The 144,179-nt window shown below is 40.2% G+C and overlaps 1 protein-coding gene across 1 annotated transcript; it reads right to left on the bottom strand.

Annotated features, from left to right (window-relative positions):
- Positions 1-2,353: 2,353 nt before the first annotated feature.
- LOC108719399 lies at positions 2,354-87,493 on the bottom strand. Its single transcript, XM_041565672.1, has 7 exons — positions 87,105-87,493; positions 17,731-17,975; positions 11,468-11,524; positions 10,269-10,368; positions 6,646-6,883; positions 5,050-5,152; positions 2,354-3,206 (listed from the first exon to the last, which is right to left on the bottom strand). The coding sequence occupies exons 1-7, from the start codon at positions 87,491-87,493 to the stop codon at positions 2,977-2,979; spliced, it is 1,362 nt and encodes a 453-aa protein (XP_041421606.1). The 3' UTR covers positions 2,354-2,976.
- Positions 87,494-144,179: the final 56,686 nt, after the last annotated feature.

Below are 144,179 nucleotides of genomic sequence, written 5' to 3' on the forward strand. Positions count from 1 at the left end.
GGATACACAGTAGGTAACAGATAAGTACTACTATAGTTTATATAAACAAGCTGCTGTGTAGCCATGGGGGCAGCCATTCAAAGGAGAAAAGGCTCAGGTTACACAGCAGATAAGCTCAGTAGAACATAATGGTGTTATCTGTTATCTACTATTTAACCTGTGCCACCTTTTCTGGAGGAAAATACCGGCCTTCCTATATATTTATCTTTTATCCCTATTAAAAACATTGGGATCAACCATCATTTTTACCGGCCAGGTGGCAACCCTAGCCATATAGACTTTTTTCAATTTCTGCCATTGCTACACAGCAGCTTGTTTATATGAACTATAGTAGTGTTTCTAAAGTTTTACCAGTGCAGGGCAACAGCACATGATATTTTTATTACTTTAAAACACTTTCATTTTCTGGTGTTACTGTTCCTTTAACACAGTGGTCCCCAACCAGTAGCTCGTGAGCAACATGTTTCTCTCCAGCCCCTTGGATGTTGCTCCCAGTGGCCTCAAAGCAGGTGATTATTTTTGAGTTCCTAGCTTGGAGGCAAGTTTTGGTTGTATAAAAACCAGATGTACTGCCAAACAGAACCTCAATGTAGGGTGACAATCCACATAGGGGCTACTAAATGGCCAATCACACCACTTATTTGGCACCCCAAGAACATTTTTCATGCTAGTGTTGCTCCCCAACTCCTTTTACTTCTGAATTTTGCTCACGGGTTCAAAAGGTTGGGGATCCCTGCTTTAACATAACACGGAATATGACTTGCCCTCAGCTTCTGGTCTGTATTTGCCTCTTTTGTCAGGAATTCACCAGGAATAATCCTCCACCTATTGTTGAACTGCAACTCCCATTGTCCCATAGCTTCATGATTCATGCATTTGAGTGTTATTTTTTTCCAATTAGGGCCCCATTCTACTTGTTGGCAGGGTCCACCACCCAGGGGCCCAAGTGAGCAATGGGTTGATGATTGGGGTACACTTTGGGAGGGGGGAAGGCCCTGATAACTTAGAAGTATTGGGTCTTGTGATCCGAACTGTGGCCATAGCAACTTGTAGTCAAGCTGATTGCTTATTATCCATGCAGGTAATGTGATTAGAATTCCCCATTTATCCTGTACTGGGTACTACAGAAGCGAGAGAGAAGAGCATTGGTCTTTTTAGGGTCTGACCACATGAGCAGATTCGGGGAGATTAGTCACCCCAGCGACAAATATCCTCTTCTTTGGGGTGACAATCTCTCCAAACTGCCTTCCTTCAGCCCTCTGCTGCTTAAAATGAATATCGCCTGGGGGAAGGCACACGTGGCTCTTCGTTTTCCGAAGACGCCCGAAGTTGCCTCACGAGGCAGAGAGCCTCAGTGGGACATGGGTTTTTACTATTGAGTGTTGTTCTTAGATCTACCAGGCAGCTGTTATCTTGTGTTAGGGAGCTGCTATCTGGTTACCTTCCCATTGTTCTTTTGTTTGGCTGCTGGGGGGAAAGGGAGTGGGGTGATATCACTCCAACTTGCAGTACAGCAGTAAAGAGTGATTGAAGTTTATCAGAGCACAAGTCACATGACTTGGGGCAACTGGGAAATTGACAATATGTCTAGCCCCATGTCAGATTTCAAAATTGAATATAAAAAAATCTGTTTGCTTTTTTGAGAAATGGATTTCAGTGCAGAATTCTGCTGGAGCAGCACTATTAACTGATTCATTTTTTTCCCATGACAGTATCCCATTAAGCAACAAATAAGACAAATATTGCCCTTTTACATCTCTTGCCTTGAGCCACCATTTCGTGATGGTCTGTGTGCAGCCTCAGCGATTACCTGACCAGAAATACTACAGCTCTAATTGTAACGGGAAGAAGTGTGGAAGCAAAAGACACAACTTTGTCTGTTAATTGGCTCATGTGACCTAACACCAGTCTGACCACCAAGTAGTCAAGGAAGTTGTCAGGAGAAAGAAAGAGGCTGCTCTGATTTGAGAAAAGTTTCTAATTTTTTCCCCTAATCAGAAAAACATCAGAGCAGCCTCTTTCTTTCTCCTGACAACTTCCTTGACTAATTGGTGGTCAGACTGGTCAGAAAATGACCAGCAGGTGGCGCTGTTGTAACAAAATTTGTTCATGTTAACATTACATGAATCCTTTAATATCTTGGAATTAAAAAAAAACATAATGAATGTACATTGCAAATGTGCTTAGAAGAGCCCCCTCATCAATTTTACATTCACTTGTTTTTAAGCTTTACTTATCCTTTCAGCCAAATACAATGGCAGCTTAACTAAAACTGCCGGCTGAGCCAGTACCGCCTTCATAACAGAAACAGGTACACGTTGACTTTAGACTGGTACGAGGGTAAACACTGAAGTTAGATACAGATTCATTTTATATTTAAACATACAACTTCATCATAAGAAATACAAATCACTTTCCTGAATAATAAATACTAATTATAAGGGATCATGATTCCTAACAGCGGATAGTGCAATGCCCGGCATCCTATGGGGTCTGCATATGTGGTGAGCTACAATTCCCAGCAGCCCCTGACAGTCAGTTGTTCTAGTTCTGGAAGGCTATGGGTTGACCATACCTGAGTTATCTACATTAGGATGGGCTTCATAGCAAATAATTTAATGGATGGTGAAACTGGCCCCAGTGGCGGAACTACCGGGGGAGCAGGGGGTGCGAGCGGGCCAGGGCCCGCACCCCCTCAGGGCCCCCCTGGCAGTCCGTTCGCCGCTGAAAATGCGGCCAAATGCGGCCGTACGGAGGGTGGCGGGACCCGGCTGCGCGTCACGCACCAGGGCCCGCCCCCCTATAGGCTACTGACTGGCCCAGTAGAAAATATGGTACATTATCACTTTACATGATGTTCTGGAATGATAAGAATTAAAATGTGGTCCATTCATAGATATTTCAAAGACTCCATTCATGTTTGCTCTTTGCCCACAATGCACTGCAGGGGGAGGCCATTTAATATTCTGTGACAAATCATCCTTTGTGTTTAGCTTGTCTTCCCATTTCAGCTTTGCCTTCTTCATATGCCAAGTGTAATTTCTGAAGTCCTCTGGCCATAAAGGCTGCCTGCTCATCTCCGCCGAAATGTAGGATCCACTTCCTTAATTCTGTATCAGAGAAGCACAAGTTCTGGGGGAGGCTGAGCTCTGATTGGCTCCTTACTGGGAGACGTGGGAGGATTCGTGTTTTTGAGTCCAAGGAACCTGAATGGGAACAAACAAAATGATTAGGTTCAACATTGCAGAGAGAACCCACTGAAACGAAATTGTCTTCATTCATCTAAATGACCTGCTCGTTGCTTGGATAACCAGCCACATATAGCTAAACCAACATCTATACCTTCCAGTTCTACCAGTCTCTTAAAGGACAAGGAACGTTAAACTAAAGAAGTAGGTAGAAATGTTGTACATGATGTTTTGTGCTTCTGTACCAACCCAAGGCAACCACAGCCCTTTAGCAGTAAAGATCTGTGTCTCCAAAGATGCCCCAGTAGCTCCCCATCTTCTTTTCTGCTGATTCACTGCACATGCTCTGTGCTGCTGTCACTTACTGAGCTTAGGGAGCCACTCACAATATACAGTACACATAGAATAGAAATGTCACAATATAAGGCTGATTAGTAATTAATACAGATAATTACTACATGGCAGCACAGAAACCAGTGCAATTAGCATCAGAATTTAATAATCAGCAAACCTGTAGCATCAGCTTATATTACAGCCAGGGAAGCTCATTTTCTGCTGGATAATTAGTGACGAGCCCTAAGCTTAGCTTCTCAACAGCCAATCAGAGCCCACTGAGCATGTGAGTGTCACAGACACTTTCCAAGATGGTGACCCCCTGTGACAAGTTTGAAGTCCTGGATCATTGCTGCTATTGACAAGCTGAAACTTTAGCCTCGTGCAATAAGTTCACTATATAAAATATGCCATTTTTAGCCCCATTCATTTTTAGGGTTTAGCTCTCTTTTAAAGGAGAACTAACCCTAAACATTACTATGGCTAGAAATGAGTTGTTTTACAGTATATACTCTTCATACTGCATCAGCATTAATGATTCCTGTCTTTAAAAATGTTGCGTGAGCTCCCCAACTTGGATTTAATTTGGACTGCCAGTGGCACTGCACATGCTCAGTGTACTGTGGGCTGCTGTTGAGAAGCTAAGCTTAGGTGTTGTTTAAAATTATCAGGCAGAAAATTAGGTCTGTGTGTCATATGATATTACAGGGCTGATGCAGAATGCACTGTTCAGACTGGCAGTCAGGGCTTTAGGTTCCCTATGGGTATAGACATGCCCTCCCAATAGTATAATAATAAAACTTGCTTTAGTCACTTTATTTATAGTGGGGAATCTGATCCGCTATAAAAAGAGCGAATACAGTGCTGTCTAACTTCTGTGGTACCAAGGGACGGGATTTTTCTGGCCTATGTGGTGAAGGGCCGATAATGGAAGCCAGTGTTGACCACTCCCCCTTTTAAAAATCACACCCAATTTAAACCACATGGGGGAATGTTATAAAAGCCGGAAAACGGAAAAACTATTCACAATGCGAAAAGTTATGCCTTGGCGCGAACAAATTTAGCTTTGTGCGAATTTAATATAGCTTTTGCGAACCCGGAAACCGTGGAAGACCGTTTGCGAATTTTATAGTTTGTGCCAATGCGCAGTCAATGTAATAAAACTTCTTACTGAAAAAGTCGTTATGTTTGCTCCAAAAGATTACGTCACCTTCAAGCTCTTCTTAAGAATGCGCACTTAAAAATTGCAATGCGCAATTAAAATTCATAATGCAATAACAGTTTAAGGAACAATATTTCATTACGAGATTTTTTTTCTTATTGGTGCAAATTGTTTTTCTCTTTGCGACTTTAATTACATTCCCCCCATAGAGTGTAACATTGCTGGGGATTCTTAAAATATCTATTAATAAATACTAGTTTTAGTTAACCTTGGGATTGAAAATATAGATCATGCTCTGTATTGATACTTTGATACTTTTGCCAGGGCTGCTTTTTCCTCCCAGTCCGGCCCTGACCAACGTTATACCTGGGCGTCTGGGGGAGGAGCTTGGATTGCGCTCTCCAGTAGATTCTTGCGTGTAGAAATCTCTGCGAAGGCTGCACGATATCAGTTTTCCAGAATCTGAAGACTAAAATAAACATTTACATGATCAGTAAAAAAAACACATTTTCTCCATAATATTCTCTCTCTGTGCTCAAAGAAATGTCAGCGGATGAACCATGACAATGGCAAACCTACCACTTGCCAGTTGCAGAAAGGGAGGTTATACTGACACTTTACATGCCACGCATTAGACCTCACCAATTTCACCAAGTTCAGTTCTGGAGGTTGAGTTTCACTTGCACCCAAGGCTGAACTTGATATGCGTGTGGGTGTTTTCAGCCTCAACTACTATGTAACTCATTAGAATGAAACCTTATTGCTCGACCATGACCCGAAACACATAATAATTACTATTCAATTCTGCTGATGCACCGAATCCGCTATTTTGGATTCGGACAAACCTTTGAATCCTTTGAGAAAGATTTGGCCAAATACCGAACCGAATCCGAACCCTAATTCGTATTTGCAAATCAGGGACGGGGAGGGAAAAAAGAAAACTGTGCGTTCAGTTCATGGTTTAACATTTTTTTTTTACTTCCTTGTTTTGTGACCAAAAGTCACATGATTTTACAGATTCAGATTGGCCAGGCACGAGGATCCGGCCGAATCCTACTGAAAAAGGTTGAATACTGGCCAAATACTGAACTAAATCCTCAATTCGGTGCATCCCTACAAATAACTGCTACAAAGTGACGTACACAGTTTTAATTGGACACAGTGGGGCCTTCCAGTTTACAGTCTGAGCACAGAAGAACCAGCGTTTAAGTAAACCTTAAAAATAAGTGAATGTAAAATTGATGAGGGAGTTATTCTAAGCACTTTTGCAATGTATATTCATTATTTGTTGTCAGGAGAAAGAAAGAGGCTGCTCTGATGTTCTTCTGGTTAGGAAAGATTTGAGTAAGGTTTCTAATTTTATTATATTTTATTTTATTATTATTTATAAACTTCCTTGACTACTTGGTGGTCAGACTGGTCAGAAAATGACCAGCAGGTGGCGCTGTTGTAACAAAATTCATTGATGTTAACAGTACATGTAACCTTTAATATCTTGGAATTAAAATAAATAAATAATGAATGTACATTGCAAAAGGACTTAGAATAGCCCCCTCATCAATTTTACATTCACTTATTTTTAAAGGGATACTGTCATGGGAAAACATGTTTTTTTCAGTTAATAGTGCTGCTCCAGCAGAATTCTGCACTGAAATCCGATTCTCAAAAGAGCAAACAGATTTTTTTATATTCAATTTTGAAATCTGACATGGGGCTAGACATATTGCCAGTTTCCCAGCAGCCCCCAGTCATGTGACTTGTGCCTGCACTTTAGGCTGGAACTACTTTCTGGCAGGCTGTTATCTCTCCTACTTAATGTAACTGAATGTGTCTCAGTGGGACTTGGATTTTACTATTGAGCGCTGTTCTTAGATCTACCAGGGAGCTGTTATCTTGTGTTATGAGGTGACTCCCCATAGTCACCTCAGCTCGTTTCAGGGAGCAGTTCTGGGTCTCACTTACCTTCTCGGTTGCTCTGTATTTGTGTTTCTCTGTATGGCAGCCCTTCTTGGCTTTGCTGGAGCAGTAGGGAAAGTGACTGAGCCTGTCCAGTGGCAGCAGTGATGAGCTTGTAGCAACACTAGGAATGGAGGTTATTTGGCCCATACTCACACAGGCCCGACATGCCGTGCAAATGTGGGGTCTCAGCCGCTGCTCTGAGTGTCTTGATACTGAAGGGCAATGGGGAGTCGCAGGGCTGCTGGAAGACATAGACATTATAGACATATACATGTGTGTGAAATGCTATTTATTACATATATACATCTTGTAGATGAGAATGATTAGGGTGATGGCAGCTACTGTGGCGACCAATCTCCCAAAAATGCCCAAACATATGCACATTTTTTGTAAGGTGATGGAAGTTGCCGCACAAGGAAATTTTAAAGGAGAACTACAGCTGAACTAAAGAAATAGTCTAGAAATGTTGTACATTATGTTTTGTGCTTCTGTACCAGCCCAAGGCAACCACAGCCGTTTAGCAGTAAAGATCTGTGTCTCCAAAGATGCCCCAGTAGCTCCCCATCTTCTTTTCTGCTGATTCACTGCACATGCTCTGTGCTGCTGTCACTTACTGAGCTTAGGGGCCCACTCACAATATACAGTACACATAGAATAGAAATGTCACAATATAAGGCTGATTAGTAATTAATACACATAATTACAACATGGCAACACAGAAACCAGTGCAATTAACATCAGAATTTAATAATCAGCAAACCTGTAGCATCAGCTTATATTACAGCCAGGGAAGCTCATTTTCTGCTGGATAATTAGTGACGAGCCCTAAGCTTAGCTTCTCAACAGCCAATCAGAGCCCACTGAGCATGTGAGTGTCACAGACACTTTCCAAGATGGTGACCCCCTGTGACAAGTGTGAAGTCCTGGATCATTGCTGCTATTGACAAGCTGAAACTTTAGCCTCGTGCAATAAGTTCAGTATATAAAATAGGAATTTTTTAGCCATATTCAGTTTTAGGGTTTAGTTCTCCTTTAAGTGACTTCAGAAATTGCAGCCCCTGACGTCAGTGCTATATACATAAAGGATACTACTAATAAAAATACAATAAAATGATACATTCAGCAGGGAATATCTCAGACACCTTTGAATGTGATTCTTCCCACTGATGTGATGTTTACAACTGGATTTCCTATTTTCGGGTGGTTTCTGTGGGCTGTAACACTTGAGCAGTTGTTCTGTGGTGGTGGGGTAAGTGCATTTTGCCTTTGTGTCGCTTCTTCTCTTTGACATTCCTGCAAGTACAAAGCAAAATGTAACAACTCCACCTGTCTGCAATGGAAATCCAAACCTGCAGTGAATCCGTTATGTGTTTTAAATAGAAGTGAGGGCAGCCTGATCTTCTCTCTACCATAAATGAGCTATGATATGTAATGGAATAAAATCATGGAGTGATAAAAATACAGACATGGGATCTGTTATCCAGAATGCTCAGGATGTAAGGTTTTCAGGATAAGGGATCTTTCAGTAATTCGGATCACCATACCGTCAGCCTACTAAAAAATAATTTAAACATTAAACCCAATAATATGATTTTGCCTCCGATAAGGATTAATTATATCTTAGTTGGGATCAAGTACAAGGTACAGGTATGGGACCTGTTATCCAGAATACTCAGGACCTGGGGTCTTCCGGATAACGGATCTTTCCATAATTTGGATCTTTATTAGGGATGGGCGAATTTTTTCGCCTTGTTTCGCCGCAAAAATTATGCCCATAGACTTGTATGGCGTCATGTGGCAAAAAAAAAAAAGATGCGTGTCCAAAAAATTTTGCCGCGCGACAAAAATTTTTGGGACGCCCATAGACTTGAATGGGCGTTGACGACATTTCGCCGGCGGCATATTTTTGACGAAACGGGTCAAATTCGCCCATCCCTAATCTTCATACCTTAAGTCTACTAGAAAATCATGTAAACATCAAATAAACCCAATAGACTGGTTTTGCCTCCAATAAGGATTAATTATATCTTAGTTTGGATCAAGTACAAGTTACTGTTTTATTATTACAGAGAAAAGGAAATCATTTTTAAAAATGTAAATTATTCGATTATTTTGGAGTCTATGGGAGATAGCCTTCCCATAATTCTGAGCTTTCTTGACACAGGGTTTACTGCTAACGGATCCTATACAGGTATGGACCCGTTATCCAGAATGCTCAAGACCTGGTGTTTTCCAGATAAAACATCTTTGCATAATTTGGGTCTTCATACCTTAAGTCTACTAGAAAATCATGTAAACATTAAATAAACCCAATAGACTGGTTTTGCTTCCAGTAAGGATTAATTATATCTTAGTTGGGATCAAGTACAAGATGCTGTTTTATTATTACAGAGAAATATATTCTTCCCCCCATCAGCTTGAAACCCAAACCTGCAGTGAATCAGTTACGGTATGTGTTTTAAATAGGAGTGAGGGTGGACTGATCTTTCTACCGTAAATGAGCTATGATATGTAATGGAATAAAATCATGGAGTGATAAAAATACAGATATGTGATCTGTTATCCAGAGTGCTCATGACGTGGGGTTTTCAGGATATGGGATCATTCTGTAATTAGGATCACCATACCTTCAGTCTACTAAAAAATAATTTAAACATTAAACCCAATACTATTATTTTTCCTCCAATAAGGATTAATTATATCTTAATTGGGATCAAGTACAGGTATGGGATCCATTATATGTAAATCGGTTTTCCAGAAAGCTCCGAATTACAGAAAAGACCATCTGCCATAGACGCCATTTTATCCAAATAATCCAAATTTTTAAAAATGATTTCCTTTTTCTCTGTAATAATAAAACAGTAGCTTGTACTTGATCCCAACTAAGAAATAATAATACTTATTGGAAGTAAAACCAGCCTATTGGGTTTATTTAATGTTTACATGATTTTCTAGTAGACAAGGTATCAGGGGCGATCCTGGCCCCTCTGCCGCCTGAGGCAGCAGCAGTTGCTGCTGCCCCCCCTCCCCCAGAAATTAGCTCTTAAAGTACCAGGAGCAGCATTTTTGCTGCCCCTGGTACCTAGTGGGGCGCCGCCGCCTGAGGCGACAGCCTCAACTTGCCTCATTGGTGAAGCACCCCTGCAAGGTATGAAGGTTCAAATTACGGAAAGATACATTATCCGGAAAACCCCAGGTCCCGAGCATTCTGGATAATAGGTCTCATACCTGTACAAGCTACTGTTTTATTATTAAAGAGAAAAAGGAAATAAATTTTTTTAAATGGAGTCTATAGGAGATATTTTGGATCTTATTTTGGAGCTATCTGGATAACGGATCCCTTACCTGTATTATGTTCTGCTGATATAAAAAGGGGCAATAGATTCCCTTTTTCAAGATGAGTGCAATGAATAGGGCTTGTGCTAAACACAGTTTTCTGCTTTATTGATTTTTTGAGCTAAACCGGGAAATTGAAGCTACTCCATGTTTGGTCCTTACGAGGTAGATCATTTGATTACCAGAGCACAGCTAGTCTCCCTGCATAATAGACTCCTGCTAACAAAACAACAACAATAACGTAAGGGAGGGGGTTGAATACTGCAAATCTTATGCTTATTTTTACTCACCGGACAGATTGTGAGGCAACCGCTACATCTGTCCAACTGTTGAAAGAACGGCAGTAGATCCCCATTCTATTAGTCCATGCCACATAGAGATTCCCTTGTCCTGAAAAAAAAAAAGATATATTAATGAAATTTTTATTATTAAAGGGGAAGTAAAGTCTAAAACAGAATTAGGCTAGAAATGCTGTATTTTGTATACTAAACATAAGCATGAACTTACTGCACCACAAACCTTATCAAACAAATGATTTATGCTTTTAAAGTTGGCCACAGGGGGTCACCATCTTGTAACTTTGTTAAACATCTTTGCAAGACCAAGACTGTGCACATGCTCAGTGTGGTCTGGGCTGCTGTGGTCTGGGCTGCTTAGGGATCATCATAAATGATCAAAACAGCACTAGTCAAATAATATCTGCCAGAAGCCGATACAGCAAGACTGATTAATAATCACAATATACAGACTGTACTGGGTCCTGTGTTGTCATGTAATCTAATGTGGATTTTATAGTTTTTGTATTGTTTAATACAAACTTTCTCCAACTCTGCAGAACCAGTGGCTGCAGCAAAATAATCCTCCAAATAGAATCCCAGTTTATCTGTTTTAATATGGCTCAATGATCTTTGTCCCTGCAGCTGAGTTGAAAATAGTAAAGGGGATGTAAAGGCAAAAATAAAATCCAATACAAATCTGTACACAGTTGCCGACTGCTCTACAGGGAAACAAACAAAGCTGCTTGAGTTCTACATGGCTGGGAAGTAAGGTGGGGGCTCCCCCTGCTGTTCATAAGTATGATTGTTTCCCTGCAGAGCAGTTAGGGACCGTCTGACAATTCCTATCCACAGCAGTAAATGAAGGGAGAATTTCACTGCACACAGTCTGGTTTCTTATAAAAACAGTACACATTTTTTAATTGAAGTATATTGGAGATAGGTTTCTTTTTCATTAAAGAAAGTAAAAATGGGATTTTATTTTTTTGCCTTTACATGCCCTTTAATAGATTCAAAATTCTGCCACCAGATGGCGTATGCAGTAAACACAAAGCCGATTCATGTGTCTGCATAAATCCTTGACAAATGGCATTGCTGCAAAGGTTGAGTGTGTGAAGCCAGCTCTCTTAGCATTGCTATCACCCCCTTCTCTCATAACAGACAAACTACAAAACAGATTTGCCTCCATAACCTTGATGATGTCACACTGTCACCTGAACTTGGATGAGACCGAAGAAAAGCTTTTGCATTTGTCTCGGCGAGTTCATACCCTGAAGCACAGGCAATACAAAAATTGAATCACAAGGGGGTGCAGACTGTACCCTTTAAAACCAAACACACATGAAATCTATTTGTTGCACGGCTAACTTGCAGTACATTTAGCATTCGGCAGGACTGCTCAAAAACGAGTGCAGCCTGCAACAGTAATCCCAAATAACTGTTAATTAGCCATACAGTATGTGGAGTAGACAGGTGTAAAGGGTGAGGCTGAAACCCAATTAAGGGTAGGACTACATGGAAATTTTCGGCGCGATCCGACGCAATGCGACAAAATGCATGCAACAAATCGCATGTGACGGAAATACGGTAAGAGATGGAAATGTCGGATGAAGTTGCAGCGTTGGTCCGACGCGACACGACTGTCGGATGCAGACATCCGTTTTGCCGCAGCGCGTCGGATTGTGCCAAAACGTCCGTGTAGTCCTACCCTTAGGGTCAGAGTGTTTACAAAAAAAAAAAAAAAAAAAAATCTCAGAAACAAGTAGAACTATGACTTAAAGGGGTGGTTCACCTTTGAGTTAACTTTTAGCATGTTATAGAATTCTAAGAACCTTTTCAATTGGTTGTCATTAATTATTTCTTAATAGTTTTTTAATTATCTGTCTTCTTCTTCTGACTCTTACCAGCTTTCAAATTTTTAAAAATTTATTGTTATTGCTACTTTTTATTACTCATCTTTCTATTCAGACTCTCTCCTATTTATATTCCAGTCTCTATTCAAATTTCAATGAAACCCAAATTGTCTCAGAATATCACTCTCTACATCATATTAAAAGTTACCTCAAAGGTGAACAATCCCTTTAAAGGGGAACACCACCTAAATCAATATACATTCATTTAAAACTGGAATTGAGGTTAAAGTTATTTATTAATGTATTTGTTTTTTCCATACTCTCAGGGTTGGAATGGGCTGGCGGGACACTTAACAGAAAAAAAGCCCTGCCGACCCAGACTGGCTCCTTGCCCTATGTGTTACACTCTTAGGGTCAGGCCACACTGGGGAGATTGGTCGCCGCAAAAACGAGGCGATTAGTCGCCAGGCGACCAAATCTCCTCAAAATGCCCAGTGTGGCCTGACCCTTATATCTACCCTGGCCCTGATCGTGGCCGCATCAAGATAAAATAAGGGGCATAGGGGGAGGGGGGCAGAGGGGGGTTGTGGCTGGAGTGGGGGCCCAGAAGTGAAGCAGGTTTGCGGCTGGGGTGAGGTGCCCATGGTGGGTGTGAGGGCCACTGAGGTGGAAGGCCGATGCTGCATTCTCTGGTTCTGACTCTTGAAACAATGTAGCAGAAGTCAGTTATACCAACAGGTCTGTTAATCATCTGCTACACTATTGCGGGAGTCGGAAGCAGAAGGGCAGATAATAGAAACAGCCAGGCACATAGGGCTATCAGTGGCAATTACATTTACAAATAACCATTGAACCATATTTGTAATGAACACATATGAGTATATTGGTAAATTGTTTAGACTGTTTTTGGGTCAAGTTCCCCTTTAATAGGACTATTTCCTCTTAACTACAGCCTGTCCAAGCAGCTCCCAACTAATTAGGGGCCACACACAGAGAAGTCTGCTCAGTGTATGTCACGAGAGGGTCAGTGACCCAGTCCTGCCAGCATTGCCTATAGGAATCATCACAGAATCTTGTGCCTCACTCACCTTCTCCCCTGGGCAGCACTCATGCTCTGCAACAATCACTTCCTGCTCTTCCAGCTTGACTGACTCACTGAGGGGCTGCTGGGGTCCAATCAGGATTAACTAGCTTGTCATTATAAGCCAATAGTAGTGGACTTAGAGTGGGTGGGAACCGGAGAAACTGATGTGAGGCAGGAGCAGACCACCTGATTTAGGCTTCTTGTTGCCTGAGTAACAGGGACATGGGAGGTGCTGGGCCTGCTGTGTTATACAGATGAGCCTCAGTCAGTAGACAGGAATGTAACCTGCTCTCTGAGTCCTGTGCAACTCTTGTCAATCATTAATATGTATAAGAACAGGAGAGAACAGTTTGCTGCTGTGCTTTCTCTCACACTCAACTGTGTTTTCAAGCTTCCTGTGCTTTGTGGGCCAGCTGCAGTGTTGGACTGGCCCACAGCGATACCAGGAAAACTCCCGGTGGGCCCAGGTGTCAGTGGGCCTTCCTGCTTATAAACATTTGGCCTATTTCACGGTCATTTCTGTATTTCTTTAAGGGCTTAATAATGGAAAAATAGAGTATAGTATGTGGAGATAAAAGACTAGAGAATAAAGAGGTTGAGTGAGGAGAGGAGAAATATTAGTTCGGAAAGTGGGCCCTCAGTCTAAGGTTTTCCGGTGGGCCCCTGGCATCCCATTCCGACACCGGCCAGCTGTTATTTTATAGCCTTCAGGAATGGTTTTCGAGGAAAAGTTGTGTAAAACCTGGTGTGATTTGGTGGCACAATTGGGACTGGACATCGGTTTAATTTTCATTGACCTTACCCAGTGGCATAACTAGATGTTTCTGGGCCCCACAGCAAAATAATTTTAGGGCCCCCAAAATATACAGAGATTGTCCTGTTTTACCAATATATATTAAAATGACTCATTAATTAGGGCCCCCTATATCCTCTGGGCCCCCTTGCAGGTGCAGGGTCTGCTTCTGTAGTTACGCCCCTGACCTTACCCTTGATCCACAGAGAGCAACACTGTGATTAGACCAGCCCTATACATGATCTACTGAACCCAAGGGAAAAGAGAAACTGACCCTTAGCATGAGGAATTCAATCAGTAAGGTATATCTGATAACTAGGTTTGCCACCTTTGCTGATGGTTAAACCTGAACACGGGGGCCGGGGCAGATAGCATTGGGGGTGGGGCAGTGATAAAGGTGGGCACAATGATGTTAGTGGAGTTCTGACACCAGGGCGAGGCTATTGCATCACTTAGAGAAAACTGGCTGGATTCTATCCAGTTTTCGCAATCTGTTGATGCCCAGTTCAAAACCAAACAGGAGGCAACTAGTGATGTGGGGGCTGACCCGAGGCCCGCGGGACCCACGGGTTTACCCCTGGAAAAAATGCGCAGGTAACGGGCGGGTGCGGGTCGTGCTCTTCTCCTGCTCTCCCCACAACGACCTAGTACTGCTGGCTTCCGGCGCCAGAATTTATAGACTTCCACCTGCCTTATGTGACGTCACTGTGGGGTGGGTCGGGTGCGGGTCTATAAATAAAGGAGAGCAGCGGGCCCGGGTCGGGTGCGGGTAGGGAGCGGGCAGATTAGGGTCGGCTGCAGGTCAAGAAAAGTCCGATCCTTTAATTACAGGTATGAGATCTATAATACAAAAGTTATCCAGAAAGCTCTGAAATACAGCAATGCTAATTTAGAAAAAAACATTCTTATTTTTGATTGATTTGCTTTTTTATGTAATAATAAGAAATTAACCTCACTCGATAGTAACTAAGCCATGTTGAGGTAAGTTTCTTAGTATTAAAATGTTTTTCATGTATTGGCCAGATTATTGTTTGGGTTCCATAAGGCTGAAAACCGAACAGAAAGTTCAAACCCGAACAGGCCTTTCAAAAACCAAACTGTTCAGGTCAAAACCGAACAGGTGGCAACCCTACTGATAAGAGTTTTGCTGCTTACTGCAAAGCGGATGTCCTGTATGACTTGCAAAGTCAAACTGGTCCACCAACTGGCCAAATGGTAGGTCCCTGGGAGGTTGAGGTATAATCTAGTTCTACAAACCAGCTGGTTTCTGTCCATGCTTGCTCTATGCTCTTGTGAGCCCTTGGATTCAATACATTTGAAACAAGTGCATATGGTCCTGGTATACCTCCGACACATTCACAGTATGGTTATGTTGCTGCCATGCAGTGAGGGTGGAACACTGTCTCAGGTAGCATTGCTGCTGGTAAAGGTGCACATACTCACATGGAATTTAAATGAGTTGGAAAAGTATCAACACTGGAGGGGTGTCATATTGTAGGGACCCCCGATGATTATAATGCTTAACGTATAGACCCATGGCTAATGCTTCTGTTTGTTGAAAACTGCACTGGACCGGAGTATGTCTATAAATTCCCAATCTTCACTGCGGTCCGGGGCCAGGTAAATATGCAAAGTAGCGTGAAGAACCAGCTTTAGATAGAGGCTCCAGGAAGAATACTCAAGATGAAGCTGGTCTGATCTTCTTATGGTAAGAAAAAAAAATAGATACCTCTCTCAAATGTTTCCTAACCAGATTAAAACATCAAATCAGGCCTCTTTCTTTCTCCTGACAACTTCCTTGACTACTTGGTGGTCAGAAAATGACCAGCAGGTGGCATTGTTGTAACAAAATTCATCGATGTTAACAGTACATATGACCTTTAATATCTTGGAATTAAAAAAAAAAAAATGAATCTACACTGCAAAAGTTCTTAAAATAGCACCCTCATAAATTTTACATTTACTTATTTTTAAGGTTTACTTATCCTTTAATAGGTGGTTTAAAAGACCAGTAAAATCAATTTAAAAAAAAAAAAAAAAAAAATGTTGGCACACATAAAAAAAAAACCACCAAGACAAATGAAACCTGAAAACCCGAAAATCGGAAAGCCTTTATTAAGAAATAACTTACCAAAACTCTGCTTGCTTCAGAAAAGGCGACATGGTGACGATCCATCGCGTGGCGCTCGATTTCTCCTCCCTGGCTATCTCCTATAAGGAAGGCAGGGAGGAGAAATCAAGCACCACACGATGGATCGCCCCGATCGCTTTCTGACCAGGAGGTCCCCTGAGTAAAAGACGTTGCACAAGCAATTGACTGATATAGAGCAGAAAGAAAAAGGATGAATAAAAAGAGAAAAATCAGAGACAACAAAAAAAACACAAACCAGTTTAAGAGAATTATTAGATAGCAGGGATGTACTGAATGCCGGATTTTGTTTTGGATTCGGCTAAATTGTTTTGTCACGGTTTGAACAAATCCAAGTGCCTGGCTGAATCCAAACCTTAAAACCCTGTTACTTCGGGCCATGCAACGACAGAAAAGGGCTCAGATTCCATTAGTGCAAATCTAAAGCAGGAGATAATGGAATTTCTCTCTTTTCCCCCTCCCCAATGGACCAGGGATAAGTTGGATTTTAGATCCAGGGAAAAAATCAATTGACTAATTGGAACTTTTTCATTTCTTCCCGCACTTAAAAGTTGTCATTGTGATTTTTTGGCTTGATTTTTTCAGCTTAAACTACTATGCTACATCTCACTGACTGCTAAAAACATTATTGGCCAAGGAAAATGCTTATTACGTATAATCCTTCACCATGTGTTGCAGTGGGTTACCCAACTGAACCCTCTTCTTTCTCAGAGGAGCATGAAAGACAAGTAGACAGTTAAAAATGACATTTTATTTGTAAACCACCATGTCCCCACAGGAAACCCTAATGTAACACTTCTGTTGTTAGGAGACTTTTCTGGAAATTAAAAATATATTTTTCTGCACGTGAATCGTTTTGAAACCATTTAGGACAATTATATTGAGACCTTAATGCCAAAAATACTAGTTGATTTGTTGCTTTGGCTTCTATTTTATTTTCACTGTTTTATCCTTGAGTAGAGTTAGCCAATATCTTGTTCAGTAATCCAAGACGAGAGTATGATGTTTATGACTACAAATGTCCTCATGAGGACTGCCGGGAGACTGCTTCCATGGATGAGTCCACAGATCTGCGGGGGAGCTGTTTCCATAGAAACCACACATGGCGAAAATCAGAAAATCTGAATATCCTAGATTAACCATTAGAGTCTGAATTGTACTGGCAAAAAATGTCTCTATTTAGTATATTCTGGCTTTTTTCAAGAGACTTAAGAGGTTTGGAACAGATGTTATTTAGAAACACAACAATATGGTAGAACACTGTCTTGGAACTCTGACTGCTTAAACCTGCCAATGCTAAGAATGAAACATCTTTCCCAAGCCAGTTGTTGCAAAACAGAAACTGACAACCTTGCCATATCCAGTATCTATAGCTGTTATATTTCCTGGAGGCACAGCTGCTGAAAGAAGAGTTGGTACCAGTGGTGCAAAATCATTGGACCTTCTTGTGTTTTCTGCTAAATAACAGGGGTGCTCTAAATGCCTTGTCTGAAATAATTCTTAACATTGACAGGACTAGACAAACTTGTAATCAGTCATAACCATACTTTAAAGGAAAAGTAAACAACCCCTAATGTGAAAAGCCATTTCCATCTTACCCATCTTGGTTTTCTTACGGAAGGGAACGCTGACACGGAGATATATGGCACATGCACAGTCCGGTGCCAGGCTGGTGTGCACGTCAACTGCACATGTGCTGGAAACTCCATAAATGGCCGAAGGGAAGAAGAGGATCCTGAGAAAACTGAAGATGTGGAAGATTGCACCCTTGAGCTCCGCTGCGCTGCTCTGCACATATGCGTGAGTTTCACAATACGGGGCACATTTTTCACTAGGGCACTGTCTGGGACAGAAGCAGGGAGGGGGCACAACAGAGGGTAGTGGAAGGGGCTTTTCACATTAGGGGGTTAGTTCCCCTTTAAGACTATTTTAAGACCAGTGGTAGATAGACATACAACCAAATAAATAAAACACACGTATACTATAAGTTTCAGTTAAACAGAGCATTACAATACAAGCATAATCCAATCTGTAGTTTGTCACAGCATTATATAACTCACATAACTATAAAAGTATTGGACCTCTTATGCAGAATGCTCAGGACCTGGGGTTTTCCGGATAAGGGGTCTTTCTATAATTTGGATCTCCATACTACAAAATAATTTATACATTAATTAAACCCACTAGGATTGTTTTGCCTCTAATACGGATTCATGATATCTTAGTTGGGACCAAGTACAATGCAATATTTTATTTTTACAGAGAAAAAGAAAACCATTAAAAAATATATATATATTATTTGATTAAAATAGAGTCTACAGGAGAAGGCCTTCCTTTAATTCTAAGCTTTCTGGATAATGGATTTCCGGATAACGGATCCCATACCTGTACCAGCCTGTAGCCAATCATAACAGTAGAACATTCACAAGAATAAATCAGCCTGCAGCCAGTTTTTTATCATTGTACATAGCCCATAAGAACCTTCATAAGACTAGACTTACCTGTAGCCCATCAAGGCATTAGAACCTTCACAGGTGTTGACTAATCTTTAGCCAATCATAGCATTAGAACCATTACAGGGCTTGACTAAGCTGCAATCTATTGGTGCATTAGAATGTGGAATATGCTGATAAACAGAAAAGGTCTAATAAATAATGTGATGAGGAAGGAAGAGTTGAAGTTGCATGTCTACCTATAGATCAGCAGTATTGATGCCATCTCAAGAGAGATAACAGGACCAGCCTACAATGCTCAGTATGTGTTTATAATGATGTTCCCAGGCCCGGATTTGTGTGGAGGCCAGGGTGGCAAAATATTAGGGGCAGCATGCCGCCCAGCCACTTTCAGGGGAGCACTGGGGACATGCAGCTCTGGCGCATGCTCGCAGCGGGGTAGGGCGGACACTAGGACTACGCAGGGCAAGGGGCCGCCCAGGAAATCCGGCTCTGGATGTACCATTTCCAAAGTCTGCTCATTTTCATGTTCATGATGATCCCCACCTGACAGAAGTAGCAATCAAAAATGTGTATATCAATGGGACATCTATGTTTTTGGTACTTTTGGCTTGCGCATTGTTTCTTGCTGAATTAATTATCCAGGAGCTGGAAATTTGGAGCTGCCTTTATTGAGCACCAATTATCTTTCCTGGTCCTGAGCTGCTGCCTCTAGTGAATAGCATACAAAATATCTTTCCTGCTCCTGACCTAGACTCCAATAACACCCCAAGATGGTCATTACAAATGGTGTCCCAAACCAAGAACAAACCCCAAGGTCCTGGACTCATCTCATGCTTCTGCCTATAACAAACTCCTTTCCTTTGAAGGAGCCTTCCACTACTCGGATGCCGCCAGGTCTTATAGTGAGAGGACCAGGGAAATAGTTCTGGGCAGGCAAGGAAATCGAACATTTACGAAAAGAACGGGGAACAAAGAGCGTGGTCAATGGACAAGCCGAGTAGATACCAATCAGGCAGAGCTGTACAAAATAGGGAGACAAGAGTGTAGTCGAGGTCACAGTCCGGGTCAAAACCAACAATATAACGGTACAGAAACAGGATCCAAGAGAAAGGTCGGTAAACAGGCAAAGGTCAGGACAGGCAGCAGACTAGGAATGATCAGGGACAGGCTAGGTCAAGAACAGACTAGGAAATCACACCCAGGAAATATTGAAAATAGACGTATATTGTGCAAGGAACAGTTAGCCGCGGGTCCTTTAAATATTTGAATTTCGCACTGAACGAGATGACGTCAGACGCATTGCTCGCATCAAAATCCTGAAGCAGTGAGAGCGAGCATCATTTGCGCATCAGCGCGTGGAAGAGGAGGAATCGGCGGGCATCCCTGCTGTAACACTAGACCACCAGGTATTCTCACACTGGTATTCAGCAAAGACTTCATATTTCCCAGTATACAGTATGTGGTAAATAGTAATATAAATGGATTACAAAATCCAAACAAAGGCAGCAGTTGTTAAACTAAAACCCTAAGTACATCTTAATAGCATCTCTGGTTTAGTAAGTTGAGCTCAGTGCCTCCGACCCATGGAAACAAACTCATCTCAGCACATCTGGCACCAAACAGTACTATAAAATTGCACTGGAGGGCACCAAAGGCATTTGTAAATCCCCATGTCACAGTCACAGTTAATATTTACTATATAGACTCCTAGCAAATGTGGTATCATGAACTTCATTAATGCATGTAGTGCCAGCAGAGGCATAACTAGACATTACTGGGCCCACAGCAAATCATTTTTAAGGCCCCCAAAATGTCTAGAGGTTGAACAGTGTAATTAATATTTATAGGAATTGTATATGAATTAGGCCCTCATGGGGCCCCTATTCCTCCTGGCCCCCCCGCAGCCGCAGGGTCTGCTTGCTCTGTAGCTACTACCCTAAATAATATCCTAAAGCAAAACATTCATAATTACACTACATTCAGTAGTTTCTCATTTCAGCCTGTTAATGCTGGAGCTAACCATAAAGGGCAAGAAATAATTATACAGGTATGGTACCAGTTATTTGGAATGCTCAAAACCTGGGGTGTTCCAGATATGGGGCCTTTCTGTAATCTGGATATTCTTAACTCAAGTCTACTTTAAAAAATCATTTAAACATAAATAAAAACATTAAATAGGATTGTTTTTACTCTAATAAGGATTACTTATTTCTTAGCTGGGCTCAAGTACAAGCTACTGCTTCATTATTACAGAGAAAAAGGAAAAATGAGAATTATTTAATTAAAATGGAGTCTATGGGAGATGATCATCCCATAATTTTGAGCTTTTTGGATAACAGTCTATGAAGATTCTCATTTATCCAGGTCATGATTTACAGTATCTAGTAGTAGTAGAAAGTCAAAGGCATTTAGGGAGTTATTTATTAAAATCTGAATGCTAAAAACTCGAAAAATTTTAGTATTTTTTACTATAAAATCAATATTTTTGTGAAAAAAACCCCTCTAATTTTTCGATATTTGTTATACCCCAAGGATGCAAAAAGTCAGAATCCCAAAATCCGCCATAAGTCATCCTATCAAATATCCTATTTGGACGTTTCTGTGGTCTGCGCTGGAATTAGCTAGAAAATCCGACTTTTCGGGCAAAAATCCGAATTTTTTTGACTTTCTGGGAACAAGCCCAAAGAAATCATATGATTGAGGACAAAACTCAGAAAAAATCATACAAGTCAGGGGTTCCCTCGATTTTATAGAGTTTTTCCCTGATCCGATGAAATCAAGGTTTTTTAATAAGGTCAAATTGTGGATTCTAATTTGGTCGGACTTTTTTAAAATAAAATATCGTAAAAATTCAGATTTTGAGAAATAACCCCCTTAGAGTTTTCCTTGAAAACATTTCACCACTCATTTTAGTGGCTTCTTCAGAACTGACTCTAAATGTCCAGTTGCCTTTGACTTAATTCAACTAGATATTCAGAATAATGGATCCTACAACTATACAGTGTACACCTTATTTTCATTTGCCATAGCTCCAAAAATATAGAGGCCAGCCAAAAGGTTGTCACCCAAAATCCCTCCCTAACTGACTTGGAGAGCTGGGTTCCTTGGTATATCCCTAAACCTCAACCTACTGGCCTTCTTACTGAACCCCCAGTGGCACTGCTCCAGGCACCACGTGGAGGACCAGCCCCACAATTTGGAATCCAATGAGCTAGATGGAGGTTAGACAACCTGACTCCTGGATAGCTTAGTTTATAATCATGGCAGTTATTACTGTATATAGTATATACAACTGCATAATACAAATATTTAAAAGCTGAGATATTCACCTCTCCACAAAGTTGCAGGGGTAGCAGCTGTTTGGGCCTGGCTTCTCTGGAGGGGCTTGGAGCCAGGCCCGGACTGGCAATCTGTGGGTTCTAGCAAATGCAAGAGGGGCTGCTGTATGGTTCCATAAAAAGTTACCATATAGTGGGCTGCTAGGGGGCTGTTTGGGCTGGTAGGGGCTGTTTGGGCCTCTGTGTACTTGGAATGGCAGGGTCTATTTTGACCCTCAGTCCAGGCCTGCTTGGAGCAGTGGCAAGTGGGCCTAGTCTGAATGCCAGTAGATTAATTTTTGGGAAGAATGCCCAGATTACCTCCTAGTTTTCCCCACGGTGTTTCACGTGTTTACCAAACATGTTTATGGTTTATCTTGTCATTTATATAGCTGCCTCTGAAATCAGCATTTTTTCTTGGCCTAAAGATGAAGTTTACCAGCTTCAATCTTGCTAAACACCACTATTTACAGGGACTTCTGACACCTCCCCGGAGTGAGTGGAGATGAAACAATACCCAGTCTTTATTCTTTCACACATTATTTGCGTAGGGGGCTAGAAACGTTCTCACTGTACATCTGCTCTCTGATGAAATCAGTTTACGGATAGAACAGTCATAATGAGGAGTCTGTTCCCACTTCCACTTTCTTCATCTGAACTTCCGTAATGTCTCGTTAGTGAATAAAACACAGAGATTAATTGCAGTCCAATTGCAGAGGGGTAAAAAGGGGCAAATACAGAGCTGATGCATTTAGGGAAGGAGGGAGAAAACAATGTAATAGCTATTGCACCTCAGAGACACCAAGGATGTCTAATGATCACTTTAGAAGGGAGCGCTCTAGTTCTTAGAATGGAAATGTCTGTAGTTCAGCAGAATAAGGAATTGTACGCATGTAATTGCACAGTCACTTCCAACAATGACTTTTCATGCATTGGGCTCTATATTAGTTCTCATTTTGATTTAAGCCAACGCTAAACCCTATAACTATCATGCTTGAATCAATATTATCTGCAGATGTTATTTTATAGACTGCAACTTGTTTGCCCATGTATTAGTGACCAGAGCAGAATATTTAAATTAACAAGCTCAAGTGCAGAATGATTTAAACTACACCCAGTTCTTTAGGCGCTCTGACGGTGTGAAGTGGGTACCCTGGAGTTAATGCCAGGATCTTTGTACTTGTACAGTCTAGAATACATCTAAAAGCTGTGAATAAGTATCTGCAAAGGTTTTTATCATCTAAAATAAAAATAACCTGCCTGGAGTTGAACCAGAGACCTGGTGCTTTTGTGCTGTTTGGATTACCACTGCTCTAAGCAGAAAGTTAAGGCCTTGGTTCATGCTTTGTAACTGTAAGTAAGCATGGCATGTTTCACCTGTTGCCAATCTGGCCACAGGTGATCAGTGTAAGCCACTAGTCTGGCTATTAAACCCCCTTCTCTGTTCTGACTCATTGCCCAGTATAGGTCTATGTTCAGAGTCAGAGGGGTGCCATCTTTGACTCTTTGGTTTTCTTCAGGAAGTGAGTGCTGTGTTGGCACAGTTGGAGCAGTCTTCCAGTTCGTGACAACTGAGAATGCACCGAAAGTGACAGAAATTGCCGAAGGGAAGGAAGAAGACCAGAAAAATACAGAAGAGCCGGAAATTGGCGCCCTTGAACTCCAATGTGCAACGAGAGATAATTAAAGGATTAGGGGCACTTACAGGTGTTATCCCCTGTGCAGGGGGGAGCAGGTAGGGGGGACTATGTAGGGTAGGGGGTAGGGGATTTCTTTAGTGGTCGGTAGAATTCTCCTTTAAAGGGATTTTTCCCATGTAGGTGCTGTGGAGTGTGTAAAAATAATCATAGTTAAAAAGGTGGTTACGTTTTGGAACAAGGACAATAGTCAGGAGTTCGAGATAAGAAAAGTTATAACCTGTTCCCTGAAGTTTGTGGTATATGTTATACAGTGTCAATGTGGTGCCCTATATGTAGCACTATTAGGCAACTACGGGTTAGGTTAGGGAACATCTGAGGAATAATAAAGAGGGAGATAGTCCTATTTTTAAACATTTTGAAGCTGTTCATGGAGGGTCTACTCAAGAATTTAAGATGTATGGAATCGATAGTTTCGATGAAAAAAGTGAAGGTAATCTGACCACCAAAATATTAAAACTAGAATAAGATTGGATTTTTAAGTTGAGGACAGTAATACCTGAGGAAATGAGCAATCACTTTGAATAAAAACCATTTCTTACATCATTATGAAATTAACGGTATTGATTTGAAATTTATTGTAATTTATGGGGGTCTGATCTGTTTTTAATTTAAATCAAGTAGGTATTTTCAGTTGTTCCTTTGCACTTTAATAAATTAATGTATTTTAAACAAAGTAACATGAAAATCTTTAAGTCAATATAGTGCATTTTCATATTTTTGATGATATATGCACTTTATTGGGATATGTTTGAATAATAATATATTGTATTAAAGCACATAGACAATTGTGGGTAAAATATATACTTACAATGGATTATGCCTTAGAATGTGACATTTTTATTAATTAAAAGTAGGGCACCAAGTTTGTTAATAAAATAAAAGTTGCATCTCTTTTCATTATATCCTGCACTTGATTAAAGGAGAAGGAAAGTCCTTTTATACTTGGGTGTGCCAAAAGTTAGACACCCCCAAGTGATTGCATTTACTTACCTGACACCCCTTGCATTTACTTACTGCACCGGCCTGGGATTCTTCCAGCGAACACCACAGAACTTTCGTCTTTCGGATTCTTCTTTCTTCTCACAGCTGCGCATGCGCAGTAGAGCGAGAATCTGAACTTCAACAAAGTCGGCTATTTCATTCCACTGCACATGCGTCTCCCCCTGGAAATCTGCAGAAAGAAGAAGAGGATCGCTCCGTGGTGCTCGCTGGAATAATCTCGGGCCGGTGCAGTTTTCTCCTGATAGGAGCACTGGCCCGGGGTGTCAGGTAAGTAAATGTGATCATTAGGGAATGCCTAACTTTTGGCAGCCCAAGTAAAAATTACTTTCCTTCTCCTTTAAGAACAAGGCTACTTTCTATGGGAATGCTGAAAATAAAAAATTAATTAAGATAGAAATAAAAAATAAAGGATTACACTTAACTGCTCTGAGACCTTGATTATATGTCGTGATTGTGAATAGTATATTAGTAAAACATTGAATATTCATTTTTTACTGAACATGTATTTTCATAGAGGAAAAGAAGAAGTTAATAATTTTTCCAAGTCTCGGTAAGGAATAGTTGGAGTATTGAGAGTTGCCTTGTGATACGGTGTCACGAACACGGTACTTCCAACCGCACGTGACTTTAGGTGTGGCTATCAGGGGTCACTCACTCAGTCTCTCACCCACCTTGCACACAGGTTAGACTAACACAAAAGCACCCCAAACACCAACCAACACCCACAAAACATATTCCCTGCCACCATCTATCATTCACAGGCGATAGAAACCTAGTGTGACTATTCCCCTGTTCTCTCTTACAGGTAATAATTCACAATACACCTACTGATTCAACAAGTACTTCAGTATGCAGAGGGTTAAGGCTCACAGTTACACTCTTTCAGGCTAGGTTCGTTTAGAGCATCAAAGACAATCTTATTAAATTCTCTTTAATATTATAAAAGGTATAACAGTGCAAAATACAAAAAAGATGTTACAAAAGAGACATACATTCAATAATACAAGTACAAACAGTTGTAAAATAAAAGGGAAAACATGGAAAACCTATACTTAACTCCAAAGATATAGAATTCCTGGTCCTGGAGGCAAGGGGAAACAAACGGGATAACTTCCAATCGCAATTGGTCCTCCAAAGTAAATCCAAAGTTTAGTCAGAAGAGCTGACTTTTTATTAGTGATTTCAAGGCATCAGGTAACTGCACACTCCCCCCTCTCTCTGGAATGTAAGGGGGCGTGGCCTAGCAGGACACAGATTGAGTTTTTATGACCTCCTGTGAGTAGGAACTGGACCAAGAATATAATGACCATAACTCCTTATTGGAACATAGGAGAGAGATGATATTATATTCATTGGTTATTAATTCTCTCAGGGATTCCATAGATACTAAACATCAATACTGTGTGACCTGCCCCTGCCCAGATATCCATATCTAATACACAGAGTACCAAACCTAGTCATGTTTGGACTCGTTGGAAAGATGAAATTGCCTTGAACCCATCATCAGTTTTTTATACTGTTCGTACAACAGGTATGGGTTCTGTAAGGATAAATATATTTGAGTATACCTTATATGTGACCTTCACTTCACCTTTGAGGGTCTTCCTGGGAACTTTACGTTCTCACTCCTTGGGCTTCCCCCTCCCCATGGAATGGCTCTTATCAGCCAGGGCATGGAGGAGGGCATTACAGCTCTGACCCCTCTGACCATAGTGAACAGAGGCCTGTTATGTGTCTGATTTAGATGCTGGTAGAAATATTTCTCATGATACCTTGGCCTGTTTTATTAACTATTACAGGCCTGTATCATCACATACGGATATAGCATAAATAGATGAGCAACAAACCTTGGAATATGTATAAATTAAATGTGCAGGTATATAAGGTATGGGACCAGTCCCGGACTGGCAATCTCTGGGTTCACCAGAGGGGCTACTGTAAGATCCCATACATAGTCACTATTTATTGGTCTGGTGGGGGGCTGTTTGGGCCTCTGTGTACTGGGAATGTCGGGGCCTAATTTGATTCCCAGTCCAGACCTGGATGTGACCTATAACAGCCACACCTAATCTAATGAAGCACCCAATTGCGTGAAACGCATCAGGAGGGAATGGCTGACAGGAGGTATGCAGACAATGGGAAGTCACTGCCATGTGGTGTGATATGAGCTTTTGTTTTCATATTGATTTTCATTTAAATTTTGTAATTATTTTGTAATTAATGAATTGCTGTGGTGACTTTACACAAATAAATGTCTGAAGTGAGCTACTGTGCATGTTTTGTCGATTATTGGTAGCTACAGGGTTCACTACACTTGATTTATCTGAACAGACTGGATAAATCCAATTAGTGGCTTTAAGTGCAAGTACCTTTAATGAATGGTGGCAATTGGCCCAATAACTATTGCAAACTTTGCACTACTTTGCCCTTAGGCCTCACAGTAGGCACGAAGAGTAGGTCATGTGGTTACACAGTGTTGCCCAGTCTATTGCCCATGGTATTGGCACAAGTGCTTAGCTATGGGACTGAGTTGGGTTGAGTTGATGACATAAACTGGACATGGAAGGGATCTGGGGGTTTTGGCATAACCTTTTGTGTCAATCACTGTTTTTTATATGGAATTTGTACATAAGCCCTGTGCCATAATTCTTTGCATGTCAGCCAATAGTTGTCTTAGGCCAGAAACTTAGTTATATACCTTATATTGCCTCCCAGATGAACTGCAATAAATTATTTTATCTCTAGAAGACAACATTTTTTAGACATTTTATTGCAGAAAAGGCAGGCGCTGGCAGAAGTAGAAGTAAACGAGGAGCAAAGCGTCCGCTGATAATTAAGTGAGCCTCACAAGGACAGCCGACCGCACATCTTGAGAAACTTTATTTTCCTGTCATTTGTAAATACTGTGATGTCTAAATGGTTCTGCCTTTAATTTCTCATCAAAATAAAAAAGTGAGTGAAATAAATAGCTTAATTTACTGAGTAAATACGTTACATCATTCCCGATTAACTGTCCTCTCTAGGAAAAGTGAGCCTTACCTACATCACACTGGAGGCCAAAGACTCACATATGGTCAGAGGATCCTCGCGTGGGTACAAGAAGTACCATTGTCCTTAGCTTGTGGCGTCATTGCATCTACACTGAGAGGAGACAGTGATTTCATATAAACACTTTGCTGTGGGTGTAATGGACATCCCTTGATTTCACTAGTAATTAGAGTTACTCATAAGGGAACTGAGAGTCTGGAGTGTTAATTGTGCCTGGGGGGTTGATGGGAACTACACTAATCTACAGTAGGCTGTGAAACACTTTAATTTCGGGTTAGTCAGAGTTGTCAAAGTACACAACCCCCTTCCACAATCTTGTGTGACAGTTGCATGACTTGTCTCAGGTCCTCCCTACTCTTGATTCCCAATTTTAGTTTTGATGGGTGCTAGGTGAGAATCTTGTTACACATTGTGTGCCACCCAGTGCCTTGAGATCCACTATTATTTTCTAGATTTTGATGTATTTGAAATTTTTGTATCATGTGAAGGATTAATGATTTCTAGTGGACTAGAAATGGGGGGTCCCTTGTTAAACAATATACAATGTGCATTTACTAAAATCCTAATTTATCTAATTATTTAAATAAAAATAACACAAGCAAACTCCTGATATTACCTTATTTATTATTAAAAAAGCTTTAATCGGTTCAGGTAAAAACTCAATAAAATCAAGGGAAAACCTTAACGTATGATTTTTTTCCTGAGTTGTTTCCTGATTTGCTAAATTTTTTGTGATTTTTGCCCGAAAAGTCCAAAATGGTTGGATTCCAGCGCAGACCACAGAAACGTTAAAAAATAATAGGGACCTCTGCCATTGACTTATACACAACCTCAGCAAGTCTGAGATGGCAGATTTTCGGATTCAGGCTTTTTGCTGCATCGGTCAACAATTTAAGTTTTGCCCCAAAAAGCCAGATCTGAGTTTAGTAAATAACCCCCTAAAATGTTAGGCAGTGGTTACAGTGTGAATATGAATGTACATTAAAAGTTACCTATAGGTCAGGAGCTCCCACTGAATTTTATAGTGTTATCAGGTTGCTGAGTTATATAATTAGTGCACTCTTTGGTGTTAATTGGTATCTCTCTCTCTCTCTCTCTCTCTCTCTCTCTCTCTCTCTCTCTCTCTCTCTCTCTCTCTCTCTCTCTCTCTCTCTCTCTCTCTCTCTCTCTCTCTCTATATATATATATAGCACCATAACAATAGGGGTAACAATAAGCAATCATAGCACAGGGGACGCAGGGGACAGACTGTCATATAAGTTCAGCAGTTAGGTTTTTGATCCTTTTGCCTACTTTTAAGAAAACCAATAAATACTATTAATTGTCCATATTTTTGGTAAACATACTGGAAGCTCTGGAGAATGCTTGAGGACTTTGCAGCCTCCCTAATTATTAACGATGAGCTGGGAGCAGCTTATTTTGATTGCCTACTCTCTTAAGCTCAGCAGACCCTCAGAAGAACATCAACCTAAAATATCCAGAATGTTCAGCACCAGGGTAGGGTTTTGCCACATTTTATGGAAAAAAATACCAGCCTTCCTGTATATTTATCTTTTTTCCCCTATTAATAACATTGGGATCAAACATAATTTTTACTGGCGAGGTGGAAACCCTACACCTGTATTCTGGATAAGGGGTCTTTCTGTAATTTGAGTCTTAATACCTCAGGTCTACTAAAAAATCTTTTAAACATTCAATAAATCCAATAGACTGGTTTTGCCTTCCATAATAATTCATTATAACTTAGTTTGGATCAAGTATAAGATACTGTTTTATTATTACAGAGAAAAAGGAATTTGTTTTTTAAATTTGGATTATTTGGATAAAATGGAGTCTATGGGAGATAGCCTTTCCATAACTCAGAGCTTTCTGGATAACGGCATGCTGGATAACAGATCCCATGCCTATACTTAAAATTTTACTTGAACAAATTTCCATGACATGGTTGACAAGTAAATTGGCGAGCAGTTGAGTTTTCCCTTGTCAGATAGGGGTCCAGGCTTTCTGCACATACAGTGTCCCCTGTTCCTCCAGCTTTGACTCTGTTGTGAAGTATCTGTACCTGGAAATGGTTGAGGAAACGTCTCCTAAAAGCCTCCCTAAAATTAGATCTTGTAAAAACACAAGGAATATTATGCTGGGCCTGACTATCAGCTCCAGCCAGACTTCTGTTTCACAAAGATCCCATTACTCATAGTGAGTCAGTGCTTACTAGCAAGAAGGCAGCTTCACTTGCACAACACACTCCTAATTAATCTGAAGGTTAAGTTGATCCCTCTGTGAATGTGAAAGCCCTTTATCTCTGATGAGTCAGCCAATGATCTCTGCATTTCATTTATCCAGGCTTTTCACAGAACTGTTACCTGGAATCCCAGAAACTGTAATCCATATGCATTCTTCCAGTGAACTCCAATGGCAGTGTAACAAAACTGGGTCTCACAGTAGGAACCTTCCATCCCAATACTGTATCTTCATTTTCTTCATTTATAGATGCATGTGCTCTGGCCAAAGTGCTAAATGCATGCAAGTTGCCATGCTTTTTATTGATCTCCCTCTCAATATCTTGTACCATAACTTGAGCTATAGATATTGTCAGCTTTATAAAAATGATGGTGCCCACCAGCTAGGGTTACCACCTGGCTGGTATTTTACTGGCCTGGCCGTTTAAAATGATGGTTGACCCTAATGTTATGAATAGGGAAAAAAGATAAATATATAGGAAGGCCAGTATTTTTTTCTAGAAAAGATGGCAACCATACAACCAGCCCAGGCACCATCACCACTAATCTAAAACTGTCATGGGAAAAATGTTTTTTTTTTCAAAATGCAGTAGTTAATAGTGCTGCTCCAGCAGACTTGCACTGAAATCCATTTTTCATATTTTTTATATTTAATTTTGAAATCTGACACGGGGCTAGACATATTGTCAGTTTCCCAGCTGCCCCCAATCGTGTGACTTGTGCTCTGATAAACTTTAGTCAATCTAAACAGCTCCCTGGTAGATATAAGCACAGCACTCAATCGTAAAAATCCAGGTCAACATACAAGGGTATGGATGGAGCACATCAAACGCAGTCTCTGCCGCAAATAATTCTTTATTGCATCACAACATGTTTCGGATCCCAAGGATCCTTTATCAAGTGAAATACAAAATTACAAACACACCTTATAAAACCAACCCCACTTTACAGCTCCACCCCTGTAAATTAGTATAATTAATTCGTAAGTGCTGCCAAGTGCTTCCTTCTTCCCCTCATTGGATATTCCAAATCACGCATCCAAAAGGTAGAAACAACCCTTGATAATGTCCAAAATACTGTGAATATTCATAACTGCCCAGATAAAAATAAAATATATCCATTTTTTAGTGAAAAGCAACTTAACACACTGTAACATAGTATGTTGCACATTAAAATAGCCAAAACATTTTTTGACATATAGCAACAATTGTTGCATTACTAAAACAAACTGCATACTGCAGCCACAAGAATAAACTTAGGTACTACTCATATTAAAGTCTTCCTACCATTGTTATCCAGAAACATGTTATTTAAAAATAGGAATTATACCTAATCCAATAGGGGTTATACCCAAATCCAGTGAAGAAACACTGTACACCACAACACTACACTGGATTTGGGTATAACCCCTATTGGATTAGGTCTAATTCCTATTTTTTTAATAACATGTTTCTGGACAACAATGGTAGGTAGACTTTAAGTTTATTCTTGTCGCATTATTCTTAATGTGCAACATTTTATGTAACAGTGTGTTAAATTGCTTTTCACTAAATAATGGATATATTTTAATGAATGAATTTTTGGAAAGTTAAAAAAAAAACAACTAAATTTGCTTTTTGCTAAACCATCTCTGATCCTGGAGCTGCTGCGGCCTGAGGCAGCAGCCCAGATGCCAACCTCCCTCTCCTGCTCCGCGCTTAAAAATCAGCGTCAAACCGGCTCAAAAGGGGGCAGCATCGCTATGCATTGAGCACAATTGCGCTCTTTGCACTAGCGGAGCCGAATTTCCAGGCGGCTTTTTGCCACCCCATGTAACTGGCCGCTTCTTACCTTGCCTCATGGCAGAAGCGGCCCTGGGCTAAACAAATCAATGAAGCATATATAATGCCTGTTGATGGCAGCCTTTAGGTAGAGGGGCCCCTTGTGCCACTGAGACAGATTTCCAATCTTAGATGGAAAGGGCTTGCGATGCTTTCAATGCAAGTGATCAAAGGATAAGTAAACCTTAAAAATAAGTGAATGTAAAATTGATGAGGGTGCTATTCTAAGCACTTTTGCAATGTACATTCACTATTTTCTTTTTTAATTCCAAGATATTAATGGTTACATTTGCTGTTAATATGAATGAATTTTGTTACAGCAGCGCCACCGCCTGGTCATTTTATGACCAGTCTGACAACCAAGTAGTCAAGAAAGTTGTCTACTACTATTCATTTATTCTGAAACCCTGAATTTCGGGATGAAGCTATTTGACGACATGCTTCCACGGCAGAAATTGACATATTTTGCACGAGGATGCCCTGCGAAGTTTAAAAAAATCTGGCCCGCTGGCTGGCGGATCCACAGACGAACAATGAAGCACTTTAAAACAGACTAATTTACTTGTTGGTAACCTTATAGTCTGAACACAGCAGACAAGAATAATTTCTAATATCCTTTAGACGGGAACCCTCATCACAACCCTCCTTACCCCCCCTCTACACCACCCCCCTTCTACGTTCCGCTAACTTTTTTTCTCTCTTGTTAAAATGTAAAAACGTTAATAAAGAAAAGCCATCATGGCTATTAGCTAGACTAAACACCTAGGGATCATACTGCTTTAAGTTAACTCCAGGCCTAGTTTTGGGGTAGAAGAAAATGAGTTTTGCAAATGCCCATTTCTATGTCCAGCTCCTCAGATGGAGTCCCCAACATTGTTTGTGCCCCCTTTACTTTAATTCTTGGTGCCCTATGTGCCTATTCCAGTAATGTATGTGAGTGTCATTATGGGACATTAGTAATGAAAACAAATAAATAGGATGGTTTCAGTGCGTAATCAGTCTAAGGGGCTCTTCAGTGCTTGGCTGGGGATGAAAGGAAGCAGTAATAACTTACTTGGAAATGTGTTTGGAAGACAGAAGCAACAAGCAATTTCCTTACACCTCTTGGAGAGAAAATACGTGCAGAGGAGAATGTACACACACTCACTTAAAATGTGTCTCCGGGAGTGAATCCGGGAGCATCAAAGCACCCACTCCATCAAACGGAGACTTGTTAGTTTCACTTGTGTAACCTAAAGACAAAGTGTAGTGTAGTTTTTTTTTTTATATATAATGGTTTTATAATGATTTACAATATCTATATACAGTATGCCAGCACTCAACCCGTATTAGCTTAATGATATGTTTCACCATGATCAAATAGATTTTGGATTATTTTTTCACTTAAAAGAGAGAGCTGATCCATTTGTACAGTATATACCTGTATATATATATATATATATATATATATATATATATACTGTATATATAATAGCCAGACTGGTGCACTCGAAACAATAATCAGCTGTCCTTGGAGTGTGGTTTGTTTCTTCACTATATATATATATATAACTTACTTGCAACTTATTTGCTGCTTTCAAAGTAAAACTCCCAAACTTGGCTGCCCTTTTATTAGACACCAGTGGGATCACCTGACTATAGCTGGGAAGGGTGGGAGCTACAACATGGAGCTGGTCACTGCTCCTGTATAACTATAACAAACAAGGGAAAGTTGTGCTCACCACTCATTTTTAAAACCATTAAGTAGGGTTGCAATGAGGTTGTGACCACAAAATTCACATAGACAAATACAAGAGTCCTCTGCACTCAACCCATTATCAATATATTTAGGACATTGAGTCATTTTGTGCCTTAAGCTACTAAAAAATGCCTTACCCTTTAAACAAAACAACCAGAGCCAACCAGAAGCCAGCTTGGTCAAAGAGGGAAGTAGAGAAGGGGTTTATTATTATTATTAACATGTATTTATATAGCGCCAACATATTGCGTAGGTTTAAATAGGGAGTTTTGGTGCCTCCTGCAGGAGGAAGTGTTCCAGAGGAAGAAGGGCAAACAATTGCCAAAATGGCCCCTACAGCTTCAAAATGTGGTACTGCTCAGGTCATGATGTCACTGTGTGTGTCAGGACGCATATGAGGCGATGCAGCAATGCTGACATTGGTGCACAGAAGCTTGTGGGACTCAAAGCGCAACCGCATAGAGCATAAATTGGAGAGCGTGCTTGACCGATAGTGTGCTTTACACCTGGTTGAGTTGACCTGTTCTACAATATTGCACAGGTCAGCAGAATTCAGGGTTAGAGGTCTCTTCAGATCTAATTTCAGAAAGCTTTGGGTCAGTAGCTTCACCTCAGACTCCTAAATAAGTGCTAGGAGATTTGAATCATCACTTGGTTATCTGGAAACTCTGAACTGGCTATCCTGGTAATGACCATCATACCAAGCTCAGTAAGTGTTTTTAAAGTGGTGCTTCACCAACTTTTAGTATGTTATAGAATGGCTACATTTCAACAGGTCTTCATTATTTATTTTTTTATATTTTGTTACATTATTTACCACCTTCTTCTGACTCTTTCCAGCTTTCAAATGGGGGTCACTGGCCCCAGCAGCCAAAAAAAGATTGCAATGCGAGGCTGCACTTTTATTATTAATTATCTTTCTATTAACACCCTCTCCTATTCATATTCTACTATCTCATTCAAATGACTGCCTGGTTACTAAGGCAATTCGGACCCTAGCAACTGGATAGCTGCTGAAACTCCAAACTGGAGAGTTGCTGAACAAAAAAGTGAAATAATTAAAACCCTTAGTACAGGGAAAACCAGTGGCAGATGCTGTGGTTTTGAAGGGAATAGCTCAGCTGAAGCCATATAAATCAGTTTCTCTTGTCAGTAGAGTCACAGGGATAATGGGGTCATTGGGCTTGTGCAAAACATTAGACATTAAATAACATTAAATAAGCCCAATAGGCTGGTTTTGCCTCCAATACGGATTAAATCTTAGTTGGGATTATATTTTAGTTGGGATCAAGTATAAGGTACTGTTTTATTATTACAGAGAAAAAACATGTTTTGGATTATTTGGATAAAATGGAGTCTATGGGAGACAGCCTTTCAGTAACTGGAGCTTTCTGGATGACGGGTTTCCATATAGCAGATTCTATACCTGAATTAAATCACACTTCTATGCTCTAACTGAAAAGCCCGACCCGCACATCACTACTGAGCAATACTATAAAACTATGGCAGAGTAGGTATTCCCCAATACTAATTCAACAATTTTGCACATAGCCTGTGAAGAGAGATTCAGGTATGGCAACTGTAACCCAGAATACTCGGGATTTGGTTTTTCCATATAGCGATCATTCTGTAATTTGGATCTCCATAGCTATCTACTATAAAATCATATACGCATGAATTAAACCCAATGGGCCAGTTTTGCTTCCAATAAGGATGAACTATATCTTAATCAGGATCATTTACAAACTACTGTTTTATTATTATAGAGAAAGAGGAAATCGTTTTTGGATTCTTTGGATAAAATGGTGTCTATCGGAGACGGCCTTTCTGTAATTCAGAGCTTTCCGGATAACGAGTTTCCGGATATTGTATGTGTACCTGTACTATAGTATAGGAATCCCCCAATATGAAGAACAATTCAGTAGGTGCTGCTGCCATGGAATTATGGTTATTTCTTTTTTTTTAAACACAATTCAGGAGGAGAACCTGAGGGAACATTGGTTTTCAGAATGAGTACCTTGCTATGAGGATCAAAGAGACCCAGACTCAAAGCGAGAGCCTCTGCCAACAAAGCAATTGAAACATGGCACCAGGAAACGTGGCACAATTAGATGTGACCCTCACCAGTGGCTGAATAGGAAATGACAGTAATTGGGGTTATTACTATAAGGACTATCAGCACGGGATTTGGGATATACATTGGAAAATGGTAAATAGTGAGCACAGTGCGCCGGAGGTTATCCCTGACTCATCGGGCCATTCAAACACATGTTTTCTCTTGGGGACCCTCAAACTCCAAATGTCCGTGAGTGGGTGGCTGGCTGTAACGGCAGCACAAAACTCACAGTAAACACAAACTGTCAATATAAATAGGATCTCCTCAATCTGCATTCAGCTGTCATTGGAAGTGCAACGTGACGTTCCATAAATGCAGATAATAATCTGGATATCTTAATGCTGAGCTGACAGCAGCACAACAACTTCTCATGCACAGAACTCCAGGTTTGTCCCTGAGCACACGCTCACTTCTAAGAACTCTGTGGTTGAATCATTTCATTGAAATCCATCTGTTCTTAGTTTGAGGTCTCCAGTCCCCGAGTGAACATTATCCCTCCCAACATTAAGAATGGAGAAACATTTGCTCCCCTTAATGTTTATGGCCGGCGCTCACTGTGGACTCAGCAGATCTGGATTTGTTTGCCTTCACAGCAAATACAATAATAAGCCGAGCGCCAGGCCAAGCTCCCATTAAGAAAAGAGGAAACGTGTTATCCTGATCAATGAGCGACACTTACACCATGTTTATATGGAGTGAGATTACATTTCAGCGGTTATGAATGGAACATGTTTATGGCCATTCCTGATATAAAGTTGCTTGTACCTACGGATGGAACCGAAACGTTGGATATGATAAACATTTATTCCATTTGACCTTTTTGATTTGTTGGAATCCCCTTTGGAGTGATGTCTGTTGTTGGGATAATTGTTTCAGTTACAGACTGGCACACAGGCTTTATATATATATATATATATATATATATATATATATATATATATAGCAAAAATTGGCAAATAAACCGCACAACTAGGACTTTAGTAAAGTGTGAAAAAACAAAAGTTATTTTATTTTCGACGTTTCGGCTCTTAACTTAAGCCGTCTTCAGGCTTAATAATAATAATAATAATAATAATAATAATAAGTCAAAAATAATTAATAATAAGTCGAAAATAAAATAACTTTTGTTTTTTCACACTTTACTAAAGTCCTGGTTGTGCGGTTTATTTGCCAATTTTTGCTATTTATTATTTAACCAGCACCTAGGCATTGACTAACACTTGGGAGTGCTCCAGATCCCGATCTTGGATATATATATATATATATATATATATATATATATATATATATATATATATATATATATATATATATATATATATATACTAAGTCAGAAAGTACCCGCACTCATGCTCCAAGTCCAATAGCGGGTGCTAGGTCAAATTATAATGTATAATATGTAAAATCGACCAGCACTCCAGTTATTTTCCATATGTTTTTATTGAGCCATCACTCGTGTGTCCAACGTTTCGGTCCTCGTTGGGGCCTTTATCAACGATGGATATGGGATCCTGACGATGGTTCATGGAGAACCAAAACACATTGATGTGGGGGAACGCATGAAATTTCAATAAACACATGAAATTCAATACATTTCTTTATTATTATAACCGTGAGTGCTTCCAATATTCAATATTGCATGGCCTAATGGGGAGCTACCGGGACTTAACTGAAAGTTGGTGAGTATATAAATATATATTGTCAACGTGGTATAAATAGGTATGTGACCTGTTATAAAGAATGCTTGGGACCTGGGGTTTTCCAGATAAGGTGTCTTTCTGTAATTTGAATGTCCATACTTTATATCAATTAAAAAACTTTAAGAGGCATATTTATCAAAATGCTAATTATCTGATTATTTTCTTAAAAAAGTCCAAGCAATATAGAATTTATTATTGAAAAAGCTTGATTTAATCGGATCAGGTAAAAACTCGATAAAATCAAGCGAACAATTTTTTTCAGATTTATGCCTGAAAAGCCGGAAATAGTCAGATTTTCAGGCTAATTCCAGAGCAGACCACAGAAACTTCCAAATAGAATACAAACATCTCCCATTGACTTATATACATCCTTGGCGGGTCTGTGGTGTCGGATTTTAGGATTCAGACTTTTTCTATCCTCGGGGTATAATAAATCTCGAAAAATCTTGTATTTTTCGTATTCGGACTTTAATAAATAACCCCCTAAATAAACCATTTAGAATTCTTTTGCCTTAAATAAGGATTATTTATATCTTAGTTTGGATCAAGAACCGGGTTCTATTTCGGCCTCGTGTTTTTTTCATGATATATTATGTGGTTATGAAACTCCTCTGTAACTTATAATATCCTTATATTTTACAAGAGGGGGTACTTTATTTACTTTACTCACTATACAAATGGGCTTAGTGATGTAAATCACATGACTCACTTAAGCAAATATAAAAAGTGTGTCCCTGATGTAAAATTTGAAGATAAAATGGTCATGGAACCCAAAGGTAACTTCTAATATCCTTATATTATAGCTGTGTCTCCAGATCAGATCGACCCTTAGGGCAGAGACATTCGGGGATTTTAGTCGACCTGTCTACAAATCTCCTATTCTTCGGGGCGACTAATTCCCCCAAACAGCCTTCCCGCCGGCTAGGATGAAAACTGGCAGTGGGATGGCTTCGTTTTCCGAAGACGCCTGACGTTGCTCCGCCGGCGATTTTCATTCTAGACAGCGGGAAGGCAGGGAAGGCAGTTTGGGGAGATTAGGCTCCCTAAAGAAGAGGAGATTTGTTGCCGGGTCGATTAATCTCCCCAAATCTGCCCGTGTGTCTCTGCCCTTATGCTTTCTCTCTCTATTGTATTATATAAGCAGCCTTGAGCGCAACAAATTGGTATTAGAGTAACTGTGCATAAATTCAGCTTGTGGCTCACACCGTATGGGAAATAAAGATCCGCTCCAGAAATCTTTATTGGGCGGGGCACAGATGTATCAATGTCCTCTAATCTGAAATCTCTATTAATCCTTTGTTATTTTTGGATGCAGATGCGTGAGGAAGTTTATATTTTAAGGAAGACGCAAGCCAACATTGATCTCTTCCCAAGCTACATTAAAGGGGAGGTTCATCTTTAAGTTAACTTTTAGTATGTTATAGAATGCCTATTTGTAAGAAGCTTTTCCATTGTTTGTCATTTTTTTACTTTTTATAGTTTTTTAATTATTTGTCTTCTTCTTCTGACTCTTTCCAGTTTTCAAATCAGGGTCACTGACCCCATCTAAAAAACAAATCCGTATGGCTACAAATGTATTGTTATTGCTACTTTTTAGTACTCGTCTTTCTGTTCAGGCCTTCCAGCCTCTTATTCAAATCAATGCACGGTTGCTAGGGTAATTTGGACCCTAGTGACCATATTGCTTAAATTGCAATCTGGAGAGCTGCTGAATAAAAAGCTAAATAAACCAAAAGCCATAAAAAAAATGAAAACCAAATGCAAATTGTCTGAGAATATCCCTCTCTACATCATGCTAAAAGTTAACTCAATGGTGAACAACCAATACAAATGGCCCCATTTGCTTTGTAATATGTTATTCAAGGGAATTCAAGAAAGAGAATGCTGCCTCCCAACACTACATGCACCATCTTGATTTTCACTTACACATAGATATTATTGTGTTATAGACCACTGTGAATGACGTTGTTAATGGAATAAGCAACTTTTTGGAATCTACATTTATCTTTGGACAATGTTCCAGAAGTCGAGGCACACACCACAGCGAATCAGTTTACTTATAATGGGACATTATCACTTAAACGTGGAGCCTCCCAACTGTAAAGTATGGGCACTCCTGCTCTACAGTGTATGGGAAGCAATATGTGTATAAAAACATTGTACATTAAAAAGATGGTATCCAAAACGTGGCCCTAAATTAGCCCACCTCCTACTGTGACTGAGAATGTGCCGAGGATGCTGAGAGTCATGGGTAAGTGCAGCTAGAACCTCGTGAACTTGAAATGTCTGAAGCTTTGTGACCCCAATACACAGCTGGATGTGTAATGGTCTTCCTTGTTCAGTCTTATCATCCATTTTCTGCCTTCTGCTTCCCAAATTCCCCCTGGAAAAATCACGGGATGACAGATATTGCTCTTTTCCAAACCCAAATTCACCGCGCTGACAGAAACATGTGTAGGCTGTCACTTATGATCAGGCTTCTTGCCATAAAACCTGGTGCACCTTTATTTCCAAGAAAAACAGCTTCCAAAAACAGAATATCTCAATTCTGCATGTAATTCCGATTTTCACTTTTGTCAGCCAGTCTTACAATTAATATTTGATATTATTGCATTACAGTTGCACAACTGCATGTATCCCTTGTTATCTGTAAAAGCCAAGGATCGGAAGGATCGTAAATTCTTTGGAGCAGGCACTCAAATAAAGGCAATCTTCCACCAGGCAGTTGAATCAAAGTGAAACTGTTTATTGTGTCCACAGCCTTACTTGTTTTGTGTTACAAACACTTAGGGGCCGATTCACTAAGGGTCGAATATCGAGGGTTAACTTACCCTCAATATTCGACTAGGAATTGAAATCCTTCGACTTCCAATATCGAAGTCGAAGGATTTAGCGCAAATCCTGCGATCGTACGATCGAAGGATTATTCCTTCGATCGAACAATTAAATCCTTCGAATCGAACGATTCGAAGGATTTTAATCCAACGATCGACGGAATATCCTTCGATCAAAAAAAGTTAGGCAAGCCTATGGGGACCTTCCCCATAGGCTAACATTGACTTCGGTAGCTTTTAGCTGCCGAAGTAGGGGGTCGAAGTTTTTTTTAAAGAGACAGTACTTGACTATCGAATGGTCGAATAGTCGGACGATTTATACTTCGAATCCTTCGATTCGAAGTCGTAGTCGAAGGTCGAAGTAGCCCATTCGATGGTCGAAGTAGCCCAAAAAATACTTTGAAATTCGAAGTTTTTTTGCTTTGAATCCTTCACTCGAATTTAGTGAATCAGCCCCTAAGTCATAGCTTATTTTTGTTTGTACCAAGTGCTCTTTAGTGATTTCAAGTTATCTAACAGGCTAAAGATGGAGAAAAGATTGACCAAGCTGGATCAACAGTTTCCTACAATAGTCAGGAGAAACATGGTGCCCCAGAATAGTTGGTAGATAACTCACCAAATAGTAAATGTGGTCCGGGTGCTCCAGCCCCAGTTATAGGAAGCAGTACAACGAAGGAAGTAGAAGCAGGGCCGACCGGCATGGGCGTCCACAGAGGGGGGCAAGAGGGGGCAGTGCCCCCCCCTGGGACTGTGCACATAAGTTTCCACCTGTTCGTGCATTGGCCCCAGCTTACTGTGGTTTCTGTCGCGATCCCTCGAAGATTTTTCTTCTGTGCAGCAGAGTTTCCTTGTCACGGTGCTGCCGGATGGTATTACTTCAGCTGTGACAGAGAGAGAGAGCAGCCAGGGAGCATCTGATTGGCCAGTAGCACAGATTGCAGCGCGGGAGAAAACGAAGGAAGGAAAGCCCTATCTATTGCAGTCTGCAGCCTTGTACTTGTGAGTTCTGGGGGTATTTATACAATTACTTGCCCCTGTGCCATCTGTTTGTGTGTTCTGCTGGTATTTATGAATGTACTTGCCCCTGTACCATCTGTTTGTGAGTTCTGGGGGTATTTATACATGTACTTGCCCCTGTGCCATCTGTTTGTGAGTTCTGGGGGTATTTATACATGTACTTGCCACTGTACCATCTGTTTGTGAGTTCTGGGGGTATTTATGCATGTACTTGCCACTGTACCATCTGTTTGTGAGTTCTGGGGGTATTTATACATGAAATTGCCACTTTGCCATCTTTGTGTGAACTAGGGTTGCCACTTGTCAGACAACCGGTATTTTGAAGGGTTGCCCGGGTCAAAACTTCCTGGATGGTTTTTCAAATTAGGGAAACTGTGCAGGATTCCCTTGATTGACCCGGCGATCGGCTGATCGCCATGGCATAGCTCCACCCCCTGATGGCAGTGACACACCCACCTATCTCACAGGCCCGCCCACAGATGCCTCCTTGCCCCACCCTGGAAAATTTTCTGCGGACACCCATGCCGACCGGCATTTAAACGGATCCACAGGAGCAGAGAAAATTAGTTAGAAAATATTTTTATTGATACAAAGTTAAAATATGTATATCATCTCCCCGAGTGGGTGCGAAATGCGTAGGGCGTATGGAGATGATATACATATATTAACTTTGTATAAATAAAAATATTTTTTAACTAATTTTCTCTGGTCCTGTGGATCCGTTTGATTGCCGGTCGGCCCTGCTTCTACTTATCCTTCAACAGTTTCCTACACTTTAAGTTTCTAGAGGCTTTATATGCTTTATTACTTACTTTACCAAGGCTACAGGTATTGACACCTGGAGTTTAATTAAGGACTTACTAAGCCTGCTGGGCCATGTATGGACCCTCAAATATGGGGTTCATTTGACTTTCATTAACCTTAAAGGGGTAGTTCTCCATTATATTAACTTTCAGTATTTTTGATGGTTTTTCAGTTATTTGGCTTTTTGTTAAGCAGCTCTCCAGTATGGTATTTCAGCAGCTTTCTGGTTGCTGGGGTCTGGTTTTCTTTAGCAACCAGGCAGTGGTTTGAGTGCGAGACAGGAATAAATGTAAGAGAGGGACAGAATAGGAAGATGAGTAATAAAAAGCAACAATAACAATGATATTGTAGCCTAATAGAGCAATAGTTTCTTGTCAGCTGGGGTCAGTGATCCCCATTTGAAAGCTGGAAAGGCATAGAAGATGAAGGCAAATAAATTAAAAACTATAAAGAATAAATAATAAAGACCAGGTGCAAAGTTGCTAGGAATAGAACATTCTATAACGGCTACAAGTTAACTTAAAGGTGACCCAGCCCCTTAAGTACTGCATGAAACGAGTAGCCGAGAAATGGAACTTGAATGTTAGAAATATCACTGCATAGTGTAAAGGTTTTTATTTTCCCTTATTTCCAGAAAAATTCTTCTTTTTATTGTATGAGTGCCATACAGTTCCCAGAGGAGGAGCTCATAATGGGAAGGATAACGCAGTCAGAATTACTAATGCTGCTTCATGCTCCACTGAATTGGGTGTGTGCACAATAATATAATTGTGGGACAGAACAGGAATAGCTGTTGTTAGCAACCCCCCTACTTGCACCTGCTTATATGACTAATTAGAATAATAGGTCTTAGTAACGATGGCCCTGTTTTTTGGAATAAAACACAGAGGAGGTGGTGGGGGTGGTAGAGTTATTCATTTTAAGGTGCATTTAGTGCACCTGAAACCACATGCTTTTTTTTAACATGTTCACACCAATTTCCCAATATAATTCTGTAATCCCAAGTTGTCAGGGAGCCGGGAGCCCCCTCTGGGGAGTAGTCCGGATCTAGGAGGAAGCCCCTCAGGAGGGATCAGGGTCGTGGTATCCAGGGGTTAGGCAAGAGAATAAACAAAGTCCAAGCACAGGTCAAAAGGCAGGCGGAATACAAACAAAGTCCAGGGCCAGGCAGGGAGTCAATGGCAGGCAGAGTATCAGCGAAGTCCAGGTCCAGGCAGGAGGTCACAACAAGGAATCAGGCAGATAAAGCAGGGGAAACAGCAAGGGAACCCAGGAATCACTTAGGGAACAGGATCCTATTTTCGGGCGCCATCTTGGCGCCTCAGGCGTCCTTTTAACTTTGAATTTGGCGCCCTTGCGCCAGCGTCAGCGCGCCTGCGACCGTCGCGCCGTGCTGGCGTCACAACGCCGGCGTCGGAACCCACGTGGGTTGCCTGGGCGCCGCCATCTTGGATTCTTCGCCGCCGGGAGCGGACGCGACTCCTCGCGCTCCCGGCGGTCTTGACAGTACCCCCCCCCCTCACGGGGGGCCTCAGGACCACCGGGACTTGGTTTCTGGGGAAACTTGGAGTGGAAGTCTCTTACCAAACGAGGAGCATGCACATCACGGTGTCCCTCCCAAGAGCATTCTTCGGGGCCAAAGCCCTTCCAATGGATGAGGTATTGAAGGGAGCCTCTGGAGATTCTGGAATCAAGGATTCTCTCCACCTCGAATTCTTGTTGACCCTCCACAGAGACGGCAGGAGGAGGAGATTGGACACCAGAGAAACGGTTGGAGACGGTGGGCTTCACCAGGGAGACGTGGAACACGTTGGGGATTCTTATCTCTGGTGGGAGTTGAAGTCTGATGGCTACAGGGTTAATTATCTCCAAGATGGGAAACGGACCCAGGAACTTCGGACCCAACTTGGGAGATGGCACCTTCAAGCGAATATTCCTGGAAGAGAGCCAGACACTATCACCCACCTTGTAGGGAGGAGAGGGCCTTCTACGGCGATCCGCGAAAGTCTTGTGGACTAGAGCACTCTTCTCCAGATTAGACTTGGTTGCAGCCCAAATAGCAAGCATATGGGCTGCCAGATCATCCGCAGCCGGGACGTCCGACAACACGAAGTCCTGAGGAAAGGCTTGAGGGTGCTGTCCATACACCACCATAAATGGAGACCTTCCTGTGGAGGAATGATATGCATTATTATGAGCAAACTCCGCCCACGGGAGGAGGTCAGACCAATCGTCCTGGCAAAGAGACACGTGGTTCCTTAGGAACTGTTCCAAGGCTTGGTTCACACGTTCAGCTGCCCCATTCGTCTGCGGGTGGTAGGCAGACGAAAATTGAAGTGCTATTCCCAAGTCTTTACATAGGGACTTGGCGGTAAACTGGGTGCCTCTGTCGGAGACGATCTCCACCGGGAAACCATGCAGGCGGAAGATGTACTTAATAAAGAGTTGGGATAATTCCACTGCAGAGGGTAACTTCTTCAAAGGGATGAAATGGGCCATTTTGCTGAAGCGGTCTATGACAACCCAGATCACAGTATTCCCACCGGAGGGAGGAAGTTCGACAATAAAGTCCATAGAGAGGTGCGTCCACGGACGAGAGGGAACCAGCAAAGGCTGTAACAACCCGCTGGGGCGGGAATGGCTAGGCTTAGAAGTGGCACAGACATTACAAGCAGCCACAAAGTCCTTTACATCCTTGCGGATATCAGGCCACCAGACTAGGCGCCTCAAGAGTTCAAGGGTCTTGACCGGACCAGGATGTCCAGCTTGCCTGGAGCAGTGGGTTTGTTGCAGGATGGCCAGGCGAAGTTCTGGAGGGACGAAGGCCATGCCAATCGGAGTATCTTGAGGAGCCGAGGACTGCCCAGCCAGGATCTGGTCGGCAAATTGGGGATACAGAGAGGCAATGATCTTGACTGGTGGAATGATTGGTTCCTGCCTCTCAGGGTCACGGTCCACCGGAGTGAAGCTACGAGACAAGGCGTCGGCCTTCAGATTCTTGGAACCTGGGCGATAAGTCAAAACAAAGTTAAAACGAGAAAAGAAAAGGGCCCACCTGGCTTGTCTGGGATTTAGCCTCTTGAGGGACTGTATAAACTCCAGATTCTTGTGATCTGTGTAAATCTGGACAGGAATTTCAGAGCCCTCCAGGAGGTGACGCCATTCTTCAAGGGCAAGCTTGACTGCCAAGAGTTCTCGATTTCCGACATCATAGTTCTGCTCTGCGGATGAGAACTTCTTGGAGAAATACGCACAGGGGTGCAATTTTCCATCAGTGGAGTGTCTCTGAGAAAGGATAGCTCCGGCTCCGACTTCTGAAGCATCAACCTCGATGCAGAAGGGTAGTGCAGGATTGGGATGTCGGAGAACAGGAGCGGACGTGAAGGCCTCTTTCAAGGACTGAAAGGCTTCTAAGGCAGATGGAGGCCACAGGCTGGGTTTACCCCCTTTCCGGATGAGGGCCAGGATAGGTGCAATGCGGGAAGAGAACCCCCGGATGAACTGTCGATAATAATTAGCAAATCCGATGAATCTCTGGATTGCCTTGGTACTCAGTGGAAGAGGCCACTCCTGGATGGCCGACACTTTCACGGGGTCCATCTCAAATCCCTCTGGAGAGATAATGTACCCTAGGAAGGGGATCTTGGATACCTCGAAGACACACTTCTCCAATTTGGCGAAAAGAGAGTTCTTCCTCAGACGAGAGAGTACCTCCTTCACCTGGGAGCGATGACTTTCAAGGTCCTTGGAGAAGATCAGGATGTCGTCCAAGTATACGACTACGAACCTTCCTAGGAGATCTCGGAACACATCATTAACAAACTCCTGGAAGACGGCAGGAGCATTGCATAGGCCGAAGGGCATAACAAGATATTCATAGTGCCCATCCCGAGTGTTGAATGCCGTCTTCCATTCGTCACCCTCCCGGATGCGAATGAGGTTGTAGGCCCCCCGGAGATCCAATTTGGAGAAAATCTTTGCCCCTTTCAGCTGGTCAAAGAGCTCGGCAATCAGGGGCAGGGGGTACCTGTTTTTCACGGTGATCTTATTCAGGCCCCGATAGTCTATACAAGGCCGAAGACCTCCGTCCTTCTTCTCCACGAAGAAAAACCCGGCCCCTGCAGGAGAGGTAGAAGGGCGGATAAACCCCCGCTGGAGATTTTCTTGGATGTACTCCTTCATAGCGGTAGTCTCTGCAGGAGAGAGAGGGTAAGTGCGCCCTCTGGGGGGCATGGCTCCTGGCAGGAGTTCAACCGGACAGTCATAGGAGCGATGTGGGGGAAGGAACTCTGCAGACTTTTTACAAAACACATCGGAAAATCCCTTGTAAGAGGAGGGCAAAGTCTTTAGTTCCGCAGTGGAGACATTCACCTTCTCGAGGGGTTTTGGCGGAAGGCAATGTTGCAGGCAAAATAAACTCCAACGAGAGATCTGCCCAGTGGACCAGTCTATGGTGGGGTTATGCAGACGTAACCATGGAAGACCCAATATTACTGGAGTAGAAGGACAGGGGATGATGAAGAATGAAAGTTTTTCTTGATGCAGCGCCCCAACTTGTACAGATAGTTCCGCCGTGAACATTGTGACGAATTCAAACTCCAGGGGTTTGTCATCTATGGCGGTAATTCGCAGGGGTGAAGACAATGGAAGCAGGGGAATCTTCATGCGTTCGGCAAAGAAGGCGTCCATGAAATTGCCATCCGCTCCGGAGTCGAGGAAGGCCCTTTCGAAGATAGACTTACTTGCCAGGTGAATCTGCAAAGGAAGGAGAAGTCTGCGTGAATTTTCTTGATACTTCTCCTGAGGCCCTCGAGTGATGCCCCCTACATGAGAAACCTGAGACATACCTCGGGGTACAAAACTCTTGGCTTTGGCAGGACAGGCGTTGGCAAAATGGGAATGCCCACCACAGTACAAACAGAGCCCTGCCATACGTCTTCGGAGTCTTTCCTGCTCGGAGAGGCGAGCTTTTCCTACTTGCATAGGTTCCTCCAGGGGAGACGTGGACACATGAGTCACAGGGACAACGGGTGCTTGCAGAATCGGCCTTTGGAAGCGAGGGGCCAACATGGGAGAAAATCGTCTGCTGCGCTCTCTCTCCACCTGGTGTTCTCTGAGGCGGGTGTCCACCTTAATAGATAGAGCGATCAGTCATTCCAGGGTGTCAGGAGTCTCTCTGGAGACGAGATCATCTTTGATGCGGATGGATAGGCCTTGGTAGTATACAGCTTTGTAAGCGTCATCACACCAGGAAGTCTCCGCCATCAGTGTTCGGAAGTCTATAGCGTACTCATTGACACTGCGGCTTCCCTGCCGGAGCTGCAAGAGACGGGCAGGAGCGTTCGTGACCCGACCTGGAGCATCAAAGACTATGCGAAAAGCTTGGAGAAAGTCTTTAACAGCATAAGTCACCGGGGAATTCTTCTCCCAAAGAGACGTTGCCCATTCCAGTGGCTTGCCTTCCAATCGAGACATCACATACCCCACCTTGGAACGCTCACTTGGAAACTGTGTGGGTTGGAACTCAAATTGAATTTGGCACTGTGTGGCAAAACCCCTGCAGGCTTGTGGGTCCCCACTGAAGCGAGGGGGAGGAGGAATGCGAGGCTCACCTGTCGGGTAGCTTGCGTTCGTAGAGGCTGCCGCCATGGGAGGATCTCCAGTAGGTGGAGCAGCGGAGGGCGCAGAAGGCACTCGAGCAAGCAGGACATCGAGTGCTTGCCCAATGCGAACCTGCTTGTTTTCGTAGTCCTCCATGCGGGATGCCAGTCCGCGGAGCGCTCGTCCGACATCAGGTGTGGCTTCCTCAGAAGGATCCATGGCCCGAAAATAATGTCAGGGAGCCGGGAGCCCCCTCTGGGGAGTAGTCCGGATCTAGGAGGAAGCCCCTCAGGAGGGATCAGGGTCGTGGTATCCAGGGGTTAGGCAAGAGAATAAACAAAGTCCAAGCACAGGTCAAAAGGCAGGTGGAATACAAACAAAGTCCAGGGCCAGGCAGGGAGTCAATGGCAGGCAGAGTATCAGCGAAGTCCAGGTCCAGGCAGGAGGTCACAACAAGGAATCAGGCAGATAAAGGAATCGGCCTGCGACCGTCGCGCCGTGCTGGCGTCACAACGCCGGCGTCGGAACCCACGTGGGTTGCCTGGGCGCCGCCATCTTGGATTCTTCGCCGCCGGGAGCGGACGCGACTCCTCGCGCTCCCGGCGGTCTTGACACAAGTAAACCCTTAAAAGTTGTGGACCCCAGTGCCTTCACTGAGCAAAGTTATACTTTTGCCTGTGACATTGTAGGAATGTACAATGGTCAATGAATGGAAAGCATAATAAGGTACAGAGAAGATTTTCCTGAGAATTTAGATATAGTCATTCTAGATAGTAATGGGTGAATAAATTCACCAGGTGCGAATTCGTGGAAAATTCACCTGGGTCAAAAATTCTTGGACACATGTTGGAAAAGTCTCTCGCGTCAAAACCGTTGCGCGTCAACATTATTCAGATGTCCATGCGTGCATCAGAATTGACACGGGCGTCCAAATTTGCGGTTCGCAATTTTTTTGTCGTTTTGTGAATTTTGCTGGAAATGCAAGGATTTTTTCGCCGAAGCGAAACGGGACAAATTTGCCCATCACTAATTCTAGAAATGAGTACTTTAGAGGACATGTTTCCATTGCCAGCCATCAGTTAGGGTGGCTAGGATCAGATCTTCTAAAGAAGTTGAATTGAAGGGTGTCTCCACTGAAGTCTTCAGTTATGGTGTAATTTGATATGATGGATCTATGGAACTCATACAGTAGAATTATAAAAGGGAAGTTGAGTTCATCTTCCAAGAAGACCAAGCCCACCAAATAAAAAGAAAATAAATGCAAACTTAAAAAGTATCCAGAAAGCTCCAAATTGTGGAAAGGCTGTCTCCCAGAGACTCCATTTTATACAAATAATCCAAGTTTTTAAAAATGATTTCACTTATTCTCTGTAATAATAAAACAGTAGCTTGTACTTGATCCCAACTAAGATATAATTAATCCTTATTGGAAGCAAAACCAGCCTATTGGATTTATTTAAGATTTACACCATTTTCAAGTAGAAACATTGTTATCCAGAAAACCCCTGATCCCAAACATTCTGGATAACAGGTCCCATACCTGTACCTATTGATCCTTCCTTGGCCAGTCCTACACTCACTTTATTCATTGGGAATTCTATTATTTCGTAATAATCATTTATAAAGACTAGGGGGCAGATTTATCAAGGGTAGAATTTCGAAGTAAAATAATACTTATTCGACCATCGAATTAAAATACTTTGAATATCGAAGTCGAAGGATTTTTCACTGAATTTGAAGTAAAATCGTTTGATCGAACGATTTTACTTCGATGTGTAAAAACTTAGAAAAATGCATTAGAAGGTCCCCATAGGCTAACATAGCACTTTGGCAGGTTAAATTTGGCGAACTGTTGAAGTTGAAGTTTTTTTAAAGAGACACTTCGATTATCGAATATTTGAATAATCAAACTATTGTACTTCGAAACGAATTCAAAGTAAATTCGAAGTCGTAGTATCCTATTTGATTGCAAAGTATCTAAAAAATCACTTTGAATTTCGAATTCTTCTACTTCGAAAATTCCCTCAAATTCACTTCGACCCTTGATAAATCTGCCCCTAGGTTTCCCAGCTGGGAGCCCTTTATAATGGACCCTGCAGCGATCACTTGACAAAAGTTGGGAATGATAGGACAGCAAGAGCTGCCTGCCCACTGCTAATGTCTAAATCAATAGCAAAATGAAATGTTGTGCTTAGCTTGGGGTACAATAAAGATGGGGCTGCATAATTCATGTATTGATGGACAAATGAAAGAACGTTAATACGCAAATTCCCACCCCTTCATTCAAAACAAAGATTGTTTGTCCATATATTGCAATACATTCAAGCTGGACTCATCAAGCTACATTCATCCCTGGTCTGGCTGTTTCTACACTCAATTTAATATGGAATAACTGTAAAATAACCAAAAAACAAACTAGAATTAGCAATGCAGAAGAACCACAAGAGGTTTGGGGTTATTCAGAAGGCTCTGGGGTTTTAGTATCAATGAAGAGTAGTGGGAATCTCTAATACTAAGAAACCGATGTCTGTTTAAAGGTTTAAAGAGGCAGTGATTAATGACTTTGTGAAACTAACCTTAACCATATTTCAATCTAGTTGACCCATAACTGATGTACCAAAATGCTTTAAAGGGGAAGCAGAATCCTGAGGCATACTGTATTTTCTTACATTTGATTAACAATACTTTGTAGGGATGTGGTAGAACTGGCTCATGTGCACATCTCTGGGGGAATCTGGAGCATGTTGTCTGGCTGGTGTTTCCTGGAATTAGGAACTGGTGGGAGAATTTGTTGTAACCTTGCTGTCTGATGTATTTTCTGAAAGGGAGGGGTGTGAATATTTCACATCATGAGCTGTACTCTCTGTACATTTAAACCTAGAAAAATATGGCTCTCCATATTGGTGATCAAGCTGAAAGTCATCATTAGGGTTCCAAGTTAAAAATAATTAGCAATATTAGGTCTAGATTCTAGTTTTAAATGTCAAATAACCCATAGACAGGATGGATAGTGAGATATCCTGAGTTCCACCAGGGAAGAGTAATTGGTTTATAGTCCTAGGGCAGTGATCCCCAACCAGTGGCTCATGAGCAACATGTTACTCACCAACCCCTTGGGTGTTGCTTCCAGTGGCCTCAAAGTAGGTGCTTATTTTTGAGTTGCTTGTTTAGAGACAAGTTTTGGCTGTATAAAAACCACAAGTACTTCCAAACAGAGTCTCCTGTAGGCTGCCAGTCTACCAACAGTCAATCACAGCCCTTATTTGGAATCCCCTGGAACTTTTTTCATGCTTTTGTTGCTCCTGAACTCTTGTTACATTTGAACGTTGGTAACCACCATCCCAGGGCAAAGACAGCATATCATATCCAAATGTCGGGTATCTCAGCAGGACAAATAACCTAACCTTGGAAGCAATCTGAGCAGACCTTAATAGCAAGTGATGAGAATGCTATTGTGCTTTGATTAAGGGCAGAGACACAAGCGAAGATTCAGGGAGAATAATCGCTCAGCGACAAATTGCCTCTTCTTTGGGTGACTAATCTTCCCGAAAAGCCTTCCCGCCAGCTAGAATCTAAATCGCCGGTGGGATGGCACTCGGAGTGCTTCGTTTTCCTGAGTCGACTGAAGTTTCCATGTGAGGCCCCCAAGTCTTTGCATGTGTCTCTGCCCTTAAGGTGACCTAAACCCTCCATTAAACTGCCCATTGCGCCACCTAGTTCTCTAAAGAAGTTAACCAAAATATAATTTATAGAAAAAATGTACCAATGAGACCAAAGGGGAGAGTTTAAACTGCCCATTGTACAACTTAGTTCTCTAAAGAAGCTAAAGGGATCCTGTCATCGGAAAACATGTTTTTTTTCCAAAACGCATCAGTTAATAGTGCTGTTCCAGCAGAATTCTGCACTGAAATCCATTTCTCAAAAGAGCAAACAGATTTTTTATTTCAATTTTGAAATCTGACATGGGGCTAGACATTTTGTCAATTTCCCAGCAGCCCCTGGTCATGTGACTTGTGCCTGCACTTTAGGAGAGAAATGCTTTCTAGCAGGCTGCTGTTTTTCCTTCTCAATGTAACTGAATGTGTCTCAGTGGGACATGGGTTTTTACTATTGAGTGTTGTTCTTAGATCTACCAGGCAGCTGTTATCTTGTGTTAGGGAGCTGTTATCTGGTTACCTTCCCATTGTTCTTTTGTTTGGCTGCTGGGGGGGAAAGGGAGGGGGGTGATATCACTCCAACTTGTAGTACAGCAGTAAAGAGTTTATCAGAGCACAAGTTACATGACTTGGGGCAGCTGGGAAATTGTCAATATGTCTAGCCCCATGTCAGATTTCAAAATTGAATATAAAAAAATCTGTTTGCTCTTTTGAGAAATGGATTTCAGTGCAGAATTCTACTGGAGCAGCACTATTAGCTGATTCATTTAAAAAAAATTTTTTTTTCCCATGACAGTATCCCTTTAACCAAAATCAAATTTACAGAAAAAATGTACCAATGAGACCAAAGGGGATATCCATGAATAGAAAAACAACCGTAAGACTGTCTACTGAAATATATTTCTAAGACAAGTTTCCCCTTTGAATAACTTAATAGGTGAATGTACAGTACTTATCTGTTAAACCTCTTGAATCATGCTCAAATTGACACAGGTATTGAGATTTTCCAAAAAAAAAACCTCTCCTTATGGCTCAGGCAAAGTGCAAGATTTATTCTTGGTTTGGCCACATTTGACAATATGGACGTCTTTAGTACCTTTTGGTGGTACGATAAAAAGATATTTTATTTTTAATAATAGCTCAATAAATCTTTGTGTATTTTAATCTGGCTTCAGTTACAATTCAGTAATAGCGCAGTAAAAATGCGTAACAGAAGCTATAAATTTAGTGTGGTTTTTTTATCTTCCCCTTGATTTCCTGCCCTTCGTACAATATATCGTTACTAACAAGGAGAAAAGCAGAACAATGTGTCTCTGTGTGTTTATGGCCTTCTTTCTAATACCCTCTCATGCACAATTTTTGTACTAACCTCACCAGATCCCCTGTTCCCCGGGCAATCCTGCTTTGGGGTGTGGGGGGGGGGCATTGGAATACATTACTGCAATGTGTCCAACTGCCTGCTGCCCTTTGAGTGTTGGTTTAGATACAGTTGTAAGACTGCAGGTTGGACATCTCTGGTGTATGCAAAACTTTGGTTATTACTAAGAGTCACAACAGAAGTACAAGAGCACTTAGGGACATGAGAGGATGCCATTTAGTGCAAATGCAGAGAACACTTCAGTCTGGGGTCTGGCAGTGAGTAGAGGGCCCTACTGTAGCCGGCATCCACCTCCATTGCCTAATTTGTGCATCTGAATAATGGGTAGGGGGCAGAAGGTGGATGCCTAAGTGCTTCCTCCTTCCTGTCCCTAATAAATGAAGTAAATACATATTCATGGGGTGACCATAGGTCTCTGCACTCCAAAGCAGAGCACAGAGACCTATGGTGATTCAGTTAGAGTGGAATGCAGGGTACAAATTGTGAACACAGATTTCGCCCATTATTTTCCATTCTCCACAATGTCTTCCACATTGTAATTATATGCACAATGTTGGACTGGACCATTGGGAGACCAGAAGAAAACCCAGACCTTCAAGGCCTGCTCCAGTGGCCAGACCCAGGCCCACTCCCCCACTGGACCATCCCCTCTCCACTGAGGTGGAAAGTTAAGGAAGTAAAAGGTATAGGGTGTGGGGGGGGGAAGGAGAGAAGATGCTGTGAGGAGGGCTCACAAGTTCACAAGTAGGACCGTTCCATCATAGCCCCGGTGGCACCTGGATGCCCCAGTCCTGTATGTGTAACTATAATATAGTTCAAGTTCAAAATCAGAGTTCTGGGAGCAACCACCAACAAAGCCAATCAGCATAAGAAATATACATTGTGGCTGCTCACACTTATTTAACAGAGTGGATAAGAACAGAATGACATCATGGGAACTGAGCTCAGCTCTACAACCCTTCAGTAAGTGACATCATGTGAACTCAAGGGCGGATTTGCAATTTATGCTGCCCTAAGCCAATCAGTTGCACCACTTCCCCTTTCTCTGCTGCCTTGTTTTGACTTGATGTATAGCCCTAAAGCCTGTCTACCATATGTAATAAATAAACAGAAATTATTAATTAACCCCTGAAACACGTGTCAGCCCACAGTAATAACACTTTACAACCCGCTATAAGAAAACTATTAAAGACAATTGTAATTGCATTTGTCAACCAGCCAACCCATTTAGATTTACCACTCTAGGCCAGACCTATGCGTTCTCTACAATCGAATGGGAACTGATTTCATCCCTGAGACACTCCAATTATCAGCAAGGTTCTGTCCAATAAAAGTCAATATCTAAGTCTGAAGCACACCGAGACTGTGTTGGGAAAGTGCCAAGAAACTTGCATTGTACAAAACACATATGTGGATGTATAGATTGCTTCGAGAGTAGAGCCTATTGCTCGAATCGGGGAGGAGATACTAATCTGGGCATCATTGACCTATGCTTTATGTTTTTTGACTAGATAACAGTTCAAACAATCAGACGGCCCTCCCCTGTACAGAGAGAGATGTTTGGCTACTGTAAATAAAAAATATTGAACTGACTTGAACACAAGTTGGTCATACACAGCCAGTCTTAATTGCTGACCATCAGAACATCTATGGACATCTTGAGAAGGTGGTTTGGACAGTTTGTTCAGCGATCCAGTTTGATAATCCGATCTGCTCAGGGCTGGTGCTACATTATATGTGCCCTTAAGCCAGGCTGCTTGCATACCCATCCTGTCGTTCCACTGCCCACATGCCCTGCCCCTTGAAAACCACTGCTTGCACCCCCCAATCCATCCTTGTGATACATTTCTCAGCATGGCTCCCTAATTCTTTTATCACTTTTGAAACCATTGGCCAGCCATGGCCGATACATTAGATAGCTTGGCTGATACATTAGATAGCTTTAAGAAAGGGTTTTATGGCTTTTTAACAAGCGAGGGAATACAGGGTTATGGAAGATAGTTCATAGTACAAGTTGATCCAGGGACTGGTCCCATTGCATTGCTTGGAGTCAGGAAGGAATTTGTTCCCCCTCTGAGGCAAATTGAAGAGGTTTCAAACAGGGTTTTTTTTTGCCTTCCTTTAGATCAACTAGCAGTTAGGCAGGTTATATATAGACTTAAAAGGTTGAACATGATTGATGTGTCCGGCACTGCATCTTGCACTCTTGGAGTGTGCATGAAACACTGGCATATCCTGGAATGAGAAATGGTTGTCATTTTCATTAAGATCTGATCTGTCTGACCATTGAGAGAGCAGTGTTATTTGGCCCTCCATGTGCCCCAGAGTTGACATGTCTATGTACCATTGTATAGCTGTCTGTATCACTGTACCACAGAGACATGTTCTAGTGAATAAATCCCCTGTGTAACTCCAATTGTGAGCTAGGTCTGATACCCAACATCAGTGCCCAACCTCTTGCTTATAAATAGAAGCCAATCCCACCAATAATGTTTCACCGTCTACTGGAAATCTTCCTAGAAGAAAGAGGCTGTTATAACTCCAAAGGGAGAACCAACTTCATTTAAATTCTCTTGGTTTTGGAATGAGATGTTTGGCAGTATAGCGTAGCACAGTGATCTCCAACCAGTGGCTTGTGAGCAATGTTACTCACCAACCCCTTCGACGTTGCTCTCAGTGGCCTCAATGCAGGTGCTTATTTTTGAATTCCAGGCTTGGAGGCAAGTTTTAGTTGTATAAAAACCAGGTGTGCTGACAAACAGAGTCTCCTGTAGGCTGCCAGTCCACAAAGGGGCTACCAAAGAGCCAATCACAGTTCTTATTTGGCACTTCTAGGAACTTTTTCATGCTTGTGTTGGTCCCCAACTTGTTTTTACATTTGAATGTAGCTCATGGGTTAAAAAGTCCCTGTCTGTCATCAGCCTAAGGCAGGAGTCCCCAACCTTTCTTACCTGCAAGCCATATTCAATTGTAAAAAGAGTTGGGGAGCAACACAAGCATGAAAAAAGTCCCTTGGGATGCCAAATAAGAGCTTTGGTTGACTATTGGTAGCCCCTATGTGAACTGGTAACCTACAGGAGGCTCTGTTTGGTAGTACACCTGATTTCAGTGCAACCAAAACTTGCCTCCAAGACAGGAATTCAAAAATAAGCACCTGCTTTGAGGCCACTGAAAGAAACATACATGATGTAGGAGAGCAACATGTTGCTCACGAGTAATTGGTTGGGCATCACTGGCCTTAGGGATACTTCTTAATGACCTAAAATGGTAGCATCAAATGGACAGTTATATTCTGAGCCAGTTTGTATAAAGCTTTTAACTTTCAACTCTTTAATCCTACAGTGAGCTTCAACTTGAATCCTTAATCTAAATTAAAATGGAAATCTCATCCCTAAACCAAGACTAATTACCCTCCCTTTTTCACTGCTGCATGTGGAGCCTCTCAGACATCTAAACGACTTGTCCCAAATGATTTACAGGTTAAACTGTCAGAGCAGTGACCTAGTCAGGTTTCGGTTGTTAACAATTTCCTCCCAATTAATCTTCTACGTTGATGAATGCCCCACGCCTGTATTTCTGTATAAATAATTCCGTACATACTAGGGAATTTTTTTTTTTCACTTAAATTTCGAATTCAGGAGTCAAAACCAAAGCCAAGTTTCTGTCAGAGTAAAAACTGCTGTTGTGTAATTATGTTCCATCCTAAGAACAAGATAGCCGAAGTTTTTTCCAGGGTATCTTTACATGGAATAATGTTAGGCAGATATTCCGTGCACTTTTCCGTGCATTGAATTGTACAGCAAATTATTACCATGACGTTAATTTGTCAGTCGGAATGTATGTTATAAAGTAGAACCACAGCCCTAGCTGACATAAGGATTGATCTTTGGCCTTTGATAGGATCTCACTGTGAGATGTTCTGCTAAATATGGACGTATGACTTAGATGACATGACCTGTATACAGTCATTTTCTGATTAATAGGTGACTATTACTGTCAAACACTCTCTTGTTGAAGGAAGGGAGACTTTGTGTTGTAATTTTTTATACATCTATAGTATCCATTATCCAGAAAGCTTTGAATTATGGCAAGGCCATCTCCCATAGACTCCATTATGATCAAATAATTAAAATTTTTAAAAGCAATTGCCTTTTTCTCTATAATAATAAAACATTACCTTGTGCTTGATCCCAACTAAGATATAATTAAAACTTATTGGAAGCAAAAACAGCCTATTGGGTTTATTTAATGTTTAAATGATTATTTTTAGTAGACTTAAGGTATGAAGATCCAAATTAAAGAAACATCCCTTATCAGGAAAACCCCTGGTCCTAAGCATTCTGGTTAACAGGTCCCATACCTGTATAAAATTAGCTCTGTCCAATCTATGGCTCTTGAGCTGTTGGTATAACTTCTAGCATCTCCTGGGAGTGAGTTCTGTAGGCCACACACTTTGAGTGAGATGGTGATCATGCTTTTTCCACCATACAAGAGAATCAAGTCTTGAAAGTTTAAAGTATAATAATATGAAAAATTTAAAAAAATTCAAATGTAACAATTTACCAGGAAAAAAAAATCTTATAGCAGTCAATGGGAGACGTCAGAGGAAGGTGTAACTTATAACATTCAAGCTGTTTTACTTTTCAAGATTGAGACTGAATGATGAGAATGAGAAACAATGTGGAATGCATTGAAGTCAGAAATAATTTTGACGCGCGTCAATTATGATGCGAGTGATAATTCTTATAAGCGCGACTATTTTGTCCAAATGCATTAAAGGCAATGGGTCTCCGAATAATTTTGACCCGCAACAATTTTATTCTGACTCGTAACACATTTTTTTTGTTGCGGCAGATAATTTGCCGGCAAATTTTTGCCACAGTTTCACAAATGTATTTGCCAGCGGCGAAACAGGAAAATTTGATGCAAATTCGTGCCTGGCAAATTGATTCGTCCATCACTAATCATCAGTTATAACCAGTGCCTTAGTAATGCAGGTTTGCCAACCCGGATCCAAGTGGATGTGGGTTTATCTTGGCCAAGCCCCAGCTGTTGCACCCTGGCCCCTTTCATGCTCCCGGCTCCACTACCTGTAATAATTCTATACATTTCAATGGAGCAGGTTAGTAACTGACAGCAGGTGTTGGACCTGTTACTTATAGTGGGTTAGTTGACATGTCTGAGTGATGCTGCTTATGACTCAATGAAACTCATGTGTATAATATTGTATCTGTAATAGTAAAATACAAGGATGCTAGGAACTATTCCCTATTGCCTATATGATATTTAATATTTTAGTAGAGTTTTGCCAATGTTTCTCTTTTTTTAGAAGAAATGTGTATATGAAAAGGCTAGAAAAAAAAAAACCTAAACTGATGCTTTGGGAAATCTCACTGTTTATTTGGTTAGAAGGTTTATTTGGTTGGAAAGCTTTCAAACAAAGGAGGCTACACAAACTGTATATGTTTGCTCTTGTGGGGAATGACTAATGGCTGATACCTCTGGGAATGGCCTTTCCTAACACTCGAGCCATCTGCCCCTTAAACAACACGGCACTTGTAGCCCCTCTCTTGTTGTAAGGTTGATGGAAGGAAACATTTGCTAAACCTGAAAGGTAACCAGGGAGGCCCTGAATCTACTTGTGAATCAGTTTCCCGGCATGACCACGTCGGCCTGAGATCTTTATTGGAAACATGTGCTGCTTTGATAAAAGATTACAGTAAAGGAAGGCTGGGGGCCCGCACTCAGCAGTGTTCTGTTTCTCCTCAGACCCCCAAACAACACATTTTCAAATGTTTCATCTGCAGAGAATACGTTGATTTTTAATGCCACAGCACTCATTTTCCATTAGGGCGCTTATCAGAGAAGACCTCTTCGGAGTGGGTATTCCATTTACCAGCTCTGGAGTTCATTTTCCCCACACTTATTGTTTCAATAAAAGAACTAAAAAAGGACTGCAGGGGGAAATGACATTGTGTTCGAAATCCTGATACCTAATATTTGTATATGAGGAGAAGACAGTGTCAGGGGTGAACCTGGCAAGATGGCAACTGTAACAGATGTCAGATGTTTTCTATTAGGACTTTAAGTATCCGTTGTATATCACAAATTGGCCTTTAAGGCTTCAAATCTAGAATTACCCATATTTCTTCTCGCTGTATCCTGAATTTATTTTGATTGGTTATTGCATTTGAATTAGGCCTGGTTCCTCGACTCAGAGACACCCGGGGGTCCATTTGCTGAATGCCTCATTTAAAAAGTCATCGGATTACGTTATTGCTGATTAACTGCAACCCCTTTCCTAGTGTAAAAATATGTCTGTGCTAATGAATACCTGCAGAACTAAAAAGCTGTTAAGTAAAATATTTTCAAGGTTTATGAAAGAGCTCCAGAATCAAGCTCCAGAATTGTCACACAAGGAAAGGTGTTCCTTTAAAAATATTGCCAAGATCTTGTATCATGGGGAGGATAAGACGTGATCTGGTTGTATATTTACTAGGGAAGGGCCTTAGAAATTCTCCACTGATTCGAATCCTTAAAATCATGTGACATTTTCTCAGACAAGGAAATTGCTTTTTTTCCCCTCTGGTGGTTCCATGCTCTAATTTACATATGCAAATTAGGGTTTTGATTCAGTTTAGGATTCAGCCTAATCCTTCATGAAAGATTTGGGATTCAGACGCATCTTCAAATAGTTGTATCAATGCACCCCTACTATTTATTCTAATAAATGGGGGAAGCATTATCATTTAAGTAATATGTATTTATGAGTTGGTATATGGTTGTCTCTAGTATGGGAGCTTCTAGACCAGCTGCAGCACCTCATAGGGGTTAGGAGGACATATTATTCAGAATTTAGAGGGCAGAGCTTAGTTGCGGAAGAGGAATGTGGCAGAGCAGTCAGAGTTCCAGCAGGGATACTATGTTCTGAATTATTAGTTTGGATTATATGTTTATTTTGTCACAGTTTGAGGCGCAATGCTTGTGGTGGTGGGGACTGAGACCCAGGTTCATACAACTAATAGCTGACAAGTAAATGGACAAAGTAAACCTTTCAAATAAGTGAATGTAAAATTGATGAGGGGGCTATTCTAAGCAATTTTGCTATGTACATTCATTCATTATTTTCTTTTTTAATTCCAAGATATTAAAGGTTACATGTACTGTCTGACCACCAAGTAGTCAAGGAAGTTGTCAGGAGAAAGAAAGAGGTTCTTTCTACTTATGTAAAAGGTGTATGGTAACCATGTTAGCTAGAAAACATTTGCAGTTTTACTGGGCCATTATTTATACACTGACCACAAAAAGAAAGAAACAAACAAGTTAGATAAGTAAGAGCTAAAAGGCAACATTTTGTCCAAATTGCAGGTATAGGATCCTGTTACCTAGAAAGCCCAGAATTACAGAAAGACTGTCTCCTATTGACTCCATTTTATCCAAATCCAAAATGATTTCCTTTTTCTCTGAGGAAGTGCCAAGTACAGAGGCACAAAATTGGTAAGTTTGCACACCAGCTGTTAAACTGTTTTCACATTGTGTGTCACAATAAAGATGAATTGTTATTAATATTAGCGTCTTCATTGTGGATGCGACGGTCAGCGCTCATTGCGTTGAGTATCTGTTTGTGCAGACGCTCAGGCCCGGATTTATGGAAAGGCCACCTAGGCCCGGGCCTCGGGCGGCAGGATTTTAGGGGGGCGGCATGCCGTCCAACCACACCCACATTGGTTCAAAAACACTGGGAAAGCGCTGGAGATACAATCATTTTTTAAATTTCCCCATTGATGATGAAAATTTGCACGAATAAAGGAGAGGGGACAGGGGCGACGAGCGGCAGTGGGCCTAGGGGCGCCCTCTATGTAAATCCGGCCCTGCAGACGCTGGAGTCTTCGGGAAGAAGTATCCGAAATCTTGCGAGAGCTGTGACCCGCCAGGAGTTGCTACTTGCCTGAGTGAGCTCCGCTATTACTGCCTCTTTACATTTACCGGGATCTCTGTAATATTAAAACAGTACCTTGTACTTGATCCAAACAAATTAAACCTCATTGGAAATAAAACAAGAACAGCCCCCAACTCATCATCCCATGGGGTGAAAGTAGATATCATGCTGACCCTAAAATGGAAATAGACTTCTCTAGATATATTTTGAAAATTGTTTTATATCGAGCATGTTTCCCCTGCACCCACAGTCCCCATCAAGAGCCTCCCTACCTGAACCTACCCAATATGACCTGCCTCCTGCTAGAAGTCGCTAAAAAAGTGGAAGTGACATAAGTAAGAGGAACGGGACATGCATGGGGAACCAGAAGTGCAGTCAGAATTAGAATTTGATTAAAACTTTTTTATTCACCTAACCTCCTTTTCAGGCAAAGGCAATTATTTGAGGAAGGGGGTGATGGTTTTTCCAAAACCATTGTGCATGGTTACCCTAAAAGGAAATAAAACATAATGCTGCAGTACTTGTCTAAAGTGTATTACTGTTCACCCAAAAACTGTTTTTATTTTGACAACTGCCTCTAATTTGATCTTCCAAAGCTTTATATTTATAAACTGAAAATTCTTAATGGTTATTTATATTGGTAGCAGCACAATAGTAAAAGAAGGGTCACTGGTTCATAGTGTTGCAATGCACAGCACCCACGGAGTACTCTTCCGCTGCTTTATAATTTCTTGACTTGTTTGAGATCCATGTTTGCACATAAACACCATCCCAGGCACCAGTTTTGGGTTTTGGGCCTGGCCTTACGGTTCCTTTGTTTATTATGGCTTGTAGTCTATGTTTTCCAGCTATCTCCAATGGCAAATATTTATTGCCCTAGAGGGAGTATATTTGGACATGTGCTTTGTTTCACTAATCCCTAATATACGTGTGAGCTCTCTTTGTTTCTTGTAAATAATGGTATTTACTGTGTGTTTAATCTCTCCTCGGATAGCTACACTTATTTCTAGCGTTTGGCAACCTTTGTTTTAATTTTCTACATTGTGTAATAACAAGCCCCTGTTAAATGATGTTAATTGAGCGGTTGGGTGGCCTAATAAGAAATAATGAAATATAATAATATGTTGCAATGTAAGACTAGAGGAACATGGCGGCATGATACCCGGGACTATATTTTATTTTTCTGAAATGGCAGTGAGGTTACGGAATTCTCTACCAATACTGGTGGTGATGATGAATTCATTAATGGAGTTAAAGAACTACTTGGATAATTTTCTATGAAAAACAGACCACCTACAGTTCTGGTTTGGTAGTAGTAATTTATCCCCAATCCAAACTGGAATTCGGAAAGGATTCTTCTCTGCTGTGAGGTTGAGGTGGCAGGCCACTATTTGGGATTTGGCTGGGTCTTGAATCTGAATACCGAACCGAATCATAATTTGCATATCCTTGTTTTGTGACAAAAGGTCATGTGATTTCCCTTCCCTCCCCTAATTTACATATGCAAATTAGGATTCGATTCAGTTTGGCCAGTCACCAGGATTCTTCCGAATCCCGCCTAAAAAAGGCCAGCCGAATCCCGAATCAAATCCTGGATTCTTCCCTAATCTTAGGGGCCGATTCATTAAGGGTTGAATATCGAGGGTTAATTAACCCTCGATATTCGAATGGGAATTAAAATCCTTCGACTTCGAATATCGAAGTCGAAGGATTTAGCGCAGATAGTTTGATCGAACGATCGAAGGATAATTCCTTCGATCGAACGATTAAATCCTTCGAATCGAACGATTTAAATCCAACGATCGAAGGAATATCCTTCGATCAAAAAAAGTTAGCCAAGCCTATGGGGACCTTCCCCATAGGCTAACATTGACTTCGGTAGCTTTTAGAAGGCGAACTAGGGGGTCAAAGTTTTTTTTAAAGAGACAGTACTTCGACTATCGAATGGTCGAATAGTCGAATGATTTTTAGTTCGAAGTCGTAGTCGAAGGTCAAAGTAGCCCATTCGATGGTCGAAGTAGCCCAAAAAAAACTTCTAAATTCGAAGTTTTTTACCTTCGAATCCTTCACTCGAAGTTAGTGAATCGGCCCCTTAATGTTCTCCCCATGTTTAAGCAGATTTTTTGCTCCTGTTGAAAATTGATGATAACGTGTGAGATCGTTTGGTATATAGATCATAAGTTCCTTGGGGGAGGCATTGATGTGAATAAAGGGCACTGCACTATATGAGTAAAACATAAGAAAAAGAGTAAAGTTTCAATGGGGTTCTGGGGACTTGTAGATCTAAAAGTTAAAGTTAAGGAGTGACTACAGATGGAGATAACTATTTGGACATCACATGGCACTTATAATCACACAAATGATAGCGTTAATTTCAATGTAAAAAAGAGTGATACTGATCTATTAAAATGTCTATTGCTCCAACTGTGGGTAATCAGTGGCCCAAATATGTTTTTTTCTGAAGTAACCCTCCTACAAACAATATTTGATAGGACCTTCTCAAACCTTGCATTTTTATGAAGGCAACATTTATCCTTTTAAAATAAGCTTAACGGGAAGTTTACCATAGCAGTTTTCATATAATGAGGGGAGCCACTGGCACATAGTCCCTCTCTGCTCCTTCTTAATATGGCCTGTGCTATTTGCTTTTATCTCTGCCTCTCTGCAGCATGGGTCCCAAGCAAGGCTGTTTCTGCTCCACCCTAATCCCTATTGATTCCCATGACAAGTGAAATTAAGGGCATCCTTGTAACAGCTATATTCTCTTGTCTACAGTAGCCAATGAAAAACAATTGGATAACTACATGGAAAGCCAATCCTCTCAGCACTGGATCAGGTGAGGATGCCATATACACATCAAATTTCAGCTTTGGTCCTTTTTTGGCTAAAAGCTAAAATGCTACACTCACCTTTACCTCGCTGTTCTATCTGCATATGTGCTATGTCTTTATAATTGTTTCAAAACAAGAATGTAATTGGTTACTATGGGTTACTAGACCTATAAACCTCTGATTCCATTACACCATTAAGTGAGCACCCGCAGCCCAATGATCTCTTCCTATAGCAAACACCTTACTCGTGCTATAAGTGCCTGACTGATGGAATGTCCTGCTGCCGAACAGCACAAGTGAGTTGTTTGCAGCAGGATCAGAATGTTGAGTCTAATAATTTAAAGGATAAGTAAACCTTAAAAATAAGTGAATGTAAAACTGAAGAGGGTGCTATTCTAAGTACTTTTGCAATGTACATTCATTATTTATTTATTTTTAATTCCAAAATATTAAAGGTTACATGTACTGTTAAATATGAATGAATTTTGTTACAACAGCGCCACCTGCTGGTCATTTTCTGACCAGTCTGACCACCAAGTAGTCAAGGAAGTTGTCAGGAGAAAGAAAGAGGCTGCTCTAATTTTCTTCTGATTAGAAAAAAAACATTAGAAACTTTTCTCATATCTTCCTTAGCCAGAAAATTTTTCTTGACTAATAGGTAGTAATAATACAGTTCAGTTTTGAGGAAGAGACATATGACTTGGGTTCATGATTTGGGATTTTGGGTGTTGTAGTTGTGCCCATTGATTCTTGCACAGGCAGCATGAGGATTTACATATCAAATGATTCAGTTTTCAGTAGATGTACCCACAAGGCTTCTCTTTATGTGCATCCCCCCCTGCTTGTTCTGTCGTTATGTTGAGATGAACAAATGTTTCCAGGTGTTCGGCCATTTCTCAATGCTTGGGAAAACTCCTGCAGGGTTTTTAAATCAGTCATGAAGCCCTCTAAGCAGCAAATCATTCAGCGCTGGCAAATAAAGGGCCTGTCAGCCTTTTTTTTTTCATTCCAGATGGGCCTGTCTTTTTTTTTTTGTACCAAGCAGGGGTCTGCGCTGGAGACACCTTTAACTGATAATGCGCTGGGGTGGCCAATTACATGAGCATGTTCCTGCCTGGAATATAAAAGCTTTGGAAGAAGGAAATTAAACAAAAAACAGGAGTAGCTTCAGGGAAGGAGAGAAAGTACATTTGCCCTGGACCCCCAGCATCATAAGGGAACCTTGGGGTGAATAATACAAAGTTCATTTTATTGTGTTCAAAAGGAAATATAAGCTTAAAGCCCTGGTGGGTGCCCAAAACATGGCTTCTATGGGCCTGACAACACAGCAGTTGGGTTTTTTCAATGATTCGAATTTCCAGTTTACATTTAAAACTGAGTAGAAGCCCAGCGAGTGTTTCCAACAACAGGCGATTGCAATAATAGGGGCAATTGTTTGTTTTAAATCTAGAAACCCTTAGCAACCAATCAAATGTTTACTGTCAGTCAGTAGAACAGCAAACTGTGCACCCATTAGTATATTACTCCCATTTTGAGTTAGATACTTAAAGGGGTGGTTCAACTTATTTAGTATGTTATAGAATGGCTAATTCTAAGCAACTTTTGAATTGGTCCTTGTTTTTTCTTTTTTTTTTTTTTTATAGGTTTTGAATTATTTGCCTTCTGACTCTTTCCAAGGGTCACTGACCCCATCTTAAAAAACAAATGCTCTGTAAGGCTGACATTTATTGATATTGCTACTTTTTACTATTCATCTTTCTTTTCAAGCTGTCTCCTATTCACGTTCCGCTCTCAAATCAGTGCTTGGTTGCTAGGGCAATTTGGACTATAGCAACCAGATTGCTGAAATCGTAAACTAGAGAGCTGTTGAACAAAAAGCCACAAATAATAAAATATGAAAACCAAATGCAAATTGTCTCAGGATATCACTCTCTACATCATGCTAACCCTTTAATTAGTAGGGATGTGGCCAAACTGTTACCGACATGTCCCACGCTTCTAGTTTGCACCCGAATTCAGCTTAGTGCCACCACTGAAAACCCTATAAACCCTCTTGAATTTACTTGTGATAGAAGCAGCAGTGGATCAAACTGGGGGTGAGATCGGGGGTGTGGCCAGCTGTAGGGTCAAAATATAGGCAAATAAATGTTGACGTCTCTGTGAGTACTTAGACCTTCACCCCCTAGTACTAATTACAAAATAACAAGGTTGCTAGCTCATCTTCCAGTCTTCAGCATCGTAAATTATTGCCAATAAAGGGCCAGATTCAATTCAGAGAGAAAAGGTTATCTCATGGTTTATCACATGCAATTTCTCTAAATTCAGTTTCTGCTTTTTTCCATAGACTTCTGTGCTCTGTGCTTGAGGTTTATAATTTCTAGCTTCATCCTTTGTCCGACTTTAGTTCTTTTTTGATAAGTGAGATAGAAGAAGCACAAGCAGGAACCTTGACTATTGGTGCCAAGCGAGAGACACTGAGCATGTCCAGAGCCTCTGAATTCTGGCAGGGGTTGGTCAAGAAAAGAAAGATGGAGTGTTCCACCTCCTCGTTCTTCACTATCCTAAACCCCCTATAGAATAAGCTCTGTGTATAAGGTTTATCATTTCTAGCCTCATCCTTTGGCCAACTTAAGTTACTCTTTGATAAGTGAAATAGAAGAAGCACAAGCAGGAACCTTGACTATTGGTGCCAAGCGAGAGACACTGAGCATATCCAGTGCCTCTGAATTCTGGGAAGGGTTGGCCAAGAAAAGAAAGATGGAGAGTTCCACCACCTTGTTCTTTACTACTATAAAGCCCCTATAGAATAAGCCTTCACTTTTTCTTTTTTATAGTTTTTGAATGATTTGCCTCATTCTTTCAGACTCTTTCCAGATTTCAAATCGGGGTCACTGACCCCATCTAAAAAACAAATGCTCTGTAAGGCTACACATTTATTATTGCTGCTGCTTTTTATTATTCATCAAATCAGGCCTCTCTTATTCATATTACAGTCTTTTATTCAAATCAATGCATGGTGGCTAGGGGAATTCGGACCCCAGAAACCACAAATACCAAAAAATTAAAAACAAATGCAAATTGTCTCAGAATATCACTCTCTACATCATACTAAATGTTGATTTAAAGGTGAACAACCCCTTTAACCAAGGGCCCATAGAAACCTTTAGGATATGTATCTGATACATTTCCCATTTATCACATTGCAGCAATTTCAGAGCAGATTGTGGTGCCCAGATTTAGTTTCCCATTGTCAGGATTTCTCCACTGCATTACGAAATATTCATTCTTGCCATATGTGCAGTGACTATAGTGGGAATGGGGAATGCCGCTAATCAGTTCCATAGCGCTCAGTGATAGCTTCAAACACTCTAGAGGGGGGCTTGGATTTTGGTCAGTGTCCTACCCCACACTGCTGCTTCAGCATTTAGGATTATATGTTATGTAATACTTCTTAGGCAGTGAACACTGAATATCAGTGGTTTAGTTTCCTGTATAATAATAATAATGATGATATAAAAGATCAATGCAGAAATTTAAAGGAGACATTTGCCATCTTTTAAAATCACCCTCATCACAAAGATCCTGATATTAAATACATGGCGCCTGATCCCCACACGCCCTCTGGGTCCTCTGCCGCCCAATCACCCACCACCAACCAGTAAGTTACGGGTTGAATTCTCCTTTAAATTCAGTTTCAGTGACATCACTAAGCCCCGATTATAACTGATGACATCACTAATGCAGTGCAGTTGCATCAAGAGCATTGCCAATGTTGTGACCTCAATTACGTTGGAATTTGGGGAAAAAACTGCTGCAGAATTGCACTTGTGGATGTAAATATGCCCTGTTGCCTTTCCTTGGGGGGAGTGGGGGGATTAATTTTGTAATGTATTGCAGTTCTAAATTCTTCCTGTTGATGTCACTGTTGTCCCATTATGGGAAAACAGATACGGGCAGAGAGACCATTGAATTCTATCAGTCTTTGCTATTAGTTTAACTGTAGGATTTCATTGTTGTATGTAAGGAAAAGTGAAATAGAAAGCTGTAGATATTTTGTATTTATTTCTGAGTTACACACATGTCAGAGACCAGTAGCAGAAATGATAACTTTATAAATGAACTTGACCATTGCCCTGTGTGTCCCTGGGACACAGGGCACCATTTCTAATGGGCATCTGCTCAGTAACTTTCAAAGGTGAGATAAGTGGTGCTGTCTTTTCTCCAAGGTGTCTCTTTTGGACTGAAATATAACTAAATTATTTTGACTGTTTTGTACAAACCGTAGGTCACGACAAATGGAATCATAAACATGTCGCCTTAAGGTGGCCATAGACATTACAATTACAATCTTTCCTGGAAAAGATCTACCTTTATCTGACAATTCAGCACTATCAATGGCTGATGTTTGGATGCCTCCAAAGGCACCCAATCAAATTTTTTGATCGAAGAGCCGACCGATATCCAAGTTTTCTGCCGATCAGTTAGCTTGTCTCCCACCATACACGCACTGAATATCGTATGAAAATGAGTTTTGTACGATACTATCAGTGCGTCTATGGCCACCTTAATCCAGGGCTGCCAGTTTCATGCTTCACCAACCCTGTGATCAGTGCAGTGGAATCTTCCTAACAATTACTGAGGCCCCAATTTTGTCTTGCATGCCCAGGAGCAGCAGGGCACAAGTATATATATATATATATATAGACAAATACAAGAGGTCCTCATACTGTGTATATATATATATATATATAAAAAAAAAAAAAAAAAAAAAAAAAAAAAAGAAAAAGAGAAAAAAGAGGAGAAAAGAGAGAAAAAGAGAGAGAGAGAGAGAGAGAGAGAGAGAGAGAGAGAGAGAGAGAGAGAGAGAGAGAGAGAGAGAGAGAGAGAGAGAGAGAGAGAGAGAGAGAGAGAGAGAGAGAGAGAGAGAGAGAGAGAGAGAGAGAGAGAGAGAGAGAGAGAGAGAGAGAGAGGTCAGATGTCAGATCGTGGAACACATTGGCTCATTGCTGTTATCTGGCCCTAGAGCCAAACGATCTAATCACCCCTATATAACCCACTCTTAGTAGGTAATCACTGGAAAGATCCACCCATTTGGTGGCCTTGCCAAACGACTGGACCTTACAATGTATGCCCCCCTTTAGTCTGTGATGAGATGGGGTCTCCATGGAACATTTGATGCCCCGCTTATATATACATTGTCTGTATTATTAATTATAATCAACAGTTAGAATATGCCAGTATATTCTTTAGTGCTGTATAGTAGATGTGTGCATATATCAAACATACTGTCACACCCCAAAAGCTGCTGCCCTAGACACAGGCCCTTGGGTGCCTATAAATAAATATGGCTTTGCATATACTCCCTGTATGCAAATTATTTTCAAATACAGGAGCATGTTGGCTGCTAGTTTGCCCGCAATGAACAGTCTCTGATCTATGGAACAAAACCAAAGTCTCTCACAAGTCAGGATGGAATAAATTTGTAGACGTGGGTGAATCAGATTGTGGACTTGCTTAGAATCTGTTTAGGCCACTCCTATGTATTCCATCAGTATCCCTAGCGTTCAAACAACTTGATGTGCAGATTGGGCTTTTGGATATCTCACCAGTAGAATATGGCTTTACCATACAAATAAAATAGGTCTTCGTCATTGGAAGAAAAGTTTTGCAAGTATAGGACAGAAATAACTGGGGTGTTATTGACCCTTTTAAAGGAGAACTAAACCCACCAATAAGAAAAGCCCCTACCTACTACCCTAGATAGTCCCCCCAACCTGCTTCCCCCGCATAGTTCATTAACCCTGAAAGAGTTCTGAATACATTGCTCACGTATTGATGCAGAGTAAGAGCAGTGGAGAACATGGGCACCATCATCTGGATCTTCGGTCCTCTTCGTTACACCCTTACAGATGAAGACTGAAGATCCGGAAGATGACGCCCATGAGCTCTGCTGCACTTACTCTGCACTGATACATGAGCAATGGATTCGGGACACTTTCAGGGGTAATGAACTATGTGTGGGGGGGACTATCTAGGGTAGTATCTAGGGTAGGACGTAGGGGGTTTTCTTATTGGGGAGGTTAGTTCTCCTTTAATTCCTTTATGGACAGACTGTCATTCTGTGTCCTGCTTCTTAATATCATTTGTATTCATTGGTGCCCACAAGCATCCCGCTGCCGATATTAGATCCTGCTAAATAATTCCACTGCACCATATAGACCATTTCATCTTCCCAGCGCAATAATATTACATTTTCAATGGTGACCTTTCCTTTTAAAATTAATTCTATGGATCTTACTGAAAGCCTTTTTCCAGCAATTTCACAAGGAGACAAATAAGTGAAGAAGCAATAAAGAATATCCATGATGTGGAGAAAGACTACAGAAGAGGGGGATATGGAGGATGCATTGAGGGATCAACTTACCGGAGTCTTAGATTACTGCGACTTGGATCCCAAGCACCACGTAAATCAATAGCTTTTTGACTTTTTTAGCAGCTACTTCCCCAAGGTTATTATTACTCTCCCCAGCAGACCAATATTTAGTGCGGTTGAGTTTATGGCTGGTTGTAGAGAATTGCCGTTGTGTAACAGCAGCCATGCCTTTGTCAATGAGGGGACTTGAGTTTGAGGGATATTTTTATAGCATGACATTAGGGCTTTCAAGCAACTGAATATCCCCAACGTACCCACAGGTCTGACAGTCAGTGCACTCATTGTAATCTACCTGGATCAGTACAGCTGTAGATCCCTGTCTGTACAGCTGTAGATCAATACTAAATAAAATGCATTTACACATTATACAGTGCAGTAAGGCATTAATTAAAGGGGCAGATTTATCTAGGGTCGAATATCGAGGGTTAATTAACCCTCGATATTCCACTGCCGAATTGAAATCCTTCGACTTCGAATATCGAAGTCGAAGGATTTAGCGCTTTCCTTTGAACGATCGAAGGAATAATCGTTCGATTGAACGATTAAATCCTTCGAATCGAACGATTCGAAAGATTTTAATCCATTGATCGAAGGATTTTTCTTCGATTAGAAAATTGTTAGGAAGCCTATGGGGACCTTCCCCATAGGCTAACATTGGTTTTAGGTGGCGAACTAGGGGGTCGAAGTTTTTTTTAAAGAGACAGTACTTCGACTATCGAATGGTCGAATAGTCGAACGATTTTTACTTTGAATCATTCGATTTGAAGTCAAAGTCGTAGTCGAGGTCAAGTAGCCTATTCGATGGTCGAAGTAGCCATATTCGACCATTCGAAGTATTTTTTCTTCTAATCCTTCACTCGAGCTAAGTAAATGGGCCCCAAAGTGTTATTGGAGCTTAAAGGATAAGTAAACCTTAAAATAAGTTAATGCAAAATGGATGAGGGGGCTATTCTAAGCACTTTAATACCAAGATATTAAAGCAAGAGTGTCTACTTTTAGTGATGTTGTCCCATTATGATCTACATCCATAAAAGCATTGTGAGCATTCTGTTTCATTGAAAATATTACTTAAATATTATATTGATTCATGAGAGAATTTTTATTGCTATATTTAACAGCTATTTCTTATGTAACCTTAACATAATACATATCTGAATGAAAAGCATGAAACTGGAGGGTGATGTATTGATCACCAGCTAAAGGGCTACGGGTAGATCCCGGTCTACCTTTTGGACACCCCTGAAAGGACACATGTATTATTAACATCAATGAATTTTGTTACAGCAGCGCCACCGGCTGGTCATTTTCTGACCAGTCTGACCACCAAGTAGTCAAGGAAGTTGTCAGGAGAAAGAACGAGGCTGCTCTGATGTTTTTCTGGTTAGGAAAGATTTGAGAAAGGTTTGAGAAAGGTTTTTATATTTTTATCCAGAAGAACAACTTCTTTCTCCTGACAACTTCCTTGACTTACTTGGTGGTCAGACTGGTCAGAAAATGACCAGCAGGTGGTGCTGTCTTAACAAAATTCATTGATGTTAAAAGTACATGTAACCTTTAATATCTTGCAATTAAAAAATAAATAAATAATGAATGTACATTGCAAAAGTGCTTAGAATGGCACCCTCATCAATTTTACATTCACTTATTTTTAAGGTTTACTTATCCTTTAATTTAACACTCTGGTTCCTAATATGAACAACCCTAGTATCCTTAACAATAGTTCCTCATGCCCTAAGGATAGGGTTGCCACCCGGCCGGTATTTTAAATTTGTAATACCCTTCAAAATGAGCCCTCAGCCTGCCCCTAATCCCCTGTAATTTACCTTTTCTCCTCAGTCTATGGTTCCCCGCGATGTGGCTCGCCCCTTTTGACATGACGACCCGCCCCTTTTGACATCACGACCGCCCCTTTTGTTCCGCCCCCCCACCAGCCGGTAAAAAATATAAGAAAAGGTGGCAACCCTACCTAAGGAGAGCTTGGAGATGTACAATTAAGATCATTCACCGGCACCCTATTTAGGTCTCAGGTTTTCTGCAGCAACAGTTCTGAGAACCAGTGATGAGAAGCGATAATCAGAGACAGTGTCGGACTGTGCTGGTGGGACACTGGGAAAAAACCCGACACAGACACAAACTTACCCTCCTCCCTCTCCTGATTTAAAATCTAAGCATAAGGTGAGCATGCAGTGGGGTAAGGTGCTGGCAGTGGGTGAGCAGGCAGTAGGGGCCGCCGAGGACCTGAGGGGGGCCTGGGGTATCAGCCCGGTGGGCCGTGCACACCCTAGCCCGATCCTGACCAGAGATGACTAATGGTAATCAACATTCTATAATATACTAAAAGTTTATGTAATGCTATTTTGGGCTACATTAGACCAAAAGGGTCAATGTCCAGCTGAAGCAATAGAGCATGGGTTACATTTGACTCTATGTACAAACAGAAAAAAACAGGGCTAACCAATCCAGCACTCAAAGGAACCCACAGGGCCAAAAAATAAAGTAAAAAACTATATTTATTAGTAGAATTTAAAAATCTCCATGAGCCCTATGCTCAAGGGTCAGCAACCAAAAGCCAAAGAGGAAGGTCCACCCCAACCAGACATTATGTTAAAGTGTGACAGGAAGGGGTAATAGGCCAGTAGTCCAATAGTATAAATATGTAAATTAGTAACAAGATACATGGGCATTTCCCACCAACTAGGGAGATAAGGAAGTGTAGGGATTTAAAGCCATAGGGACATACTAAACCTATGGGTACCTACATTTACTTAAAGGAGAACTAAAGCCTAACTAAAGAAGTAGCTAGAAATGTTGTACATTATGTTTTGTGCTTCTGTACCAACCCAAGGCATCCACAGCCCTTTAGCAGTAAAGATCTGTGTCTCCAAAGATGCCCCAGTTCTGCTGATTCACTGCACATGCTCTGTGCTGCTGTCACTTACTGAGCTTAGGGACCCACTCACAATATACAGTACACATAGAATAGAAATGTCACAATATAAGGTTGATTAGTAATTAATACAGATAATTACTACATGGCAGCACAGAAACCAGTGCAATTAGCATCAGCATTTAATAATCAGCCCTGTAGCATCAGCTTATATTACAGACCAACTTAATTTTCTGCTGGATAATTAGTGACGAGCCCTAAGCTTAGCTTCTCAACAGCCAATCAGAGCCCACTGAGCATGTGAGTGTCACAGACACTTTCCAAGATGGTGACCCCCTGTGACAAGTTTGAAGTCCTGGATCATTGCTGCTATTGACAAGCTGAAACTTTAGCCTCGTGCAATAAGTTCAGTTTATAAACGTATTCATTTTTAGGGGTTAGTTCTCCTTTAAAGATGAACCACCACTGTAAGGCCAGACCTGAGCTTGGTCCCTTTCTGGAGTAGCTCATTATGGAGTCTATAAGGAAAACCTTTTAAGAGGCACTTAGGGAACGTATCCAATACGGCACCGGTAACCACATCATTTAATCCTTCCACCATCACCTCCGTGATAAGATGTTGCTGTATCACCTGTTACTTTGACCCCCTGCTATAATGACCCCCGTAACCTGATTTAACCCCAACAAAATGTATTATTTAGCCCCGTTGGTAAAATTCCAGCTGTTTTATAAATGACTCCCTTGCACAGGAGTTCACAGAATTTCTTGTGTATATTCGGCTTTTGGATATGTATAGAGTACGAATGTGATTATAATGAGCCCAGACAGCACATTGGATAAAGGAGAGACTTCAGTAAAGCCGCTGACATGATATCCAAGGCTTCCTCCTTAGGTGTGTCTGGGAAACGCTGCAGACTCCGGCCGCTGGGAATTAAAATCAGGCCGATACTGGGCCAGGACGCCAGAACACTGGCTGGAATAGGACTGATAAAGAATCAGATTCCCCTGGTCTTAAATCAAGAGGATGACATGATCCAGTCTGATGTCCCAAGAAGGGGAAATCACGTTCATAAATATCTCAGAACAGAGATCAAAAAGGGAGTTTCTGTTTCTATTCTTTATCGTTTTTACTAAACACTAACTCCAGTACATATCCCGAGCCCAAGTGCACCTGGAAGGAAAGGCTTCTGTTCTTCTCTCATTCTTGTCTCAAATATAATCAGTACGTTGGCCACCGCACCTCCCTTGTGTTGCCTTTACTCATCACACACACACACACATATATATTACATTAGTCATTAAATAAAATGATGGACTTTATCCAACTGACTTGTCTATTTCGTCAGTTCTGCAGCCAGAAAAAAGATACAAATACGAGAGACTGCTTTCAGTAACAGTGTCACTCAGCAAGGTATTACTCAGTTATCGCTGGCCTAAACTTCCTGGTTTTGCATGCTGGGAGATGTAGTCAAGCAGCTTTAGGGAGGGCAAAAGATTCTCCTTCTCCTCCCAATAAGAAACCACTCTATAAAGAGCTGCTTTTTATCTCACGGCCTAACAAAGGCTGCAGATGGGGGGGTTGTTTAAACAGAGGGCTTCTCAGTTTTGATTGTGTTTCTGCAAACAGGAAGTATAAGAAATAACAGAAAACATATGTATTTCATAATGAAAACTATAGGCAAAATGTATGCTCAGTGCAAATCCCATTGGAGTTGGAAACATTAAACACAGATGTCCTTGTATAAATAGCCCCCCCATGTTTGATTTCATTGCTATATCACAAAGCCAAAACAACACGGTAATATCCATATGTTACATAACGGCAAGATATTTACCAGTCTTCATATTAACTCCCCTATCTTGCCTGGTCATATCAGCAAAGGCATCACTATTGCAGCCAGAGCTTCTGCACCATGAGGAGTGCCGTTTAGTGATGGGCGAATGGATTTGCCAGGCATTGATTTGCATCTTGCATCAAAATAATTTTGACGTCCATTGACTTCAAAGCCCTTCGCCAATTTTTCGTCAATTCGAGAAATTTTCACGGTTTCGCACATTTTTACAGAGTTTAGTGAATTTTTATGGAGTTTCGCAAATTTTTACATTGTTTTGTAAATTTTTTACGTTGTTTCGCGAATTTCTCGCCAAAATGGGACAGATTCGCCCATCACTAGTGCCATTATTATTGTAGGTCTCTGCATTTGGTGGCCTTTATATTACAGTATTGCTGAAATAGGCACTGTACATCAACCACATACCTCCCAACATTTTGGAAATAAAAAGAGGAACAAAAAAGTCACGGCGAACATTTTGACCACGCCCATTTTTGTGACCACACCCCCCAATTACCATGTTCATTTTACAAAATTTGGCAGGTTATGAAAGTTTGAACCTATTTCTGTGTTTTTTTTCCCAGTTATTACAGTTTTGCTAATGAAGGTGAATTGCCCTTTAAGCTGTGAGTCTAACTTCTTCCAAGGGACCTGCTTATCTTATATTGTTACAATTACTTATTTGCTTATCTGGAAATTGTTACAAAAGTATCTTATCTACTGCTGTGGCTGTTCTGAGCTCTCTGCCAAAAGTCAATTAAGTTAGAAACATTGTTTCTTTTTCTGGCTGTTCAGTGCAGAGAAAATCTGGACTTTCCAGTACAAACAAGGGACTGCGGGTTGAGCTGTCAAAAGAGGGACTGTCCCTCCAAAAACAGTTTGGTGGTATGCAACCAGCCCATTGCCACCAACAGTTGGAAAGTCTGCACATGCACAGATCACATATAGAGAGTAGACAACCCCACCTCTTCAGGCCTAGACTGGGATTTAAAATAGAAAGACCCAAACAGCTCCCCAGCAGCCCACTGTATAGTGACTGTCTATAGAATCTGACAGCCCCCCATCAATCAACAGATTGCCAGTCTGGCCCTGCCCTTCTCCCTCAGCTCCGCTGCCTGATTTAGCTGGTGGGCTAAGGGAATTTTTGTAAAGTGTTTTTTTTTATATAGACACTCAAGGGCCACCTCCCTAAATCTATGGGGTCCTTGTGTGCCGTATAGTAAATACGACCTTATTTAGTACAGTAAATACAGGCTTGCTGGCAGCATGGTCTTAACAGGATTGTTACTGGGTCAGACTGGGCTGGCAGGACACCGGAAAAAACCCAGTGGGCCCCTGCCCTCAATAGCCTTGCTGGCTCAGACCTGCTCCCTGCGGCCATCTGAAACTGTGCATTCCCTGACCTCCCCAATCTATAAGAGAAAAGGCGGTATGTGCTAGATGGGGGGATAGGGGAGTTGCTTATGGGGTGGAGCAGCTCTCCAGCCTGCAGTTTCAGCAATCAGAGACTGGAATATGAATAGGAGAGGCCTGAATAGAAAGATGAGTAATAAAAAGTAGCAATAACTATGCATTTGTAGTCTTACAGAACATTTGTTTTTTAGACGGGGTCAGTGACCCTCGTTTTGAAAGAGTCAGAAACAGAAGGCAAACCGTTTAAAAACTCTAAAAAATAAATGCGACAACCAATTGAAAAGTTGCTTAGAATTGGCCAATCAATAACATAATGAAAGTGAACTTAAAGGAGACAGAAAGGTCTTTTTACTTGGGGGTGCCATGAAACTCCGGGTGCACCTAGTAGGAGAAAACTGCACCGGCCCGGGGTTCTTCCAGCGAGCACCATAGAGCGATTGTCTTCCAGCTTCTTCTTTCTTCAAATTTCCAGGGGCAGACGCATGGGCAGTAGAACACAATAGTCAGCTTTTTTGTTAAAGTTCGTCTTTTCGATCTACTGCGCAAACGCAAACACGAGAAAAAAGAAAAAGCAGCAAAACAATCGCTCTGTGGTGCTCACTGGAAGAATCCTGGGTCAGTGCAGTTTTCTCCTAAATAGGAGCATCCGGCCTGGGGTTTCAGGTAACTACATGTGATCACTTTTTGCACCCCCAGGTAAAAAGACCCTTTCTTCTTCTTTAAAAGTAAACCACCCCTATAAACTTCTTCCATCCTTCCCCATAAAGTGAATATCTCTTGCTGCTGATGGACTTTTGTCCCCGACATCGGGTTCTAAGGCACCACTAAACGTCCATCTGTAGAAGTCAGAACAGACGGTGATGAAAGTGAGAAGACAGTAATGTTCTCAAGGAAAGGGATGGTTCCCAGCACTCAGAAGAAGCTCCGCTCTTCCAGCAGATGTTAAGGGAAAGGGAATCTAGGATAAATGTTTCTCCCCCAAGACACCAGCTGAGAGAGATAAAATAATGGGCTCGGAAAACAAACTCCAAGTCGCTAGGAAACCGGCATATAATCGCTGTCAGTAAATGATTAAAGTAGACATGTTAGATGTAGTATCATACGTGCCTGGCCCAATCCATAGGTAACTCAGCAAATATTTGACTTTGCATCGACTCAACAAGGTGCCGTCAGGTCAGAAAGATTTCTTTCCTTTTCTCCATTTTCTTTCCTATTTCTGCAGCCTGTGCTACCGAATATGGCAAGAAACATGAGAACACGACTAGTTCACAAGACTAGGGACGATAATAAAATAATATTAATTATGAACTATCATTTTAAGGGACATTATAAAGTTTTTTGTCTTTCTCCCCTTTTTTCCCCCTCTGGCTTCTGTTTCAGGCTTAGGTAAGTCTCCATTATAAAACAGCGTTATACACGTATAGCATCCGTTGGATGGATCTGGAAACTCGACAAGACCCGAATTACAGGAACTCCATCTCCCATAGGCTCCTTTTTAAAGGGGTGGTTCACCTTTAAGTTAACTTTTAGAATGTTATAGAATGGCTTATTCTAAGCAACTTTTCAATCGGTCATCATTATTTTTTATTGTTTTTGACCCCCAGCTTTGAAATGGGGGTCACTGACCCCATCTAAAAAAAAACAAATGCTCTGTAAGGCTACACATTAATCATTATTGCCTGCAGGTGTCACTGTGCACATGAGTTATATATAGTATTTTCGAGTTGGAAGTTACTGTTGTGTAATGGCTGCATGAGTCTGCTAATAAAGCACTGTTATACTCTACTAATCCTCGGCTAACAAAACATAACACTTTAAATTACTCATCTTCCTCTTCAGACCCTCTCCTATTTACATTCCAGTCTCTTGTTTAAATCAATGCATGGTTGCTAGGGTTATTTGGACCCTAGCAAACAGATTGCTGAATTTGCAAACTGGAGAGCCGCTGAATAAAAGGCTAGATAACTCAAAAAAAACAAATAATAACAAATGAAAACCAATTGCCAATTGTCTCAGTATATCTCAGAATATCTACATCATACTAAGCGTTAATTAAAAGGTGAACAACAACTTTAATGAATCAAATATTTAATGATATTTAATGAAGTCAATTATTAGCAGTAGAAGGTGTGTTTACATTATAAACAGAAGGGAAAAGTGCAAAACCAAAATGTAGTGGCTGTATTATTCATTATGACACACTGAAGCCCTTTCTGACATGTAATGGGCTTGTTAACTATTTGCTGAACGCGCGACGCAGAATTTGTCTAAAGTACTGAGCGACTATCTCAGCTTCCTCTATGTTGTATTGTGTGTCTGTTATATGAGGTCTCGCTTGTGGCTCTAAAGGTGGGACATTCTCTTAGAAACCCCAAACCCTAATCAGAGAAGGAGCTCAATGCTTGACCCTTTAGAGACCCTCGCTGTGTATTTAGCATTGAAACTTCCTGAGCTGCTGAATTCTCTGCCACTTCTTCACTGCTCTCAATGTTTCACCATCTGGACCACCTGCGAACCAGTGTTTTCCCTGGGAAAGTTACACGGAATGGTGGGATTTACACTTCAGTAGGCCGGGAGTTAACAGATAGCTAATGGCAGCCTAATGAGTTCTTATGAGGCGTCAGTGTAAATAAGTGAATTCTCTTTTTCTCTGATGTTTGGTGGAGGCTCTCACGTGGCTGCCTTGGTGCAGGGGCTCTAGGGATCGGTCACTATGGCCGCCAGCCAGATATTTGGGTGGATGAGGCCACAGTTCAGCAAGAGTATAAGGGATGGGGGTAACGATGGTTGAGTATATCAATTTAAATATATATATATATATATATATATATATATATATATATATATATATATATATATATATATATATATATATATAATGTAGCAATAGAATTCTTAATGAATCAGATGCAAGTTGAGGGTAGAACTGGCCAGATATGGGGTGACTTTGACGTAGTTGGCCATCTTAAATATATTGCAATATATGGACAAACAATCCCTGTTTTGTTTAAAGGGTAAGGCATTTCAGTAGCAGTATGCACAAAATGTCTGAATGTTTTAAATATATTGATAACGGGTTGAGTGCAGAGGACTCTTGTATATGTATACAAATATATATATATCACTGTGGAATACGTTAGAGGGTAGGGTTTTTTGATAAAGGGTTTGTTTCTCTTTTAAGTCTACTATAAAATCAAACATTAAATAAGCCCAATAGGCTGGTTTTGCTTCCAATAAGGATTATTTATATATGGTCGGGATCAAGTACAAGCTACTGTTTTATTATCAAAGAGAAAAGGGAAATCATTTTAAAAAATTTGGATTATTTGGATAAAATGGAGTCTATGGGAGACAGCCTTTTGTAATTTGGAGCTTTCTGGATAAAAGGTTTCCAGATTACAGATCCCATACCAATACAGTGTAAATCTGGGTATATACTTTATCGTTTCTTCAGCTTGAGGGCCTACAGAGGCCTGTCGGGGGAGAACTAAATTACTACGTCAGCCAATACCGACCTCCCCTTGGTTTATTTTTGAGGGTTTTTTTTAAGACAGGTTAATCCCCCCCCCATTGATTCTAGTTGGTTAACTGCTACCCCAGGCAAGTGTTCCTCTTCTACAAAAAATAATGCACCAGTCTGGGGTTCTGTTTGCTTCTAGGTGGCCCTGTGCACCAAATTTAGAAGGGGACACATTACATTATTTTTATACATTACATTTTTGGCTAACTAGCTATATTCGAAAAAATTTTTATTTTGCACAGCCTTTCTATTTACCCAGTTTTTATTTTTACACTGAACTGTTTCTTTAAACAGTGTCTATGCCAACTTTACGGATGCCGCACAAACACGGTTTTGGTTGGGTAGTTAAGCCAAATGTAAAGGAAATGCTTAACCAGCTGGTCATCATCAGATCCGAGTGGTCTTCGGAAACTGTCTGTTCAACATTATTTTTTTGTTTTTTTATCAGAGACAGGTTTTGGCAGTTACACGTATTCATTGAATCGGCTCTCCTGCTGAGAAGACTCCGTTATAGGCTCACAGGGAAACAGAGCCGATAAAGATTCTGTGCATGTAGAAGGAAATTCTGGCTATAAACTGGTTTGATTGAGCTTTATTATTCTCCTAAAGTCGCCCCCTCAAGGGTTTATAGACCTTGTTCCCAGCACAACTCATGTTTCGGTGTGGGGCACAGGTGTGAATAGATGTGACTGTCCGGGTTCTGTTCAGCTGTGCAATATCTCTTTTGCCAGATGCAATTTGCCCTGAATCCCAGTAAATACCCTGATAGAAATATAATCAACACTAAGAAAATTTTAAATAAAGGTATGGGGCAGATTTACTAAAGGGCGAAGTGATTAACGTTAGCGAAAATTAGCCAGCGTGATGTCATTTCGTTACTTTGTCGATTTACTAATGAGTGCAGGCGTAACTTTGCTAGAGAAGGAGATAGACTCTAGCGGTAATTCTCTCCCGTACGCCTGGCGAAGTTGCGCTCTGGAGAACTACGCAAATTCACTAAGATGCAGATTTTACTGAACGCAAAAAAAAAATGATAAAAGAAACAATTGAGACCAATTAAAAAGTTGCTGAGAATTAGCCATTCTATAACTTTCTATAACACACTATGAACCACCCCTTTAAGTGTGCAAAAACTGTAAGAAATTAACTAAAAAGAGTATCTGTCTTTCCCTTGCTATTTTCTGCACAGGAATCATATATAATGTAAGATACAGTGTGTAACAAAAGGCAGCAATTGGCCATCTTTTTGCATTCCATATTTTGCCGCAGGCAAACTCCACAGGAACAATGGCTTCTCTAGTAAGCATTAAGGACCATGGACTTGCACCCCTTAGCTCTCTAGCACTTGTGCCCAGGGGTAAAGTAAACGGCCCCCTGCATTTTAAAGGAGAACTAAATCACAAAAATGAATATGGCTAAAAATGCCATTTTTTATAAACTGAACTTATTGCACGAGGCTAAAGTTTCAGCTTGTCAATAGCAGCAATGATCCAGGACTTCAAACTTGTCACAGGGGGTCACCATCTTGGAAAGTGTCTGTGACACTCACATGCTCAGTGGGCTCTGATTGGCTGTTGAGAAGCTAAGCTTAGGGCTCGTCACTAATTATCCAGCAGAAAATGAGCTTCCCCTGTGATATAAACTGATGCTACAGGGCTGATTATTAGATTCTGAAGCTAATTGCACTGGTTTCTGAGCTGCCATGTAGTAATTATCTGTATTAATTACCAATCAGCCTTATATTGTGACATTTCTATTCTATGTGTACTGTATATTGTGAGTGGGTCCCTAAGCTCAGTAAGTGACAGCGGCACAGAGCATGTGCAGTGAATCAGCAGAAAAGAAGATGGGGAGCTACTGGGGCATCTTTGGAGAAGCACAAAACATAACGTCCAACATTTCTAGCTACTTCTTTGGTTAAGCTTTAGTTTGCCTTTAACAGTGTAGCAGTAGTTGGTGTTTCTTCAGCAGTGTCAGACTGGGGTGTCCGGTGCCCAGCGGGCTGCCACCTCGGGACCCCTAACCCAGACGCAAGCTCCAGTTTCACCCAAGTGCCAGCTTGTGAATAACACTTACTCCTTGTGGCTGCAATCAGGGTGGGGGGCTTGTGGGTGCTCGAAGTTTGTGGCCAGAAGCGTAACTAGAGGGGGGCGGGCCCTGGCGCAGGATGCGCAGCCGGGCCCCCGCCACCCTCCGTACACCCGGAAACTGTCCGGGGTATGCGCAGCACAGCGCAGCGCGGACTTCGTGGACTGCCGGGGGGGCCCTGAGGGGTTGCGGGCCCTGGCCCGCTCACACCCCCTGCTCCCCCGGTAGTTCCGCCACTGTTTGTGGCGGGGGAGCTGGCCTGGGTCAGTGGGGCTTGCCGGCTTTTTTTCCATAGTCCCGCTGGCCCAGTCCAACCCTGTTCTTCAGCCAAACTGATGGTGTCTGGCTCCTCTCTCTATCTGGCGGTTGTATAAAGCACAGTGCCAGTGGGTGCAAGGAAGACTTGTCTTGAACACAACAGAAATTCCAAACTTGTGTGTCTGAATGTCTGGCATGTTATGGGATGGTAGGGGGACATTTACATCCCTACCCATGTAGGCTGTCTGTGTTGTGTTTTGGCTCATAGAGACATGTGTTAATTCTTCTAGGTAGAAGACTGACTGCCAGTCTGTATGAGCCAAAACACAGACACCTGTTTGCTGCACCTATAGAATTTCTTTGTTATAACAGGACTAATGCCAGTGAACAGTGAAGCCCTGCAAATGAACAGTCATTGTGTTTAAGGTTCAATTGTGTTATAGAATGACCAATTCTGAGCAACTTTACAATTGGTCTTCATTTTTCATATAGTTTTTGAATTATTTGGCTTCTTCGTCTGACTCTTTACAGCTTTCATATGGGGGGGTCATATAAAAAAACAAATGCTCTATAAGGCTTTGCATGTTTTTTTATTGCTACTTTTTATTACTCATCTTTTTATTCAGGCCTCTCCTATTCATATTCCCGTCTCTTATTCAAATCAATGCATGGTTGCTAGGGGAATTTGGGCCCTAGCAACCAGATTATTGAAATAAACTCGAGAGCTGCTAAATAACTCAAAAACCACAAATGCTAAAAAATAGTGATGGGTGAATTTATTCGCCGCCGGCAAATAAATTTGCAAAACCACCGCAAAAATTTGCCAGTGAAAATGTGACGGCGTCAAAAATGAGACTCCGGAGACGTTTCGTGAATTTTTCGCTGTTTCGCAAATTTCGCGGGAAATTTTTCGGCAAAGTGTCCCAAATTTGCCCATCACTGAAAAAATGAAAATCAATTACAAATTGTCTCAGAATATCATTCTCTACCTCATACTTAAAGTTAACTCAAACGTGAACAAATTATTAAAATGTCTATACTACTTGCTCATCCTTAAAGTGTTTTTAGAGGGACTTTCCCTCTTTTGACGGCTCAACCCTCAGTCCCTCGTTTGTACTGGAAAGTCCAGTTTTTCTCTGCACTGAACAGACAGAAAAAGAAACAATGTTTCTAACTTAATTGGCTTTTGGCAGAGAGCCACAGCTTCAGACAAGATACTTTTGTAACAATTTCGAGATAAGCAAACAAGTAATTGTAACAATATAAGATAACAGGTCCCTTGGGAGAAGTCAGACTCACAGCTTAAAGGGCAATTCACCTTCTTTAGTAATAACTGAAAAAAAACCACCGAAATATGTTCAAACTTGTTTCTGTTCAGACCGCGATACACACGCCAGCTTTTTTGTTCCTCTTTTTATTTCCAAAATGTTGGGAGGTATGTTACAATGTCACTCAATTAGAAACCATTTCAGCTGCATTAGAAGCCACCAGACCTTGGTTTATGTGCCATTAGCACATTAATCTTAGTTTAGCTTTGTTTACGGTGGCGGAGCAGCTGTTCTTCCCCACCAACACCTATTATTATAATTATTATTATCCTGATTAAACATCACAGGGGGTCTGCTCGTTCCCTTTCATGCGGCCTCTTGCTTGTGTAGCCCACCACTGAGGTCAGACTCTTCCTTGACCTGAACTCATTTGTGTATTTTCCCTTTTAACAAGGCAGTGTCTGATCAGACTTCAGGACTGAACTATGGCTTTGAGGACCAAACACCCAGCAGTGCTGAAGGGGTTAAGCGGGAGCACCTGTATTCCCAGACATCTGTCCTTTGTTTTACTTTGCCGGGCTGAGACTCCTTTTATTGGACCCACATGAAAGTTACTGGTAGATGATGTTATTTCACATGAGCTCCAAGCCACACAAGGCTGCACCTCAGACGTTCATCAGATCTTGTGTGGTCTGCGCTCTACTCACTGTAACGCAAGGACAGTACATCGAAACCTGTTTCCTTTTTATTTTCTCTCTGAAGTGAACTTGGTTTTGTATTTGGAAATTAAATTTTCAGGTAAGTAAACCTGTCCCAGTCATGTGCATAAGAACATAGACGGAGAAAGAGTCTTCCGGATCATTAGAAAGCGTAAATATTGGAGTGGTAGGATTGTATTACAGGTATAGGATCTGTTATCACGGAAACCAATTATCTAGAAAGCTCTGAATTATGGAAAGGCCGTCTCGCATAGACTCCATTTGATCCAAACAATCCAAATTTTTAAAACCGATTTCCTTTTTCTCTGAAATAATAATAAAACAGTAGCTTTGGCTTGATCCCAACTAAGATATAATTAATCCTTATTGGAAGCAAAATCAGCCTTTTGGGTTTATTTAATGTTTACATGATTTTCTCGTTTTATTGGATGTTCCAGAATAAACAGCAAGAGGATAATAACATGACTGCTACATTCATGCAGACTCAACATCATACAACAAGTGTGATAGTTCAAAAAGAACTTGAATATGAGGTAAAAATGTTAGAAAAAACAACAAGTTTCTAGTTAGTATTAAACAGAGTAGCAATTATGTGAATATATGAAAAATAATAAAATGAATAAAAAATAAATAATACAACAAAAAACAATATAACAATAAATAAATAATCCAGTGGATGAAAAAGAAAAGACAAGAAAACCATTGTACATTCTAGTAGACTTAAGGTATGAAGATCCAAATTATAGAAAGATCTGTTATCTGGATACCCCAGGTCCAGAGCATTCTGGATAATGGGTATCATGCCTGTACCTTAACGGGGTGGTTCACCTTAGAGTTAACTTTTAGGGGCAGATTTATCAAGGGTCGAAGTGAATTCGAGGGAATTTTCGAAGTAAAAAAATTAGAAATTCTAAGTAATTTTTTGGATACTTCAACCATCGAATAGGATACTATGACTTTGAATTTACTTCGAATTTTATTCGAAGTAAAGTATTTAGAATATTCGAACATTCGAAGTACTGTCTCTTTAAAAAAACTTTGACTTCAATAGTTCGCCTAATTAAACCTGCTGAAGTGCTATGTTAGCCGCCCTATGGGGACCTTCTAATGCATTTTTCTAAGTTTTTTGTCATCGAAGTAAAAGCGTACGATCGATCGCTGAAATCGTTCGATCGCACAATTTTACTTTGACCGCAAAACGGTCAAATTCGGTAAAAAACTTCGACTTCGATAGTCGAAGTATAGCCATTCGATGGCCGAATTTCAAAGTATATTTCACTTCAAAATTCGACCTTTGATAAATCTGCCCCTATGTATGTTATGGAATGGCTAATTCTAAGAAACCTTTCAGTTTGTCTTATTTTTTTCCTTTTTTTTTATTATAGTTTTAGTTATTTGCCTTCTTCTTCTCACTCTTTCCAGATAAAAATAGTAGATCCAAATAGTTGAAACTTTGCCCTCCTGTGTTGGGAGCCCCAGAAATGGGATCCATTATCCGGAAATCCATTATCCAGAAAGCCGCAAGTTATTGGAAAGGCCGTCTCCCATAGACTCCATTTTATCCAAGTAAAAAATGATTTCCTTTTTCTCTGTAATAATTAAACAGTAGCTTGTACTTGATCCCAACTAAAGGTGACCATACACAGAGAGATCCCTAGGGTCCAACGATCGGATCCTAACGAATGGTAACGGGCGGTCGGATCGTGGGACCGCATCAACTAACAGATGCGTCCGTGATCCAACGGGATTTTTAGTCCCATCCGATCGAGATCTGGCCGACTTTCAACCAGATCTCGATTGGGGAAGCCCGTCGGGGGACTCGGTCTGTCGGCAGCTTTTATCGGCCCGTATATGGCCACCTTAATATATAATCAATCCTTATTGGAAGCAGAACCAGCCTATTGGGTTCATTTAATGTTTACATGATAGTAGATTTAAGGTATGAAGTTCTAAATTATGGAAAGATCCGTTATCTGGAAAAGCCCAGGTCCTGAGCATTTTGGATAACAGATCCCATACCTGTAGCAAGTACATAGACATAACCCTGTATGTAAGAGCTTTTAACCAGTGGCCTTATTATATAACAACCTTCTGAGCACCAAGATGATGGGTTTCAGATCCCATATTTGTATCAGCCTTGTTCTTTGTGTACTTTATATAGTGAATAAAGTACCCCCTCTTGTAAAATATAAGGATATTATAAGTTACCGAGGAGTTTCATGACCATATAAAAACACGAGGCCAAAGGCCAAGTGTTTTTATACAGGTCATGGAACTCCGAGGTAACTTCTAATATCCTCATATTTTACAACTGGGGGTACTTTATTTATTATAATACACAAGTTTCAGTGAGTCATGTGACAGAAATGACATCAGAACTCACCGTTTATAACTGATGACATCAGAACTCACCGTTTATAAGGATATAATTTACAAGATATTCATAGCTTTTGTGTATTATATTCTTATATTAAAACATAAGCCTCAATATGTACTTTTCAGACTCCTCGGTTGCTTCCCATAAGGTTCTTTGACGTTCAAGTAAAAGCAATGATTCTGTCATACGGAGAGCCAAATCATCTGTTTATAGGTCATCTGCAGGCCTTCTATCGCTGAGATGCAGAACCCATTACTACTTATTCATGTTTTATTTCTCAGAATGTGTGTATACAGCGCCATGGAAAAATACAATGAAGGATTGAATAAAGTCGAGGGGGGGGGGAGAGACATCTATGAAGATGAAGAAAGGCCTGCTCACACCATCCATTGTTTGACTTCTGCTCAGACTTACATTTTAAAGTTTATGTATTAATGTATAATCTCATAAGTTATACAAAGCATTGATCGTATAAACCATTTCTGACAGAACCCCCAGTTAGCAGAATGAATTGCTCTCCGAAGATTTTTATTCTGTATGACATTCTATGGACTGTACCAATGTTGTTTACATGTCAGCCTTTTATTCTTTAACAGAAGATCAGTTTTTTGGGTGGGAAGACAAGGACATATTCTTTTCCCTGCTTCTCCTCCAACTGGAAAATCAAAAGGCGCATTTATCAAAGGCTGAGATCAGAGGTTTGCATTTAATAAGGGGCTCACGGGAGTTAATCAAGTTTCTCTCGATTTAGGGCAGAGACACGGTCAGATTCGGGGAGATTAGTCGCTCGGTGACAATAGATCCTCCCTTCATTAAGTAACATCCACTGGAAAAATCTCTGTCTGTTGTTTTCCAACACCTCTTCTCAACAGTATGGAGATTATTCCACAAGATTCATTCTTTCAATCAGTTTCTCAAAATGATCCTTGGGCAATGGTTTGGTTAATGCATCTGCCACCATAGTCTCTGTTGGACAGTACTGCAATTCAATGATGCCCTGATCTTGAGAGTCCCTCAAAAGGTGATTCATTTCAAAGTTTGCCTGTGGTCTTTGAACAATATCATCACTGTCCCCTTCTTGCTCATAACCGACTAGCACATCATCCACATAGATCAATACGTATATCCATCTGTTGGTTTCTTTCTTACTGTAAAGACATGGATCTGCCTTGCTTCTGGAAAATCCTCCATGTAAAAGGACTTGATTTATTTTCTCATTCCAGGCTCTGGCAGCTTGTTTAAGTCCATATAGGCCCTCCTGAAGCTTGCATACCAAATCTATGGTTTCTGGATTCACAAAACCGGGTGGTTGTTCCATGTATAGGTCTTCATCAATTTCACCATAAAGGTGAAGGTGTCTTAGTTGCATACCTTTGCTGGCTGCCATACATAGGAGTGTTCTCACAGTTGTATGTTTCACTACTGGAGCAAAAGCTTCATCATAGTCCTGACCAAATTTTCATGAGTTCCCTTTGGTGACTAATCTCGCCTTGTTACGCTCAACTTCTCCATTTGCATTGTATTTCGCTTTAAATATCCACTTACGACCTATTGCTTTGCGACCCTGACGTAACTGAATCAAAGTCCATGTTTCAGTTTTGTTCAAGGAATCGATTTCCTCTTGTGCTGAAACTTGCCATTTTTTGGCTTCATTTTTTGGTAGCTGATTGATTTCTTCCCAGGAGTTTGGTTCGAATATTTCTTGTGTGTAAGCTTTGCAAGAGTATCTAGGAGCTGGTATGCCTTTTGTGGTGCGGGTTGACCTTCAAAGTTCAGTTTCCTCTGTGACATTTTGTTGTTGAGTTGTACTTTGTGAATTTTCCATTATGTGCTTCATAGAGTCAGTATCGAACTGGCCCACCGGGATACCAGGAAAACTCCGGGTGGGCCCAGGTGTCAGTGGTCCCTCATGCTGCTAAACTTTTGGCCTATTTCATGGCCATTCCCTATTTCTAAGAGAACAAAGAGGCTAAATAGATGGAATAATTGATTATAGTATGTAAAGAGAACAGACTAGGAGAATAGAGGTTGATTGAGGAGATGAAGAATATTGAGTGGGCCCCTGGTCTGTTTTATGGTGGGTCCCTGGTCTAAGGTTTTTGGGTGGGCCCCTGGTGTCCCAGTCCGACACTGCATAGAGTCACCTGTTTTGTCAAGTGGTTATACCCCTCCTGTCACAGATACTGTTGTTGTCTCTTCAGAGGATTCGGGTATCATGGTTTTTGATAAGGAAGACTCGTCAAAATATACGCTGTGGCTTACTGTCACTTTGCAGGTTTTAGGATTTAGAACTCTGTAAGCTTTTCTTTGCTCACTGTATCCAACCAATAAACCTTCTGTAGCTCTGTCTCCCAGTTTGTGGCATTTTATACTTGGAATGTGCCTTGCAACCAAATGTTCTCAAGTGATTTACACTAGGTTTCTTACCATTCCACAAGGGGTAGCTGCTATAGATTTTGTTGGTAGACGGTTTTGTAGGTATGTTGCTGTAGTTCTTGCTTCTCCCCAGAATTTGTTTGGGAGGTTGGCATCATTCAGCATACACCTTGTCATCTCTACAAGTGTGCGATTCTTTCTTTCTGCTACACCGTTCTGTTCTGGAGTGTATGGAGCACTTGTTTGATGTTGAATGCCTTGTTCCTTTAGATATGCTTTAGCTTCAATGCTTGTGTACTCCCTCCATTGTCAGATCTTAGTGTCACAGGATTGCGCTGGAATGTGTTTGTGGATTCTGCGATGTACTCTTTGAATTTATCCAGGTGTCTGTCTGCTGTTCCCTCAGCTATAATTTCTGAACCATTCTGAATTGTGCATACTTTGCCTTTAAAATGAACAGAGCACTGATAGGAGCATACAGTTCTAATTCTGGAACATACAGTTCATCCTTCACAAGTATATTCCGTTTTTGTCCTGTGTTTGTGACACAGTTCACTTAGCCTTGACCAATTCCTTTCACAATGATGTTGTTCCCATTTGTAAGGAACGCTTTGTCATTTGTATGACAGTCTATGATTCAAGAAATGAATCTTATCACTTGTCATGTGACTCGTTGCTCCTGAGTCAATACACCAGTTTGATGAGCAGTTATCTTGAGTAAGCTTGAAACATCCACAACATCCACTCCACTGTGTATCTATACCATCTGGAGTTTTATGTGCAACACCCTTTGCAATTTCTTTTGCTGTCTTTGCCACTGCATGTTTTTGTTCATTTTTCCATATCAAGCAGTCTTTCTTTAAATAGCATGGCTTTTTACAGCGAAAACACAATCTGCCCTGTGCATCATCTTTTGCAATTTTTCCAGCTTTAAGAGCAGTTTCTGGTGCTATCGTTTCTTTCACAGCTCTGTTTTCCTTTTTGTGATTATATTCATCAATTAACTTGCCTTTGACATGTTCTAGAGTTATTTCTGACTCTGGTCTGACTTCAGTGGCATTTATCAGAGGGCTATATGATTCAGTATGGCTGCATAGAAGGAGAGCTAGAATGGCTTTAATTTTCTCTCCAATTCCTCTGAGCTGTTCTGCAATTTCTAAAGTTGCATTTAAATGTTCCTGCATTTCCTGATTTTTCTGCTGTATAGTTTATGCAGCAGGTACAGTTTACTGTTTACGTTTGATCTCTCATGGAGTGCCTGCAGTGCTTTCCACATACCTTTTGCTGTAGTTTCTTTCCTGATGTGAATCAGTTGATCATCTTTCACCAATAGGCTAATAACTGCTTTAGCCTGTCTGTTTCTTTTATCCCAATGCTCAGGATTGATTTCTGGTCACTCTGTGCTGAGTACCTCCCACATGTCATCCTTACATAAAAGCATTTCCACCTTAAATTTCCATAGCTGACAGTTGCTGTTATTCAGCTTTGCTATACCTGACCTGACCTCCAGACCAGCTGCCATTTTAAGTAACATGCACTGTAACAATCTCTGTCTGTTGTTTTCCAACACCCCCCAGCAAAGACAGGTCTGCTAATCAGCTGCCTTGTCTTACATTGTATCAACAGTCTGAACCACCAGTGCAGAGAATAGAAAGGCACAGACAGACACTACGTTCAATAGCAATACATATACACTTAACTTAAAGCTATTTTTTAAAGCAAATTTTCTTAATCCTAGTAGAATTCTCTTTTTAAACCCAAGTGTGCTTTGGTCTTATTAATAATTAAAGCACTGAAGGGTCCTTTTTCTCATGGAAGCTGTGACAGCGGGTTATCCTGTGGGGCTCCCTAGAATTTGAAGTGGCATTTGAATTCATTATCTTCTCTTTCTCTTTCTAATACTCCTAAAGGTTGCTGGATTTGTGGTCTTATCGTTTAGAGCTCTTTATGAGTTAGTGTAAAATAATATTACGACCACAGTCCAGTATACTTTGACTGTCTTTACTTTGTGGTGTTCCTGAGATAAAAAAAAATTGAGATACGGCTCCTGGGACAGCTCCACCTCTACAATTTTTCCTTTTCAATCTATTTCCATGAGCTCAAGCGCTCCATTAATTTAATTGTTAATTCGCTAATTTAGTATTAATCCATTTGTGTGGCATAATCTAATCAACTGTAGGATAATTTGATGTAATTAATTGAAGCACCTGGCACTTTATATTTATAATATTGGGGATAGATCAATTCTCCTTTGAACTCAAGCATCTTGCACTGTGTTTAGTTAATAAATCACTGCCATTTATTTAATATCTTATAATTCTATTTTGAAAGAGGAACAATGTTGAATTGATGAATGAGGCAATAATCAATTATCAAGCACCAATCACTTTATTATTTAAGTCGATGAAAGCAATATTCACAGAACACAATTAATGCTAATAATTTATTACTCCTTATGTGAATACGATTATTACTTAGAATTAATGAAATTGGTGAGTTGATTGGTGGGAGGTTAATGAATTGATTTATCAAGTATAATTAATTTAAGGGTTTCTAACAATCAGCAAGTAAGGAATATATGGGGTACTTTCCTCTCTCTCCAAGGCAATTTTAATTGTCCAACCTGATACAGGTATGGGCCAGGGTATGATAAATTTCAAAAATCAAATTTGATTTTTTTTAAAACTTGAATCGAATTTCAATAACTCCCTTGTCGAATTTGACATTTTTGACCATTGAAAAATTCAGATTTCGAATTCAAATTTTCAATTTGACCCTTGATAAATCTGCCCCTAAAATGTCAAAAGGAAAGCCCATTAGTAGTATTGCTAATTACACACACCTTCTCATGCATTTATGTTCAGAACTTTGCAGTTTGTATGATTGACGCTTTGAAAACTCAATTTTTTTTTTCCGATTATCCAGCACAGATCATGACGTCAAGAAACGATTTAAGGGTCATTTGCCATTGACTTCTACATGACCTTGACAAGTTTGAGATGGAGTTTTTTTCAGATTTGGATTTTTAGCAGCTTAATTTAAAAAAATTCAAGGTTTTCTTTTTTCGACAAAAATTTGAGCTTCCCTCCTAAAAACCTTGACCAGAAAAAAAAAATCAAGGTTCAATAAATGACCCCCTTACAATATAATGAGCTAGGATCAGTTGGAAATTTGGGATTTGGAGATTTACTCATTCATGATTTCTTAAATACTATTCGGTTTGAAGTTTATCGTTCAGTGCACAAAGTTCCAAGTTGTTTCGCTGTTTTAATGAGCTTAAAGAACTTTACCTCAAGATGTTACTTTCACATTTTTGGGTACAGGGATGGGACCTGTTATCCAGAGTGCTCAAGACCTGGGGTTTTCCGGATAAGGGGTCTTTTGGATCTCCATAACTTAAGTCTACTAGAAAATAATTTAAACATTAAATAAATCCAATAGGATTGTTTTGCCTCTAATAAGGATTGATTATATCTCAGCTGGGATCAAGTATGATTAAAATGGAGTCTATAGGAGATTGTGTTGTTGTAATTTGGAGCTTTTTGAATAATGGGTTTCTGGACAATGGATGCCATACCTGTACTATTAAGGCTTATCAGTAGGCAATATGCACATTATTGAGATTCTGTACCAGCCCAAGGCAACCACAGCCCTTTAGCAGTAAAGATCTGTGTCTCCAAAGATGCCCCAGTAGCTCCCCATCTTCTTTTCTGCTGATTCACTGCACATACTCTGTGCTGCTGTCACTTACTGAGCTTAGGGACCCACTCACAATATACAGTACACATAGAATAGAAATGTCACAATATAAGGCTGATTAGTAATTAATACAGATAATTACTACATGGCAGCACAGAAACCAGTGCAATTAGCATCAGAATTTAATAATCAGCAAACCTGTAGCATCAGCTTATATTACAGCCAGGGAAGCTCATTTTCTGCTGGATAATTAGTGACGAGCCCTAAGCTTAGCTTCTCAACAGCCAATCAGAGCCCACTGAGCATGTGAGTGTCACAGACACTTTCCAAGATGGTGACCCCCTGTGACAAGTTTGAAGTCCTGGATCATTGCTGCTATTGACAAGCTGAAACTTTAGCCTTGTGCAATAAGTTCATTATATAAAATATGGCATTTTAGCCCTATTCATTTTTAGGGTTTAAACTCTTATTTGGCTTAGTACATCCCCCCCCCAGATATCACACTGAAAAAAAACCCCACCCCTGAATTATAGGCTTTCCTTGTAATATAACATTCACTTCAGCCCGCTTACATTTTCATAGTTCCCCTTTTCCAAAATTCAGTGGGACAGCAAGTCCCCTCTCTCCAGTCTGTTACAGCTCAAATAAAACATAATAAACACAACAGGGCAGTATATGCATACAGCACACTGTGTATATACTATATCTTCCTGTGTGCAATCATAATGCAATCATTCAATATCAAAGTCCCTGTTGATACAAGTATCACTTGCTTAATATAGTCCACATGCTACAATATATGTATTTATATACTGTATACATATGTATGTGTGTGTATGTGTTAGAGGCAAGAGAAATGTTTCTCCAGGTGGGACTCCTAGTTTCCTACCTGAGATTCAATGATTCATCAACCCTGAAATTTTTCATAGAAATGCTACTGAAACATTTTTTATTTACAAACTGACAAATTTACTTCTAAAGGAGCAAAATTAGGATTCATTGCATGGCTTCATATTTAACTTGATATTCCCTCATTCCATTTGCTATTACAGGTATGGGATCCGTTATCCGGAAACTCATCCAGTGTTGGACTGGGACACCAGGGGCCCACCCAAAAACCTTTGACCAAGGGCCGACCAATTTATCTTAGACCAGGGGCCCCCTCTTAGTACTATTATTCTTCCTCTACTCACTCAACTTCTATTCTCCTAGTCTCTTTTATTTACATACTGTAACGCTTTCTTGGCCTATTCTGCCAATTAGGAGTTAAGGGTGACCAGCTAGGTAGTGAGCATGGGTTACATTGCGAATCCTCACCCAGGGCAGAGCCTTCGCCAAATGGAAGCTTCCCCTTTAAACTGTAGTTGAACTACAACTCACAGGCATATAAGTGCAAAATAGAATAATGGACGCCAGGAGGTTCTTTAAAAAGGTAAAACAGGAGCACAGATTTATTATGCCAGAGGCAAATGACCACAGGTTTACTTACAAATATACGAAGGACACAGCAGGTGGAATCACTTTGGACAGTACAAGGTTCACAGTCAGACAGGTGCGACTCCCAAAAGATATTGCAGATAGGTGTACATCAATTCCCAGTTCAACCGACGATGCACAGTGAGGGGATCGGGATCTATCAGTTAAGGTATGAAGATCCAAATTATGGAATGATCTGTTATCCGGAAATCCCCAGGTCCCGAGTATTCTGGATAACAGGTCCCATACCTGTATAAGACAAATAATAAAGGAAGAGGCAGACCAGATGGTATGAATGGGCTCTTCCTTCATTTCACCCATAGACACAGGGAATTGTAACTGTAGTGCAACTGCCAGGGGAGCAGTCCAAGCAGACCTCATTATATTGAAGGGGTAAAATAAAAACTGTCAGAGGTGGTCATGCTCACTAATGTTGCATGTGACTGGTTTAAAGGGGTTGTTCACAGTTTAATTAAGTTTTAAAATCATGTACAGCGTACAATTTGCAATATGTTTACTTTTTATACTATTTGGTTTTTTTGAGTTATTTAGCTTTATATTCAGCAGCTCTCCAGTTAGCAATTTCAATAATCTGGTTGCTAGGGTCCAAATGGACCTAGCAACCAGGCATCGATTTAACTAAGAGACTGGAATATGAATAGGAGAGGCCTGAATAAAAAGATGTCATACAAGTAGCAATAACAATAAATGTGTAGCCTAACGGAGAATCTGGTTTTTTGAAAGCTGCAAAGAGTGCGAAGAAAAAGACAAATAATTAAAAAATTATAAAAAAGAAAAAATAAAGTTGCTTAGAATTAGCCATTCTATAACATTCTAAAATAAAACGTAAAGGGGAACCACTCATTTAACATTGAGTGCCTATAGGTAGTGATGGGCGAATTTATTTGCCAGGCGCAAATTCGCTGCATATTCCCACTATTCGCAGCTGGTGAATAAATTTATGAAACCGCCGCGAAAATTCCGTCCAAAAAACGGACGCCGGTGTCAAAAACGGATGCCGGTGCCGTTTCTGAATTTTTAGCCTTTTCGTGAATTTCACTGGAAATTAGCAAATTTTTCGTCAAAGCGAAACGCCCCAAATTCACCCATCACTACCTATAGGTGCAAAAAGCAATGAGAACAATTTAATTCCTGGGCAAGGCAGGTGTTACATACAGGGAACCTTGTGCCAAAGAAGGAGAAACTGGCATACAGAATAGATGAGCAAAAGTATCTATACATGGCATTTAATGGGTGCAATTCTGCATCAATTTTGAGCCCAAACCTGAGTTAATTACATATAAAAATAACATACCTTTAAAACATTAACCCATTTGCCGCTTGGAAGAGAGTTGCAGCTGTCAGTGATGTGGGCTATACGTTTGAGTGAATAGGAAACTGCAGCTGCCAAGATGGACAGTAGGAAGAGAGTAAGGGGCTGATTCACTATGGGTCGAATATCGAGGGTTAATTAACCCTCGATATTCGACTAGGAATTGAAATCCTTTGACTTCGAATATTCAGTCAAAGGATTTAGCACAAATTCTGCGATCGTACGATCGAAGGATTATTCCTTCGATCGAACGATTAAATCCTTCGATCGAACGATTAAATCCTTCGAATCGAACGATTCGAAGGATTTAAATCCAACGATCGAAGGAATATCCTTCGATCATAAAAACTTAGGCAAGCCTATGGGGACCTTCCCCATAGGCTAACATTGACTTCGGTAGCTTTTATCTGCCGAACTAGGGGGGTCGAAGTTTTTTTTAAAGAGACAGTACTTCGACTATCGAATGGTCGAATAGTCGAACGATTTTTACTTCGAATCCCTCGATTCGAAGTCGTAGTCGAAGGTCGAAGTAGCCCATTCGATGGTCGAAGTAGCCCAAAAAATACTTCGTAATTCGAAGTTTTTTTACTTCGAATCCTTCACTCGAATTTAGTGAATTGGCCCCTTAAAGTCATGCCTAATTGAGTAAATATGAAAATAACGATTGGGCAAGAATTATTGGCAAGTCTAGCAGTTCATGAACCTCATTAGCAACGAAGCGGCTAAATCCTAATAGCGAAGCCTTGATAAATGTATGCATTTGATTGTCATGGAATTGCCTACAAGCAGAATAATATAGACCTTTATAATTACACTGACCCCCAGCAGGTTTCCTTGTTACAACTAAAATCCAACTCCGACTCCTCGGTGGGACCAGGGTTCTGTTCTAAAGTCAATATTGTATGAAATGTGTTTGTCAAAACCATAACTATAAATCTCCCCCGTCGTGCGGAGGAATTTGTGAATTTTTGATTTGATGCCAGAGTAAGTAATAGCATCGACACAATATAGGAAGGCTGTATCAGGTATCAGGTGTTTGTCATGGCACCGAGTCAGGAAGACGTTTAATATCCCCCCCATAACATGATTCCAAGGGGAAGTAAAAAAAAAAAAAGCGCCAGCTTTTTTCCTTTTTATTATCCGCAAATAGTTTTCATCTAAACCGGGCCCCAGGGATCACTAAGTTGCCCACTATGGCTTTCTCTCTGATGTAGCTGCTCAGTTAGGAGTTAGATACACAGGGAGGAATGGATTCTGCATATGGAGCCTGGGGCAATGTCGGAGATTCAGGGGCCCATCATAAAAAAAAAAATCAGACCTTCATCCCACTCTCTAAAATATTTTTTTCACTGCTCTTTCATTCTTTCTTTTCCATCATTTTTATTACTCTTGTTAAGTTTTTCATGTCTAATATTGTCTTCTGTCTTTTTATCCCCTTATGTCATTCTTCTTATTATTATCACTGTACAATACATGGGTGCATACAGATTTACCTACAAAAACATTCTTTGCAGTGGTGTAACTAGATGTTACTGGGCCCCGCAGCAAATTAATGTTAGGGCCCCCAACATATTCAGAAGTTGTCCTGTTTTACCAATATAATTGCTCATTAGTTAGGGACTCATGGGCCCCTTATATCCTCCTGGGCCCGTTGCAGCAGCAGGGTCTGTTTTCTCTATAGTTAGGCCCCTGATTCTTTGTTGTCTTCTTTCCTATTCTTTATTCTCTTTATTTCTTCTATTTTTCTCTATAGGCGTCACTCATGATCCTGGGGTCGCATGGGCAAGAGTGTGCCTCTTAAAGGTGGTCAAACACTATAAGATTTGCTTGTTTGGCAAGGTCACCAAATGAGCGGATCTTTCCCCCGATATGCCCACTAACGGCAGGATGATTTCGGGTTTATCAAGCATTTGGTCCTAGGGCAGAATGATCGGATTACAATGAAGAGAATGGGCGCGCATGGGTGGTAGTTCTGCATCAACTAGTCAATCACAGGAATAATCAAACCTTCCCGATCAAACCTTTATTTTGAACATAGGCTATAGTATATGCAAAGACTCGATTACTTTCTATTCTGTTTTCAATGTCTGTTTTTGTGGGTATAGTGTTAGTTTTCCACTTAAGGTGGCCATACACAGGCAGATAAAGCTGCCGATATTGGTCGTTTGATCTTCCCATACGGCCGAACGTTCGAGTTACCCCCGATATAGCCATGCCATTAGTGGCATATCGGGGAAAGATCCGCTCGTTTGGAGATGTCGCCAAACGAGCAGATCTTTGAGTCTATGGCCAGCTTAAGTCTCAATTGATATGCGTGTTGCTGTAAATACCTGATTAACCAACATCTGTGTTTGTTTTGGGATTCCTTCCAAGGGTTTCCCTATTAAGAAGGTCTATATGTCTAACTATATGGCATCATGGGTGAGCCGTTCAACTAAAATCTTAATCTGCTCCCATAATGGTTGTATAAGGGTAGGACTACATAGACGTTTTCGTCGCGAACCGACGCGCTGCAACAAAACATGTGCCGCGTCTGCATCCGACAGTCATGTCACATCGGATCAATGCTGCAACTTCATCCGACATTTCTATTTCTTACCTTATTTCTGTCACATGCGACTTGTCGCAGGCGTTTTGTCCCAGCGCGTTGGATCACACCAAAAACGTCCATGTAGTCCTACCCTTAAAGGGCGATCCCAAAACAGATGTTACAAAGTTCCTGGTGTAGCAAATCCTCCCCAACATATTGCTGGAGTGTTAGGAAAGAGTTTGTGCAATCTGGGGAGGGTTAGGTACCAGAACATCGATCTTTTATATATATTTTCCCTTTGCTTGGTACAGGTAATCCCACGTTTGGCATTCTCCCAGATGCGGGACCAGTTGTGATTTTGAGTCCCAAATTAGTTTCCCATTTTTTCATATATGTATGTTCGAACCCTGTTGCGAAAGGGGATCTTGTATATTTTAGAGATTATTCCCCGTTGGGGTAAGCCTTGTAGCGCCAATGATTCAAATGTTGTCATTGGTTTTATTCGAAGGGCCCTGAGATATGGGTACGTGAAATGCCTGATCTTTAAGTACATGTACCAGGGTAGATTGGGTCACTTATGCTCATTCTGGGAACAATTGTACCCCATGATTGATGTGCTCTGCACTAAGCTTTGGATTAAAAATTCCTTTGCTCCACCAGTTATTTGCTGCAAGAAACCCCTCTGTGATTTGGATCCTTTAAACTGCAAAGAGGAGTGTACCAAGTACCGGGAATTACCGGGAGTTGCTCGGGTACAAGGGGTCAGAGGTAGAACACAAGCAGCACAGCCTCTTCACACACTATAACTTAAACTGCTAAAGCACCAATATATACTGAAATGAATCCTAATTGGAGGCAAAACAATCCTGGTTTTTTTTTGTAGATCTTACAGAGACCTAAATTCCAGGAAGACCCTTTATGCAGAAAACCCAAGGTCCCGAGCATTCTGTATAGCAGGTCCCATATATGTACTAGGTTCCAAAATTGCTGCCTGTAAACTACAGCATGATCTATTGAGATCTATTGATGACATACCATACTAATCATGCTTTGGGCAAGACCTTTGATCCAGACAGTTATTAGTAGGGATGCACCGAATCCAGGATTCGGTTCGGGATTCGGCCAGGATTTGGCCTTTTCCAGCAGGATTCGGATTCGGCCGAATCCTTCTGCCCGGCCGAACCGAATCCGAACCCTAATTTACATATGCAAATTAGGGGCGGGATGGAAATCGCTTGACTTTTTGTCACAAAACAAGGATGTAAAAAATGTTTTTCCCTTCCCACCCCTAATTTACAAATGCAAAATAGGGTTCGGATTCGGTTCGGTTCCTTCGCCAAGGATTCGGGGGTTCGGCCGAATCCAAAATAGTGGATTCGGTGCATCCCTAGTTATTAGAAACACGAAAAAATCTTTTTGTTTGAGAGCAGAATGTAAGCCAGTTTTCCTAAAGTGCATTACATCACAGCCTGGATGAATAGTATGTTAGAAATGGAAACTAAAGCAGATCCTAAACACTATTTCACTATGAGTGTCTGGGCATTACAGTATAAGTTGCAGAAAATAAAGTACTGCCGCTTTTTTTCCAAAAGGTACATAGGCACGACTCGGTAAGATTAGCAGTGAAAAAATACGTGCAGCATAAAAGAAGCAGATATATTACAACATGCTTTTAATTTTCCCAGATTTTCCAGGAAGTTCCAGGAAAAGTCGTAAACTGGTGATTTTTCACATGGCGCATTGAAATAGACTTTAGGTTAGGAAGCGCATTATGTTCAAGGAGAAGGATTTGCTGGAAAAAGAACGGCTCTTCTCTCCGCATAAATCATTGGTCACACGGAAATTGAGAAAATTATTTAGTAAATTTCAAATGAAAGGAAAATGGAGCACGGTCACAGGATTTAGGATTCGTAGGTCCTGCGTGCGCAATAAAAGAACATATATGATAAATACATATTTCTAAAATAAATCTTCAGAGCAACAATGTGAGTCTGTTGGGTCAGAGATTGCTAAAAACGATGTAAGCGCTAAGGACTTAGACATCATATGTTCTGAATTAAGAGTCTGGCAAAATGAAAGAATAAATATAGGCAGAATTTCCTTTGAACGCCGGCTCATATGTTATGTATGCGAGTGCCAGTATAACTGGATTAGATATGGCATTGTAGGTTTCAAAGTCCAAACTGAAGGAGTAATTTAACGTTGAAGTCTGTGGTCTTACAGTATATTTATCAATGCAGGTACTTAGAATACCAATCATCCTCTAAGCTAACTGCTAGTAACCCAATCCTCTGCGTAGAAACTGTATACATTGGAGCAATAGGACACCTGACTGCCCGAAATGCATCAGGCATGGGTCCCGTAGACAATTACATAGTTACATAGTTAAATTGGGTTGAAAAAAGACAAAGTCCATCAAGTTCAACCCCTCCAAATGAAAACCCAGCATCCATACACACACCCCTCCCTACTTTTAATTAAAATATATACCCATATCTATACTAATTATAGAGTTTAGTATCACAATAGCCTTTGATATTATGTCTGTCCAAAAAATCATCCAAGTCATTCTTAAAGTCATTAACTGAATCAGCATCACAACATCACCCGGCAGTGCATTCCACAACCTCACTGTCCTGACTGTGAAGAACCCCCTACGTTGCTTCAAATGAAAGTTCTTTTCTTCTAGTCTGAAGGGGTGGCCTCTGGTACGGTGATCCACTTTATGGGTAAAAAGGTCCCCTGTTATTTGTCTATAATGTCCTCTAATTAAAGGGGAGGCCTCTGGTACTGTGATCCTCTTTATGGGTAAAAAGGTCCCCTGTTATTTGTCTATAATGTCCTCTAATGTACTTGTAAAGTGTAATCATGTCCCCTCTCAAGCGCCTTTTTTCCAGAGAAAACAACCCCAACCTTGACAGTCTCCCCTCATAATTTAACTCTTCCCTCCCTCTAACCAATTTAGTTGCACTTAGTCTCTGCACTCTCTCCAGCTCATTTATATCCCTCTTAAGGACTGGAGTCCAAAACTGAACTGCATACTCCAGATGAGGCCTCACCAGGGACCTATAAAGAGACATAATTATGTTTTCATCCCTTGAGTTTATGCCCTTTTTTATACAAGACAGAACTTTATTTGCTTTAGTAGCCACAGAATGACACTGCCCAGAATTAGACAACTTGTTATCTACAAAGACCCCTAGATCCTTCTCATTTAAGGAAACTCCCAACACACTGCCATTTAGTGTATAACTTGCATTTATATTATTTTTGCCAAAGTGCATAACCTTGCATTTATCAACATTGAACCTCATTTTCCAGTTTGCTGTAATTAGACTCAGATTAATAATGTTGTAGATGAGGCCCCGTTGCATAACTTGGGCTTTCACATATTTATTGTCCCAGCTCTAAGCAGCATAAAACTTTGCCATCTTGTAACTTTGTTAAACATCTTTGCAGGACTAAGACTGTGCACATGCTCAGTGTGGTCTGGGTTGCTTAGGGATCGTCATAAACAAAGCTGCTTGAGTTCTGCATGGCTGGGAAGTAAAGCTCCCCCTGCTGTTCATAAGTATGATTGTTTCCCTGCAGAGCAGTTAGGGACCGTCTGACAATTCCTATCCACAGCAGTAAATGAAGGGAGAATTTCACTGCATACAGTCAGGTTTCTTATAAAAACGGTACACATATTTTAATTAAAGTATATTGGAGATAGGTTTCTTTTTCATTACTAGGGATGTAGCGAATTGCCGATTTGGTGTTCGCGAACGCCGTTCGCGAACACCGGCAAAAAATGCGAACGTTCGCGAACAGTTCGCGAACTTCGAACACCCGCTAAAATCGTTCGATTCGAACGATCGAAGGATTTTAATCGTTCGATCGAACGATTTTCATTCGAATCGAACGATCGAAGCATTCGATCAAATGCTTTTCATTCAATCAAATGCTTACAATCGTTCGAACGAATGGAAATCGTTCGATTTTTAGCGGTCGAAGGAATTCGAATGGTCGAATGGTCGAACGATTTGTATTCGAATCGAACGCGAACGCAAAATGCGAACGTCGCGCAACGTTCGCGAACATTCGGCGGACGCGAACGGTCGAAGTTCACGCGAACAAGTTCGCCGGCGAACAGTTTGCTACATCCCTATTCATTACAGAAAGTTAAATTGGGATTTTATTTTTTGCCTTTACATGCCCTTTAAGGTATGAAGATCCACATTGTGGAAAGATCTGTTATCCAGAAAACCCAGGTCCTAAGCATTCTGGATAACAGTCCCATACCTGTACCAATCATCATCTGTTCCCATATGCTAACTGATAGTTAGTAAACCCTTTACATAGAAACCGTATGAAGGAAGGTAATAAAACACCTGACTGCCCAAAATGCGTCAGGTATGGATTTCATAGACAACTAGAGCCAGATTAATAATGTTGTAGATGAGGCCCCGTTGCATAACTTGGGCTTTCACATATTTATTGTCCCAGCTCTAAGGAACATAAAACTTTGCCATTATCTAAGACTCCCCTAAAAACAATAGCCAAAAATACAGGTATGGGATCTGTTATCCGGAAACCCCGTTATCCAGAAAGCTCTGGATTATGGGATGGCAGTCTCCCATAGACTCCATTATAATAAAATAATCCAAATTTTTAAAAATGATTTCCTTTTTCTCTGTAATAATGAAACAGTAACTTTTACTTGATCCCTACTTAGATATAATTAATCCTTATTGGAAGCAAAACCAGCCTATTGGGTTTATTTAATGTTTACATGATTTTCTAGTAGACTTAAGGTATGAAGATCCACATTAGGAAAAGATCTGTTATCCGGAAAACCCAGGTCCCATGCATTCTGGATAACAGGTCCCATACCTGTACCAATCATCCTTTGTTCCCATATGCCGGCTGATAGTAACTGAACCCTTTACATAGAAACTGTATGCAGTAAGGCAGTGATCCCCAACCAGTAGCTCGTGAGCAACATGTTGCTCCCCAAACCCTTGGATGTTGCTCTCAGTGGCCTCAAAGTAGGTGCTTATTTTTTAGTTCCTGGTTTGGAGGCAAGTTTTGGTTGGATAAAAAACAGATGTACTGCTAAACAGAGCCTCCTGTAGGCTGCCAGTCCACATATGGGCTACCAATAGCCAATTACATCCCTTATTTGGCTCCATCCAGGAACATTTTTAATTGTTGTGTTGCTCCCCAACTCATTTTACATCTGAATGTTGCTCACGGGTGAAAAAGGTTGGGGATCCCTGCAGTAAGGTAACAGGACACCTGACTGCCCAAAATGTGTCAGGTATGGATTCCATAGACAACTAGAGCCAGATTAATAATGTAGTAGATGAGGCCCCATTGTATAACTAGGGATATCATAACAGTAGTTTTATTGTCCCAGCTCTACGGAGCATAAGACTTGGCCAACCCTGTTGTTATTTAAAGTGCTTCTGTTTTGCAAATTATTGAGAATTTTGAAAAATTTCACAACAAAATATCTAAAATAACGAATTTCTTTATAGGACTTTAGGGGTCCATTCATGAATATATCATTAACTAAGACGCCCCTAAACACAATAGACTAGGAGGGTCTTTGCTTAGACAACAGATAATGGATGAACATAACCAGGGGGAGACAGGCGGCAGTTCTGTCATTTTTGTTAAGCAAACACATTTTTAGGTAGAAAAATACAATTTTGCATTCTCAGATTTCCGGTGCACTGATTAAAAGAGGGGTAACTTTAATTTGGAGCTGTTTACAAGTCAAATAATGGAAACCTTCTGACTGACATGAACCTACAGTTTATTTATAAATCACATGTAATGCCAGATGGCAAAGGCCTTTCCAGTTTCTTTCTAGTTTAACCCTTTGTGATTATAATAGGTTATTTTATTATCAGCTACTGCTTAAGTCGTTTTTATTTTTTTAACGCTTTCATTCTTGAGGTGGGGATGGATATGGATAGCACCCCAATAATCCAGCGTTGGACTGGATGCCAGGAAAATCCAAATATGGTCATGCCAGGTATGTGCAGCTTTACAACAAAGCAAGGTCATCCAAAATCAATTTACCTGATACAGGTATTGGATCTGTTATCTGGAAACCCATTATCCAGAAAGCTCTGTAAAAATAAAACAGTAGCTTGCACTTGATCCCAACTAAGATATATTGTAATTAATCCTTACTGGAAGCAAAACCAGCCTATTGAGTTTATTTAATATTTACATGATTTTCTAGTAGACAAGGTATGATCATCCAAATTAAGGAAAGATCCATTATCTGGAAAAACCCAGGTCCTGAGGACTCCAGTGGAGCTTGCTCTAGTGTTAGCTTCTCTTAAGTGTTTGCTCATTAAGTGGGGGATCTGTAAGTGGAGTTACAAACACCGGAGTTGAAAACTAAAGGAGGTTCAAACTAGGTCAAAAGTTTGTTCTAAACCCTCATTTTTTTTCTATATATTTATTTATATTTTTTCCTGTTTTGATCTGTAACTGGGATAATGAGAGCTAGCAAGATTGAAGGTCTGACTCAGTGCACAGTCTGCCATATGTATGCAGATTTGGAACAAGAGATCCAAAATGCTTACCTCTGTGGTGGTTGTGAGCAAATTGCCACTTTGGAGGCTCAAGTTAGAGCACTAGAGCAACAAATTGCAACACTGCGGTCGATTGACAATCTTGAAAGGAGTCTTTTGCTCACTGAGCAGGACCTAGCGGGGTCAGATAGTTTGGGGGGAACAGAACAGCAGCAGGATGTTGAGGCAGCTAGCTGGGTGACAGTTAGAAAATCTAAGGTGGGCAAAAGGAAAATGGAGGCTGATCCGGAGATTATACATCGCAACAAATTTGCCAGATTGTGTGAAGATGATGGGAGTATGAACTCTGGATTGGCAATTCTAGATGGGGCTGATCTCTCTAACAGCCGGGAGACCAGTTTCTCTAGTAGTGGTGGGGGGGAGAGTAGAGTCAGGCCTAAGCAGATTGTGGTTGTAGGGGACTCAATTATTAGGAAAGTGGATAGGGTAATTTGTCGTCCGGATCGCTACAACCGAACAGTTTGCTGTCTACCTGGTGCCAGGGTTCGGCATGTGGTTGATCGGATAGACAAATTATTGGGTGGGGCTGGGCACGACCCAGCTGTCTTAGTGCATATCGGTACTAATGACAAAATAAATGGTAGATGGAAGACCTTAAAGAATGATTTCAGGGATCTAGGCTCTAAGATCAAGGAAAGGTCTTCCAATGTAATCTTTTCTGAAATTTTGCCTGTGCCACGTGCAAGTTTAGGAAAACAGCGGGAGATTAGGGAGCTTAATGCGTGGCTCAAGTCTTGGTGCAGGAAGGAAGGGTTTGGGTTCCTAGAGCACTGGGCTGACTTTTCGTTGGGGTACAACCTATACAGTCGTGACGGTTTGCACCTCAATGGAAGGGGGTCCGCGGTGCTAGGGGAAAGAATGGCTAAGAGGTTGGAGGAGTGTTTAAACTAGGCAAGAGGGGGGTGGGTGAGATAAAGGATTATGGGGAAGCTAGTGTAGACGGGGTAGTGGGGTTAGTAAGGGGTCATGGGGGAGGAGTGAGGGGGGCATACAGTTTACCAGCTAAGGAGGTCCCCCTGTTACAAGGAAAACAGAATAATACTAACTTAACGTATAATTCTTCACTAAGTAATGCACATTTCAAAAGTAAAAGTAGTAACCTCCGCTGTATGCTGGCAAATGCACGGAGTTTGTCAGGTAAAATGGGAGACCTAGAATTAATTGCATGCTCTAAAAATTATGATATAATTGGTATCACTGAGACCTGGTGGGATGAAACATGTGACTGGATTGTGAATTTAAATGGTTACACCCTTTTTAGGAGGGACAGAGGGATTAAAAAGGGTGGAGGAGTGGGTTTGTATGTAAAGCCTGAATTAAAGCCATGCACTAAAGAAATAAAAATAGCTGGCACTGGTGAGGGTGTAGAATCACTCTGGGTAGAGATTTCGACTGGGCAAAAGGTATCAAAAAGAATTATCATTGGTGTATGTTATAAACCACCTCGTATAAGTGTCGAGTATGAAGCCCAGCTACTCTTGCAGATACAAGCGGCTTCACAGCTGGGTCAAGTTGTTGCTATGGGTGACTTCAATTATCCAGACATTGACTGGGGTAATGGGGTTGCTAAGACAGAAAAAGCTAGTAGGTTTGTAAATATGCTGAATGACAACTTTTTATTCCAGCTCGTTCAAGAACCTACTAGGAATAACTCTCTTTTGGACCTTGTAATAACTAACAATACTGAACTCATCTCTAACATTTGTGTGGGTGAGCATTTAGGGAATAGTGATCATAACATGGTCTCCTTTGAGATTCTGTTGCAGAAGCAATTCTATAAGGGAGTAACTAAAACACTAAATTTCAGACGTGCAAACTTTGACAGTATAAGGGCATCTCTGCAACATATTAAGTGTGAAATGCTTTTCACAGGGTTAAACACAGAACAAAAATGGGAAGTCTTTAAAATGCTGCTTGATAAATATACTTGTCAGTATATTCCACTTGTAAGCAAGGAACGTCGTTGCAAAGCAAAACCTTTTTGGTTCAATAGAAGCGTTGGTGTTGAGGTGGGTAAGAAAAGACGTGCTTTTAAGGCTTTCAAGTTAGCTGGTACAGCCGAAACATTTATAAGGTACAAGGAGGCCAATAAATCATGCAAAGAAGCTATAAGGCAAGCTAAAATTGCTATAGAAAAGGATATTGCAGCAAGCAGTAAAAAAAATCCAAAATTATTTTTTAAATATGTCAATAGTAAAAAAATGAAGCAGGAAGGGGTGGGACCCTTACTATCAGAGGGGGATCAGCTGGTTGATGAAAACAAAATAAAAGCGCAGATTCTGAACTCGTATTTTTCATCTGTTTACACAAATGAAGAACCAGTAAGTGAAGGTTTCCTTCTTAACACTCCCAATTCTAGTAATACAACTAATGATGCATGGTTCACACAAGAAGAAATTCAAAAGAGACTTGAACAGGTTAAGATTAACAAAGGTCCAGGGCCAGATGGTATTCATCCCAGGGTAATTAGCGAGCTTAGCTCTGTGATTGCCAAACCTCTTTACTTAATTTTTCAGGATTCATTGAGATCTGGTATTGTGCCGAGAGACTGGCGAATTGCTAATGTGGTGCCTCTATTCAAAAAAGAATCCCGTTCTCAGCCTCAAAACTATAGGCCAGTTAGTCTGACGTCAGTATTAGGAAAGCTTTTCGAAGGGTTAATAAAGGATAAGATACTGGACTTCATAGCAAATCATAATACTATGAGTTTGTGCCAGCATGGTTTTATGCGTAATAGATCTTGCCAGACTAACTTAATTTCTTTTTACGAGAATGTAAGTAGAGACCTCGATTCTGGGATGGCAGTGGATGTGATTTACTTAGACTTTGCTAAAGCATTTGATACAGTGCCACACAAAAGGTTACTGGTTAAATTAAGGAATGTTGGCCTGGAACATAGTATTTGTACCTGGATAGCGAACTGGCTAAAAGATAGACTACAAAGAGTGGTGGTAAATGGAACATTTTCTAATTGGACCAGTGTTGTTAGTGGAGTACCGCAGGGCTCTGTACTAGGTCCCTTGCTTTTCAACTTGTTTATTAATGACCTGGAGGTGGGCATTGAAAGTACTGTTTCTATTTTTGCAGATGATACTAAATTATGCAGAACTATAGGTTCCATGCAGGATGCTGCCACTTTGCAAAGTGATCTGTCTAAACTGGAAAACTGGGCAGCAAACTGGAAAATGAGGTTCAATGTTGATAAATGCAGGTTATGCACTTTGGCAAAAATAATATAAATGCAAGTTATACACTAAATGGCAATGTGTTGGGAGTTTCCTTAAATGAAAAGGATCTAGGGGTCTTTGTAGATAACACGTTGTCTAATTCTGGGCAGTGTCATTCTGTGGCTACTAAAGCAAATAAAGTTCTGTCTTGCATAAAAATGGGCATTAACTCAAGGGATGAAAACATAATTATGCCTCTTTATAGGTCCCTGGTAAGGCCTCATCTGGAGTATGCAGTTCAGTTTTGGACTCCAGTCCTTAAGAGGGATATAAATGAGCTGGAGAGAGTGCAGAGACGTGCAACTAAATTGGTTAGAGGTACGGAAGACTTAAATTATGAGGGTAGACTGTCAAGGTTGGGGTTGTTTTCTCTGGAAAAAAGGCGCTTGCGAGGGGACATGATTACACTTTACAAGTACATTAGAGGACATTATAGACAAATAACAGGGGACCTTTTTACCCATAAAGAGGATCACTGTACCAGAGGCCTCCCCTTTAGACTAGAAGAAAAGAACTTTCATTTGAAGCAACGTAGAGGGTTCTTCACAGTCAGGACAGTGAGGTTGTGGAATGCACTGCCGGGTGATGTTGTGATGGCTGATTCAGTTAATGCCTTTAAGAATGGCTTGGATGATTTTTTGGACAGACATAATATTAAAGGCTATTGTGATACTAAACTCTATAGTTAATATAGGTATGGGTATATAGAATTTTAATTAAAAGTAGGGAGGGGTGTGTGTATGGATGCTGGGTTTTCATTTGGAGGGGTTGAACTTGATGGACTTTGTCTTTTTTCAACCCAATTTAACTATGTAACTATGTAACTATGTAACTGAGCATTTTGTATAATAAGTTCCATACCTGTAGAATGTCGATTAGCCATTCTAGGAAGTCAACTATTTGACCCTCTATGCTGATATCATGACCATATTCCTGTATAAAAGCAAACTTAGAAGGAAGATAGATGATGGATTGAAGAAAAAAGGAGAATAAAAAGGCGAGTGATGAGAGGAGGAAATATCATTTGAAGGGTGGGCCTGTAGTCCAAAGCTTTTTTGTGGATGCCCTGCCCCAGTCTGACAATGACGTGACCAAAAGGTGAGTTTTCTTTCTCCTCAATAGGAGATTTAGGTTTTAAGGAAGATGTTGCTAAACAGATAATATTTAAATGATTTTGCTGTCTGGCCCTGGAAGCTGGAGTATTCTGGAAGGAACAGGCAGTCAAGTTCTCCATTCTGTTGGTCCAGCTTGCATGTTGGAACTCACTTTCCACAGGATGGTTGTCCTGTAGAAAGGTATTTAATTGTAGCAGAAAGCTTAGGAAGGTCTCTCTCAGAAGGGCTGGGGTGCTGCCTGCAACTGCAAGGAGCCGAGGGTGTCTTTGATCAAAGGCTGAGAGTATGAGTCACCGAGGACTTGAGAAATCCCCCCAAAGCAGTATCATGAAGGTGACCCCAAAATTTTTGTTTTCTTACTGGTAGTCCATAAGGGACTCCGTTTTATTAGGAAACTCATCATATGTGTGAATGTAGTGCCCAGACAGCAAAATTTATTTTTATGATTCATGTTTTGTATACTGAAATTGGTCTGTGTTACCCTGTGTTTCAATAAACTGCCTTTAGTTAAAGAAAGTGGCCGTTGTGGATCCTGTAAGCTTACAGATCATTGATACCACTTGATAACTTGAATTAAACTAATGAAAAGTAGTCGCTGATTGGCTGCAATCAGCAACAGTACTGGTGCAACTTTAGTACCCATGTTAGTAAATTAACCATCAAACTCTATGGGGCACATTTACTTAGCTCGAGTGAAGGATTCCAATGAAAAAAACGTTGAATTTCGAAGGTTTTTTTTTGTACTTCGACCATCGAATAGGCTACTTCGACCTTCGACTAAGACTTCGAAACGAACGATTCAAACTAAAGATCGTTCGACTATTCGACCATTCGATAGTCGAAGTACTGTCTCTTTAAAAAAAACTTTGACTACCTACTAAACCTACCGAGCATCAATGTTAGCCTATGGGGACCTTCCCCATAAGGTTTCTAAGCTTTTTTTGAAAATCCTTCAATCGTTGGATTAAAATCCTATGAATTGTTCGATTCGAAGGATTTTTCCTTCGATTGTTCGATCGAAGTATTTGCGGTAAATCCTTCGACATTCGAAGTCGAAGGATTTTACTTTGAGGGTCGAATATCGAGGGTTATTTAACCCTCGATATTCGACCCATAGTAAATGTGCCCCCATATGAAAAATATTGAAAAGATTTTTTTTTCTGCATATCAAGACTTTTTCATTTAGACCATCCCTTGTAGATAACTTGAAAGAATGAAAACTCCTCTTATAAGAACTGGGTGTTTTTTTTGTTTTTTAAAGTTGAAGGAAAATATGAGAGCATCAGTTGGCAGACAGCGAGGTTGTCTCTTGTAGGGGGACCCAAAGCAGTGACATGAGGGGGGATTGCCAGAAGGCAAGCTGGAGAAAGAATTGGGATGAATCTATATTTTCTCTGCAAAATGTTCGTGGAAACATTGCTTGACATACAGTTATGGCCGTCATTGAGTTGAACATTAACTTTTTACTAGGCATACTTGACATTACTGGGTGAAATTGCTAGGCTTGTCTCCTGTTTTTAATATAGTAATTAAAATGTTGAACTAAACTTACATTGTCTAAATTTTGGAGCAATTTCAGTTGCTCCTTTAGGAATTAATGAAAAAAAAAACCTAAAAGAAGGTGTCATGCCCAGGATATCGGGTTCTAGTTATTATTTAGATACAGGCTTGTACGTAGCTTTAAGGGAGGCTGGGAAAACAAATGGAAGGTTAATCGGACAAATAACACATGTAGCAAGAAAATCCGTGTCTCTCAAGGTACCCTTTAGCCTTAAGTGTAACCCACACATTTATCAGTGCTGCACAGTTTACATTATTGTTTAGCTACATAAAAAGGTTCTTTCCTGGGGTCAAGGGATATAAATTCATTTTTATGTGATAGGGCCTGGGGAGCCTTAATCTAGCACTCGTTCTGACGTGTGTTTCACCAACTATCTGTTCCAATTAAATAGTCGACTCTTACATGCTATTTCCTCTTGGTTTTACAGTGTACTGGCATTCCCATTGAGGCCTGTTTCTTAATACAATATGTAACAATATACAGTTTTACTGTGTCTTTCATAGTATGTACAGGGGTGCGCCGCTCTTTTCTTTACTCCAGCTTTTATCAGCACTCAATATAAACAGTAGGGCCAGTCAATCAAACAGCCATTATAGCTTATTTTTGTTCTACTGTTCTAATATGGATATTAAGAGGTAACTGTATTATTCCCCGCCCCCCCCTCCACCCCGCGTGCCCTGGTTTCCCTTGGTTTTATGAACTTTTCACTAAATATGTTTCAGTTTTGAGTAAACATTCATTTTTTAAAGAAATTAAGCATTTACCCCTGACCTAGACCTCAATGGGGTCAGACTGGGCTGGCAGGTTACCAAGGGAAAAACCCGGTGTGGCCCACCTAACCAGACCCACATGGCCACCTGAGACTGTGTGCTTTAAGACAAAGAGATAAGAAGGAAATGCGGGTGGAGGGGTAAGAGGGCAGAGGGGGGTTATGGCTGGGGGCCCATGGTGGTAGTGGGATGGGCAGGGGGCTTGTGTGTGTATGTATGGGCCGCTGATATGGCAGCCCCTTCTCCAGTCCAACACTGGACCTCATGCAGTGCTACAATCTTGGGATCTGTTCAACAGCTGCCATGCTTTAAACCCCAATGGGTGAGCTTTAGTTAGATCCTTCCATGGATTCGAATGAGGTGATGCTTTTCATGTGGAATAACCTTAAAAGAAACAGGCCAGGAATGTGGTCTGATGGCCAAAAAGAAGGAATACTAATAGCAGGAATAATCCTCTGTTTGGGTAATAAAAATTTGTAAATTGTCACCAAGTCTAGTAACCCATATCAAGCATCAGATGTTTGCTTTCAAAGAGGTCACAAGTCAGTGTTAACTGCTGATATATCATAATAGACTTGGCAGTAGGATAAATTCAAGGAACTGCCGAATGTGGAGTGGGAGGAAAAAAATAAATAAACTAGGGTTTAACTATATTGGAGATTTTTAAGGATGGTGTCTGATCGACAGAAGGCATCCTACAAGTTGGATGTAGTCACATGGGTCAAAATATAATGGGATTGATACAAAAATCTGATGTGTAAACTACATGGAAGTTTTTCCATTCAAAGAGGCACGAGTGTCAGTTGGGAACGCGGCATCCTCCGTCTTCATCCAACGAGATAAAATATGATGGTGCCTGATAGACTTTTCCCATTGTCATACATGGAATGTTTGATTTAAATGCATGAACAAACGACACAATGCGACTTTATCTAATCTAACTTAACTTTCTAGGTATAGGGCAATTAGATTTCGTAGGATCCTACAAATGTGCTGTTGCGTGGCAAGATCAGATAAAATCTGAAGCACAAAATCTGATCAAAATCTCTCATGTAGCTTTACCCTGAGTGAACTTATTATTGAGGAGAGAATGGATATAAAGAAAAGCTTGGCATAGAGTGATGTGAGATTGTAAGGTGAGAATTGGTAAAGGGAAGTTTAAAACTAATTTAAAGGAAGATGAATGAGTTTGGTGAGTTAGAAGGGAACTCATCTCCATTCCACACTATGTGCACCGCAACTTGCTTTCTGCTTAATCATTTGCACTAATTGGTGCACTAATTGCACTAACTCTTTGCACTTCTAGAATGGAGCACAAAGATGTTTGGCAGCTCTGCATATGGTGCTACATAGAGGAGTTGCAGAAGGCATTTTCATCCAAAAGCAACAAGCTGGGAAGGATGAAAAGTCATAAGGGAGCCCTGTATCTTGTGCCACCTTATGACAGGAGTTAAGTAGAGTGCTCCTGTACAGCCCTTGCACCATATACTTAATTTTGCCCAATCCAGAATGGCAAGATGTACCGTATATACTCGAGTATAAACCGAGTTTTTCAGCCCCCAAAATATGCTGGAAAACTCTACCTCGGCTTATACTCGGGTCAAGCACAAAAACGGTCGCGGGCGTCTAAGAATAGTCGCGGGCGTCTAAGAATAGTCGCCGGCGCCCAAGAATAGTCGCCGGCGTCCAAGAATAGTCACCGGCGTCCAAGAATAGTCTCCAAGAATAGTCGCCTGCATCCAAGAATGGTCGTCGGCACCTCCAATGGGAGCAGAAACCCTCAATTGTTTGATTGAAACTTACCAGAAGCTGCTGCATTTCTCACCCTAGGCTTATAGTCGGCTTATACTCGAGTCAATAAGCTTTCCCAGTTTTTGGAGGTAAAATTAGGTACCTCGGCTTATACTCGGGATGGCTTATACTTGAGTATATACGTAACTCTATAGTGCATGTGGATCTAAGAGCTGCATCTTCACAGCCATTAGCACTCCGACAGTTGTTATGTGTATGATGTAGACGATAATTGTTGGCTTGTATAAGGTGGACTATGGTATATTTATATGAATTATTTTTGGGTTTATCCAAAACAAAACCCAAACTCACTCTCCGTAAAGGCCACAAAATGATATAAATACAGTATGCGTGGGCATTGTTCCAGGCAGGGATTACCTCATGCATCAGAAGCATAAAACATCTAGAATTGGCGGATAAAATCCAGTTTCCCATATTTTGTTCTGTGTTTGTGCATCTTTGGATGTTGAATAAGGTACTGAACCAGACATTTATGGGTGGGGAGGAAAATGTCATTGTTATAATAAAAATGATATACGTGAGAATGTAAGAACCTCCGAAGATGGAATATCAAAGTTTCATAAATCACACATTCTTATAGGGAAGAAACAAGACTATTTTCATGCTATGGATTTTGGAGCCTACCTTGTCTGACAAGGCCAACTGCAGTGAGCTGTTCCTTTTCCATCATTTATTTTAGAATATACTTTCTGAGCCGGCAGATTTAGTTACACGCAATAGAAACTGATGAGATAAATGAAGAGGAAAATGAGAAATAAATGGACTTTGTGGCTTCGGTTTGGGAAAACCACAGCTATGTCTCATGTTTATTTTAGCAGAATGTAATATGAACTGAGATGTGGGCCACTTTAGTATAAAGTTCTTCATGTTCACAGACATTATAGGGATGTAAGTGCTCATCAGACAAATCTCTGTGTTTTACAAAGCTGAGAGATTGGTTTACAACATTGTTATCTGAAATAGTGACCCTTCAAACCATAATGTATATTCACATTTCAGTACAGGGCAGTACAAGACAATACAAGGCAATGATGCCCATCTAGTAAGTCAGCAATTGAAGTAACAGTTCAATGGTAAAATAAAGTTTTCTTACCTTGAAGCCCCCTTACTAGTGGTCACAAAACAGTGTGCAGAAGGTCCAATAATTAGGTGTAATTGTTTATTTTAATCTATTATATTTCAAGAACTGTATCCAGGGGATTTAGTGGCCATCTCCCATAGACTCCATTTTATCCAGATAATCCAAATTTTTTAAAATTATTTCTCTTTTCTCTGTAATAATAAAACAGTAACTTGTACTTGATCCAAAATGATATATAATAAATCCTTATTGGAAGCAAAAACAGCCTATTGGGGGTTATTTAATGTATAAAAGATTTTCTTCCTTTATCTGGAAAACTCCAGGTCCCATAATCTGTAATCTAAAAACCATGAATGCCATGAAAGTTATTAAATGATACAAATTTAAAAAGCACAAATCGAAAAAAAAACACTGAATGATGCTCTAAAAAGCAGGAATATCACTGAAACCTCTTATAATTTGAGTTTTCAGACAATAGCTAGAGAAAATAAAAATCTGGAAACCTCTAAAACTCTGAATGGTTAAAAAAAACGTCCAATAGGATCAGCTCAGCTCCCTTGGACTTCTATGGGACATCGACTGCTTTAACTTGGAGCAGGTTTGAGTTTTTTTTGGATTTTACACTTGATAAATCTCAAATTTTATAGTAATGGTTATAGAGAAATGTAAAAAAAAACCCAGTTTTTCGAGAACAATATGATTAGGAAAAAGTAAAAGTAAATCTTAATATTAGTAAATCAACCCTTAGTGGCAGATTTAACAAGGATCGAAGTGAAAATTCAAAGTATAAATATTTGAATTTCAAGCTATTTTTGTGTACTTCGACAATCGAATAGGCCAAAATTTGTTTCGAATTTGAAAAAAATGTGACTATTCGAATATTGAAATTTTCATGTACTGTCTCTTTAAAACGTAGACTTCGACCATTCGCCATCTAAAACCTGCCGAATTGCTGATTTATATGTATTTATTACTCACACGCGACTGGTCCGCATCTATCCTCGTGGTGGCCCTCAGTCAGCCAGACTCCGCACCTGGCAAATTGGCAACATCCAAGAAAGTGAGATAGACTGGAGCCAACAACCACGGGATATTAGAGTAAAAGAAGAAAGTCTTTATTTCCAAGCATCTTTAAAAACACAGACAGGCATTCTCCTGAGGCTGTACAACTAAACCATGACGTGTCTAGTCACCTGACGCGTTTCGTGCCTCTCTTTGGCACTTCATCAGAGGTGGAGTCTGTTCCTAGCTCTCTGTCTTATATAGTGAGTACAATTAAAACAATACACCCATTAAAATTAGCATATTACACTCATGGTTTGTTTTCAGGCTACATTTTTTCTATTTCCTCTATATATCTATATGGGAACATTTAGTTACAATTTATATAATAATCGGAATCTCAATAAATACAAATTATTCCAGTAATTTTGAATTTACTTAGGTTTAGAGGAAACATGAAACCTCCCAATCACTATTCAATCCTTGTGGGAGGCGTGTTTTTAATGTGAAAATCCAATATACCTCCCTTTGATCTATTTTTTTCTGCAGATCTCCTCCTCTCACCCCTAGTTTAACCAGTTCTATACCTTGAAATTTTATTAGGTTGAAATTACCATTATGATTTAACATGATATGTTTACTTATAGCTGATACTCTCCTATGGTTATAACCAATGTGGTCCAAGTTATTCAGATTAATAAGATTAATCTGAATAACTTGGACCACATTGGTTATAACCATAGGAGAGTATCAGCTATAAGTAAACATATCATGTTAAATCATAATGGTAATTTCAACCTAATAAAATTTCAAGGTATAGAACTGGTTAAACTAGGGGTGAGAGGAGGAGATCTGCAGAAAAAAATAGATCAAAGGGAGGTATATTGGATTTTCACATTAAAAACACGCCTCCCACAAGGATTGAATAGTGATTGGGAGGTTTCATGTTTCCTCTAAACCTAAGTAAATTCAAAATTACTGGAATAATTTGTATTTATTGAGATTCCGATTATTATATAAATTGTAACTAAATGTTCCCATATAGATATATAGAGGAAATAGAAAAAATGTAGCCTGAAAACAAACCATGAGTGTAATATGCTAATTTTAATGGGTGTATTGTTTTAATTGTACTCACTATATAAGACAGAGAGCTAGGAACAGACTCCACCTCTGATGAAGTGCCAAAGAGAGGCACGAAACGCGTCAGGTGACTAGACACGTCATGGTTTAGTTGTACAGCCTCAGGAGAATGCCTGTCTGTGTTTTTAAAGATGCTTGGAAATAAAGACTTTCTTCTTTTACTCTAATATCCCGTGGTTGTTGGCTCCAGTCTATCTCACTTTCTTGAATTGCTGATTTAGCCTATGGGGGACCTCCTAGAACCCATTTGGACGTTTTTTGGGGCAAATACTTTGTTTCGAATTCGATCGAATGCTCTAAAACTTAGATTCAAATACAGCCTATTCACCCAAAGTTAAAAACTTCGATTTTTTTAATAACTTTCAGTTGGTCTTTTTTATTTGAATTTCGAAGTTATGGGAGTTCAAAAGAAACTCCCATTACTTCGAAATTCGACCCTTGATAAATCTGCCCCTTAATGTTCATATTTTATGATTTATAGCTAACACTTTTATATAACTGAAAGGAAGCTGGAACACAATGGGCCAGGCACAATTCAGTGAGAAAATGGTTGAGAGTCAATTCTCCTAATTCATTTCTAGTTTTTTTCCCATATAATTCAAAAGAGTTTTCATGTGAAAACGTTGAGATACGTTTTTCTGAATTGAATTGTATATCAAATTGAATCTTGTCCACGACTTTTCACGCAGAATTTATTTCTCTCTGAACTGAATCTGGTCCAAAGTCTGAAAACTGCATTAATGTCGAGAGATGCACATGAAGAAGGGCAATCTACCCCTAAGATCAGAGATGAGTTGGGGGGGGGGTGTAATTACATTACATATATGAGAAATCTCCAGTCTGAATCCCCCCAGCTGTTGTTGTCCTACAACTTGTAGCATCTCAATAACAGATGAAGAGTTTAAGAAGAAAGTAGAACTCTATTGTCTATCCATGGGCATTTCAAATAACAGTAATACCACGTGCCAAGATAGACATCTTCAAATGGTCTCATGTAGGCATTGTTGACCTTGTTGGGGTCACAGAACTAATTTATAAAGGACTTGTCACACGAAAATCTGTTTTGCATTACAATAACATTGTAAATTCTTCCTTGATGACCACTTTACACCCTAAAACATGTGATTGTTATTGATTCTATAGACTGAGTGTCATGTTGAGCTCCCTAAATTCAGAAAATATACTACGCTCCCTGATCACGGCTCAATCTTCCGCCTGTAACAGACGTCTTTGGCCTCAGGAGGAGCCCTCAGCTTCTCAGATGCTGCCAGGTCTTAACTTGAGAGGAGCAAAGCAGATGTTCTGAACAAGCAAAGGGGCACGTGCATTTCCAAGGTTTTGGACTGAAGGCAACAGTTCAGGGAATAGACGAAAAGCGTAGTTAGGCAGGCCGGGGTCGGTTGTTCAAAGAATAGTCAGGCAGGCAAGAGTCAGGATTGGCAGAGTAGTCAGAGTAGAGTTCAGAATAGTCAGGGAGGCAAGGATCAAACCGATACCAAAACACGACAGAATCACACCCAGATACTAACAAACTAGACCTAACAACTGGCAACACTTTCTAACCCGAAGCCCCTTTATTGGGCCAGGGGCCGCACCCCCTCAGGGTCCCCCGGCAGCTCACGCACCACTGGTTCTGGTGGAATTCCGGGCGTACGGAGGGGGGCGGGGGCCCGGCTGCACGTCCTGCGCCAGCCCACCCCCTCTAGTTACGTTAAACTAGTGTAAATTGTGGAAATGCACGGCGCACGTTCCATAGGTACCGGCAACTAGAAGGAATTGGTACCACGAGGCGGGCGTCCTTGCTGGAGGCATGGTGGACGTCCCCGCCGACCTACTAGATCACCAAGGTGAGTTGTTACATTGAGCATCAAAACAAATTATCACTAGGGATGTTTTGCGGTGGAAAAATGCCCATAGACTCTGATATATAGTAAAAACATATTTCTCATGGTTTGAAAAACACCCATTGACTTTGCATTTGTCAAATTTTTTGCAGTTTGGCAAATTTTTTGGCGGGTTGTTTTTGCCCATAACTAATGATCTCTAAATCCTAGCAATCCATAATAATGCATGGAACAAATGAAAGTTGCATTTAAACTATATCTAATGATAAATATTTTGTTGGATATCCAACAGCCTATATCAGTCAGCCTCTCGGCTACAGTATGTGTTTATTATTAACGTCATTTTGGGAATTTACCCTCCATGCTCATTTCAGTTTCCCATGTACTATGGGAAATAGGAATACCGTGATCTCTTATGATATGTTTCCCACGGGTGTAAAGTGATAGCAATTGGAAAACACAAGATAACTTAGGTATATACAATGCAGGATAAAAGTCTTGCTTCAAATGTGCAAATTATATGGGAATTTGTCAAAAGTAAAGGCCAAGTCTATGTTTTTTCTTCTTGCTGTTTTTTTGGCTCTGCCTTTATGGTGTAAAACTGAATACATGTCCCATCTGGATTTGGAAATCTTGCACAACTATCCATAGTGTATTTCATAGTGTACTTCATTTTAACATCTCAAAAAAGGGGATAATTTGAAGTATAGATTAGTTTTGCACAAAAGGTCAAGCAAGACTAACATTTTCTGCCAAAACTTTGTAGAAATAAGGATATGACTGAGCCAAGCCCTAGACGGTGCCCAAATTTTCTTTTAAAGTATCTATTGTGTGCATTGATTTTACAGACAATTATCTGTTCTTTCAGGACATTTCAGGACAAATTACCCAACCTACAACTTTGAGTTTTAATATAATTATGGAAAGTTTTAGAAACAAGATACTCCCTATAATCTTCAAATGATATAGATGTTGCTGCATGCAACCTATTTGGAAATAAAAAACAAACAAACTATAATATACAGTTTATAATTACTGAAGCACTTTTGACTTTTGATGGATTGTCCCTAGTGTGTATGTTGTTTTTTTTTGGGGGGGGGGAGGAATCATAAATCAGATTTGTTGTATATGGTTGTGTAGAATTATTGCAATTTTGTGAATTGCTTCCAAAGCTGGGTAGACGGATTTATCACTTTTCAAAACTGTGTTCAAAATTATAGTTAAAGTTTACTATAAACTATTATAATTAAATTAAAATTAAACAAATGTAACAAACTAGACTATGTTTTTACCTATCGCTAGCCTTTTTACGGACAAAGCTTGAAAAAAAAAAACGTAATCATAAATTAACATCCCATTACTCCATTCATTTTCAATGAGAACATTTTTTAATGTTTTTATAAATGTTGAAAAATAATATAGCCTGAGAAATATGTTTTTTCTATACATCAGAGTCTACGGGCATAGCCCGAAAACACACCTTGTATTGAATTCTATAGAAACTTCAGAGGTTCTAAAATTTTAAATATTTTCAATTGACTAATTTGCATTAGAAAAATAATAATAATAATAAAAGCTTTTTTTGTCATAAATTTCTTTAATCTCGGGAAACTCTCGGGAAAAATCTTGAATTTTAATAAATTTGCCCCTTAGAATTCTTAAAAGTGTGACATGCCTGGAAGTCGCAGAGATCAAAGAATATTGGATATGGGTATAGGATTCGTTATTGGGGAGCCTACTAATCATAAAGCTCTGAATAACAGGAAAGGCATCTCCCATTGTGTCCATTTTAATCAAATAATTTAAAAATATTTTTAAAAGGGATCTCCTTTTTCTCTGTAAAAACAGTACCCTGTACTTGATCCTAACTAAACTACATTAATCCATATTTATGGCAAAACAATATTTTACACAGGATTATATATTATTATAATGTTAAATAATTTTTAGCAGACAAAGGGGCATATTTATCAAGGGTCGAATTTCGAATTGAAAAATCTTCGAAAATGTAATTCAAAAAGACCAATCGAAATTAAGGTTTTTTTGGGTCGAATAGGTCCATTTTCGATCGAATAGGTCCGAATTCGAATTGCATGAATTGAAGGAATAGCGATTCAAAGTTTTTCCCAAAAAAGATTTGACTCCAAATAGGTTCTTGGAGGTCCCTCAAAGGCTAAAACAGCAATTCGGCAGGGTTAAGATGGTGAATGCTCGAAGTCGAATTTTTAAAGAGACAGTACATGATACATTTCGATATTCAAATTTTTAGCAAATTCTAATCTAATTTGGACTATTCCCTAGTCGAAGTACACAAAAATAGCTTGAAATTCAAAATTTTCAAATTCGAAAATTCACCTCGACCTTTGATAAATCTGCCCCCTGGTGTAGTGATGAGCGATTTTTTTGCCAGCCATGGATTCTCTGCGAAATTCCACATTTCACCATCTGCAATTTTTTTTCGCTAAACAGCAAAAAACAATTGCCACATAAAAATTAGCTGTGACATAAAAGTTGCAGAGACAAAATAGTCGCCTTAAGAAAAAACGCCCATTGACTTTAATGCATTTGGGCAAAAAAGTCTCCATAGGAAAAAACACCCTTTGACTAAAAAATGTTGCTCACGGAAAAAATTTTCGCATGTAAAAAAATGTTCAATCAGCTCATTTCTCCAGTCCAGCAGTCTCTAGGATGGTCCATATCTCAATCCAATGGCTTTCAGATATTGCCTTCAGGATATAAGAGAGCAAATAAAACAAATTAAATGCTTTAGCCCACCTCTGCCTCCTAGGGGGCAACATACAAAACGTGGCTTTGAATAAAGACAACATGGTGATTTCTTTGCGTGGTTATTTCTCATGCTTTCCCAGCTATACTGGATCTTGCGGTGGAGGATGTATAATTAATGTTATGACTTGTACCATAGAAACCGGCACTTTTTCAGACAAGCTGACATGGTGCATTAGGTACTGCTGAAAATAAGAGAACCCGGGGAAGCAGATGCTGGAACTGGTTCTCATCTTGGGGGCATGAGTTTAGTATGATTGTCTGTGATGATTTCCAGTTCAGCCTCTGACAATTGGAAGGCAGTGAGCTTGAAATCTCTGACATACAAGGACAACTCATACTAAATGAAATGGTACATGGAATAAAAACAATTACTTACATAAAGGAATCCTAAAATCCCTTTTATTCCACCTTTAAGTTAACGTTGAGGGAATTATATCCTAATTTTCAGTGAGGGTTATTTTCTATTAAATATATAGCTACAAACAAACAAAAAATATTAAATATATAAATACAATCAAGAAAAAGATCGGCATTGTATATATGCATTCCTACATATCAGTGAAATTGCTGATTAGATATAAACAGTGGCTCGGGAATTAGGGTGTCATTTACTAACAATAGAATTTCCATTTTTTTCCCACAAATCTCAAAAAATTTGTGGATGTATCATTTTTTTTTTTTAAAAAAAAAAAAGCTCTAAAATTTTTAAATTTGTGAAGTGTAAAACCTATGGAAACCTCTAATACAAAACTTAGGCAGGTAAAAGTTGTCAAGCTCCTATAGAAGTCAATGGTCCCTTTGGACAGCTTTAAACTAATATATAAATAACTTTTAGGGGTTCTCATATTTTTTTGTCCAAGGTTTTCAGGGAATTCTTATTTTTAAGCAAAAAGTTCAGAGTAATTTTCATTTTGTACTTTTTTATTCAGATTTTTTTTAATAAAACTCATGACATTTGTAGTTTGTAAATTTAGTCAGGGTCAGGCCAACCCGGGCAGGCGCCCTAGGCAGCCTAGCCAGGCATAACGCTCTCAGGCACGCATCCGCGAAAAAGCCAAATTTGCACATGCACGAAAAAGCCAGATGCGCGCATGCGCGAAAAACCAAATGCACGCATACCGGAGAAGCACACACCCCGCCATACATCTGCCGGACTAGGAGGTAGGAGAAGCAGAGAAGGCGCGTGCCTGGCGCCCCTCCAGCTTTGCACCCTAGGCACGTGCCTACTCTGCCTACCCCTAGTTTCGGCTCTGAATTTAGTTGTGGTTTCAAGAACCACTAAAACCATGAAAATTAGACTGTTGATACATAGGCCCCTTAGCAACTGTAACCAAGGTTTCACATGCAAAGCGTTTGTTTGGTCTCCTTATGTTAGTATTATTTTTTAGTTCTGTTCAGTTCTGTTTATTATCAGGGATAGGACATTTCTTGGTCAGCTATTTTTAAAGCTTGCATACAGAGGCATTTGCTTGATCAATAACCGTCAGATACTGTGGTCTTGAAAAACTCAATCACGTTAACTTTCAAGACAAAAAAAAAAACCTAATCACAACACAAATCTAATTTTTTCATAAAGTACATGAAAATAAACCTCCCTCTGACTTCTATAGGAGCTCTGGTTTCAAATGGAATTTTTTTTTAAATTTAACTGTTTTTTTCCATTGCTACATCTGAAAAAATTAAGTTTGGAAAACTGGGAAAACTTTGAAAAAGATTGCAATTTGTTGCCACATGTATTTTCAAGATTTTTTTTCAAACTGCTATATTAGAAAGATTCAAGATCAGAAAACGTGAATTCATGAATTCAAAAAAATTCAATAAATTTTAATAAAATTGTCCCTTAAAGACCATAATAATAAAATAAATTTCCAGTATTGATTGTTAGAAGGCCAGGACAAGTTACACTGGTTAGCATCACACATGCATACTTCAAATATTTTGAAAGTTTAAATTAGTATGTAATATGATTCATTAAAGAGTCATTAGCACTAGGAAATGATTAATATGGATAGACTGTACATTGCTAAATAAGCCCTTCAAGCCCCTTTAAAAACGCTTTTTGGAATAATCTACAATATCGCTATCCTTTATTTTCTGCACCCATATTATTCTGTAAAAGAAAAATAGAATTTATAAATTTCATTGTCTTAGTTTAAATTGGATCTATATCCGTAAATCTCTAAATATTCATTTATGTACCCATTCCGTCCCAAAGGCAGTGAGATTAATGACAATAGCTGTGTAAAAAAACATGTAACAATAACAAAATAGCCTGAAATGAAATCAAGTTTCAAGTAAAAAAGAAAATTGCTTTTCAGATGGTGAGACTTTTGGCTGAAACACACTTCCTTACTTGGAATGGAACAGATAAACAGTGGCAAACAATCCACCCCAGCTTGTGGCCGACTACGATGGACAAGCTTTATCTTGCTTATTTATTGTTAACGTTAGTAATTTAGTGGTTATTTACTACATTATTCTATTCTAAACATAGCAAGCCATTTTCTGTGTATGTTAGTTTGGGAATTAGGAAGAGGGGATGTATGATGAAGAGGACAGATTATGAATTATGTTGGATAATGTTAAATAACGGTACCAGTATGGCTGTAACCGATACAGAAAAGGCAAATGTGTTAAATTAGTTATTTTCTTCAGTGAATACAATAGAGGAGTCAGAGTTCTCAGGCTCACTTCATAGCTGCACTGATAGCTCAGCTCAATATTATCAGCAGGGGCGTATCTACCGGGGGAGCAGGGGGTGCAAATGGGCCAGGGCCCGCACCCCCGCAGAGCCCCCCCGGAAGATCGTGCGCGCTGCAGGCGGCTGGAGTCAGAAAAATCGTGAACACGAGGGTGGGGACGGGCCCGGGCCCGTCTGCATGGCTCGCACCAGGGCCCGCCCCCACCAAGTTACGTTACTGATTATCAGTGGCTGACTCAGGATATGATTCATAAAGCTTTACTAAAAATGAATGTGAACAAGGCGCCAGGGCCAGATGGAATACACCATGGGGTTCTAAGAGAGCTTAGTTCTTAGTTTTAGACTGACCTCTATTTCTCTATTTTCTCAGACTCACTTTCATCTCGTATGGTACCTACGAGATGAATGCTGATTCAATTCCTATGTTTCAAAATGGATTACTATCTCAGGCTGGCAATTATAGACCAGTAAGTTTGACATCTGTGGTAGGCAAATTCTTTGAAGGCTTGTTAAGGGATCACATTCATAGTGTCATAGTGAGTGGCATTATTAGCATCAGTCAGCATGGCTTTATGAAGAATAGGTTCTGTCAGACAAATTTGATTGCTTTTTATGATGAGGTAAGTAAGATGCTGGACAGTGGGGGGCCGTAGATGTGATCTATTTGGATTTTGCCAAAGCGTTTGATACTGTGCCCCACAAACGACTAAGTTCTGTTGGGCTTAATGAAGTCATTTGCACATGGATAGGAAACTGGCTACAGGATTGGACACAGAGGGCAGTTGTTAATGGTACATTCTCTACTAGGAGTAAGGTTCTTAGTGCTGTTCCTCAGGGATCTGTATTGGGCCCACTTTTATTTACCTTGTTCCTTAATGACTTAGGGGAGGGTATTGTAAGTAATGTATCAGTGTTTGCAGATGACACAAAACTATCAGCCCAATTAATTCCATCCAGGATGTGGCATCCTTGCAACAGAATCTTGACAAACTGGCAATCTGGGCTAAGTGGCAGATAATATTCAATGTTGATAAATATAAAGTCATGGGATGTAAAAATATCCAAGCCACTTATACATTAATGGGACTGCACTAGGCAAATCCGTAAAGGAAAAGGACCTTGGGGTCCTTGTAGATGATAAACTTGTCTGTAGCAAGCAATGCCAGTCAGCAGCATCAAGGGCAAATAAGGTCTTGAGCTGTATTAAAAGGGGGATCTGTGGATTCACAGGATGAGGGGGTTATTCTTCCACTGTAGAGAGTGCTGCTAAGGCCCCATCTAGAATATGCCATACAGTTTTGGTCTCCAGCACTCAAATGGGATATCATTGAATTAGAGAGGGTACAGAGAAGGGAAACTAAACTGGTAAAGCCTATGGAAAATCTTAGCTATGAGGAAAGACTGGCCAAACTGGGGTTGTTCACGCTGCAGAAGAGGCGCTTAAGGGGAGATATGATAACCAAGTATAATTATATAAGGGGATCATATAATAATCTCTCTTATGCTTTATTTACCAGTAGGTCTTTCCAGCTGACAAGAGGGCACCCATTCCCATTAGAAGAAAAGAAGTTCTGACTAAATATTCGGCAGGGTTTTTTTTACAGTGAGAGCTGTGAAGATGTGGAATTGTCTCCCTGAATCAGTGGTACAGGCTGATACATTAGATAGGTATAAGAAGGGGTTGGATGGTGTTTAGCAAGTGAGGGAATACAGGGTTATGGAAGATAGCTCATAGTACAAGTTGATCCAGGGACTGGTCCAATTTTCATCTTGATGCCAAGGAGGATTTTTTCCCCTCTGAGGCAAATTGGAGAGGCTTGAGATGTGTTTTTTTTGCCTTCCTCCGGATCAACTGGCAGTTAGGCAGGTTATACTCTATATAGACTTTGATCTTGATGGATATGTGTCTTTTTTCAACCTAAATTCCTGTGTTACTACGTATTATTATTGTTTCCATTTAGTAGCTTTTGGCCACGGCTAAGCACAATGCTACTGGTCTGGGCGTTTTACTGCCAAACCATTCAAAAGCTTCATGGGAGGCATAGGCGGAGGGTGATTTTTTTTTTGGGAAGGCCAAAGGTGGTAATATACAGACAGTCTTAGGGCAGAGACACAGGCTGCTATTTCGGGAGATTAGTCGCCCACGACAAATCGATTTTCTTCGGGGCGACTTCGGGCAATATTAGCCTATGGGGAAGGTCCCCATAGGCTTTGTAATCTAATCTTTTTTTTGATCGAATGGAAAATCGTTTGATCGAACGATTAAATCCTTCGAAACGTTCGATTCGAAGGATTTTAATCCATCGACCGAACGATTTTTCTTCGACCAAAAAAATATTGCAAAGCCTATGGCCCCCATAGGCTAACATTGACTTCGGTAGTTTTTTAGGTGGCGAACTAGGGGGTTGAAGTGTTTTTTTAAAGAGACAGTACTTCGACTATCTAATGGTCGAATAGTCAAACGATGTTTAGTTCGAATCGTTCGTTTCGAAGTTGTAGTCGAAGGTCGAAGTAGCCAATTCGATGGTCGAAGTAGCCAAAAAAAACCATTCGAAATTCGACGTTTTTTTTATTCTATTCCTTCACTCGAGCTAAGTAAATGGGCCCCCTGGTGTATGCTGGTAAAGAATATTATACAGTATTAGCATGTTATACATGGCAGTGGGCACTGATACCTAAAGCACCCCAGCACAATTTCTGTTCTGTTACAACATTTTTCCATTGTTGTACCACCAACACAACAACAGTCAATGCTAGGAATGAAGCAACATGAATCATAGGCCCACAACCATATACATTTATGGATGTACAAAAAATATTGAAGACCCTTCTAATATTCTATTTTGTTGCTTCATACTTTATTACCTGCCCCCTATTTTCATATTCTCTCGTGTTTTTCCTCATTTTCTATTTGTTATTCCAGCATTTTTTTGGTTAATTTTTGTGCTTTTTATATTTCACATCACAAGAACCTCCCTTCATTCTTAATTTTTTTTCTCCTACTCCTCTCACATCTGCAAGTTTATCAACCCAAATCCACTCGCTCTCAATTTCAGGTTCTCTGCGCATTTATATGTGTCCTTTTCTGTATTTTAATTACTTCTTCCCAGTCTCCATAACATTCTGTGACCCATTTAATTCCTTTTCTGTTTAATATTTTCTTCTGCTCTTTTTAATATTTTTTTCTACCCTACCTACTGTCTCTTCTCCCCCATAATGTTCTGTTTTGACACTGACTGCTCCTTTACTGACCTGTCAGTGCAAAGTCTGTTAGGGGTAAAAAAAAAAATCTAATAAGAGTAATTTGGTTGCTGAAGTTATTAGTCTGAGACAGGTCATGTAGTTGTTGGCCAAAAATGAACAAGTCAACTATGGAGTAAACTATTTCCATTGAAGCAATTCCAAGTACTTTATTGCCGGCCCGTGGAACTATTATAAGCTTTGACATTAACCCCCCAGAACTGCACAATTTGCCATTGCTCTAATAGTTTCCCTTGACATTTTAAAACCAACAAGTACAATTTTGAGAGAATGGAAAGTGAAAGTATTTGACTGGTGGAACCCCTAGCATCACAGAGTCCCCTTATGGGAAAAAGCATATATATATACTCTACTTTTTAAATATTCAAATTTTAACGAGTATTGTCCATCCTGCACCCCTTTAGCCATCACTGATAGTAATGGGCGAATTTGTGGCGTTTCGCAGAAAAATTTGTGAATTTCCTGCGAAATTCACGAAACGGCGCCGGTGTCTCATTTTTGATGCCGGCCATCGAATTTTCGTGGGCGTTTCGCGAATCTCGCAAATTCGCAGCAAATTCGTGCCTAGCGAATAAATTCGCCTATCACTAATCACTGAACTTCAACTACGGTATCCAGTGTCCCACCAACCATCAGTAACCAAAACTTTTAAACAAGCCAAATAAAATAGCTGCCATTTAGATGATCATAAGTTTTGTGGCTAACAAAATATTAAAAGTTTTCGTTTTGTCCAGTTTTTCTATTTTCCTTTTCCCCCACCCCATAAAAATAAAGTCCATGAAATCAAGTAAAATTCTATTTTGGCAGTTAATAGAGACTTCATTTTGCTGGTGTTAGATAAGAGTTTTACATTGTATAATGCCCTTTACATTGTATTTTTTTTTATAAACTAGTTTGTATTGAATTCATACATTTTTGATATGGGATATGTCCAAATATAAAACAAAGTTTTAAAATTTTAAAATTCATACTTGAGTGAAATTTCATCATATACTGTAGGAACAAAATGTATCATTTTCAATTGCACAGAGTTAGGGGAACTATGCTGAAAATGAAAATTGAATACAGGGTTCATGTAATCGAGATAAGTATGCAGTGTTGTTTCTAAAATAAACGACACTATCTCTTCTCTTCTCATGCAGGACTCAGTGTCAAATTTGATTGACAGTTTAAATACATCACCGGAGTGTGGCCCCCTAACTTAGACAATTAATGCTAAGTGCTAATGCTGGGAGAATCTGACCCATTTCCCAGCAAAAAATTCACCAAATTCATTGAAGTCAAATTTTTTGGCCACTCAACAATTTTTTTTTGACGCTCGACAATTTTTTCCCACTCATTGGAATCTATGGGCATTATTTTGCAACAAATTTGATTGTATTTAGAAAGTTTCTTATTTCAATGAGCTGAAGTGTATATTCAATTTTCATTAATGATAGAGCCTTTCTCTTTAAGATCACATGGCTCTCTGGATTCAGGTTTACATTGGCCGTATAATAAGGGTTTGGATAAACTTGAATCCTGAAAAAAGTTGCTGAATAGGGATGGGCAATTTTTTTTGCCTTTTTCGCCATGGAATTGATGCCCATAGACTTGTATGGCGTCATGCGACAAAAAAAAAAGACTTTAATGGCCGTTGGCATCATTTTGCCGGCGGCGAATTTACGGCGAAACGAAACTGGTCAAATTCGCCCATCCCTATTGCTGAAATACACTGGATTCATACAACGAATCCTGATTATAATATCACAGTCAACAATGATATTTTTGTTTAATTGAATCAATGTACCAGTTCACATGTGAGGCTCTGTTACTTACATGACACAGCTTTGAAGCCTGCAAATGAATTCATATATGATTGTACTACATAGTTCAGTTCAATTCAGTTTCAATCCAATTTAGCCATAAACTTTCTTTTGTTTCATTACAAAGTTTAACTTTATCTCCCAATGGCCTTATCTCACTGTACTGTTCTGCCAAATAAATGACATCTTCCAATGTCCAGTCTTGAGAGGTGGGGCTTCTGCAAATAAACAAAACAACATGTCCTGCAGACTGTATCTTACTTTATAAACTAAAACTTAATAAAACACAAACATTATCTAAAACATCAACAATATCACAATGTCAACATACAAATCCTAAACATTAGGGATGCACCGAATCCAGGATTCTGTTCGAGATTCGGCCAGGATTCGGCCTTTTTCAGCAGTATTCAGATTCGAATCCTTCTGCCCGTCCGAACCGAATCCTAATTTGCATATGCAAATTAGGGGCGGGGAGGGAGATTGTGTGACTTTTTGTCAGAAAACAAGCAAGTAAAAAATGCTTTCCACTTCCCACCCCTAATTTGCATATGCAAATGAGGGTTCAGATTCGGTTCGGTATTTGCCCCAATTCTTTCGAGAAGGATTGGGGGGGGGGGTGTTCGACCGAATCCAAAATAGTGGATTCGGTGCATCCCTACTAAACATAAATTTTGACTGTTGTATTTGTTAAACAGGCTGAATATGGTATGATATGGTCATTTCTAGATAGATATTGAGATTACCAGTAGATAACTCTTCACCCTTAGTTGTGACTGTTTTGGCTTACAGATAAACAGGAGTCCATCATGCAGGGGCATTATCTCTGCATTGGAAATCTAATTATCTATCTCATATGAACATAACATGGAGGCTCCTCTATGTTTGTTTCTTGGTTCTATTGGGCTAAGTCCAACAGAGAAAAATATCTAGCTGGTTTCTATTTCATTGGAGACAAATAGTTGTCTTTCCATTGCTGGACTGTACTCTTTGCCTCACAAGGAAACTTCGGGTGACTTTGGAAAACGAAGTGCTCCGAGTACCATCCAGCTGGCAATTTACATTCTAGCCGGCGGGAAGGCAGGGAAAGCCAGTTAGTGGAGATTAGTCGCTCTGAAGAAGAGGAGATTTGTCACTAGGCGACTAATCTCCCCGAATCTGAGCGCGTGTCTCTGCCCTAAGGGGTATAAGCTCTCCAAACACTGTACTTGATGATTCATTCAGATGTTTGGTCTGGGCTGTTATAAACCATCGCTGATCTTACTGGTGATCATGAACAAGCATTCTTAGCCTGACAGTTTTTTCAAATCATTTTTTCATAAGACAATCTCAATTTTAGGGATGCTGCAAAGATTTAATATTTTGGTAGAATGTATAACTTCACCACAATATATTTAGATGGTGCCTAAAAGTCTATGAGGTTTGAATGCCAAAACTACTGTACATCCAACTTCCAGCACAGAAATGCCCAGTGTATTTCAAAATAAGTAAGTCTGAATAACAAAATCTTTTCATTTTTTTAAAGAATTATTTAACTCATGAGATATAGAGATATGTCTCAGCCCTAAATTAGCTCCAAGCAACAAGCTAGATACTATTGCAGGGCCCATATGTATTATTATAGAAAACTGGGGGCTATTTATTTTTACAGAGACTTTTTTTGCCAATTAAATATACCAAAATAAAGGAGTGATAAATCAGGATGAATCAGTTATAAACAGTGAGTTCTGATGTCATTTCTGTCTCATGACTCACTGAAACTTGTGTATTATAAAAAATAAAGTACCCCCAGTTGCAAAATATGAGGATATTAGAAGTTACCTTGGAGTTCCATGTTTTTATATGGTCATGAAACTCCTCGGTAACTTATAATATCCTTAAATTTTACAAGAGGGGGTACTTTATTCACTATATATACTGTATATGGGTAGAAACTTTATGTTAAAATATCAAATTTTTCAGGTATTTTCCGTATTTGAAGATGTAGCTATGTTGCCTTTCTACCCTTTTTGGGTGGAGGTATGTGTTGCTGCATTAATTTTGATCACAGATATTAATCACTGCACTCCATGCACTCAATGGTTAAATCCATACCCCACAGGTGATTCCTAAAACGTATCCATTTGTTGCATGGTAACTGGCAAGTCATCTCTCCTTTCTGTTTAAGATTTGAAAATATATTATTACAAAGTGTTGGACATGTGTAGTGTAACCCTTTCTTGGCCAGCACTTATATTTCAGGATGTACATCATCCATATCTTACCATACACAGGTCCTGAATCCCCTTTGATATATGAAAGAGTACTGGGAGTTTCTCTCAATGGCAATGCCTCCACCCAGTTGGATCTAGGGATGTACCTATGGGTGGTCCCACTTGTAAACAATAATTAACACACAAGTGTAGTAACAAATATAAATTTATATGACCAGCAGAGAAGTTATATGCAAATACACAATAATAATCAATAACACTCCTGCTCGGGGGGAACCCATGTGGTAGTCCAACCCTGGCACAGTCTTTACCAGGCACAGCCCCACACTGCACTCTGTGTGGATAATGACAGTCACAGTCCCTTTCACCCAAGACCTCTTTACTTTCCCCAGGTAGCGCTAATTGCCCAAATACCTCTCCTGTTGGAAAGAGGTAGTTGCTCCCCCATAGCAGGCACACGGACAACACCTATCCTCACACAGGGGACACATGGTAGAGCCTTTCCATAGCCTCCAGTGGGCAGACTCACCTGGGCTCACACAGAGCTGGTACAGGCATCCACAGCATCTCCACACCCTCAAGCTGGGCTCCCATGCTATCCAAACCGAGCACATGAAGCTTGCTTTAATCTTTAGGGCACAGCTCCCAGTACTAGCCTTAGACCTCTTTACTCGAATCCTATTGTAATCTCTCCCCTGCCTCCGAGCTTTAAACCCTCCATGGTTGAGCTTAACCCTATGGGCCCATACAGTAACCTTTTTAAGAATGGTTTAAAAACATGTGCCAGACTGCCACAGAGTAATGGTTGTCATGTTATAGTCTACATTTGACCATTAGGCTTATTGCTAGTAACTACCTCCTTAAATGAGGTAGTTAACATATCACTTGTGCTTCAATCATGTAGGATAGGGGGTAGGCAAGGGGGCGTGACTAAAGAAGCATCAGATATAAAAGTGCTACTGTCCCTAGTAAGTGTGCTCTCACATTGGGATCCACCATCAGTGCAATTTCTGTGCCAAACCATACCAAAATAAAGTTATAATTACTTTTGGGGTCGGAACATTTTATTAGGAAGGATATGCAAGAAAAAATAGGAAACATTTAAATGGGGATGAATATATAGCAGGTTAAAACAAGTGTCTCTAACTACTGGTTTTGATGTTTTATCATGAAAGGGACAATTATACTTGGCTGGGTGGACCTGGCCACCCCTGACTTAGAAGTCACCTTGCAATAACTCTTACTCATCTTACTTATACCAGATTTCATCTTGACTAAGCTTGTTTATGAGCAGCCATCCATGGAAATGTTCAAGCCATGGATGTCACTATATCATGGGACATGGTTTTGTGGTTTGCATTTGTTACCTACCTGGCAGTAGTAAAGTAGTAATAATGGCATGCATGCCATTCCAAACAGCATAGAAGATATGATATGTATGACCATCAGTAGACGCTGAGAGCATCTACTCCTCCTTCTAGAAGACCTGTAATACCACCTTACCCTCTTCATATCCTTGTACCATCAGCTCAAATGCCAATAGAGGTAATGGTGCTTGCGAGAAATGCAAGCTAGACAGCAGCTGTCATGCATATCCATGGAACTGATGCCCTGGTATTAATGCTTATTGTACAATATTGATTCAGGTCAAGATCCTTCCTTTGACAAATTAGTGATAGTGTTTTTCTTTATTTGCCATCATCTAGATCACTGATCCTCAACCAGTGGCTCTTGAGCACCATGTTTCTCACCAACTCATTAGATTTTGCTCCCAGTGGCCTCAAAGTGGTGCCTATTTTTGAATTCCTGACTTGGAGGCAAGTTTTAGTTGCATAAAAACCATGTTTATGGCCAACCAGAGCTTTCCATAGAATGCCAGTTCACATAGAAGCTGTCGATAAACATTTACAGCCCATAATTGGTACCCTCAGGAACTTTTTGTATGCTTGTGTTGCTCTCTATTTTTTTTTACGTGTATGTTGCTCATGGGTAAAAAAGTTTTCAGATCCCTTTTCTAGATGAACTAAAGGTTTATTAGGAATTAACTAAAAAAATAACCAGTACATTTTGTCCCAAAGATTCATAAACTGTAGTACGGTGGTTCCCACCCTTACCCAGGTACACCATTCAACTGTAAAAAAAAGTTTAAGAGCAACACAAGCATGAAAAAGTTCCTGGGGGTGCCAAATAAGGGCAGTGATTAGCTATTTGGTAACCCCTATGTGGCCTGTCAGCCTACAGGAGACTCTGTTTGGCATTACACCTGATTTTTATACAACCAAAACTTAAGAAAAAAAAGCCTAGAATTCAAAAATAAGCATCTGCTTAGAAGCCACTGGGAGCAACATTTAAGGGGTTGGTGTGCAACATGTTGCTAAACCCCACACAAGATTTCAGAATCATATCAATAGAAAGAAAAGACTTGCTCATGTCTAACAAAAAAATGACCTTTTTTAAAGTGTCCAAAGGGCCATTAATGGACCTATCTACAGTACACAATATGACTAGAATACACTAAACAGTATACATGTTTTTTAGAATTCATATTTTTGTATAAACAAGCACAGAAAATTGCCTGCTTAGCGCTTGCACTAAATCAACTGGTGATGTTACTGGCATCTTCAAAACCTTCTACAGCAGCCAAAAATTACTGGGGTGGGGTGTGAAGCCTATTGCTGCTGTCTGGATGAGTGTGACTATGTGCAGTGCCTTGGAGGCTGCATGATCCCATGAAATAGATCTGATTCTTTAACTCTAAGTAATGTTTTAAACCATTTTCACTTTAAATACTTACGAATGTGATTAATTATGGAAAATAAAAACCAGTACTTATTGGAGCAGCCAGCTGAACTCTTGCACGGTGCACTCTATGTAAACAGTCCACTCCCTCCTGAGGAATAGACTCCTCTCCATGTTTTGGCAGCCCCTGCTTGTTTACATATGATGTCACCTTTGTGCTAGAACGCCATACCCCCTTGGGGGTTCATAACAGTGTTGCAGCTATTGTTGCTATTGTAAGCTGAATGAGTAAAATTGGTGAGGGTCAGTGGAAGACAACAATATTTAGATTTCCTATGTTTTTTTGTTTTTCTTACAGCAATAGATTTCTCTTTATCTAGAATAATTTCCTTTTCATTTCAGTCACTGAAGGTTGGGTACGTTTGGAAACCGAGGAGAAAAATAATGCATAAAATGTGGAAGCTCTGCAGTGAGTTATCTGCTGATATTGCAAATTCTTTCTTGCTATGAGTTTCATTACCAATTACTGTTAAGACTAAAATTGCAGTGTTCTTGTCTGTAGTATGTTTTATAGAAATATATGATATATATTCACAACAACAATAATGTATGTGAGGGTTAGTATCTCTGGAGTCCCATGATACTAGAGCAGCATCGAACAAAAATTTAAGTGCTTTACCCAAACTAAACAGTTCATGGTAAACTTATATGGTCCTGAAAAACTGTAAAAGATACAGGTATTCATTCAATACTGCATGTTAGGAGCTACTGTGTCTTCTGTGTCTGCTCTCCTTCTTTTTGCTCATAACTTCATTTAAGTGTACTGTATATGCATAATGCACAAGGCTGTCAACCCACAACACCCTGGCCTTATTACAAACATAGTTTAGCTTCTGTATTGCTGGTTTCTTGGTGTTCTGTTGCTGTCTGCTAATGAAGACCTCTTCTTCTTCTTCTTCTTCTTGTTTTTTTCCTGTCATCTTGATGTTACCTTTGTCTCTATGATCTCTATAATCATTGCTGTGTAACTTACTGTATCGTTGGTCGTAGCCATGCAACAATAAAGGCTTTTTATCTATGAAAAGGTGCTGTCCATTATCGAGATTTTTGCTGTGCTGAGTGGATTGTGGCCACTGTTGGAGCGTGCACCTACGGAGTGGAGGAGTGTGTGCTGACTTGTTGATTTTTCTACGTAACTTCCTTTTGTAATCATAGGTCTGTCAACCCACAACACCCCAGCCTGACTCCAACATAATTGAGCTTCTGTATTGCTAGTTCCTTTGTGTTCTGTTGCTGTGGCTGTCTGCTAATGAAGACCTCTTCTTCCTCTTCTTCTTCTTGGATTTTTCCTGTCATCTTTGTGATATCTTTGTTTCTATGATCGTTGCTGTGTAACTTCCTTTTGTAATCATAGTCTATGGTTGGATACAGTATCTGTACTTCTCACCATGGCTGACCTTATTTTAACCCAACTTTTGGCTTCTTTTTTGTGTGAGGTATCTAGCAGTTCATCTAACAGTACTTGCATCATAATGTACTGGCCTAATATTCCAGCATTAATACACTCCTGGGCCAATATGTAAGCCACTTGCCAGCACATTTTCTTGAGGTGAAAAATGTGTATGACTCTTGACCAGGTTTGGTTATCAAAAGATGTCTGACTGTCAGTATAAGACTGAGAAGAAGAATATTAAGTTTTGTGGATTTTATGAAAGAAGAATTACATTTGAGTCCCCCTAAATATAGATTTTCAAAATCTTGTTAGGTCACATTGGTGTAAGTTAATTAAGTGACCTAAAATGAGATTTTGCAAACAAAGGGCCTTCCGGAAGGCCCTTTGTTTGCAAGATCTCGTTTTATGTCACTTAATTAACTTACACCAATTTGACCTGACAAGATTTTGAAAATATATATTTATATGTATGTAATATATACAGATCTATCATTTTATTTTCTGGAACAGTATTATTAACCTGGGCGCTAATTTCGGGGTAGGAAGGAAACAAAATCTAGAGCTGCCTTCAATCCAAACAGTAGTTAAATAGACCACCCCAAGGAAGAGCCTTTATAGCTATGTCCAAAATTGCATTCAAGCCTGGGAATTTCTCATGAACTATAATTTTATGAAATGCTTTTATTCCAGGTAGCTTTGCCAGAAAGCTTAGTTACATTAATAAACAGAAACTTTCTTTTGTGTTTATTTCCAAAAAGGGACTTAACTGTATTCTTATTTATTCACAGTTTGATGACCCCGAATTATCTGAAAGTTACTTCTGAAACTAGATGGTGTTTACTTCAGAGTTTGATTGTGGTAATTGCTTTCTTCAATGTGTACCAGATTGGCTGTCTAAATAATAAATGAAGTGGTTCACAAACTGTGGTCTGGGACCATTTTTTGGGTAATTGTGGGTCACAGGTGGCTCTATTCTAATTTGTGGCTAACATTTACATGTAGCATTGGTTTGTGTATTTCTGTTACTCCTAACAGAGCTCTTAGCAAAGCAATAACAAAACTGACTATAATAGTAATATTGCATGGCAGCATCAGGTCTTTATTCAGTATCATTTTACCAATTCAATCTTGTTTTGTAGATGAAATAAACTGGGGTTCAAAAAAATTCCCATTACTTAGAAACTCGACCCTTGATAAATCTGCCCCTAAGTAAACCCAATAGGCTATTTCTGTTTACAATAAGGATTAATTATATCTTAGTTGGGATCAAGTAGAAGGTACTGTTTTATTATTACACATTAAGGGGCCGATTCACTTACTTCGAGTGAAGGATTTGAAAATAAAAAACTTCGAATTTCGAAGGTTTTTTTGGGCTACTTCGACCTTCGACTACAACTATTGAAGGATTCGAAGTAAAAATCGTTCGACTATTCGACCATTCGATAGTCGAAGTACTGTCTCTTTAAAAAAAACTTTGACCCCCTAGTTCGCCATCTAAAAGCTTCCGAAGTCAATGTTAGCCTATGGGGAAGGTCCCCATAGGCTTGCCTAACTTTTTTTGATCGAAGGATATTCCTTCGATCGTTGGATTTAAATCCTTCGAATCGTTCGATTCGAAGGATTTTATCGTTCGATCGAAGGATTTTATCGTTCGATCGAAGGAATAATCCTTCGATCGTTCGATCGTACTATCTGTGCTAAATCCTTCGACTTCGATATTCGAAGTCGAAGGATTTTAGTTCCTAGTCGAATATCGAGGGTTAATTAACCCTCGATATTCGACCCTTAGTGAATCGGCCCCTAAATTTAAAACTCATTTGAAAATATTTGGATTATTTGGATAAAATGGAGTCAATGGACGGACTTTCTGGATAATGGGTTTCCAGATAAGAGATCCCATACCTGGACATGTATTAGTAGATTGCCATTTAAATACAACCCAATTAAAACCTATGCTGTCAGATAGCATCCAAGGCATTGAAGAAATAAATGGTGCATCCCTCACCCCATCTTGGGAGGTAACTCAAGTGCCGTTAAACTTACATTTTTACATCTACATTTTTTAAAATCAATAACTATGAATTTTCAGGGGTAACCGATAAGTGTTCAGTGGTGGCTCAATGAATGTAGAATGAAGAAAAGTGGAGAGTCTTCCAAAGTGAATTAATGTCGTTTTTTATTACTACATGTTTCGGATCTCAAGGATCCTTCCTCTGGTGCAAGTTTCTCAATAAACCCTAAACCCAGGCAACAACTGTTGAGTTGAGTCGAACCCAATTCTTGAACATTTTCTATATTCTTTCATCGATATAAAAAAAAATTGTTCAACACTTAAGAAATTGAAGCCATTAATCAAACCACAGTCAGACCAGTATGAATATGAATTGCTCACCAAGTCTTCCAGCATGTTCTACACACCCATTTTTTTTATAGGCTTTAAATAAGATCTGATTTCATGAAGAAGAGTTTCAGGGGAAAAAAAAAATCTAGGTATTTTTGTTGAATGCTTGCAGGTTGTATGAACATAGTATATGTTCTAGTATACTCTAAGGACAGCATTGTTCATCTGTTGTAGAAATTAGAGATTGAAATAATACACTGTGGAAAGGTATATTATATCGTCATATTGTGTTTGCGGAGAATGACTTACAGCACAATACACCCATTGCTAAATCCTATTATAATTCTTACATTGTAAAGAGGTCAGAGCTTTGATTTAATCCCAGCGTTTTCTCACACAGTAGTTCTCTGTCCAGTATTTGATATTTTTGGAGACATTTTGCCTGTATAATTTTTCCTTTAGGGATAGCCCATGCTATCATATTTTGCTAATGGTATAAGCAGCTGACACTTATTTTAAACTTGGCCTCAAGATGAAAAAAATATAATACATGTGGTTTTTTTGTGATCCATAAAAATTGACTTGAAAACTATATAAGGTTTAAACATTTTGCCATATATTCTGCTAAGGTTATGGAAATATAATCACTGCAGATATTGAATTTAAGTGAGAAAACAAGAGCTTTTATTACATGTTAGGGGCCAAAATTAATTAAAAGTATGGCAAAATTAATGCAAATTGACATTGGGTTATGGCAATAATTATACTGGGGTTATATCTAAGATATAATTAATCCTTATTGGAAGAAAACAATCCTATTAGCTTTATTTAATATTTAAATCATTTTAAGTAGACTTATTGTATGAAGATACAAATTAAGGAATGATCCCTTCTCCAAAAAAACCCAACATTCTGGATAACAGAGTTCATGCCTGCATCACTGTATTTTCTGACTTGATAAAAAGGCGTCCAACTCTGTCTTGAAACTATTGTATCAGCCAGCACAATCATCTGGTAGAGAAGAAATTCTACATCATAATATAATAAATAGTGATGGGCGAATTTATTCACCAGGCGTGAAAATTCGCTGCCGAAAGTTGGCCGGCGTCAAAAAAAAATTGTTGCCGGCGTGTAAAACCGAAACGGGCGTCGGCGTCAAAAAAGGGCATCTGCGGCAAAAAAACGGACGCCGGTGTCAAAAACGAGACAGTTTCGCGATTTTTTCGCTGTTTCGCGAATTTCGCGGGAAATTCGCTAATTTTTTGGCAAAGCGAAACGTCGCAAATTCACCCATCACTAATAATAAAAATATATTTGACTTCATGAATGCCACATGCAAAATATTTATGTATATGTGATGGGAGCTACATAAAAATAAAAAATGTTGAATCTGATTTGTTTTTATTGCTTAAAGGTTAAGTAAACCTTTTAAATAAGTGAATGTAAAATTGATAAGAGGGCTATTCTAAGAACATTTGCAATGTACATTCATTATTTATTTTCTTTTTTCCCCAAGATATTAAGGGATACATGTGCTGTTGATATGAATGAATTTTGTTACAACACCACCACCTGCTGGTCATTTTCTGACCAGTCTGACCACCAAGTAGTCAAGGAAGTTGTTAGGAGAAAGAAAGAGGCTGCTCTGATGTTCTTCTGCTTAGGAAAGGTGTGAGAAAGGTTTTTAATTGTTTTCCTAACCAGAAGAACATCAGAGCAGCCTCTTTCTTTCTCCTGACAACTTCCTTGACTACTTGGCGGTCAGGCTGGTCAGAAAATGACCAGCAGGTGGCGCTGTTGTAATAAATAATGAATAATAATGAATGTAAATTGCAAAAGTTCTTAGAATAACACCCTCATCAATTTTACATTCATTTATTTTAAAGGTTTACTTATGCTTTAATGAAGCATAACGGAGCCAGCAAACAAACATACTGTATCGTCGAATAAAAAGGAGGTGCTCTTTTACACATTTGGCGCCCCCCCACTTGTCATCGCCTGTTTTATTATGATGAAGTGTTTTCACGACTTTCAGTGTATCCATCACATCACTGGGAAGCCAACGGTGCTCACAATGTGTTCAATGCCCCATGATAATATAAGAGGAGTGAAAGATTTGCTGTCTGAGGCTTTAGCGTTATTGGACGGTATTAACAGGCCAGTTATGAGTAAAAATAACACATGATCCTGTGATCCCTCCCAAAGGGTTTTTAGAAGAAATTAGTGATTGCAAAATTCCACTAATCGACCCCTGTACACACTGAGTAGAAGGCGTCAGTGTCAAACCCTGCTTATGCAACAGCGGCACATAGCAAGGAAAACATGCCAGAGAGAGGGATCAGTGGCAGAATTGGGCTGATTTTTAACTTGACACGTCTATTTATGATGGAAAAGGAACAAAAACACAAGTTCACTGAGTAGGCAGCTGATTTAAAGGGGAACTAAAGCCTAAAATAGAATTATGCTAGAAATGCTGTATTTTGTATGCTAAACATAAACATGTACTCACTGCACCAGAAGCCTAATTAAACAAATGATTTATTTTTTCAAAGTTGGCCTCAGGGGGTCACCATCTTGTAACTATGTTAAACATCTTTTCAAGACCAAGACCCTGCACATGCTCAGTGTGGTCCGGGCTTCAGTTGGGAGGATAAGTTTAGGGATCATCGTCATAGATTATCAAAATAGCACAAGTCAAAATATATCTGCCATAGAAGCTGATACAGCAAGACAAATTAATAATCAGAATATGCAGACTGCACTGGATCTGCGCATACAAACCTCTACGCGGTCGCCAGCTGCTCTACAGGGAAACAAACAAAACTGTTTGAGTTTTGGGAAGTAAGGTGGAAAAGCTCCCCCTGCTGTTGGAAAGTTGTAAGCCTTTAAAATAGGTGAATGTACAATTGATGAGAGTGCTATTCTAAGTACTTTTGTAATTCACATTCATTATTTATGCCAAGATATTAAGGGATGCATGTGCTGTTAATATGAATTAATTTTCTTCCAACAGCGCCACCTGCTGGTCAGTTTCTGCTCAGTCTGACCACCAAGTAGTCAAGGAAGTTGTCAGGAGAAAGAAAGAGGCTGCTCTGATGTTCTTCTGCTTAGGGAAGATTTGAGAAAGGTTTCTAAATGTTTTCCTAACAAGAAGAACATTCGACCAGCCTCTTTCTTTCTCCTGACAACTTCCTTGACTACTTGGTGGTCAGACTGAGCAGAAACTGACCAGCAGGTGGCTGTGTTGGAACACAATTAATTCATATTAACAGCTCACATATCTTTTAATATCTTGGAATAAAAGGAAAATAAATAATGAATGTACATTGCTCAAAGTGCTTAGAATAGCACTCTGGTCAATTTTACATTCATTTATTTTAAATGTTTACTTATCCTTTCAGAAGATTCTATGGTGATGCTGCTGGTCTTTAATGAGAAGAAGGTAATAGGAGGAAGGGTGTAAAAGAAAAAACAGAAATAAAAGGGCATTGAGAAGAAGAGAGTCAATGATCTTAGAGGGAACTGGATTAATCTGTGTCTGGGGAGTAAAAGGGGTAGATATTAGGGTGAGATGAAAAGAAAAGATGAGAAGAAAATAAGAAGGATTAAGAAGCTTAGCCATATTAACGTTACACAAAGGAACAATCATTTACTATTGAAAATCTATTTAGTATAATGAATTGTTTAAAAACATATGACAGTTGAGGGCCTATGATTTGGGTTTCCTATAACAATATCACATGAACTTCTTTTCTTCTTTTGTACAAAGAGAGCTGATATGTCAGAGAACAAGAGCCTAATGGAACATCTTGCCCTTTCCTAGACACACTGCCCAATCAACCCCCCTAAAAGAGGGAAAAGTTCTAGAAAAATATAATTACTCTTTTTTTTTAACATGGTTATCAGCTGGGGAGTATCCATAAATCATAAACGTCACATTGAGATGATGAATTAAGCTTGATATCATTTTCTGATCTGAAAGCAGAACATTACAAACACATGCACGCTGCTCCAGATCTATCTCTCCGACCATCTCAAAAAGAGAAAGAGAGAGAGAGAGAGCCCAGCGCTGTCACTGTTGAATAGGAAACAACTACAGACCTAGTGGAAAGATCTAGGATTGATGAAACGTTGGCACAATGACAGATTTACTGATCTGGGAAATGCTGAAAATGGTACGACCAAACTAATTCTGATTTTGCACGGATCGACCTGAGCCAGGGACTGAGTCAAACTGGAGAGTCTGGTAGAACGCTGGGCCACAGGAGTCAGTTTGGTCACAGTTACATAAGCCTTTGATCTGGTTGCCAGCACATTTTTGCAGCAGTGGAGGGTACAGCTAATAGGTAGTAATTGGATGCAGGTTTAACAAACCAAGCAGGAAGGATGCTTAGTGTCTGGGATGCATCAAAGGAGCTATCCAGCTGCTGCAATGACTAAACTAGAACTCCCCTGCCTCGGCAAGCTGAGATTACAGGTTAGCATCTCAAAAGGCTTGAGGCTTTTGCAATCCAAACGAAGCCTATGGAGCACTTTATTTCTGAGCCTTGGGAACAGTTCATCAATCTTTTATAAGTGTGGAGCAATAGCACACTGACACAGACTCCCACAAGCACGGCCAGGCCTATAGAACTAAGCCATTACAGATCAGAGGCTCACTCGAAGGTCATCCATGCTGAGAAGCTGAGTATTGCTTGTGTCTAACAAGCGCACAGGGAAATAATCACATGGCAAATGTTCAGGGCTTTCTGTACAAAGACCAAGAATGAGAAAAACTCTTAGGATCCAAAATCTAAGCAAATCAATGCTCCATGTAGCGCCACACTGGGCTTCGCTTCTATACAAAATGTCAGTGGAGGAAAACGAATCTGCCCATGGCTAAGGAGCACTATCTCCAAGGGAGGAGATTGGTACCTACATATAAATAGTGATGGGCGAATAAATTCGCCTGGTGAAAAAAAATGCCAAAAAAAATTCGGACTATTCGGTCGCCCATTGACTTTAACGCCGGCATCAAAATTGACCCGAGCGACTTTTCGGACTCGCATCCAAAATTGACACGGGCGTCAATTTTTTTATTTTTCGCCGTTTCATGAATTTTCCCACAAAGCAAAATAGGAGAAATTTGCCCATCACTAAATATAAATATAAACTAGGAGGACATTATCAAAATGCATTTACTTAAAAGAGTGGTTCACCTTTAAATTAGCTTTTAGTATGATGTAGAGAGTGATATTCTGAGATAATTTGCGATTGGTTTTGTTTTTTTTTATTATTTGTGGTTTTTCATTTACTGTATTTAGCTTTTTATTCAGTGGCTCTCCAGTTTGCAATTTCAGCAGTCTGGTTGCTAGGGTCCAAATTACCCTAACAACCATGCCCTGATTTGAACAAAAAAAAACAGGAATATTAATGGGAGAGGCCTAAATAGAAAGAGGAGTAAGAAAACCACATAAAAAGTAGTAATAAGAATAAATATTTAGCCTTACAGAGCATTGGTTTTTTTAGATTGGTTCAGTGACCCCCATTTGAAAGCTGGAAAGAGTCACAAGACATTGGGAAATACTTAAAAAATTATAAAAAAAAAAATATAACAACTCTATTTAGTTTTATTAAGGTTCCCTGGGCTTGTGTAGTGTAATGTATTTGCTGCTACACTAATACATAAACAGTATATACAGATATAACACAAAGGGTAGTCATGTATAAAAAGGTGCAATGTTTACTACAGGTCTCCTAACCCATAGCAACCAATCATCAGGTAGCTTTTACATTTTACAAGTGTATAAATCAAACCACTGATTGGTTGTTGTAAGGTACTAGACCGGAACAAAAAATAATGGCTTTACTTCACCCCATTTCACTAACAACAATCATCATCACGTGGCACAAAATTGGATAATTTGCTATGATGATATTTATTAGTACAGGCCTTTTTATGATGACCATGCTATTATGGATTAATGCCAATTAAACATAGCCGCAGAGGAACCACTTATAATGACTGCCCATTGAGTTCTAGTAACTTATTGTATATATTAAGACCTTGTGTAAATCAATGCCAGAAATATTCAGGCTGAGAGCCAGACATAAGTCATTCCTCCTATGTTATTCTGTTGTAATATCCACACCATACCTATGAATAATGTTCAAAGATAATGTGCTATGTTATAGATAACTCATGTCGCGTGTGTAATGTTAAAGCATAGCAGTACAGTTATGGGACCTGTTATCCAGAATGCTCGGGACCTGGGGTTTTCCATTATCTTTCGATAATATGGATCTTCATACCTTAAGTCTACTAGAAAATCATGTAAACATTGAATAAACCCAATAGGCTGGTTTTGCTTCCAATAAGGATTAATTATATCTTAGTTTGGATCAAGTACAAGCTACTGTTTTATTATTACAGAGAAAAAGAAAATCATTTTTAAAAGTTTGAATTATTTGGATAAAATGGAGTCTATGGGATATGCACCTGTAATTTGGATCTTTCTGGATATCAGGTTTCCGGATAACGGATTACATTCACTAAATGTGGTAGAGTTCAGCGAACTATTCTAGCATCTGGGAACTCAGGCAGATATTAGCAAGTGTACTAATACTAAGGGGCACATTTACTAAGGGTCGAATTTTGAAGTGCTAATACCTCGAAATTCGACCATCGAAATTGAAAAAATTCGATAGTCGAAGTTTTTTTAAAATTAAATTTAGCAGTTTTCGATCGATTTAAAATCGATCGAACGATTTTCAAAAAAAAACCTTCCACTTCTAAAAACTTCTAGGAGGTCCCCATAGGCTAGCATAGCAATTTGGCAGGTTTAAGGTGGCGAAGTGTCGAAGTCGAAGTTTTAGTGTTTAGTATTAGTATTAATGACCTGGAGGTGGGCATTGAAAGTACTGTTTCTATTTTTGCAGATGATACTAGATGGACTCCAGTCCTTAAGAGGGATATAAATGAGCTGGAGAGAGTGCAGAGACTTAGTGCAACTAAACTGGTTAGAGGGAGGGAAGACTTAAATTATGAGGGTAGACTGTTAAGGTTGGGGTTGTTTTCTTTGGAAAAAGGGACCTTGCGAGGGGACATGATTACAATTTACAAGTGTAGGGAATTTGTGCAAACCCCTTTCTCTTATCCCTATAAGGGCAGAAGAACAGAGCCTGTGTCTGTGTTCTGTAAGCTGTTACCT

Source organism: Xenopus laevis, chromosome 6L, assembly GCF_017654675.1.
Source record: "Xenopus laevis strain J_2021 chromosome 6L, Xenopus_laevis_v10.1, whole genome shotgun sequence".
Classification (NCBI taxonomy): Eukaryota; Metazoa; Chordata; class Amphibia; order Anura; family Pipidae; genus Xenopus; species Xenopus laevis.

Bases quoted from the DNA above. Each gene is read 5' to 3' on its own strand.
- LOC108719399 (XM_041565672.1), bottom strand. From the start codon at position 87,493: ATGCAACTAAGACACCTTCACCTTTATGGTGAAATTGATGAAGACCTA. The intron at 10,369-11,467 runs GTGACAGTGTGA...TTTTTTTTTCAG, and splicing joins TCGGTCTCATCCAAGTTCAG to GACAAGGGAATCTCTATGTG. The intron at 6,884-10,268 runs GTGAGTAAAAAT...TATGTCTTCCAG, and splicing joins GTTGCCTCACAATCTGTCCG to CAGCCCTGCGACTCCCCATT.